Raw genomic sequence first — 144,179 nt, 5'->3', positions numbered from 1 at the left:
AGAGAGAGAGAGAGAGAGAGACTGACAGACAGAGAGAGTAAGAGGGGCGTCGCACCGCCAGCCGACGCGCTGAGTCTTAGCAATCCAACAATATGAAACGGTTGCAGCGGAGTTCGAGGCAAGTGACACTCTGATGAACATACGGACGTATGGAGAGTTTGTCAATGCACAAATATGAAAAATGCAAAGCCTCCCGCGGTTGAAACGGAAGGAACAACTGGTGGGATGGTGAAGTAAAAGCAGCCCTGGAAGCACGACGGGTTTAGTCAACAGGGCTCACCGCAACGTAGTCAGGTCACAATGCGTCTTGGCATGTAAGAGAACCTGGAAAGAATATCTTGAACGGAATAGGGGTATGCAAGCGATAGTCCAGCGTAAACATGCCGAAAGCAACGAGAGGCAACTCAGGACAATTACAGAAGCAGGACATAATTAATGTCAGCTGCAAGTTTTGGTCGTACGGGACATCCGTTGACAGGAAACCTCCAAGCCCAGTGCTGTGCGATTCGTCAGGGAACAGGGTTTTCAACATCGGCGAGCACATCGCTGTCCATGTCCAACAACTACATGCGATGCCACGGCCAGAGCCAACTGAGCAGTCAGTGATGCCCAAGAGGGCAGCAGATGAGGACCACCCTCCCCCGAGTGACATAAAATGGGAGGTATCGCGTCGCGAGGTGGACTGCGCCATCTCTGGCATTGGAGCAAACAGTTTACCAGGCCTGGACGATATCCCAGCAAGCCTCGCGAAACATCTTGGGGGAAAAAAAGCTCGGGATAGACTAGCTAAAGTGTTCACGGGTATAATAGAGGGTGACCCGATACCTGACGATTGGCACCGGGGACGGATGTGCTTGATATCCGAGACAGAGCCTTCGCAATAGTCATAAAAGACTGGCTGACCTCATGGGCGGAAGCAAACCATACTCTCACAGGGCTGCAATATGACTTCCGCAGAAATAGACGTCAGGAGGACAACCTCTTTATACTGTCACAGTGCATCGGACATCGCTCGCAAGGAATCGCGAGGCCTCGTCAGTTGCTTTTTGTACGTCGCCAAGGCGTATGATAGCGTGCCGCACTCTAAGTTGCGCCAGTGGATGGAAGACATAAGAATGCCAGCAGAACTTGTGGAACTCCTGAGGCGTCTATACTGGGACAACACTGTCGTCGCCAAATTCGGCGACGTCCATACTGCCTCTGTGGCAGTGCGGAGAGGACTGAAGCAAGGCTATCTACTCTCTCCAGTATTGTATATGTTATACCCATATTGTAACGTAGATTGAAGTGAATACGTGCCATCATCCAATCCGAAACTGACTTCAAGCTTCAGTTCTCTTGGGAGGGCATGCCAGAAGTATGGACAATTCCAGATCTTGCCTTTACCGACGACCTAGTACTGTTAGCTGATGATGTACAACTACAGAAATTGGTTGATATAGCAGCCAACCATCTCAAGACCCTTGACCTTGAAGAACACGGCAGTGCTTAGGTGGTGGGACCATCCAAACAGCAACGACCTATCGATACCTGGGTGTTACACTCAGCACCAACGGTGAGCGCCAGTAGTGCTACACGGAACACGAGGCACACTTGAGGCAGTCCTCCCAACGTGCCAGCAACATCTTACTCAGACTATATATTTATGTTGGGGTTGTTGCAGCGCTAATTTATGTCTCGAACCCGGCTCCATAGGGTAGCGTGGCGGAGGCTTCGGGTTGAAGAAATCAAAAGCTCGTAAGTTCGGAAATCGAAAACCAACAGGTTTACTGGCACTTGAACAAAACTTATTTACATCGTTGAATAGGAAAAACAACCCGCCGTGATTGCTCAGTGGCTATGGTGTTAGGCTGCTGAGCACGAGGTCGCGGGATCGAATGCCGGCCACGGCGGCCGCATTTCGATGGGGGCAAAATGCGAAAACACTTGTGTACTTATATTTAGGTGCATGTTAAAGAACCCCAGGTGGTCGAAATTCAAGCACAATAATTAAACTTGAATAACTTTGCTAGCATTTTTTGTCGTTTTCTGCAGCGAAGAAGTCGCAGTTTCGTCCGAAAGGTGAAGCATTGATTGCGATAGCAAATTAGAAGGCAACTATACAAAGTAAGGATAGTAGTTTTATCATCCGTATAAACTTGTAAACATTCGATTATTAACTAAATGATCAAGCATGGTGTCGGCGCGCACGGGCAAACATGAACACATCACACTCGATGACCGTGGACACGCGCTGTCAAAATGCTGGCGTGAGGAAGCGTAGCAGTAGCAGAAAGCGAAGTGACCTTCGTGCTGCCTATCGCTTCAACGCAAACTGGGCGGCGAGAACACAGCACGCACAAATGTATAAGCCGTCGGCGCACCCCAACGTTTTCAATATACGGCCCGCGCCAACCGCGCATAAGCAGTTGCTACCAGAGTACAACGCCGTACCTCCTCCTCCCCTCCCCCCCGTGCCTTGTGCGCGACGGAGGACGGCGCGCTTCCTGCCCGCTTTCCTCCCATGGGCGCGCGAGATTGAGCCGCGATCATAGGCTCCCCTCGCACGCTTTCACTCGCACATACAACGCGCGGCGACGGTGTTACCGCCCTTGGACTTTATACGGAACATCACGGCGACGCCGACGGCATAAATGCGCCTGGAGTGTTCATATAATTCCTATCGCAATAAAATGCTAAGTAAACTTGAACGTGTTTTATTGAGGCATTTTGTTCATTGCACAAGCCGTAGGCATAGCGACGGCCAGATTAAGACAATGAAATGCTGTTGAGAGACTCAGAATTTTGTGCATGAATTTCACAACTTGGGATGCTACGTCACATTTAAGAAAGGCTGATTCAGTACGCGTCAGTCCTTTCCACTCTGCTTGATATGAAGTGGCAACTACAAAATAATATGCGCCAACTTTGAAAAACGTGGCTATTAGCCCCGAGACCTGTCAATGGCGCCCTCTCGTGTGTGTGGCGTCATGGGGGGGGGGGGCAGCCGTGGAGTCGCCCCCCTCATGATATATATATATATATATATATATATATATATATATATATATATGGAATGTTCTAGGAGACTATTACCTGCGAAATCGAGTGGAGTCGAAGTCGTTACAACGCTTACGGTGGACTGCTCCTGGCGTCGTCCGCTAGTCATCAATGTGTACACGTGGCGTGTACGGCGCGCGGTGGCTTTTCGTCATGGCAGTTCCGTTGTCGTGGCTCACTAATAATGATTTGTCGGTCCTTTTTTGTTGATGAATTGCATCTTTCGCCTAATGTGTCTACGCTGTAATACTGTGTTTGGCTGTGCAGCGCGTGCTGCGTGTTCGGTCGCTGCTGCGCCGTTGGCCGCAGACGTTCCCATTTTGTTGTTGCCCAGCGCGTTAAGCATATCACGAAAGACGTTTGATGCAATTCTAAGGAAATCACGTATTCACTGTGGTGCGTTAACGTATGCACTGCTTTAGCGGCATTTCAGCACAATGTGCGGTCTGGAACGTATGATGCATGGGCGGACAAAATTAGTGGGGAAAACAAAGTTATGTAGTCTTCTGCTGCAGTGCTGACCTTCGCAAGATAATTTTATGTAAATTTGGTTACTTTCACCATGATACAGCTCGCCTGTGCATGTTAGTCGGCAGTTAGCGTAACCCTTTCTTTCTTTGCTGCTGCCAAGGTATATAGCGAGCACATTGCACGGGTGAGGTTCGTCCATCGATGACAGTGCTATTGCGTAGTAAAACACTGTTTTCAAAATATTTTGTTCTGTAAGCGCGACATACGTATTTAGAACTAAAACTGTCGCGTCAGCACCTGTATATAGTGGTGATGCTAGCGAATGACTGACGCCACTCAGATAGAGCCATGTACCCAAAAAGCTCCGTGTTTATTAGACAGCCGCTTTTTATCCCTTTTTATAAGTGACGTCACAGGGCCCTCGCACACTCGTGCTTGGCCAGAACCGAGATAACCGATAACACTACAAAAACAAGAAAATTGAGGAGCTTAGGTTCGCTGGTACTTGACCGAACAAATAGTTGGAGCGCTAAACACACACCACATTTACACACACTAAACACACCCGCAAAGGCACAATAAAATGTTCACAGGCTTTCCGGCGTTTTACTTCTCTTTATAACATAATACTTTTATAACGCTGATAAAGTGATGCTTTCGGAGTCGGAGAAAATACGCATCGAAACTAGCGTGACGCGTGCTTTATTAATTTAAGTTGATGTATTTTTAAGCAGCATAAAATATTAATGAAGGTCTTGCGTAAGTTCTTGTCCTTGCATGTATAAAAATTCAATCATTTGCTTGTTACGTGCGACAATCCCTAGTATTTCAGTGATGTATATCCAGTTCCAGCTTCGCGCTATTGGCTAGTCGCTCATAGCACTTCCAGGCGACGAGCGACGAATTCTAGATTTCCAGAACCGAGCGACCTGTTCAAGCGACGGGCCGTTTTGTCGCTCGAAGCCATCGCTCGTCGCCGTCGCGCACAAAATCGCTCTCATGGGGTTTAGCCTTTATGCTAAGCTAAGCATAAAATTTTTCCTTTATAAAGTCGTAATGCGATTTATTTGAAAGACAATAGTGTAAAGCATGATTGACGATTGCAAAACGGGATAAACCGTGGTGCATCTAATGTTCGAGATAGACTGCTTGTCAATAAAATTATCATTTCTGTTCTTGTCAGAAAAAGTTTGATGATTGCAACACCAAGTAATCATAATTATATACGAAATCTAACGTTTGTATTCACCTACAATGCCTCTTAACCGACGCGAAATTTTGCGCACGAGCCCTGCGATCGAGCGTCATTTCCAAGTGTGCATAGACTTTCAGACGACCATGGAGGAAGGAAAAAGATATGAGGGAGCATACCGCAACGCGATTGAAGCCAAACCTGTCAGCCCAACACGTGATCGCACGTCCAAGTGCGTGGTTCGTTTTAGTGTTTCCGCTATGCTGGCAGAGCCACACTAGGGCAGCTCAACAAGCGCGCTCTGAATAAAAAAATCACCGCCCGAGCACTCCGTGCAGATGGTTAACCAGCGAAGCTGAAACGTGCAGACCCTTTGTTTATCACTGGGTTAATCCCAACGGTTCATTGAACGACGGCTTGGTAGACTGCCGGATCCTCGGTATAGCAGTTACTGCTCGGCTGCACGAGCCTGTTCTTGTGCCCGGGCTGCAGCGTCGGCACGGCGTACACGAGCTCGTTCCCGGTTCTGCTAGCGGCGTTGCTGATCGAAAGCTGCCTGCTCCTCAGGAGTACGTATGACGCGCAACCTACCCATTTCGGAGCCGGAGAGAGAAACTGCTGCGCGCGCGCGCTATGCTGCGGCGGAGAGCAACGCGAGCCCCCGCCGGAGTTTTCCACAGCCTCCCCCCCCCCCCATACACACCTAAAATGTCATTACCACAGTTTTGTCACCCAAATCATTTGAGGTTTCTTTTTACTTTCCTTGACCTTTTCAGTCAGAATTTTATTGTGGCTAATAGCTTACTGCATCATTGTTGGCGCGGACGTGCACGACTTTTAATTCATACTTTCGCTTTATTTCTGCAAATCCCGACAACAGGAGGACAAGCGCATTAGAAGCCCTAGCGGCGTCTGCCTTATCCGTATTTTCTCACTCCAACATTGTTTTAAATTTCCACTGTAAACACCATGTACATAAAGAATATACTTAAATATGTACACAGCACAAAGTTATTATATTTCTGAAAGAGAGGAAGGTAGCCAATTAACCATTATTTCTAAAGATATGGATAGCATATATGCCTTGAGAATGACTTACAGACTTCAGTAACCCCTTCGGCAGAGTCTTTTGTCAACGGCGTGCGAAATGCACGCGAATAATATGTGTCTCAGTATTGCTTCTCTTTCATGCAAGCAGCGCTAACCGCTCATGAAAAAAATACTCTTCTAATAATTTCCAACATTTGTTAGGGATTCAAACAGCGTCACTTGCACGGAGAGGTCATAAATATATATAGGGTATTCCAATTAACTGTCGTGCCGCCACATTTTAAAAAAAGGAGCAATCGCGTTACACAAAAAAAACTTAGTGCATATTGTTTCCAGTACAGGGGAGTATAGCCGCTAGTAATGTTTTCGTTGCTGAGAGTTATTTAGGTAATTGTAATTATTTACCTACCTTTAGACGTTCTATCCTCATTATCAAAGTGTCAGTGAGTCATATGTATACGCACAGCCAAGGCACATCTAACTGGGATATCTTCAGCGACGTACTCATTGCGTACGAATTTTTTCCGTCTCATAAATAAACACCGGGAAATATGAAAAATACCACGCGACTGCTCTCTCACCTGCCTCATAAAACAACCCGCTCGAACAGGCTCCCTCCGAGTTAGTCAGAACAATATAAAAAAAATAAAGAAAAACATCGTGATCAAGTCTTATCTGCCGCGCTTCGGCCGAAGTCGCGTTTGGTGTTCTTTGGAAACAAGCTGTGATAGCTGTTGTCTTAGCGTAGATAAACTGCCCAGATGTTTCCTTTTTTTTTTTTGCCACAAAAGTGAATTGACAACATCAGTGCAAAGGTGTAAAGGTGCGTTTTGTTTCGTCCGAGTCGCCATGTCTTTCTCTACTGAGCAGAAGGAAATTGGGAGCTGCAAATGGCAACAAGTATAAGGTCGCAAATATATATCAGTCATGTGACTGTGGCGGTAGACCAAACGCTTCGACCGTCATCAAAAATTATGAAAACCTAAGACAAACCGGCAGTTTCCAGAAACAGCGGCAGAAGATTTCATCTTTGAGACCTAGCCTACGCACGGATGTTCTGCTGTTTATGGCCTCAAACCCTCTTGCTAGCGTGCGGGACGTGGCCGCCAGGTACCAATTTCTGAGTCACCAGTTTGGAGGATTCTAAATGACGGCCTTTCACCCGCACCACTTTAATCAGCACTAATGCTTGGAAGATAGGGACCTGTAGAATAGCCTAGATTTCTCGAATTGAGTCCTCACAAATGCAGGCGCGTCACCGGACTTTTTGAGCAACATGATCCAACTCGAAGGAGGATCAGGCGGAACAATTGCCGGCTATGTATGCCAGGCTAACCCCGCCTGCTTCAACATCACACCACCACCAACATCACGTGCACAGATGTAGCCAATTTCCGCAGTCTCGCAATTTTCGCAATTCACACTGGGTAAAGTGCAATCGGCACAAGTACCAGTGGTCTTTCAATGTGTGGTGCGGAATTTACGCCGGTGCTATAATCAGTCCCATCGTCGATCACACACTGACTGGACAGCGTTACGTGGACTAAATCCTTGAAGGAGTGGTTGATGAGTTTCTCAGCGAAGTCCCCGAGCATGACAAAGGGTGGCGCAAAGCCCGTGTACGATACATTGGCCGCATGCTTGCAAACATCCCGGAAACACATACTTTATACACGGACACATCACGCACTCAATAGGGCTATACCTCGGTAGTTTTGGATGGCACCGAATCCCTGAGAGACTCTGCTACAATGCGCGGAACAAATGCGGCTTACGGAGAAATTCTCGGTGTTGCTCTTGCAATTCGATACGCCATCCGTGTTACTGAGGAAGTGCATATATTGACGGACTCGCAACAGGCATGCCGGGCGTTCCTATCAGGACATGGCATCCCGAGAGCGGTGCACCAAATTCTCAAACAGATCCCGCAAAAATACACCAACCACACCTCACCGCATCCATTTACTCTGGACCCCTGGTCATACCTCGCTGCCGGGTAACGAACGCGCACATGCGGTTGCCCGAGAAATTTCCCTCCGGGCGACTCGGCGTGGTGAGGCGACTAGTTCAGAGTGGAGGGGTCCCTTGCTCCGTTACAAAGACATGCTCCGTCATTATACACGCATTCGTCGCACCCACGCCGCACCACCGCCGTCTTTCTCGCGGGAGGAAGCAGTGGCATTACGCCAGTTACAAACCGCAACTTTTCCAAATCTTGTCTCTCTCAATAAATTCTACCCACACTGTTATGCAGATCGTTGCCCTGGCTGTGGCAGCTCGCCCACAATCTTCCACGTCACGATTGAGTGCACTGCAAACCTCTTTCCTCCCTTGCCAACTCTCCTGTACCCCCTACGCGACAAAGAGCTGTGGGACGATGCCCTCCGCGACGGACCTCCCGAGGTCCTCCGAGCTGTGATACAACGGGCTCGAAACATCGCCGGAATCATCTTAGGGACCTTGGACTGAGGGTTCCTCCCGCACTGCTCTCGCCATTCAATATTATTAATAAAGATGTTTTACTCTCTCTCTCTCTCAGCGAAGTCCCGCTGTCATGTCTTCCACTTCTGTGATATCAGCAAGGTGGAGCCCCAGCACACAGCAGCAGCTGACCACGAAACTTGCTGGATGCGACTTTTCATGCGCAATAGATCGAAAGGCACGGGCGTGTAAATACGCCGGCTAGGTCACCTGACCTCCCACCACTCGATTTCTTTCTTTTGGCTAATGTGAAAGATCACGCTTACATGATCGAGACAACGATGTCAGACGAGCTCAAGCCAAGGATAATGGATGTCTGCGGTAGAATTCCAGCGTCGGTCATCAAGAACGCCACTGAAGATGTGATAAAGAGGACTCAGTACTGCATAGCTGCAGAAGCAGACCCGTTCGAACACGTCCTCTAGGCAGCAGCTGGTGTTCAACGGGGTTTGCGAATTCATGGTTAGTATGGGCACACTGAAATTTTATGGCTTTAAATGCGTAAGCATTTCTATCCTTACCCAACGCAAAAAACCGTCCGTCCGTCCGTCCGTCCGTCCTGTAAGATCGCTTTCAACATAGCGCCCGCAGCAGCGAGCGAATTCACCGGCGTGCTGCCTCTCGCTTCAACGTACGGCCAACGAAGCAGCGAGAACACAGCCCGTGCCGCAATCTGCGGGATTTCATGCCGGGATTTTTCAGCTTATAAGAGTTTTTTAGCATCACTAGCTTATCGCTGAAATCAAGCAATTTTAATATGATAGGTCGAGAATGCCCAGGGCGCATTCTGCCTAACCTATGGAAGCGTTCAATACGCGGACAGTCAAGGGAGAGCCTGTTGAAAACGTTCGCAACCTCGGAGTGCAGTGTGTCACGATTCTCGTTAATATCTTCTGGTATGCCATGAAGGATTATGTTATTTCTTCGTGAACGGTTTTCGTCATATTTGGCAGTTAGTTCGGCAACAGTGCGCTTTAGGCAAGCCGCCTCAGAACGAAGCTGATCAAAGGCTTGATCAGACAGTGCATTGGAACAAGAGGTTTCGAGAGCCGCCAAACGCAATTCCAAGGCATCGAAACGTGTGTTCACAGCATTTTAGATTTCAGATATGTCTTGCGACATAGTTTTCTGACAAGCAACTAAATCGGAAAGAACCTTCACAAGGGAAGGGTTATCGTAGCTAGACATTGCCAGCTCGGCCGACGCCTCAAGGGCGTTAAGAACGCTTTCTGAGATTCGTCGGGCTTGCCAGTTTTAGACGCCGGTCTCCTGGGGCAGGGGTTAAGCTCAACGTCACCGCTCAGGATAAGAAGATTACAGTTATCTGCATGGCTTCAAAAATCGCTTGAGTCTAAATATAAATAAAACAAAGTACGTCATTTTTAAGCCAATTAATAAACATGACTGCTACCCGGTTAACATTAGATTTGAAGGACGCTTGCTGGAACAGGTTACTGAGCAAAAGTTTTTAGGTGTCTGGTTTAACCACAACCTCTCAGGGAATACTCACGTTATTCAACTATAATCAAGCCTGTCTCTCACCATTGGGTGCATTTACAAAGTACAACATCTAATACCCAAACGTTTAAAGCAGGCACTGTACTATTCACTGGTTTACTCTAGAATGAGTTATGGAATCTTGACTTGGGGAACAACAACAGCTACTAACTACTACAAACCTAATGTTTTACAAAAGCAAATTTTGCGCATATTGGAAAATTTTAAAGGCAACAAGCAGTTATTGAGAACACAGCCGTTATTTACCAAATATAACATGTTGAAGGCTGACCAGGTGTACTACGTTAAGCTTTTGCAATGGATCTGTAAATACAAGTTACATACTTCCGCAGTGCCCAGCTCAAGTTCATACAGTACCCGAAACCCAAAACGAAAAATGCCGCAAGTTAGAACCAACTATGGGAGGCAAGCATAATATTTTCAAATAACCAATTCTCTAAACAGAAAAGATATGCAAGTGGACTTTAATAAAGGTGTACATACATTTAAGAAATACTGTAGGAAGTTTCTTGTGAACAGTGACATTATGTTTCCATTACTCTAAATTACCTCAAAAAGTGCGCTTTGTTCTCCCTTGCCATGCTCCTCTCAGCTACTGCAATTTTGATACACGGCTGTGAACTTGTGCTTGGTTTCTTTGTCTTGGTTTTTGCGATGAGTACCATGGCTATGAATGATGTTGTTGAACGTGCTGACTGGTAACTGAATTGCTGTGTTCTATATTTATGTTGCAGACATTATGTTGCGTATGTAAATATTTTGTACCAATTATTTGCTGACTTTATATTCGATCAGTGACTAGTCCCCCTCTTTGATATTGCCCACTGTCTGAACCTATGATATCTGTCTGACTGAACTTTGTTGCTGTATTTTGTCTGTGTATATTGTGCAAGGGGGCCGGGGCCTTTGTCAGGTGCTCTGTCGCCTTTAGCCTCAGCCCCCTGTTAGACTGTGTCTGAGGAAACAAGAAAGAAAGAAAGAAAGAAAGAAAGAAAGAAAGAAAGAAAGGTAATCGACGACATAAGAGAAATTGCACATGAGTCTACTACGAAATTACTGTGGTCAACACAGCAGCAGCAGGAATCTATTATCGGATCAGATACAGTACGATTTGTCCAAGTAACGTGAATGTGCAAGCAAGAAGCGTTTAGGCAACACGCCGAAGCTGCTGCTGCTGCATTGCCCACTGCCGGGACGCTGGAACGACGGAGCTTTTATACTGATGAAGCTTGATGTCACCGATCCGATGGCGTCACCTGTCGGAGTTGCCACGCTAGGAGCATCCACGGGAGTGCGCAGAATCACCAGGGAAGGAAGAACGTGGGCAGGAAATTCACGCCGATCATACGCCTGGACGATAGGGCTGAACCGTGTCGAATTGCCGGTAATCACCACGTGTTCGACCGGTGTAGGGTCAGCCATGCCCCGGAGACGAGCGGCATGCCCAGCAAAGAAATCCAGGAGCTGTGCAAGCAAGAAGAAGCGTTTAGGCAACATGCTGAAGCTGCTGCTGCTGCTGCATTGCCCATTCTATTAGTCATAGCGAAGTATAAAGCAATTTCACCAAGGAAGATTGCACCACCGAGAGACGCCAAAATCTTGGTGGTGCGAGGCCGTCACTTCAGTGAACAATTCTTCCAGGTCATACGGAGTTTCAAGTGCGACTGTTATTAAAGGATATATATATATATATATATATATATATATATATATATATATATATATATATATATATATATATATATATATATAGGCACGTACCCAGGGGGGAGGCACGCCCCCTCCGAAATTAAGCGGAATAGCGCCCCCCCCCTCTCCCCGCCCACGCCACCACTCCTCACAAACGTGCCAATCAAATCGAAAGTCAGCATTATCCTGCCTATTTCACTCCTTTTGGGTGGCGCTAGTTATCGGCATCTCCTGGGGTGTGAAGACCAGTTTTCCCATCGATTCGGTGCCCGCACGATTAACTCGAGATGCGTTCAGCTGTCACGACCTATTGCAAAGGTCATGCGCATCGCTGTTGCTTCGTTACTTCAACCTTCTATGTTCAGACTGATCCAGGGACCAGGAAAGGGATTCGGTTCGTAGTCAGCTGGTCTGTATGCTCGAGGAACAAGTTGCGGCCGGAGAAAACGCCAGTTGCTTTAACTTTTACTTTTGCTTCATTATTTTCTCGAGTGACGGCTCGCCGAGACGCTGGCAGATCCTCGGAACCATATACCAGTGATATGGGTTAGATAAGATGGAAAATAAGATCATGCGAAACAGCGTCCATCATCAAACCCTGCAATGACTGTTAAAACCAGAAGCAACAATATGACTGTAAACCGTTACCTCGTCTGGTTTTTCTCTAATTGCATAGAACTTTTCCTGCAAAATTGGCAACTGGAAACAAGAATCGCAAGGAGTTGAGAAATTAAGCGATCTACTAAGGGAAAGAGCCGAGTAAAAAGCCAAACAGGAAGGAAAATCGAAAATTGACAAATTTAACCGTTGTTCGTGAAAATGTTTATGAATCAACTTCTTTTTACTTAAAAAATCGCCGCCCCTTCCAGTCCGTGAAGGTGGTCGAAAAGCACATCTGTTTTAGTTACACCGGGTGTTACACCATGCAAGTCCAACTTCGCAAGCAGTCTATATCGTAAATATTTTGTTTCACCATTCTTTCACCTCATTTTTGCCTTAGTGGTAGGCAGCTTCTTCCTCAGGAGTACACACTACTCGTGGTCTCCCCATAGTTGTAGCTGGGGCATAGGCTGGGGTGGAATGTGCGGAACCACTAATCCAAAGCTCCGTATATTGGGCGGAGAGCACACCACTGAAGGTACGGGCGCTGCAATCGTTTTGACGATTGGTTGGATTGGTTGGACGATTGACGTGGCTGCCGGAAGGGACTTTAGGCTGCCGGCGCTTCTTGCGCCAGCAAGAAGTGCCGGCAGTCACGCGTTCCTAGTATCGCGTTTCAATCGCTGGGCACCATAGAGTTTCATATTAGGATAACTGGAGAGAAATCTGGCGCTGCGATCGTTCAACCATCATGGGAATGATGGGAAATACAGGCTACGTATTGGCATTCTGTTGACTGGCAGACTAGTCTATAAGTATTTTTTTGGCAGTTTTGGTTTCGCTCCAAGCGCAATTGCTATAACCAACAGTGGGACAGTGCAACGCAAAGCTCTCTCTCCCTCTCTCTCTCTCTCTCTCTCTCTGCCTTTGTTCTGTCGCTCGAAGTGGCGATAGCGCGCTGCGCCAGCGGCTGGGACGATGTTTGTGTCGCGGTGTGGTGTCGAAGCCCTGACGAGAAAGCGATGGCATCGTAAACGTTGAAAGAACATGTTTTGACCGTTTGGATCTTAGTTTGCTAAGTGTGTTAGGTTGGCGCTGTAGCGTTACGTGCTCTATCAAACTTGAGAATGGGAAAAAGAAGACACTACTGATACAAAACAAACAGTTGTACTTCTAGTGGCTTGACAATAAAATTTTATTGAGGGCTTCATTACGCATTGCTCATTTATGTGCTCATTGAAATGCGTGTTTTAGGACTTTGAGAACACGAACTTACTTGTCGTAGGAAAGGCTGCTGCTTCCTGGCTGCAGTCTAGTGTCGCAAAATGGGTAAGTGCAAAGCCACGCCGTAACGCTTCGGAAGTGGTACGTCAACACAAAATAAAACGAAGCATACTCGTAGGAGGCCTCAAGCATCCCTGCTAGCAGTGCAGCAGATGTGCTTAAAAGTACTTGAAGACGTTCAGCAATCGTGACACCGACGCAGCCTTTCAAAAGAGCGAGAGAGTTTGCAAGTGCCTGTCGTCTGCGAGAAAAGTCTCGCGTTCGCAGCGAGCAGGCGTCGTAGCAGACGACACTTGTAGCATTCCTCTCAAGGGTGCAGCACTTTCTCACAATACAAAATTTTTATTTCCATAAATACTTGATGAGTACTTTATATAAGTACAGCACGGTTGTTACTGCTGTTGTAAAAATAAATAAATAATTATTCTCTGGCGTTAAATCGAGAACAGAATTGCACGAGAATGCATACCCTGGTGTGTCCTGGTGTAAACCATAATGAAACCATAGTACACCGTGCTTCGATCTCAAAGTCATACAAAGTTTATGTAACGTTTTGTGCATTATATAAGATATTGCAGAAATAAAATGAGATTTTACGCGATAATATTTGAGTATAGCTTCGTTTACTGCGCCGCCAGCAAACGCCGCTAGTCTAAAGATCGAAGTCAATCCGAAGTCTGTACTTCCCATCATTCCCATGTAGGTTGAGGCAACGCCAGGAGAGCTGTATCACGGCCGCTTATCCAGCGGCCGTGGCTTTATAAACGGTGGCTAGGAGTACCCCCGTAGACCCTAGCGCCACATTTCCCTCTAGGGTATTTATTTTGAAACAGTATGCTGGGCACTGTTCGTTGGCCGCAAACCGCCAGCATAACATGGGTTTCTTTCGCGGCAGGGTGGAATCAATCGTCGATGACTCCGATGCCGACCTGGCTCGATCATCAGAAAATGCAACGTGTACGTGACAACCGTACAAGATTCGCGTTTAAGATAGCATTCTCACAGGAAGAAAGTAGTCACTCTAACCCCTTTCCCCCGGTTGATCTCTTCCTCTCCTGCTAAGTCACACGGCCTCGTTTTAGCGAAGTCCGGCAACGACTGCACAGGGTCCGCATAAACAACTTCGCTATAAAAGGAAGTAGAGAAATTGCTACCGGAAGGGAAGAATAATTCCATGTATTCTGAATGACGCTGCTACAGTTATCAGTCGAGCCGCTTGACGTAGTCACTTCTCTGCTGTGCTTATGTGGTGGTTTTTCTAACATTGTGTGGTGGGCGCAGTACGTCTAGAACCGCGGCGTCCTGCACTCCACGCGGTTGTACGGGACTGGCGGCCGCGCATCGTTACGCAACTTCCCCAATAATCTTAAATAATAATAACTCTAATAACTCTTAAAGGCGCAGCTTAAGCGTCCTCCAATTTTTTTTTCAATTCTCTTTTGTGGGTTTACGCGTGTTTATGGAGAACGGTGGGCATTATTCACATTTGCACTAGTAAAAGTATCCCCCTCATTTGCATAGAAAAGTTACCTTGGGTTGCCCCCCCCCCCCCCCTACCCGAAAAAAAATCCTGGGTACGTGCCTGGTAGACTCCCTTTAAAACGAACTCGAATGTACTATGAAAATTTGTTTGTCTGATCAGAAGTTCGTCTTATAAGAAATAATTGACAACATGACCAGGTGCATCCAAATATCTTGCTTCAAAACGGTAGATGAAGTAGACTTACAACGGCGGGAAAATGACATGAAAAACATTAATTTCATCATCATCATCAGCCTGTTTTATCTCCACTGCAGGACGAAGGCCTCTCCCTGCAATCTCCAATTACCCCTGTACTGCGCCAACCGATTCCAACTAGCGCCCGCGAATTTCCTAATTTCATTGCTCCACCTAGTCTTGTGTCGTCCTATAGATTGCGTTTCCCTTGTCTTGGTAACCATTCTGTAACCTTAATGGTCCAACGGTTATCTAACCTGCGCATTACATTACCTGCCCAGCACCATTTTTTCTCTCTTTATGTCAATTAGAATATCGTCTATACCCGTTTGCTCTCTGATCCAAACCGCTCTCTTTCTGTCTCTTAACGTTATGCCTAGCAATCTTCGGTCCATCACTCTTTGCGCGGTCCTTAACTTGTTCTCAAGCTTCTTTGTAAGTCTCCAAGTCCCTGCCCCATATGTCAGTACTGGTAAAATGCACTGATTGTACACCATCCTTTTCAGTGATAATGGTAAGCTTCCAGTCAGGAGCTGGCGATGTCTGCCGTATGCGATCCAACCCATTTTTATTCTTCTGTGAATTTCCTTCGCATGATCAGAGTTCCCTGTGATTAATTGACCTAGGTAAACATAGTCCTTCACAGACTCTAGAGGCCGACTGGCGATCCTGAACGCTTGTTCATTTGCCCGTCTATTTATCATTATCTTTGTCTTCTGCATATTAATCTCCAATCCCACTCTTACACTCTCTCTGTTAAGGTCCTCAATAATTTGTTGTAACTCGTCTGCATTGTTGCTGTCATCGGCTAACAATGTCATCGGCTAACCGAAGGCTGCTGAGATATTTGCCGTCGATCCTTACCCCTAAGCCGCCCCAATTTAATAGCTTAAATACTTCTTCCAAGCACGCAATGAATTGCATTGGAAAGATGTGTCTCCCTATCTGACCCTTTTCTTTATAGGTATATTCCTGCTTTTCTTGTGTAGAATTAAGGTAACTGTAGAACCTCCGTACATATTTTCCAAGGTATTTACGTAAGCGTTCTGTACTCCTTGATTACCTAATGCCTCTATGACTGCTGGTATCTCTACTGAATTAAATGCCTTTTCGTAATCTATGAAAGCCATATAGAGAGGCTTATTGTACTCTGCGGATATCTCGATAACCTGATTAATGACATGGATGTGATCCATAGTAGAGTAACCCTTCCTGAGGCCAGCTTGTTCCCTTCATTGTCTAAAGTTCAGTGTTGCCCTTATTCTATTGGAGATTATTTTGGCAAATATTTTAATAATACTGGGTGTAAGCTAATGGGCCTATAATTTTTCAATTCTTTACGTCTCCCTTTTTGTGGATTAGTATAACGTTTGCATTCTTCCAGTTTTCTGGGACCCTTGCAGTCGACAGACACTTCGTATAACGAGCCGCCAGTTTTCCAAACATTATGTCTCCTCAATCTTTGATTAAATCGACTGTTATTCCATCTTCTCCTGCCGCTCTTCCTCGTTTCACGTCTTGCAAGATCCTTCTGACCTCAACGCTAGTTATAGGAGGAGTTTCTGTATCCTGTTCATTACTGTTTCCAATTGAGGTATCCTGACTCCTCTGGGTACTGTACAGGTCAGTATAGAATTCCGCTGCTTTTACTATATCTTCGAGATTGCTGATGATATTACCTTGCTTAACTTTTAGCGCATACATCTTGGTTTGTCCTGTGCCAAGTTTCTTTCTCACTGATTTCAGGCTGCGTCCATTTTTTACGGCTTCTTCAGTCTTTCTCACGTTATAGTTTCGAATACCCCTTATTTTCGCCTTGTTGATCAGTTTTGACAGTTCCGCGAATTCTATCTTATCTCTTGAGTTGGACACTTTCATTTTTTGTCGTTTCTTTATTAGGTTCTTTGTTACTTGGGAGAGCTTGCCTACTGGTTGCCTTGGTGCCTTGTCTTCCACTTCAGTTGCTACCTCTGAAGCCAACCTAGTTACGGTTTCATTCATTAGCTCTATGTTATAATCATCTCTCTGTTCTAAGGCTGCATATTTGTTTGCAAGTACCAGCCTGAATTTGTCTGCTTTTACCCTTACTGCTTCTAGGTTGACCCATTTATTCATGACTAATTTTGCTCTTTCTCTCGTCAAATTGAGATGAATCCTAGCGCTCACTAACCTATGATCACTGAACTTTACCCTACCTACCACTTCTACATCCTGCGCTATGCTGGGGTCAGCAGAAAGTATGAAGTCAATTTCGTTTCTTGTTTCACCATTAGGGTTCTTCCAGGTCCACTTTCTGTTGCTACCGTTCCTGAAAAAGGTGTTCACTATTCGAAGCTTATTCCTTTCCGCGAATTGTACCAACATCTCTCCTTGAGTGTTCGTAGAATCCACGCCGTAGTTGCTAATTGCATGTTCGCCAGCCTTCTTTTTGCCCACTTTTGCATTGAAGTCGCCCATGACTACAGTATACTGAGTTTGCACTTGTATCATCGGTAATTCAACATCTTCATAAAACTTATCTACTTCCTCATCATCGTGACTGGACGTTGGAGCGTAGGCTTGTACTACCTTTAATCTATACCTCTTACTAAATTTGATTACGACTACAGCTACTCTCTCATTAAAGCTGTAGAATTCGTCAATGTCGCCCGCCATGTTCTTATGGATTAGGAATCTTACCCCGTATTGCTTCTTATCTAGGAGACGTCTATAGCAGATGACATGTTCGTTATTCAGCAATGTATAAGCCTCACCATTTCTTCTAATCTCACTAAGGCCGATGATATCCCAAACAATGTCTTATAGTTCTTCAAAGAGTTCTGCTAAGCTAGCCTCACTCGAGAGGGTTCGGGTGTTAAACGTTGCAAGGGTCAGTTTCCATTGGCGGCCTGTCCGGACCCAGAGATTCTTGCACCCTCCGCTGCGTTACAGGTCTGACCGCCGCCTTGGTCAGGTGCTCCGCAGCTGCTTGGGATTGAGGGCCATTGCGTAACTGAGTGAGCCATGTGGGAGGGGAACGTCATAGTGGAATATGTGGAACGTATTAGAAGGCTGTTTTCAAGTGGTACTCTGGCTTGGTTTCATCCAGTCCGTGATGAATGTTTGTCGTTTCTGTGCATATAGGTGAGCAGCCACAAGCGACATCATCTCACCTAATTACCTTAAGAATCCTTCTGTGCTTTCGTGCTGCTGGAAAAAGTTCACTAGAAAGTTCAAGTAGGCCCGTGCCGCCTCACAGGTCATCGGTGCAGGCTCCGAGGTAGCGAAAGTATGAAGGTGGTGGTGGTGGTAAAAACTTTAATTCATCAACAGAAAATGATTTGTGAGATTACATGTGGGAAGTCATGATGGCTTCGTGAGGTGGCCGTCAGAATGTGTCTTACGGCGATTTCTAAAGCCCAGGTCACGGCCCGCAGTTGAACCGCGGGTTCCGAGCTGGTCACCGCAGCCTCCAACTGCTCTCGGTTTGATAGCTGCCATTCGGCTCTAGGTTTGATCTCAGGGCACTCGTGCAAGATAGGTGCTAAATCGGCTTTGTCGGCCTCGCATAGCGTACATTCGGGGGAGTGTATCCCAGGGTAGACTATGGATAGTTTGTACGGGTTGGGGAAGGTGTGTGTTTGGAGTTGCCTCCGCGTCGCCTGCTGGTTTTTGGTTAAGGATTTGTCAGGGGGTGGGGATTCCAGTTTTTCGTTTTATAGTATTGCGTAATTTCGTGGTAGGTTATCATGCGCTCTTTTGCTCCTCGCAGGATCGATTGGCTCACTGCCCGTTTAACGAGTCCTCGGGCGAAATTGTGAGCTGCTTCGTTCCCGGGATGGGACGAGTGCGCAGCGATCCAGATGATTTTGATCTGGCGGGGCATGAAATGTGTTTTCTTTAGAACTTGTAGCGCCGGTTCGTGGATTCTGCCTTTGGCAAAATTACGCACTGCCGTCTTGGAGTCGCAGAAAATTATTTTGGCTGCGGTATTTGTGATAGCTATTGTTATCGCGGCTTCTTCCGCTTCTTCCGCGTGCCTTCCAAAAATGGTGACCGCGGTGATTGGTTTGAGGTCCTTTCCTACTACCCCTGCGGAGAAAGCGTCGCGTTCTCCGAGTTCGGCTACGTCTATGTAGACCGCCTCCTCGTGGTTTGCGTAGTGTTTCTGGAGTGCTTTGGCCCGGGCCTGTCTCCGTTTGGTGTGATGCTCCGGGTGCATGTTATTTGGGATTGGGTCGACCCTGAGGCGACTGAAGATGTCTTTAGGTATGGGCCCGACGTTTGCTTGAGTGCTCTCGTACGGGATGTTTAATTTCCTTAGGATGTGTCTTCCCCGCAGGTGTCTTCGTTAATCTTTCGTATTGGGCTGTTCTGTGTGCTTCAACTAGTTCGTCGAGCGTGTTGTGGACGCCCATTTTCAGGAGTCTCTCGGTGGATGTGTATCTCGGCAGGTGGAGCGCCACCTTGCAGGTTTGTCTTATGAGGCAGTTTACCTTTTCCTTCTCCACTTTATACAGGTTGCGATATGGGAGGGAGTACACGAAACGGCTGAGCACGAAAGCCTGGATTAGACGCCTAAGATCCGCTTCCTTCATCCCAAAGTGTTTGTTGGCGATGCGTCGGATCAAACGGTTGGTTTGGTTCACGCATGCCGTAAGTTTGTTGATAGTCACTGTGTTTTTGCCGTTGCTTTGTAGGCGCATACTTAGTATCCGGATCGTTTGGACCTCGAGAACTAGGGTGTCGTCCACGTATATTTCTATCGGGACTGAGGTTTTTGTATGGCCTCGTGGATTGTACCTCATGACGAGAAGTTCCGATTTTTGCGGGGAGCACGGTAATCCTACCTTTATGGCGTGTTCTGAGACTACGTCTGCTCTAGTTTGCAGTAGGTGCTCAATCTCTCCATCGTTCCCTTTGGTGACCCAGAGTATAATGCCGTCTGCGCGTATAGGGAATGCGATAGGTTTGGTATTCCTTCGAGCAGCTGTGCCATGGGCATGAGCGTGACATTGAAAAGGAGGGGTGAGAGTACCGATCCTTGCGGCGTTCCTCTGCTTCCCAGTGTGAAAAGGTCGGATATGAGTGACCTGAAGCGTATCTCCGCCGTCCTAGCAGATAAGAAAGTTTTGACGTAGGTGTGGGTTCGCTCGCCTACTCCTAGATTTTATATGGCTTCCGTGAGCCTCGTGCTTGACTTTGTCGAATGCTTTGGTTAAATCTAGAGTTAGGATTGCTTTGGTTCGTTTGCTGTGAATAGGGTTGATGACCTCCTCCGATAGCCTGAGCATGAGGTTTGTGTGGAGAGGTGTTGTCTAAAGCCCAACATTGTGCTGGGAAATAGTTCGTGCTTGTCCATGTGTTCTTGCAGGCGATTTAGAATCACGTGTTCTAGCAATTTGCCCAGGCATAACGTGAGGGAGATAGGTTTCAAATTTTGTATTTGTAGACTCTTCCCTGGTTTCGGTATGAAGGTTATCTTTGCGTTCCACGCTGCCGGCAGCTTGCCTTTTTCCCAGCATTGGTTAAAGAGTTTTGTGATAGCGTTGGTTGATTCCTCCCAGGTTTCTCAAAGTTCGGTTTGTGATTCCGTCCACTCGCGGGGCAGAGGATGTGTGGAATTTGTGTAGCACCGCCCTCACCTCTGCCGTCGTTATTTCCTCGTCCATTCCTGGATTCGGAGGTCCTTTGTACTCGGGAAGCGTTTCCTTGTCGGAGGTATCTAAATATCTACTCCTGAGTTCGTCGAGGAGTTCGTCGTCTTGAAGGGGGGGTTCGTGTATAATGCGGCCGATGTTCTTGTTGTGTGCCGTCTTACAATTTTCAGGCTCTAGGAGGTACCTCAGTAGGTGCCGCAAGTCTTTTAGGCCCAGTTTTCCATTCATCTGGTCGCATGTTTGACCCCATTGTTGTTTGACCAACTCTTGTGCGTGGTGTTCTATTTCTTTAACTAGGCGAGTAATTTTGAGCTTCAGTCTTCTGTTGTGTTTTTGTTTGAGACATCTCTTTTGAAGGCTTCCGTGTGCTTGCCACATGTGTAGTAGTCTGTTGTCTATTGCGTGTGTTTCCGCTGTTACTGGTATGCTTTCGGTTGCGGTTTTGACGTCCTTGCCTAGCTGTTCAACCCATTTGTCGAGGTCATCTATGGTGGCGGGTTCGTCTCGTGCTTTGATGAGCTTAAATTTTTCCCAGTCGATGATCGTGATCCCTTTCCTCCGTTTCTTATTTAGCGATGTGGCCGGGATAGTGGTTTCGATTATATAATGATCGCTGCCTAGGCTACAGGCGGTGTTCCTCCATTTCCCTTCTCCCACGTTTTTACTGAGCGTGAGGTCGGGGCTGGTGTTCATCTGCACATTGCTTACTATCCGCGTGGATTGTAGCGGATCGTTCAGTAATGTTAGGTCTTCGTCTTGGATGTAATTCCATATTGCCATGCCCTTCTTGTTGTTTATTTCATAGCCCCAGGCCATGTTCCTGGCGTTAAAGTCGCCTACTAATAATAGCGGCTTGTGTCCATAGAGCCTGAGTGTTTTAACTGCCTCTATTATCGGGGGGTGGTTCGATCTGGGGGCGCTATATACGTTGAGAATAAATAGGCTCGCTTGTCCTAGATCTTCTGTGGAATTATTTCCACGAGGAGGCAGTCCGCATCCTTCGTGTCTATTTCGTGTTCGACGGCGGTCAGGTTTCTGTGGACCAAGACGGCCGCACGCGAGTTTTGCGCTTCCGTTTTTTCGTGTGTTTTATAGTTTCTGAGTTTGGCTTTATTTAGCGTTTCTTGCAGTGCTATGATGTCCGGAATTTCCGGCTTGTCTAAGTTTTGGATGAGGAGTTGTAGGTTATTCCGCTTTGGGCGGAAGCCCCTGCAGTTCCACTGCCATATTTTGATGGGAACGAGGTGAAGCGTCGCGGAGGAGTAAGGTAGGTGAGGCGCGCTGTGTTGACCTCCTCTAGCAGTTGCTACAGGTTTTGTTTGCGATACGGACGTACTGGATTGCGTTTTTACAATTGCTAGCAGGTACAGCGGGGCGTGGCGCTTTTGACGGCGCTCGACATTTCTGCGCCGGCGCGAGTAAGAGTGGGTGCGAGAGAAAAAATCTGAGGGCCTTTGCCAACACCTCCTAGATAAGAAGGCCTGAGTGCTCGGCGAGTGACGTCACGGACAAGAGGCCGGTGGCGCCCTTAGGGATACGGGTTGAATGAAGGGATCGCGGCTTGGTTCACCTAGCAGCAGTATGCTTGCATTGACTACTCCACTCTTTTTCTTCAGTCGAAACTGCGGAATGAGCAGCAGAACCCTTACAAAGCATTTATTTAGAGGCACAGATACAAAACAGCTTTGTAAAGCTTGAGCAGGTATTGATGCCAGCAGTTTTTTATGGCGTCGCTCTTTGTCGTCTTTGTAATGTACGTTTTTGTGAACTATTATTATTATACCCCACACTTTTATACCTATTACTTCAAATAAATTGAATCCATAAAAACTTTTCCTTCTGTATTTTTGTACTTATGGTTTTTATGGCGCGGCAATGATGAATATAGCGCATTCGATTAGCTTCACAATTGCGTATGAACAATTTTATTGGGGACAAATGTACTTATTCCAATCTAGATTATGCTTAAACGAATAATTTCGCTCTCGACGCCCTAATTACCGCAGTCCACTAACTTACAACAACTCAAACAAGTTTAAAATGGGATATAAAACATTCGTGCAACTATTTACAAGGAAACAGCTGCCTTAATGCGCAGAGTTTCAGCTTTTCTCTTCCTTGCCTTAGCATTGGCATGCAATATCTTGTCATTCATCTTGAAGCAGTAGCTCTTCAATAAAATATTCGTGCTACACCACAAAAGGTGCCTTAACACAAATTCACATTTGTGTCCATCTTCACAGGCGTCGAACTATGAGGAATCATCACTTTCTGTAAAGGCACTTTCTGTAATTGAGCAATTACCCTTTCCGTATTTTTCAAAAGTAACTATTTAAAGAAGTTCTGAACATCTTACCCTGGAGAGCGGTAATACAATGAAGTCTGCACGTGGAAGCGCCCTAATCCAGGCACTCTGGGCTCCTTCATCTTGCCGAAACTTGAAGACATGATTTTTCTGCCCCGATTTGAACATGTAATTGCTCCGGCAATTGGGCATGCAGCACTTATTAGGCATATCTTGGCATGACACTCCACATTCCGGGGCAATGAAGACTCGCAGTACACACAATCGCAAGCACAGCACAAGTGTTGAGACTACATGCACTGGTCACGTCTAGAAAAAATGTGCGTTCGGAAGCGCTCAACAGCATGGAAAAGCATGCCGGGACTTGTTTGACCTCAAAGCTATTCAAGGAGCGGCATGGCTCCTGGGCTCCCAATCGAATTGTTGTCGCCGCCGTCGTCCCCTCGGTCTTCTCCGAATAGCCGGTGTTAATCATTGTATATCTTCCACGCTTCACTTGCAACACAGGTGCGATGCTCGTAGCTTCGTATCACGCTGCACGGAACTTCTATGTAGGCTTCTTTTGCGTGACGTAGCTCAAGGGGACAGAGTCAGCCAGAAGGCCTTAAGTTCTCTAGAGGGTGTTGCCTTTGCTCCTTGAATATGTGACTCTGCCTAGGCAGTATACGGTGGAGAAGTTTCTTTGCGCGTGTAGCGTGCGTTTGTCCCTAGGCGTGCCGGCATGGCGGAGGGGGTCGAATTTGTTTACGCTCCGCCGCTGACTGCACGCGCTGTGAGACAGTCGGCACGGACGCCCCATTTAGTGATCAATGTCTCTGAAGGGGCAAGGTTCTAACTGTGTTGTATAAGACGCGGGTCACTTTGTTAGTCGCGGACGATAGATTGCATTTTTACAAGCATTGCTCCAGGAGGGCACATGTAACCGGCAAACCGAAAGCAGGCGGCGCAGGATCTCCGGGTCACCCAAGCGGTAGCGGTGGTTCGAGCTGGAAGCAGGGCGGCCCGTGGGTTGGGGCCGCGGAAGCCGAAGCGTGCCAGGGGGTGCCCGCATAAAAAATTGGCTGTCTGCGATAGCGGACAGCAGCGTCTGCGAGCCCCAACCCACGGACCAGTCCAGCTTCTAGCTTTGATGTCCCCCTTGCCGCTTTGGTGTCCTGGAGGCGCCGGCAATAATGCGAAATAGTGACACGTTGTTTTAGTTAGCAAACAACACGATTGAATAAATATAATTGCATCGAGCCGCCAACTTGCGATGCTAGTTCAGCATCGGTTCAGCACTACCGCGCCCCGCGACTTCTGTCGGCGCGCCTAGGGACAAGCGCATATAATACGAGCTAAGAAACTCCTCCGTATACAGTGCCTAGGCAGAGTCGTATATTCAAGGAGCAAAAGTCCCCAAATTTCTCTCTCGCACCCGCTCTTATTCGCGCATGCGCGCAAACGTCCGTCGTCTCCGCAAGTGCCACGCCCGCTGTACCTACTAGCAATTGGAAATAGGCTAACGGGTTCGCGTCGTGATAAGATCGTCCTCGCGCGCCGTATGCTGTGTGTACGATGGAAAGCGTGGACGGTGAGCCGACGATGGCGGCTCAGTCTCGCGTGCGCAAGGGATTAAAGGGGGGAAGAAGCACGCCGTCTTCTGTAGCGTGCATGGCACCAGGGGAAGGGAGAATGGGGGCGTTGTACGGTTTTCTTCGGCCGCGCACGGTCGCGCGGGCTTTATTTGAAAGCGATCTGCTTAGGGGGCACCGTCTATGTGGACTGATGGCTCGAAGGTTTGCGTGCGCTATGTTCTCGCCACACAGTTTGTGTTCAAGCGATAGACAGCACTCAGGTCACGTCGCTCGCTGCTGCTGCCGCGATTCCTCATCACAGCATTTTGACAAAGACCGTCCGCAGTCCTCGAGTTTGATGTGTTCATGCTTGTTAATTTCGTTAGTAAGCGAGTGTTTACAAGGGGGCATTCCATTCCGGCCGCTGCTGCGTAAGGCGCGACCATGCGAGCCCTGTCTTGAATATGATCTGCGATGCGGGCAGTGTAGACGTCTAGGCGCACCGAGGGCCGATAGCTTCATGTGCGCTATAGTACCCATACGCTTGCGCGTCACCCGCGTCCACGAAATGAAACGTCACTGTAACTTTTTGTTTCCTCCTCTTCTTTCCGCATCTGTCCGAGGGTGATGTGCGCCACAGGCCTCCAGTAGGGTGCCTCGATGCGCGCGCCCCCGGGCGCGGCGCATCAAGGCACCTTAGCCTCCATGATCGGTATCGGTGGCGGTCACCCCGAATGTTCGTCTTAACCGAAAAGTGTGTCCAAAACGGTTCGTCTTAAGCAGATTTTTCTGTGCATTGAGTCTACGGTAAACCAAACACACATTCCCATGTTCGTTATATGCAAGAATTCGGCTTAACTGAGCTCGTCTTAACGAGAGTTCACTATATATATATATATATATATATATATATATATATATATATATATATATATATATATATATATATATATATGGGGTTCGGAAAGCTGGTCGGGCCTGTAGGGATGCTCGACTCTCACGCGCACCTAATATGTTGTTTTATTGCATAGCTTCTGTCTCCTTTAATCCGGCTTCGCCGCGTGGCTTTACTGCGGCGGTCGGTATGCTGGCAGGGTAGTACGAGAGATGGCGCGAGTGTTGCTCTGCTAACGCCACCTAACGCCGGGGTTACTTGGGCGCAAAAAGGAGAAGGCTCTTCCACACCGAAGGCTATGCACAAGTTTCCCTGAAGCGGACTCGATCAATTTGCACACATCGGGCGCAGGAATTGCATGTGAAAATTTTTACCGGATCCTCTGCCTTGGATTACTGCACACAACAGCAAATCCTAATGTCCTTTCTGACAGTAGGCTATCTGTAATCAACTAAAAAAATCTGGTATATGGAATTTGGAATTTTTAAAACAATTTTTTTCAGTCTCTTGCGGAGGCTAGGAAAGGGAAAGTTAATTATGCTGTCTAGCATTGCAGCTGCCACCTGTGCTCGTTGTTTACCTTTCTTGCACCGCTTCTCCTCCTCTAACCTCACTGTTCAAACGCAAAACATTCGCAAATCATGTTTTTCTGTATTTGTGGATTTATTCACTCACCACCAATGCAAGCGCTCTGTGCTTGCCAAAAAGGCAGCAGGAGCATTGGAACAAATCGCGGAAGCAGACGACAACGGGTTATAACTAGCGCTACTCTTCCCGCACATTCTGTCCCTAGCGGCAAATTAGTTGAACTAGCCCAGGCGTACTGGGCAAGGGACATCACATGGTTGAATTAAAGCCCCTCAATTTTTCAAAAGTAGCGCCATTCTTAGATCTTTCCGCCACCCCGCTCGCATGGCGCGTCCTCCTCCACGCTTCCTGTCGCCCCAGCCTCCTCCGCTCCCCCATTGGCCAATCTTTGTCACGTGGAAGCGGGCGCCGCGCTTTTGTATATTTTTTTCTTTCCAGCGCGGAGCAGGCGCCGCGCTTTTGTATATTTTTTCTTTCCAGCGCGCGCCGACCTCCATTGTTGGGCCTGCGCGACGAAAGTACGGCAGGCGGACTGACGGAGTGCGTTAGCGTAATAGAATGTGCAGGACCCAGAACTTAATTGCGATGCCATGCTGCTGCGCCTTCGGTTGCCGCAACAGACACAGCGAGGGCGAAAAGCTTTTTGCTTTGCCTTCCGGCGGGCGCAACGCAAAAAGAAGTGTGGATTCGCAGGATCGCGTTCTTTGCCACTTCGAGGAAGTGGCAAAGAACGCACGGCTTAGTGAAGTAAGGGCCACGGCTACTGACAACCTCTTATTTTGAGCCTAGTTGACTCCTTCCGCTTCGAAAAAGTGGGTGTTCATGCTCTGCGTGGTTTTTAGCGCGTTGTTTGACTTTCTTTTTTCGAATGTGCTCTCTTTGTTTCATGTAGTATCGTCTTGCGGTGAAATGCACGCATCTGCAGCTGGCCTGTGACATAAAAGTGGCTTTATTCAGGGTGTGTTTTGAGCTCCACCAGAAGTTAGCACATTCTCGACGCTATTGCAAGGCTCACTATGACTTACGATGCAGTCTTTTAGCTTCGAATGTACGCCCGCATGTATTGATTTGGTTTGTGGTGATTAATGTTTTTAACCTTCCGAAGCGACTAAAGCTAGGATGGAGGTCGTAGTGGATGGCTCCGGATAACTTTATCTAGCTCGCCTGGGGATGTTTAACGTGCACTTTGATCGTAGAGTCGTACGTGGGCCGGTAAATTCCTCGTTGGCGTTTCATAATACTCGCGCGCTAGCGCTGCTTTAGAAGTTGGCGCCTCGGCGCGATTGTATTTCTTCAATAAATTTTATTTACTAGTGTAACAACTTGTCATTATTTCGTATTATTGACGGCGCCTCCAGGGCACCAAAGCGGCAACGGGGACACCAAAGCTAGAACCAGCGCTGGATGGGGCTCGCCGAAGCCTTTGCATGCCAAGGGGGTATAAGATCGCGGACAGCCAATTTTGGATGCGAACACTCCCTGCGACGCCTGCATTAGTGTAATGTTACGTGCTCTTCAGAGGCCTCCGTTAGCCATTACATGCGCCCTCCTGGAGCAGTACTCGTAAAAAAAAAAAACAATATATCGTCACGATTACCAAAGCACCCCGCAATGAAAAAACGGCCCTGTTGCCAGGCATTGCTGACCGCACACAGCCGAAATCTCTCACGCGCCGACCGAGTAAAAGTGTCCTGCAGGTACGTGAATGAACCTACGAAACCACGTACATATACTTTCACGCTGTCAACACCTGAAACTTTGGTAATTACGCGCATGTTTGAGTACACCGCGTGCTTGCGTCGTGTTTCAGCAACACGAACTCTCAACGTCGCGCGCTTTACGCCTTAAATACGCCTTGAATAATGGTCATTTTCTCTATTTCCTCCGCAATTCTAACACGAAATTCTAAAGGCCAGTTACCGACTGACGAAGAAAGATCTCGATTGAAAAAACTGCTTCGCAGGGCTCGCACGAACTTTTCTGCGGATTTCCTCCCGTAGCGTGTTAGCCGTCGTCTGCTACGGCAGGCCCACCACCGGCGGCGCCACCGTCGAGGCCGCGCCGAGCGGAGGAGGAGGGAAGTGAATGGCGCTACTTTGGGAGATTGAGGGGCTTTAGGTTGAATTAAGCGTCTTTCATTTCTTTAGATCACTATCATCATCACATGGTCTGGAGTTGAGCAGGTCGAAAGCATTCCGAAAGTACCAGCGCCATTGACAACCAATTCGTTTTCGAACGTTTACTCGGCAGGGTCGAACCAAGTCAGGCCTGTTGGCATCAGATTTTCTGCAAAGGTATATTTTACACCAAGTAAGAAATGGTGAAGATCGGACTACAACTTCGAGCGAACTTGGAGAACCTCGCAAACTTCAAGCCGTGCCCAGACTGCGTGTGGCACCTTCGATTGAAATGCATGAATTGTGGCGAGCAAACTAGCGCCTGGCAAACTGTCGAGGCCGCCAACCGATCGCCAATGAAAGGTAGTCGCGGCGATGCCAATTTAGTGCTGAAATGCAAGTTGTGCAGCCGAGAGAACAGTATGGATGTCCTCAACGACAAGATACAGGCGTACGATGCTGAAAACTCCTCGCAGTTTGTCACCGTTATCGTCTTTGAGTGCCGCGGCGTGGAGCCGGTCGCTTTCGACGCCAGGGATGGCTTCACCGCTACAGCTGCTGAAAGTGGAACCATTTTTGACGAAGTGAAATTCGAGAGCAAGGAGTGGGCCGAGTACGACGAACAAGGGAAACAGGCCGTTGGAATTTACGACCTGGAGCATCAGTTCATCAAGGTGAAGTAGGCCGCGCATTAGCCCCCTGCACCTGGGGTGAACGCTTTTCTAGTTCTCCGGCACGAAGCAAGGGACGCCGGTGATGGGCCAGAGAGACGCTTGGCCAAGTTCGAGACTGAAACTGCGTGTGTGCCTTTGTGCAGCTTTTTTTTTTTTTTTTTTTATCGCTTTTCTGACGGTCAGCCAGCCGAGAAGTCACAAGTGGTGGATGACTTTTTACACGCACAAAGTTGTGCTTAGTAAAATTTCCTGTTACTAGCCGATTGTTTCTGTTGCCAGTACTCGGTGCTCTGTTTTGCCTTTAATGTAGCACGAACAATACGCACATGGTTTAGCGCTCCATTGGCAAATAACGCATTGGCAACCAGTGGCGTGTTAGACTGGTGATAAGCAAGTTTCACGTACTATTGTTTGTCCATGGACGCAGAGGGGCCACGATTCTCGAGATCACTTTCGGCACGCATTCACTGTATAAGCCATCACTCCAACTAGACGTCGTGCGAAAGTATCCCAGAAAGTAATTGGGAGAGTACGAGGCAGGCAAATATATTACAATCACTATTTTACACATACTGCAAATAATGTAAAACTGTGGCACGAGACGTATGCACATTTGTAAAACGCCAGCTCTTGGCAAGCAGTAGTTGTTGCCTCAAAACATGGCTTCATAGGGTTGAGCCAAAACAGGACAGTTTCCCACAACTGCTGCACTTAACGGGAAAAGTGCAATTGTGTTACGCCTATGTAGAAGAAATGAGCGAACATGCTTTTACATGACCACAGTGTAAACCCCAGGTGGTTGAAACTCATTTGAAGTCCCCCACTGCAGGGGGTTGCGCCTCATAAATCATATTGCGGTTCTGGCATAAAATCCATAATTTAATATATATTTTTTTAATGTGAAGTTATGTGTGAAGGGAAAAATTCTGAATACAAAGCAGGGAAAATGCAGGAAAATATCTTGAGTGAATGAGCGATTGACTTGAGAGAAACAAATGCAGGTTAATTAGGCGAACAGTGAATGGAGCATTTCAGCATCCCTTTGCCCTTGCTTTTCGTCCAGTTATGCACTATACGGCAGGGTCAATATGTTGCAACACACTGTTAAGTGCTCAATTACACTGGAGTGCATGGTGAAGACAAGCTACATGTTTGTAAACAAACTAAAATAGTACTGGTAGAATGAGCAGCTAACTACACTAACACAGGTCTTCAGTTTGAAAAATCTTTTCAAAGTAGCTTTTAGAAACTGCCATGTCTACTAACCCTTTTAAGAACACAGGCAGAATCATATCGTGCCTAAAGCACAATGAGTGTGTTCATCATCAGGTGGTGTTCACAGAAAGTCTGACCTGAAAGCTGAGAAACGCATTGTAAAATATAAAAAAGTGGGACTTTTTTCCACTTCAACTAGGCAATTTTTATCAAAGCATAACGTGTGTCTTCGCTGCCCACTTCTATTTCATCATGGCTGCTCATAAAGGATCAGAAGAAGCCCGTGTGCACTAGTACACTTTAGAAGCAAGCAATGCAATTTTCACATGCTTCCGCCGAGTTTACTGAGCACCCTTTGAACAAGCATTGTCTTTAAGGGCTGCCCAGTACCATAAAAGTTCCCTTAAAAAAAAATAGATCCTTCTTTGAAAGCCTCAAAGGCTACATGCTTGCTGTGATGGGTGGATGAGGGTAACAGGCTAATCAGTTAATGGTAGCAGTGAGAATGGCAAGTTGCGATGCCCAAGGTCACAAAAATGCAAAATGCACACCGTTGTCATGAATAGTCATTTTTACACATTCTTTATATGCATATATGGGTAAAATTGGGTTTGACATTTCCTGCAACATATGTAACACGCTCCTAAAAGGAGTGTGCTACAGCCCCTAATAATGTAACGAGCTGGTGGTAACTGCTAACAGAGCCACACAGACACTCGCAGAACTTTTAAAACCTTGCATGAAAACTAGATAGCCAGAATGAAAAGTACTTGCAGGTTTATCAAGCACACACCTTAGATTGGACAGTTAAGTAGACAAAAGACAAGCACTAACTCGCAACAAAAGTTTATTCGGAGCATAGAGCACACATAAAAAACAAGGTGCACAGACTACATGGCGCATAGGAGGCCAGGAATATTAGTCATCTTGCAATGCATACGAAAAAACTCGTAGCATTCTTTCTAAAAATATTTGTTCATTACTGTGCAACAATACAGATGTGTCACTGATGCATGGCTTCTTATTCTTTGACGTTAATTTGTGCACAAACTGTCTTCACTCTTACCCAGATTTGTGTCTACTTCACTGTCCCAATTAAGGTGTGCGCTTGTTACACCTGCAAGTATAAACCAGCTAAGCCTAGCAACATGTTCCATTAAAGAATGAAAAGTCCTGGACAAGTAAAATGTGGTTTGGTACATGAAGTACAATGTCTTTATTATACATTAAAATGACAAACTGTGATGTTGACAAACATGGAGAAAGAAAGAAAAGGACAAAAATATATATAAAATAGACCACTTGGAATCTAGCTCAGAGGTAGTTGGATGGCCTATTCTTGGTTCTCAGGTTCTTTTCTATTTCAAACTGGCGAACATCAGCCCGCTGCAAGAAGGCTTGTTTCTCCAGGTACCTGCACATTTGGATGACAAGTATAACTTGTGCATGGACCAGGATGTTGAGACACAAGACAATGCAGTGAACACAGGCACCGTGAACCTCATATAGGGTGAACTTAAGACAAGAGAGTTTTAGTTTAGGGGATGCAATGCACCCTAGAGCTTGGGTGCATTTGCGTTTGAGTACGCAAGCAGAAATACTTTATATGTTAGCGGCCCCAAACGCAAGCCGCACTGAGGTGGCATGCGCTCGCAGTGCCATCAGTGTCCGATAGTTGCTGCGCTATCATTTTCTAAAATATGAGAACAAGCATATGATGTAAAGTACATTAAACTATTTTTATTAAAAGCAGTTAATATATATAAGAGTGATGTGTGTCGATACTAGGAAAAAGATTTGTAAGATTATCTACGTGCCTACGTTATGACTGAGGCCGAGCCGAAGCAAACCAAACATACGTTTGGTAAACTGTCGTTAGGCGTCTCGTGCAGCATAATCCATTGTGAGTCTATGTTTTGTTTATTTAGAGCCTCCCACAGTTTTTCACTATTTAGAGCCTCCGACAGCAGTGAAACAACAGCTGGGAGGGCCGCACGCGTGCCGGAAACACTGAAAAGTCCTGTTAGAAGCGAGAAAATTACAAGAAACCGTGCAGGAGGCAGCATCGCGCAGTGTGAGGAATGTGAATGCTGCACTTTTTTTCGGAGAACGAATCCGCTCACTGTTCACGGCCACTGCCGGAGCACACATGCTGAAGCCGTTCTAGCGCAGCGAGGTGCAATTTCAGTCAATTTTCTGTTTTTGGTGCAGTTTGATGCAGGAATTTGCATTTGTATCAAAATGGTGCAGGAGTCCCACCTCTGCTTGAAGCGCAGTATGAGATAGATAAAAAATTCTGCAGTTTTAACAGGACTCCCTTATACATGCTACACAAGTTGATTGAGAACAATCATTCAGAAAATTTTATTAATACCATAAAACACTAGTACAGTGAAATTCCAGTAATTTGAAATTTCCTAATTTGATTTGAAGAATAATTCAAACTGTTCAGTTGGTCCTGCCAGAGTCACATGTACTATTTGAATAAGGAAGAAATACTGCAGTCCAAATTTCAGAACTGCGCAATGGTTATTTTGAACAAAATTGCTTGCTTTCATGGACAATCTTTCGGGCAACCAGAGTCAAAGGCTAACGTCCGACGCATAGCTAGCCACTGTAACTGTGTAGCGTGGAAATGAGCTTTCCAGTTTCGCTTGATACGTTAGGCTTACAGTGCATGCGCTGCCCTTCCATGAAAGGGGTAAAGCACTGTGACATAGTATCATCATACAACTTCTGCCTTTGTAAATCTATTAAATTTAAGATCAAGTCATTTAATTAGAAATCAAGCAAAGCCACAAGAAAAAAATAAGTAACTGACAGCTGGCACAGCGCATTTCCAATGCTGTTAAAAGCTATTTCTTGGCAGCCTTTAACATCAAACAAAAAGCACATACATCTGCACCGTCTCAAAACAGATACATTGCATTGTAGAATGATAAATGCTCATGTATTGAAATGCCAAACAATTTCAAAATGATGCTGTTCATTACCACTTATCTACCTTTCAAGAACTACGAAATTTCTGGAACTGTAGTAGGTGAGACACATGCTTGATACTAATTGGTGCTAACTGATGCTAATAACACTTCAGGAACCCTGAGCATTACCTAGGCTATGGGGGTTGCCAAAATAGCAAGGCTCCAGATTATGTCAGACCAGATGGTGTTTCTTATATGTTTGCCTAAATCTCACTATATGCACATTTTTTTCATCGTGCTATTACTGGAATCCAGCCACGGCAGCCAGGATTTGAACCTGTTACTTTGTGCTAAGCAGTAAAAGTCCAATATTGTTTCTGCCCAAATGTGTAACTGTGTCCCAGTGACAGCAAAGTAACCTGGCTGATGTGCAACAGCTCCAACGAAAGCACTTTACTTACCCATCTTTGCCTCTATTGTGACTCTGCAGATCTTCTACAAGGCCCTCAGTCTTCTTGTAGTTGTCCCAGTCCAGCTTAGACTTTTCCTGTGCCATTATGAAAAAAGCCTTTTAGCTAAAATCTGGTTGCAAAATTACTGCAACTGCAATTCAAATATTCTTTAAGGGCCCATGGTGTGTATGTGACCAACACAATTAAATTCTACACTGCAGTGAAAAATACAGGGGCCTCTCAATGTATCCTTGTATCTTTAGAGCTCAGCGGACTATGAGCTGAAGGCTTGTTTTTCCCAACAGGAGCAAGCACTGTGACGATATGGATCAAGACATTACAAACTACAACTCTTCATATATCGTCTGCAACACACAGGCCACCGTCAGGCTGATGAGCTATGTAAAGCGTTCAGAATTTAGGACTTTCACCTACTCTTCCAAGCAGCTACAAGAATGCGGTTACATTAGACGGACACGAAACCAATCTCCCAACAATACTGATTAGCCGATACGCCAGCAGATGGTGTTGCCAAAAACAGCTGGTTTGTCTCGCTAGGCAGACAATGATGCTGAGGCAAATGATGTTTATGCTGGCCATTTTATGTGCAATAGACTTCTGTTAACTGAACTCTGGTTAATTTGATTTTTCGGTTAACTTGATCTCAACCGAACGTCCCGGCAGGCGCCCATGCATTTCTATGGGCCTAAAGTTTTGTTATTTCCATCCTAAAATTGGCCTTTGCTGGATAATTCGAACTTGACCAGCCAGCACGCTCGTGCATGACCCTTACGATGACCCCAATAGCAACCCCTTTAGTGGCAGCATCTGTCTCGGCGGAGCTTGGGGACAGTGAATGTGGTGAAGACGTGTCCAAAAAAATTTCCCGGTGAAAATGCACATTTATTGCGTGCTCTAGGAACATTTTCAAGCAATAACCGTAGCTCACAATGTCTGATTAGGGTAGTTAACCAATTCTAACATGTGCCTTTTTTCTTCCAAGAAAATTGGGCTGAAAATTGCCTGCACGATGCAATCAGACACGAAACCAAGACAGGCTTCACAATGTTTGTATGCTTTACCGCATAACACGTATGTATGTATTATGCCGAAGCTGACTTTAAGGAACGTGCAGCAAAGCTGACTTTGGGAAACCGGCTGCCATGGTGAAACACATTTAGACCCTTGGCCATTTTTCTTGCCAAAAAAATCGGCTGCACGTTAGATTTGTACTTTGTTTAGGAGTTTGAATGTAATTTATAAGTTAATTTCTCTGCTTTTGACACATGGAAAACTGGTGCGCTCGTTCTTTGGGGGCTGCTAGAATCGGGCAAATACTGCCAAATGAATCAGCGGTATGTTTTGGCCTTTTGGCCTTTTTTTCCGCATCATTTAATTCAACCCGCCGGATAATTAGATCAATCTCACTGGTCCCGTCAAGGTCGAATGCAAAATTATATAAAAGGCTAAATGGTATATTTGGCTAGTCGGTTTTGAGTAGTGTTCTGAGAGCTCTTGGAACAAATTTCCCTAGTTCATTCAGAGCACCATGTTCCAACTAAGTGTGACTGAAGGCACTGTGAACTTTGTGTTGCGAGTTGCAACTGAGAGCGAGCAGAGTTCCAGTCAAGTGGCTGCTGAAACTTTCATTTGTGTGGTAGTTGCTGGCATGATTCTGGAAGTTTTGTTTTATGCGTGCCTGCCTTGTGCGTCCACCATATTTAAACAGAAGCAACACTGATGTGCTTCCACTTCTGGCTTCCAATTGCGCTTACAAATGGCCGAACATTAGGCTTGGGCAACCTTCCTTGGGCTTTGATCTCAAGTGGGCTTTGTAATGTCGCAATCCATGTCTAGGTGCAGTATGAACCAGTTGAATGTACGATTAAACCCAAAAATGTCGCCACAGCCTTTTTCACTAAATTGAACAAAAAGATGCACAGTTTTCTAGCAAGGCATCCTAGGCAAAAAATATAGCACATCAAAAATTCCCTGATTGAAGTCTGTTAAGTTCATGTCCGAAATGTACGAAAAAAGTGCAGGTTTAAACAACACTTTACCACCTCTATGTGGTAGAATTGAGGAAATAAAAACATAGCAGGACCAACCAGTGTACTAATTTTTTGCTTCTTGTTGAACAGCTGATTTAAGACATTTCCAACACCACCAGGCTTCCTTTTTCTGAAAGTGAGAAGAAAAGAAAAATAAGTAAAAAAGAAGTGCACGTGTAAACATTCAGACTGCAACGTATCCCTCCTTCCTTCTTTTTTTACATACAGCAAGAAAATGCAGGTGCCTTTTTTAATCAGACCTCTGTGGAACTTTTGTTACGGTTATCTTTGCTTGCATAACCAAGACATTCACTGCAACCAACAATTACTTATTGCCATATGGATAAATGAAATGCAACGAGAGCATGGCTTGAAAGACAAAGGCTTTTAAACTATGGTATGAGTTCATTTTGCAGCCCCAGTAGCAAACTACTCTCGATTCTCATATTTTTCTGTGTACTCAACTGAGGCTTCACACAGGTTTTAGAAAAAAGGACAAAAAGAGGACATGCAAGGCATCACAAGGCACTGTCAACTTATTTTCAAGGATGCCACAAGATTCTACAGGGGGCTGAATTAGAAGATTTTGTTTAACTCTTGTTTAACCTGTTGGCTGGAAAGCATGTCTTCAGACCCATAATTTCAGCAGACCCAGTATGATCCTCATTAATGCTGGCAGTTGCAGGTATAATGTAAGTGATCCCTGCCACTAGATGCCTAAAGAGTATGTTTTTGTTACCTAGTTAAACATGAACTTGTTACCTAGTTAAACAATTTCCCAGCCACTGTCAGCATGTTTGTGGCATTGAAAAAAAGTTAGCCTAGTGTGCGAGAAGTCTGAAGCATAGCCTGAGCTTTGCTAATGGCACCGAAGTAAAGCACGTGGTGCTGAACATGCAAGTAAAACCTTGTAACAGGCATGTTTGGGTATTTGTAGCAATGACTGCTTTTAATGAAAGCTCAGAACAGAACCCGGCCCAAAAAATAGTTAGCTTTGAAACTGCGTGTGATAGTACCACTACTTGAGGTACAGACTGTAGGCGCAACTGTTACAGAAGGCTTACTCATTCAAATGCTTCTAATATGACAACTAGCAAGGAGTTTCTGGTACATTAATAAACATTCCTTCCATGCCATCCTATTATTCCGAACTCTGACTGAAAATGGCCAGATTATTCTATTGCGGAATGCTTTACGAAAATCACTGCAGACAATGTCTTAAGCGCTTATTTATTCAAAATATCTGCATAGGTATTTCTGTATCTGTATAGGTATAGTATAGGTATTGTAGCAGCGCAACTATCGTCTCCAAAGCAGGTGAAGCAGATGGGCTCATGTGCAGGTAGCGCATGTTAAACATGCTATAGTGCACTCAACCTGAGCGGCCACGGTGTCGGCTGCTCCCGAGATCCTGCTGCACCATGGCTGGCTGGCCTAAAAAAACCATGGCTACGGCGCCTACGTCTTCGTGCCGCCTCCCACAAATTGGTGACCTGGACGACCGAGCCCAGCCGTGCCAACGTTAGCACACTGACTCTACCAAGGTGAATGATATGGCCTCACACAATCCGACAGAAGTACCGCGGTAGAAGGGTGCCCGCAAATTCATCGACATGCCGGACATCTGGTTGATCCAGCTGGGCAGCCTTTTCCTTCTCAGCAAGGTTCCAGGCTCTGGGTGCGTTCCAGGCTCTGGGTGCGTTTCAGGCTCCTGCCGTCATTCCCCGGCCCCAACACCTACGCAGACTTGCGGGCAGCCGTCCCTGCTCACTGCGTCACCTCGAGCGTTCACTCACAAAAGCTCTTGCCATTTGAACCATCGTGTCAGTCTGCATCTTGCCGTTTTACATCGCCTACATCCACCTTTGCCGATCGTCAGCACACGCCGCCCCAGCACCAAACCTCTACTCGGTTATGAGCCTCCTCCCTACCTCAAACGCAGCTGTGCAATGACTATTTTCAAGCAATTCACTAGGCCAAACATGCGCGCTTTCAGCTACTCTTCGGCCCGCCTCTCTCCTTCCTTGGACATTTTCGTGAACTGCCTGCTTCCCGTACGAGGGCACCTCACTCACTACAGATTCAGAGGCTCTCTCACTGGCTCCACTAGGTACAAATTTCCCTATCATAGGCATGGCGACACCACAAGCATAACCTTGGCGATGCCTGTAGCGACCACGGCAACCCTGATACGATTGGAATTCGAGATTTCGCCACAAGCAGCAGGTGGTGAGCCTTCCCATGTTGTGTGCTCACACCTTCTGCAGATGCATGGTCTACCGAAGTTTTACAGGAGCAGCTCTGTCATCTGGTTTCTTAAGCTCGAGCATCGCTTCTACATCTACATTGTGAGTGATCAACACTTGCGTTATCTCGATGCAAGTCCTGAGCTGCCAGACGGTCTACTTTTGGAGCTCCAACTTGTACATGCCCGGGCATTTACGAGAACCTGCGGCAGGTCGTGATTTGATACTACGGCATCACTTCGGCAGTGTGGCCATCACAACCTATGCTGACAGTGCTGTCTGGTACATCTCTCTGGGATTGCGTGAACTCGACACTACCAACGACGTCATCAATGCACAAGACAATGCAATTTGTGTCTAAACCTGGTGTTCTTACGGCACCGTCTGCACAGTTTACCTGGACTCCTTTACCTGGACTTTACCTGGACTCCCACACATATTTCCATTGCACTTCGCACTAGGAGGAGGGCCCTGTAATGATGAGACTATTGCCTCCAAAGCAGGCGAAGTAGAAGGTGGACTACGTGCAGGTAGCACGAGAATAGAACATGCTATAGCGTGCTCGACCTGAGCGGCCATGGTATCGGCCGTTCTCGAGATCCCGCTGCACCATGGCTGGCCGGCCTAAATAAACCATGGCTACAGCGCCTACATCTTCGTGCCGCCTCTCACAGTATCAACCATTATTGCAAAATTACAGTGTCCCTTAAGATCTCTCTTAAGAAGTGAATGGCGAAAGCCTACTCTTCCTTCTATCATTCGCCTCGTTCTCTTGGCCTCTTCTCTTTCTCTTCTTTCTTTTAGTCATTACTGCTCACTACTAAGCATTTTCAGTCATTCGTAATCAATTGTGGCCATAACAAGCCGTTGTTAGACATGTTGGTCATATCATAGTCATTAGCAGTCACTTCAGTCATTATTAGTAATTACTCATCATTACTAAGCATTTTTAGTCATTTCTAATTAATTGTAGCCGTTACAAGTTGTTGTTAGACATATTGGACATTTCGTAGTCATTACTAGTTGTTACAAGTCATTACTGCTCACTACTAAGCGTTTTTAGTCATTTGTAATCAATTGTGGTCATTACAAGCCGTTGTTAGACGTTGGTCATATCATAGTCATCAGTATTCATTCCTAATCAATTGTAGACGTTAAAATTTGCCGTAGGACATACTGGTCATATTGTAGTCATTACAAGTCATTGCTGGTCATTACTGGGCATTTTTAGTCATTTGTAATCAATTGTGGTCATTACAAGCCGTCGTTAGACATATTGGTCATTTTGTAGTCATTAGTAGCCATTTTAGTCATTACTACTCATTACTAGACATTTCTAGTCATTTCTAATCAAATGTGGTCATTACAAGCCATCGTTAAACATATTGGTCATTTCGGAGTCATTAGTAGTCATTACAAGTCATTAGTAGTCATTATTAGTCAATACTAGTCATTATTAACCTCTACCAATCTATTATAATGTTATCATTCACTAACTGTCGCTATCAGTCATTTTATATTCCTTAATCTGTCTTCATATGGCGTGATGACACCTCGGCGCACACTTCGGCAGTCAGGTCTGCTGACACAGACTTCACCATGAGCTTTAAATTATGGGGTTTTACGTGCCAAAACCACTTTCTGATTATGAGGCACGCCGTAGTGGAGGGCTCCGGAAATTTCGACCACCTGGGGTTCTTTAACGTGCACCTAAATCTAAGTACACGGGTGTTTTTCGCATTTCGCCTCTATCGAAATGCGGCCGCCGTGGCCGGGATTCGATCCCGCGACCTCGTGCTCAGCAGCCCAACACCATAGCCACTGAGCAACCACGGCGGGTCTTCTTCACCATGAGCTACGGAGGAAGACATTTAGGAGGTGAAACTTCCGTCAGCGCGAGCGAGTGCGGGCGACCAGATAAGGTCACAATTGTATGCGCCGGCGGGGCCATATGCAGTGGCGGTGCCATGCGGCTTATCGTAGAAGCTGCAGCGGAAAAAAAAATGCAGCGCCCGGGCAGGCGGCTCTGGCGCGCTCTCCGGCCACTTCCTTCATGCCCTCAATAGACGTCAGGTGCACACGGCCGAATGGGAGCAACACGCTCGACCGGTTGCCCTGGCAACCGAAACGGCGGTAATTTCTTTCCAGGCCACCAGGATGATAATGGCTCTGAGGGCTTGTGACCTTTTCTGGTCGGCGCAAACAGCGGAGTTTCCACTCCAAAATGTTTCTTGCTCCGTGCCATGAGCCTAGAAAGGCTTTCACCTTAAAAGTGAAGATTAACAGCACTGTATTATATGTTGTGTAATAGGTGTAAAAAGAGAACAATGAACTTGATGTTAGCCTGCAGAGTGCACTTTGAAATACTTCGATGAGTCACCTGTGTCCTCCACATCAAAAACGTCTTACCTAGAGATATCAAAAACGGGAAGCGAGGAAGGTGTACAGGGGCCTTGTTTACGTTGAGTTTACACCACTGTCTTATTATGCCAAGTTCACCAGAAGCATAGCTCTCAGTAGACGAGGCAAGTGCATGGAGAAACCTCAATGTCGTCTTCACTCAGAGTACACTTAATCTTTGGAAACACTCGATTAATTGCTAAAGTCAGGTTTTCTCGTTTGCAAAGAAGCGAACAAATCTAGAGCAGCCGGTGGTGCCATTTTTAAAGATCTCAGTTGCTAACTTCTTTTATTTCCTCTGCGAGAATTACTTCACTCCTACTTGTACCATTACACATATTTTTTGCTGCCATCTACACACAAAGCACGACAAGACACTTAGAGGAAGCCAGTTTGTCCATTGCATTGCTAGCAAATGAAAAATACTGTCAACGAGCATAGCTCTTCTAGAACGCATGGATGAACCCAGATCATCCAAGGCACAGAAAGAATTAAATAGCCCTAATAACCATTTCTCTCATGCACAAATGTTCACTTCTCTGACAAAATTGAATGCAGGAAAAAAGAAAGGGGAGGGTGGGGTCACATGCGGCTAAGAAAACACCACTGAATTAAATGCAGTCTATTGGAAAGAAACTGAGATTTGAGGCTGTAAATACTACGCCTAACCATCGCGCTGGAATGGCTCCTTGAATTCCCCATGGGACTGTGCAAAAGTTTTCCATGCTTCTTCAAGCAGAGAGCAGTGCTAATGTCCACAAGTTCAAGTTCATGCTTCTCTTGACAATCGCAAGAATTTTCCACACTCCTCTGACAATAAAGGGGCCTTGAACAACTTTTTAATCACACTCAAGAAATGCATTTGAAATTAAAATAGACTATTTCATAAATACTTTGCTGAAAAAAATGCTTGAATGCATTCAGCAGAAGTGGAATTATTGGCGATAAACCATCCCATTCATGGTGCTCCCACTTCTTCAATGAATTGCACTGCAAAGGCATGAGAGTGGTGGGGTGTGCCCACAACACTCTAGTGAACATCCCTGTGGCGCACATTTCAAATTTGATTATGGATGCTTGCGCAGACACTGCTTCAGATTTTGGCACCTACGATGTGCCAAATGCAGTTGTCATAAGCGAGCTGCAGCGTGCTCAGCCAGCTGTCGCAGCAGCCCGTGGCAGTCACAGTGTCTACACTACGTAGCAGACCGCAGCTACATGCAACTGTAGTGCATATGCACAGCATTTGCTTTGTGCACGACAGGGCTTGAGTGCAAGCGCTCGTGCTCATGTGCTCCAGTCTGGTCGTGCTACATGGTGCAGACCGGCTTTGTCCTGCACCACCTTGTCCCACAAATAGTAGCCACATCCAACTTGTGCATTTTGAAGTGCTATCAATAGCTCAATACAAAATGAAGTCTGCAAAGGTGTTTAACCAGAAGCGGCCCAGGAATGAGCACACGCTGGCAAGCATGTGTGTTGTCTGACCTTAAGTGTCGCATGGTTCCAGGCTAGTTGACTGTTCGAAACTAGTCAAAATTAGCGAGACCCAATGGCTACGACACCAATAAGCAGGGTGGCCAAAGTTTAATTCCTACACTGGCGGCCGCAGCCGTGCGTGAGCAGATGATAGTCAGCTTCTTGAAATGCATAAGTATTATAGAAATTCGAAAGCCCATTTTCACTTAATTCAGCCTATTTATTAAACTGCGTCAGTAAACATACAGCAACAGTAGGAAGAAGCCCACTGATCCAAAGTCTTCTTGATGATGTCAGCTATTGACCAATAGCAGCTGCGCATAGCAATCTGCTATATTATGAAATAAAGCAGCCGAAAAAAGCAAGGAAGAAAGTGAGCAGGCTTCTGTTGAAAAGAGAGAGTTTGAGAAAAAGGTGACTTCACCTGCGAGCTCCACGCACCACACACGACTGTGCAATTTGGCTGAGATGTTCACAGCAGCATGTGCTATCTGGGGACTGTTCTTTCACCAAGCCCAAGGGGTGGTTCAGGACCCCCTTAAGGTGTATGAGAAGCTTTGCGACTGTCATCAAACTAGTAAGAAATGTGGAAAGCTATAGACTTCTTTGATATTTGTAATTGGGAGCAACATACAATGTTGTTTGTTGTCAACCTTACAGTCGACAACAAACACTTATTCAGCAAAGCTCTTGCACTAAAGAGAACAAATGGCAGTTTTTATGGACTGAAAACAGTCAGATTAAATCAACCGTAAACCAACCAATAGCAGGATCTTCCGAATAAACTGGGAGGCTGATTTTTGCATCTTCGCGTAGGTATAGCTTACTGCTACATTTCTTGTCCTGTGGATTGATTGCACACTCATCCCTGAATATTTTTCATAGTGTCTTTGCTATCACCAGCCAAAGTTAAACCATTGCTCACATCTTCTAATATCTCTATTCTTCGTATCAATGCACGAAGTTTGTGCAAAAGCCATGATACCATTGCAGCATTCACTGACTCACTTAGTCAATTGTTTTCATTTATTTGTGTTTCGGACACATAGCTTGATACTGCGGATAGTAATTTCTACGGTTTTTGTCCACACCAAGCAGAATACTGCTACCATATTTCGAATTGATATGGTGGTCACGCTATATTTCTTGCACCTCATATTAAGTGTAAGCATAGGCTTGATCTTTTTCTTAATGTAAATCACTGTATGGACTGAAACCGACTTACAGTCGAATTCTCATAATCGTAACAGTTTTATTCTTGGTTGTGTCTACCACTCCCATTCTTCATCTATCCCTGATTTTCTGATGAACTCTCCATGGTTCTGCAAAAAATTTTCTTGAATATAAGCAAGTCCTAATTGTCAGTGATTTTAACATTAACTTACTTATGTTGATAATGGAAGTGTAACACCTTACACAGACTGTTTTGCTGCTTTCGGACTGGAATCATTAATTATCTCACCCACTAGGTGTTCTATTCATGGTACCAACACGCTTCTCGACCATGCTCTAACATCGCGCCAACTCCAAACTCTGGTGCCATAGATACTCAGATCACAGACCATTTTCGAATATTCATCTCCTTTCAGGCCAAAATACCTCAGTCCGAGCCTTGCTACTTTTCCTCTAATTTTGACCGAGATAGTTCTGTTAACACTATAACAAATATTGATTGGCCTGTAAATGCCTGCATGATCCCAATCAAGCTCTTGAAAATTTTTTTTCCATATATATAGAAGCCATTCGCGCTAACACAACTACCGTCAGATGCAGGAAACACTTTAAAGGGCCCCTCACCAGACCCCATAGCAAATTTTGGTTATATGCTGGAAGTTGTTACGCATCCTCTAGGGAGTGTTCTGCCACAAAAATTTTTCAGGTCGGCTCATTAACAGCCAAGACAGAAATATTTCTTTGTCGCGAACCCATGATTTCAGGAGGCGAGCTTCACCGCAAACATTGATGCTCTCTCCACTTGCCCCGTCTAGCCTCTGCAAGCGAAATTCCTTCACTGCGTTCTCCTATACCGGACCTAGAGGATCGCATGATACATACATCACAGGCCCTGCCTTCATTTTTTTTTCTCCTCGCTTTCCTGCGGCACGGCACACTTCTGCTGACAGTATCGCGTGCAAGTTGTTGTGATTGTCGAGTGGTATAATTAAGCGCTACACGAATACTAAGGCAGGCACAAGCGGATCACAGAGCTTGATTCCACGCTGGAACACAGTAGAAAATGACATAGTTTCGGTGTCTGAGCAAGCAACTGCATGATGTGGGAACAAGCAGACTAAACGGAAGTACATCTCTCTTGCTGCAGTGCGAAGTAAAACAAAAACATGTAGACGTTAGGTTTGTGTGTTTTATTATTTCTCTAAGCTTTAATTCGTCTATTCAAGCAACATATTACACAAATAATAGATGTTGCCTAGAATAATTCTCGAAGTCACGTGTCACCACGAGCGACGTCACAGCGAACCCGCGTACGTAGGAGCACTAGCACGTCATCCTCCGGCTTGGAGCGCAGTGGCCGCAATGAGAAGGGAAAACGGCGTTCGGTTGAAAATCTCGGCTCTTTCCGCGGCGCGTAGCAATGTAATACTTTGCAGACATGATCGTTATCGCGCACTGTATGCTCTGTGCTTGTCAGCTCAAAATGGCCAGACATGGTGAGGGGATCTTTCAGTTTTCCGGTGATCCTTGGGTAACGAAAGCTTTACTGACTAGTCTGAGAAAAAAGAAAACCTACAGAAAAAGACCAAAAAGAAACCTTCTAATGTACGCTTAGCGGCACATTATAAAAATTATTGTAACATTCTGAATAACTTACTAAAGAAGTCTAAATGACAGTATTATGTAAATGAATTTGCAAAACACAAGAACAATCCCAAAAAACAATGGCAACTTCTTAATGCGTTCATGAATTTACCCAAGCCCGGTAATACTGCTGACAAAATAAATTACAACAATAAAACTCTTACTGATTGTTCTAGCATGGCAAATCGTTTCATCGACTACTTCTATAATATATACAGCAGTCGTTAAATGACCGCTACTTATCTCATTTATCACTGCAATCCTCCTTTTTTTCTCTTTCCCACAACTGCAGATGAGGTATGCTCCGTGGTATTAGCTCTGAAGAATACTAGCCCTGGCTTAGATAACATTTATGTATTTCGTCTAAAACTTGTTGCACCACTTATTTTTGATACACTTTGTATTATAATTATTCATATTTTTAAACGTGGTATTTTTCCAACTTTGCTTAAAAGGGCTAAGATTATTCCTGTACATAAGAACGCTGATAAAATGGAGGTGTTTAACTATCATTCTATTTCTATCCTCTCGTCGATTAGTAAAGTTGTCGAGAAGTTATCTGTTTTGTAAGCGCCTAAATATTTAATTTAAAAAATTTTATTTGTTGCAATCTTCTCAATTTGGTTATCGCGCTGGCAGTTCGGACTAACTTAGCTTTAATATCCCTAACCGACTACATTCGTCACACGACTGATACGGGTAACTTTGTTGGTTCGGTATTTTTGCACTTCACTAAAGCTTTTGATACGATTAATCATAATGCACTTTTTACTAAGCTAGAAGCCCTAGGAACTACCAGTCCAGTACTAAAACTCCTAAAAAGTTACTTTCATGATAGAGAACAAAGATTTTTCTGAAGGGGCTTATTCTGATACTCAAGTTATTAATCAAGGTGCACCACAAGGCTCCATACTAGGTCTCTTACTATTCTCCATTTATATATTAATGATTTACCTTCGTGTCTTAAAGGGATACTAAAGGTTACTATGAAGTCACGTTAAAGTGATAAAGCAATGCTCTGGAACGTCTAAGGCGTCAATATAACTGTGAACAGAGCTTTAGTAATCGAGAAATTGAGGTAAATGCATGACACTATTCGAGACACCCCCCCAGCAACATTCCAACAGCCCGATGGCGAAGGCACTCCTCATCATAATTTATGTCACTAGTACTCAACTACTCGTAAGATCATTTCATTAGGTTACAAACGGAAGAAAATGCTACTTGTCTACTTCTGTTCGATTCTAAGAAAAAATAACATTTTGACGTTACTCTTCAGTAGTATCGGTGGTCGAAAGGTTTCGTTTTCACTCGAGTCTGCGCCGCGCGCGCGCTTTGGAGTTTCAGTTGTTTCGTTATCACGTCGTGCTGCGCTGGTTCTGCTGGCTTGCAAAACATGCATTTGGAACAAGCAGTGAGAATGCCACGTCCATGTGATGTCGTGGGATGTGCGAATGGTCTGCGGAACTTGGCCAAGTGCAGTTGCAGCGGCGAATGCAACGTTACTTATCATTGTGTGCCAATGAGTGAACCTCGCCGTCCGAAGAGGTTAAGTGCCGTACCTCTGCCACAGCGTGTTGTCAAAGAGCCAAAAAATCGCATAGTGTGCTCGCTGCACTTTCGTCTAGAGTATTACGAGTTCAACGCCGACTTACTGAAGTCGTGTGGAGTGCCTTTCCAAGCAATGCTTTCCCGTAGCGCTCTTCCGTCGGTCTTGCCTGCATTCTCCGAAGCGCAAGAACAACTGCAGGTCGAAGACGGAGCGGTGAGTGCGGCATTTGGTTTTCACGAAGGAAAAGCTACAAACGTGCAAATATGTACAGCCATGAAATATAGTTGCTGTCATAGTAGCACACAACGACGCCAGCAGCGCGAGCCCTCAGCAACAGGTCACGTTCATCAGTGCTTAAATCGCTGAAGTCGAGCCCAGCATCACGAGCCAATGTGTCGTTGTCAGGGTCGTCCATTGCAACGAGCGTCAAAGTTGATGTCATAAAATAAAGAAGCAGCTTATCGTCGCGTGCTTTCCCTTCCGCTAGCCACCATAGTACCGCTTTCGCACTACTGTCGGCTCTGTGTTGGCTGTTTCTGGCCGCGCGTTTGCGTTTTGCGCAGAAAAGCCGTAGCGCCATGTGCAGGCGCCGTTTTACTCACCAACGGTGCAACATCACTATGAGACCATGACGTCACCACTCCTCGATCGAAGGGCAGGCGATTTGAACTGTGCTAGAGATACGCGGACGCTTCTGAACGCATTTTCTCTTAAAATAAGTCTCTTCTTTGCACGAAACAAGGGTTTCGAGGTGGTATTTCAACAGTCCACGTTGACTTAATATTAACCTTTAGTGTCCCTTTAAATCTGCACATTGTGTACTATATGCAGACGATACTTGTGTGACAAATCTTTAACCTTAATCCTTAAACTAAACAATGAGCTTGAAATACCAAATGCATTTTTGAAGCGCTACGCAGAATGGATGTCCAAGTTCTTGCTGATTATCTTTGTAAAATCATTGCAAATGGCCGAAGTTCCAGTGAAATGGAAAACTGCTAAGGTTATTCCTATACATAAATCCGGTAACCTTACCAGCACAGCAAATTACCGACCGATCTCACTTGTACGGCCGGCAAAATCCTCGAACATATAATCCTAAAACACACAGTGTCACTCAGAGAAAAAAATAATTTGATTTTCCCTAATCAGCATGGCTTTAGAAAAGGATTGTCTATGACTACTCAATTGATTGAGACAATCCACGACTTAGCGCTTACAATGGACAAATGGAGTCAAACCAATATGATATTCCTAGACCTATCTAAAGCATTCGATCGAGTTTCCCATCCAAAGTTACTTCAGAAACTTATCCACTACCTCAGTGATAACAACATCACTAAGTGGATAAAAAGCCATCTTGCAGGTCGACGTCAATATGTATGTTTCAAAGGCTACCCTTCGGATTGCGGTTATGTGCTATCTGGCGTCCCACAAGGAGCCGTTCTAGCTCCTATCCTCTTTCTTCTTTTTATCAATGACTTACACATTAATACTAATGCCACTGTAAGAATGTTTGCAGATGACTGCGTTATCTACAAGGAAATAACCTGTCATGAGGACCAGATAACCTTAAACAGTGCACTTGAAAATATAACACAATGGTGCCAAACGTGGCAGTTGGTGATTAACACAGAAGAAAGTTTGTATGACAGTGACGAAGAAAAGAGCGCCCATTACCTACCCATATTATTTACAAGGACAGATGTTAAAGAAAGTAGAAGAGCATAAATATTTAGGCGTCATAATTTCATCAGATCTTAAATGGGGCAAGCAGGTAACATATACTGTTAATAAATCAATGGCAGTTCTATACTCATTAAAACGCTCGCTTAGATCTGAATCAATAGATACTAAACGCTTAGCATACCTGTCACTAGTTCGCTCTATACTGGATTATGGAATAGTATGTTGGTTTCCCTTCAGTAAACAGTACATAGCAAAAATGGAGAGTGTACAAAGAAAAGCGATTCGATTTATTTTTAATAAGTATCGCCGTCTTGACTCCCCCACAGAACTATTAAGGAAAGCTGAACTTCCCAATATACAAAATCGAGCTCGACTACTTCGTCTTAAGTTTCTTTTCCTTCTTCTTAATGGCAGTATGAAAATCAATGCAAGTGACTACTTACTACCGACAGACACACGTGGTTCTCGAACAAAACACACCAAGCACTTAACAGAATACAGATTTCACAACGACATATTCAGGTACTCCTTTTTTTCACATGCAATCCGTGAATGGAACATGTTGCCTGATGACATTGTCACCTGCACATCACTCGAAACTTTTATCGTCAAGTTATCAAACAATGCTCTGTAGCTACGACCTGCACATAGGTGAGCTGCGTCGCTTCTCAGTGTCTTGTATTCTGCCCTGATATAACTACCTGCTGAATCTTGTCTCTCGTGCAATGCACATCCAATATATTTACTTCTTTTTTTCTTTGTTCTTCTTCTGTGTGCTAAACCTTCCAACATGGTGTTTACTAGTACTATTTCTCCCCGCTCCTTTTATAGAATTTGTATAATGAATATAGAGTGCATATGTACTGCCTTGTTCACCTAAACTTATCTATGCCTGCGCCTACTTGAACTGTGTTCTCTTGAATATGTATCCTGCCCCTTTCCTGCAACAGCCTCAAATGTGAGGCTAGCAGTACATTCAAATAAATAAATAAATAAATAAATATTGTTGCATGGTGTTCTTCCAATCATTTAATTATCAGTCCTACCAAAACTCAATTCATGATTTTCCGATCTAGCCAAAGAATACTACCTGGCATGCTTGTGATAACTCTAGATGGTCATCACATTCCCATCTCCGACTGTATGTCATTTTTGGGGATCAAATTATATTCCAACCTAAAGTTTTCTCAACATATTGTCCTAATTAAGCAAACGTGTACCTTCGATATTAGAGCATTAATCAAATTGACAGCATATTTCTCCAAAGACACATTATTAGCATTATACTTTGCTTTTACTCACAGTCATATTACTTGCGGCATTCTTTCCTGGAAAAATACATATTACTGTCATATCTAATCTACTCAGCACTTACAAAACCAAGCAATACGCATTATCCCTAACAGTGGTTCTTTTGCGAGTGCTACTCCATTACTTCGTGAAAATAACATCCTTGTTGTAACGAGCTTGCTCAACAATTTTATAATCCATAATCTATAATTATGTTTTCTAAATTAGTTAATGAACAGCTTTCATACGAATTGATTGATTCCAGGTACCTCATTAACAATAATGCCAGGTTTGCACGTAACTCCACTTTTCTACTGCGTATAGTTAATTTCAAATGTGGAAAAATGACATCATCATTTGCTGTTATAAAACTATGAAATGGTTTACCCAACATCATTAAATCTTCATACTTTCATGCATTTAGTCATGCCCTTAAGCTTTTTTACATGTATAACTAAGTTTACATCGTTCATACACTACATTTGACATTTCCATGTATTGACAGTATTTTCATACACTATAGGCTTGTATACTGACAACTGTTTTTGTTTATTTAATTTTTCTATGTTGTATTTTTCAAGATTGTGTTTGTTTCTTTTACCTAGCTTGCTCATCTTTCATACGTCTCTCCACTGTTATTATTAACCGAGGGCCTGTTGCAATCTGACTTTTGGACCCTTGTCTGTATATTGTCTCTTATCCATTCATTGTGTTTAAAGAATAATAAACTGAAACTGAAACTAAACAGCAGTGCACATTAATGGCAAGGAAGAAAAACTACCGTGGGGGAAAGAAAAAAGATATGAAATTGTAGTTCTCAACCAGCGTGCTTCAGAATCAAGAAACAAAAGCATTTGATGCATCTTAATTCTTCAAGCGCCATGGCTGAGTACGTGTAAACAGTCGAATCTGGATATATCAAATTTGAAGAGGATCATAAAAAAAGTTCAATATATAGGTAATTCGACAAATAAAATAAAAATATAATACAAAAATTTTCAAGGGCATTTTACAGCTGTTTGTTCTACACAATCATTGGTTATATGTGGGCTCTATATATCCGGGTTCAACTGAGGATGTATTGTGCAAATATTACTTTCGGAGATACTATAGTCTTGGCCGCACCTTCGCTATCGGCACGCACTGATTGGCTGGTTGGGCACTACGTCATCCGACTTTGCTCAAGCAGCCAATAAGCGCACACCTGATGGCGATACTATCGCCGAGGCGACTGTGATTGTCGCAGAATACGTCCGCTGCACTCGTCTTGTCACTGATGCAGATCACTGGCCATGCCCAAGATAATTTGTCAATATGCTAGTAGATGGTGCAACCGTGGACTGGTTGTGTCATCTACTCAGAAGTTGATTTAACTAATATTTTATGGCAAGCTTTGTTTTTATACAACAGATGGTGCAACAAAGCTTTTCAATTGTCGTCATTGCTTGTGTATTGTTTTCTGACATGGCAGGCAGGTGTAAAAAGCCTGCCCATTTCTTTTAACGATGCAGATATTAAATAATTTGGCATTGAAGTGGAAATGAAAAAAATCTTCCTAGGATTTCGATGTTGATTATGAGGGTGCCTTCAAGGGACAATGACAGAGATGAAGAGGCCATGTTGCCTGAGTAGCACTAATTATTCTAATTAAATCATTAATTAGCCTTTCTTAATTTTCTTTCGAATGTTCAGGTTTAAATGTTCAGCAACATATCACCGATAAGTAACAGTTGAATTTAAAGCCTGCTAATGTATTATTTAGAGAGATACTGAATTTATTGAATTTATTGCACTCTGGAAAAACACGCGGAACTCAAAGGGTCAAAACTTGCCTGAACGTGCCTGAACATAGCCTGTTACACCGCTTCCAGAGTGAATATAGAATACCTATGGCCAACCTTAACATTACTTCATATGATGGCATTTACACTTATGCACACAAAGTAGAGAGCTGCCATGGCAACAGTAAGCACTATCAACAAACAACAATGTACGAGTATTATTTTATACTTTCTCGATCTACAATGCCTTTACAACGCTTTGGACAAAGCTGGCACAAACCAATTCAAATTGCTAAAACACTCATTAGAGAATGTATGATTCATCTACACAAGGTTTTCCATTAAAGCATAGCAAAGACCATTATTTCAGCAACAATGGTGGCTTAGACAATTGAAGCTTGTACACACTGTGCTTCACATACCCAGTCAGTGCTGGTGGTGACTTGGCCTGTCCAGCCACCTCTTCCTCCTCTTTCTTTGCAAATAAGCGTGCTTCCTTAGAATCAGCTGACACTTCCTTGTCCACCCTAAAAGAACCGAGGAAGACCAGTTACAGCCACTGTCAACATAAAGAAGGATTCAAGAGCAGCTACCTGTCGACACTTAGTGCAAATACCATGAATGCTATTCTTTTCCAAGCACTAACATAAAGCACCATGTACAAGAGTGTAACATCATGGCACCGACATTAAATGACAATCAGCTATACAATGATGTAAGCTTGGCCCTGTCTTTTCCCTATTCATTACATATTATCCACACATAGACTAATTCATACTTTATAGAAATGTGTTACATGTTTCATAAACTAATTAGTGCATGCTAAAGCAACTGGTGAACGTCATGAGTGAAAAAAATGTCCATAAAAATATGCAGGTGAAATAGCCTTTCGGCTTTGTTACTTTCCAAGTCGGACATCTCACCAATCTGGAATGTATTTGATGAAATACAGTTGGGCCCACTAAATCGGGGGACTTTTTAGTCGCGTCACCGGGGGGGGGGGGTCATTCATTATTTCAACTTCCGGTGGGACCGGGAGGGTTTCGTTCAATCTTTCAGGCCCTGTTCAATGAGTCCTTTTGCAGGACCTTGCAGCAGCAGACTTTGCTTACTTAAGCTATTTGTCGGAGTAGCTTCGCTCAAAACATGGTCCAGACTGACGGCCCTTCACTAGCAGCAGGTGTTGCAGAGTTGTGTTGCACATTGATGAGCGGAACTCAGCCCTAGTTTTTCACACCGTGCTAAAAATCTTCTCACACTCTGCGCTGCTATGCGGTATCACGAGTAAATCCAGCATCACCTTAGCAACTTGGTGAAACACGTTTTCCATCAGTGTTTTTCATTTTTCCAACCATCGACCACTGCACGTCCCACCTTTCTTCATTGAGAATGTCCTCTGGAAGTCTGTGCAACTGTAGTGTGGCAAACTCAGCTTCGAGAACATCTAAAGCGTCTTCAGCAGATTCAGTGGAATCTCGGGGCAGCAACTGAGGAAAACGCTGAATAAAGAAATGAAGACTCGAGAGCGATGGCTGCGAAATGAATTTCAGGTTGGCCACCTCCGCATTCTTCAGAGTTGCGTTTCAGATTTGTGTCCACACACATAGCGCTTCGTTTCATCGCATTTGGGAAATATAGTTGCTGACACTAAGGGGTAGGTTGTGTTCCAACGAGGAATGCCGTAAACAGGCACTCCACACATATAACACTGTCGTCGCACTTGTTCCGGAGAAAGTTCACTATGTTGCCTTGCTGCTCAGCAGTGCGAACATAGCTTTGATGCTTCGCCGTGGAAACATGCAGTTTCAAGTCGCCTTTGACACCGCGAGACACGCTGACGCCGCATCCACACGTTGTACAATATGCAAAATGTTCTCCTTTTTTTGATGTCAAAAAGCACGGAAATTCAGAAGTATAAGATCGCAAGAACTTCTGTAAATACCTTTTCTTGGGCTTTGATAGCGCCATGGCATCAAGCACACGAGGATTCTAAATTTACACAGTGCACTGCACACAGACAGCCTAGCCAGCACTAATCATAAACACAAGCAAACAAGATGCACCATGGAGGAAGACATACATGAAATGAAAGAGCTACATTGGCTCTGGCTTTGGTCGGCTTACTAGGCACCGTAGTCGGCTGCTTAGTCGATGATACCCACGGTGCTATTGCAGCCGTTGTTGGTGATGCTGACGATTACGGTGTGGCTTTAGGTTTCGCAGTGCCGGTTTCGCAAAAAGCATTATTGCGCGAACGGAGACCACTTTTCGGGAGATATAAGACAGTGATCGTACAATCCGAAAGTTCAGTAAAAAATCAGGAGTCTCCCGGGCGAATCGGGAGGGTTGGCAGGTATGCAATGTGAACACTTGCTTAGCGTGAAGTTTCTCAACGACAAATAAACATAACAAGAAGCCTATAGAGATCTTTCACTTATAGTGACCCAGCTGCTGCGATGGTTCAGTTCGCATGAATGGAAGCAACTGTTTTTACACTGGCGTCATAGCGGCATGACAGGGAAAGTGAGATGCACATGGAAACTACCCCTAGCACAAGTTGACAGGTGGCCACATTAACATCATCATTCCGACCTTAAAAACTCCCTACTGTGTCTGCTGGACGTATCAGTGTACCATACCTCCAGTGGGCCATGCGGTGCTATCTACACACCTTGATTTTCTTGACTGATTTTTTACTCTTGACCAACCTTGGGCCATTGCATTTCCCCCCAACTTTTGAAGCCAGTTTTGGTTCATTACAACTCCTGCCACAAGAAGTGTCTGCTTTCTTCAATTTCACAAGATTCCCAATGTTGGCAATAGTGTTGAGTTTAATTATGCTGTAATTTTACTATGTACTGCATAAGATTTACAGCAATTTTTATGACAACATAGTGCACTGCACCACCACCACTAATTTTCTGGCTTAGATTTAATGGACTCACGCAGAGAGCCTGAAAAACCTACTGGAGTATTTCCTGAAATAAATGCCACATTCTTTATTTTCTAGTCAAGCACTGGCCTTGCACCCTGTCATGCCTGTAAAGGCTGTATTAAGGGCAAGTTTGATTAGAATAACGTTCTTATACACCCTTTTGCAAAACATAGCCTATTTTACGCTGGCTCTATTGTACACCATTAAATGTCCATGTGCTAACTCATTTACATACCCAAGACAGTAACTTAGATGTGCACACACATTTTGTGGAGTGTCATGTATGTTTACATCATATATGGTGTGATCAGACCTCTTATGTAAACATCTCTCACTGATTAAGATGTGTAAACAAGTGGATACTCTTAGCAAAACAAGTTGGTCGCAATAAACAGAATGACAACACTATGGCCAGAAAGCAGCACCGTGACAAAACCAAATGAGCAAGCCGAATGCTGGTTTATGATATAGAGATAACTGTACAGAACACTTAATCATATATGGGTGTTCTATATTTTCCATATTGATTCCTTACACAGCACGTAACAATCAAGCACCTTCAGAAGTCTTTATTGGGAGACTTTGCTATTTCAATTTACAATGTAAAAAATTATTGCAAACTGGGCAACAAACATATACACGACAAAATAGCTCGACAAATAGGCTCTCTTAATGCTCACTTGATGGTCTCTCCAGCAAACTCCAGTAACTGAGTAATCTTCACTTTCTTATCTGATGGGGGTGTTTCTTGGGGGCTTGTGGTGGAAGATGACGGTTTACTAGGCTCCTGCAAATAAGATGTTAGAAAAGACACGATAGTCGTTTCACTTAAATGTAATTTTTTTTTTTAGTGGATATACTACATCAAAAGCTTTCCCTACAAAATAATCTATAGTGCCTATATAATCAAATTTCATACCCATCATTGGCTAATAAATTGATTGATTGATTCATTCATTGTGTTTACCCCCATCTAAATTAACAGAGGTACCATGAAAGATGCTGCCAATGGAGGGCTGTGGAGTAAACTTTGACGAGCCCAAACACGATACATGTTTCGCATTCTGCTGCAATCAGAATGCAACCACTGCAGCCATGAATTGAACCAGAAACCTCGTACTTAGCAGCAGAATGTCTTGGCCATCCAGTCACCACAGCTGGCTAAACCCATAATCAATTATGAATAGTACACAAAACAAAAATTCACATGAAAACATAGCAATTAATGGCAAGTAAATGACAGGAAAAGGGATAAGATCCATTTATGCATTGCTGATTTATGACTCTGAAGATTTAAAAAAGCAATAAATGAATAAAGAATCAGAAATCCTGTCTGCTCTGGCAAAGCAATATTCGTCGATGTGCATTCTATATTGCTGCCCTTCTGCAGTGCCATATGTGGCGCAAAAAATATCAAATGCTCTGAAAGTGACCCCAGACATCGTAAGCAGTTGGTATTTCACCTATGGGGTGTCCCAGTGATGACTTAAGAATTTCTGCAATAACTGACAATAAGAACATTAATTCATTTCTTATAACTTTTAAAATAATACTAAAGCACCTTTCAAATTTTGGAACAGAACTCAGAAAATGCAGAAGGCATTGACTATGGCAATCAGTTCTGTGAGAACCTGCAAGATGGAGAAAGGTTCATGGAAGGGAAATTTGTCATAAACCCAAATGTAGCAGAAAGCTACAGTCAGAGTAAAGGGAATTAACACATTTGCCCTTTTAGTGGAACAGGTTTCATTATTTATATGCTGCCTTTCGTGGCTGATCAAAGTGTAAATCTCTGCTTCAACTGAAGGGATAGCAATGTTTTTTTGTTTGTTTTTTCACATGGCTGGACAGTGACATACTGTTGTAAGAGTGAAATTCTGTGTTCACTACAGGCCATGGATTCTGTCAGAATACGTGTATCAAAACGCAATAATGCAGGCACACATCTCTTGCCATTCAACAGCTGGCATTGTGAACATATACATGAACACCCAGCGCACTCTAAATACTTGCCTGGGCTCAGCACTTTGCGACACTAAATTTGAACTTTAATTTAAGTTCAATGTCTTTTTCTTTGCAGCCAATAAATGCACGGCTGTATCATAATTTTGCATTGATCCTAAGTACTGCAGCAGTTCAAGCAGCTTCTATTGAACTCATACAGAAACCGCAACAAGGTGAATGCAGTGTTCATGCCGCACGCCTTTTGAATGACAAACCTAGAATAATCAACAGTGACATCTCAGCTTGCATTCAAATGGTTCCGGGTGCCAGAAGAAAATTTACAAACCCCAGACAACATAAATGTAATTCAAGCAAGGCAGTCGGCAAAGTTTTAGCGGAGACATGATCATGCACTATGGATGAAGTTGCAGACTACAGTCACTAAAGACTGAAAGTGCAAAACTGATTTTTTAAAAATATTACCCTTTCCAAGGCAGTAGTCCTTTACTCTCTTTATGGAATAAATTAATTTGAAATATAACAGCAAAGCTTAGAATTTTCTAGCTTTCGATCACATTAACTATCTTTTGTGGCTAAATTCAAAATAGGGCCAACAGTCGTTAGAGTGACCCAACTGCACCATCCTGTGCACAGAAAGGTGACAGGGATTTGAAGAAGCCATAAGAAAGCATAAGTAAACTTCATAGCTGTAGTTAGGACACAAATCAGCGCCTTGAAATTTGGAGTTTTTCAAGTAAACCCAAATGGTCTGCTTTTCTTATGGGCGAGTGTTTTTCAGATTTTATTGGATTAATGTAAAAGTGCAGAGCCCTATTTAACTGCCCTGTTCAAAAAGCACTACAGGGCTTAAACATTTTGTGACGACCAACATGCTTCATGTTTCATTGCAATGCTCCATGCCACCTCAACTCGCAATGCTGGCAATTTCGAGCCATGTTATGCAAATTCAGTGAATTCACACTTCCAAAGCCTAGGGTGCACTCAACCTTGCTGAAACCAGAAACTATTTTGCTCACATTTTGCAATCCACAAATACTGAAATGCGCACATGCTGTGGCCAGCAATCAAGCCCAAGGACCTGCAAGTCGCCATATCAGTGGCACAGCTGAGTAGCCTCAGGAACGGTTTCCTTAATGACGAAGACCTGGCTTCATATATTTTAAAAGTCAGTATAACTTTTTAAAAAAATTTCACATACTTGGCATCGAATGTTAAGACAAGTACTTAACTTACAGCAACTGCAGTCACAGCAGGGATAGTTCGTTTCCTTGGAATGGGTTCAACATCTCGCAAGAAATCAGACCACAGGAGGTCTGCTTTTTTCTTCTCCTCTTCAGGAGTAAGCATGGAAGTAGTCTCCTCTGCATCACCTGCCGTATTAGGGCTGACACTGTCACGTCCTGGACTATCTTCACCCTCCAGGCAAATGCCGCCTTTGCGCTTTCTACAAAAGACAATGAATGCATGTAACGAGATAAAAATAAGACAAGTTAACATGCTAAGCAACAAAGCAAAAACACTCAAGAATAAGCTATGAATAGGTTTATAAGTAATTCTTAACATCACAGCCATATATAGCTCCATAATATATCATGACATGTGCCTATTTCACGCATCCTCACGGAGTATGATTGAATAGTCTGAAAAACTTTTCAGTGCTATTTGTAACGACCTGGCAAGTTGCAGAACTCTCCTGTAACAACCTGAAAGGACACTACTGATTCTTGCACTTTGAAAGCATGTCTCTCTGAAGAGCATTACATTCCTGACTTAATTGAAGAGGCGTGAATACGAATGAGAGTGGTTCACAGGAATGTGGAGGCTTGAAGTAATGAATAGGGGTTGAACAAGGAATGTCACTGAAGCCAATGTTTTGACAAGGAGACTTGTCTTCATCAGGGCAGCAACTGCTTTCCTAAGCAGCAGTCATATACTATGTGTAGCTTGCTCTCTCCAATCCTCGATTGGGAAAGGAGAATAAGCCGGTGTGAAGAGTAAGGTAAAGAAAGTCAAATTGTTTTTCAAGAAGGGAAAAGGGAGGGGGCATAAAGGGGGAAATTGGGGAAGGGGTGTTATAGAGAGGCCACAAGTAGAGGTTCTGCTGTTCGTACTTCAACGAAGCAGGGGTGACAAAAACAAACGGGTTAACATGTGCAAGTAGACACTGAAAATACAGCACGCCAAGTCACCCCGCAAAACAGAAAAATAAGATATGCTTTTTAGACAATTGAAAAAGGGTTAAAAAACTGAGTTGCACTAAGATGCATTTAGTTGGGAGTGAAAGTATGAATACACATCTTATCGAAGGCTGGGGGAGATAGAAACAAGCTACAAGAGGATACAGGGTCAACTGGAGGTCACTGAGAGACCTTCAACCTCCAGTGGACATTAAAAAAAAAAAAAAAAGGCTGATGATGACGACGTATATGTTTAACGCATGGAAAGCACAATTCTGCCATTTCAGATTAATTATCTGAAGAGGCCGACATTATTTGAATGGCCAGTCTCAATGTACATGCAGCTAATTAAAGAAACAAATTTAACTTTTTATTTGTTCCTTTTGTTATATTATGAAATTGTGAAATAAAGTCACGCCTACTCAGCAGAGATCTTAAGACTATCACCATTTTTTACATATCCTTCTGCAAAATTCGGTATGAAGTATATTCAGGTTAATGTAACACTCCTCCCAAAACCTTTCTCTAACATTTCGGAACCACAATAACTGTAATGCCAATATATATTTTACCACCCTTTTTTGGGACAGATACCTTTCAAGAGATGCTTGTCTTGGGGTTTCTGCTAAGGAGATATGACTTCACTACTTCTCCATTGCAATTTTGCAACTTCAACAAGCGAATATTTAAAAAGTTAATTAGTGAATGTTTTTAATTATCTGCATCAAGATTTCAATTTGTCGTGGAAGTAATGTGTGCCTCTTCATACAGCTTTATATAGCCACTTGAACAGGCCAAATTGCTTTGTACTTCACAGACAATTTGCAGAATCGTGGTCAAACTAAAAACAGGCAGTACCGCTCACAGCGAAATGGAAACATTGTGCACTTACACGAGCTTTCACAATCACTCACTGTCAACCCATGCGATCACTGCATCGAGACATTATCGGCTGGGGTTTTATAGACAGCACCACAACCAGAGTTATTTCCCACCATACTATCACGGTGATTGCACTTTTCATGTAAAAGTTTGGCTCAGCACACCCCATTGCAGTGACCATAAACAGTGGTTGTGCAATAAATTTTGTGGAGAGACAGTGTCTGTCTGTGTTTATAGTTTACTCAGGAACATTAATTTGACAGTTAAAAATTATCTCGTTTAGAAGGCATTAACAGAAATGTCCAGGAGGAAGCACTCTGCAGTGCTTCATTTGAAACTATGTGGAGCACACCTTAATATCTCTCACACTGTGCCCAATAGCTTCGCACTGTTTTGCACACTTTGTGCCATTTAGAAAGTATAATTTTTGGTTTCAGGCTAGACGCCATCAGTACATCACATATTTTTGTCCTTAAAATTTTCTAAGTTCTGGTCAAAAAAGATAACTTAACAGAGCAAATCAGTAGTTTTTGATCTCTTGACAGATATAGTCAAGAGTTTAATGGATACTGACAGGTATCCAGAGTAAAACTTGGCACTGATAGGTGCCCTCTATAGTGCTATTTACACTGCCAATTTACAAAAACAGTGGTTCTGCACAATTTCTTCAAATGCTATAGCCTCTTGAAATCCCATGCCATTTATTTATGCATTTATTGCTGCTCTTAATGCATTCATATATATGATGGCTGTAACAGTGCTTTTGCACTCACAGTGGGAGGAGGAAGTATTTGAAATCAAAGGTGTCATACACATGCTATACTTTTAACCAATTTGCCATGTTTTAAAATGACATGTTTCTTTAAAGAATGTCAATTTAGGCTTGTTAGTATTCTACATTATTCTACTAGCACACAAAATACAATACGCCTCAGGATAATGTAACAATTCTATGCCAATGCCACTCCTTTTCATGCTTTGTCAGTAATCAGAGTGGCGCATCACCTGTATTATTGACGGGATCAGCTGGCCACAAACAGTGGATTATAAGTAGAGACTAGAACTTTAGGCGAAATGCCCATTTTTTTCTGATGTCCTCATCGTGTCTATTTAACATATAAGCAGGAACTATGGGTCTAAAAACATTTTAGTGGCACTTTTGTGCCTATAAATGCCTATTTCGATGTAGGTGCCTATATTGGATTTCTGGAGCTTAAAAATGCCTTTGTCAGTGTTTTGTCCAAGCCTCACTTTTGTTTATAATGTCATGACCAGCTGGGAAACTTCGCCGAAGGCAGCCAATTATTACTATAAACACTTTAGCGGAGTAAAGGCTGTTATTAACAGCTTTTCAGCAGACTAGAGCATTGCTGCGAGGAGGGCTCAAACAACACTAAGCAACAATACACACGAAAGTCACATAAAGTACTTGTGCGCTCACTTCACATTTTTAGCCAACATCATCGAGAATGCTCAGGTGCAAATATGACTGGGAATGTGGGGCTCATTTTGGATGTTCAGGAAAAGTTGGCCACTATCCTCAATGGACCTGTTGCTGACAGAGTTTGCTCTAAAGTTCAGTCTGTCTCAGACAAAAGTTCTGGGTTTTTCAGTTTTGAAAGAACTGTCAAAGGCTCTGACTAGCAAACATCCTAGAATTCCAGAAGGCATTGGATCGTAGATTATTCTGAAGTACAAATATGCACCCCTAACAATGGCGGATGCCGAATGTTCCTTTTCTGCATACAGACAAATACTGAGTGAAAGAAGTGTTAAACCAAAAATATTGAGGTGGTGCTTGTTTTGTCACTGCTTTCGTAACTACTCTCATGGTGTCTATAGTCGCACTAAATTTCGGATAAATTTTGTTACCTACGCAACTTGCCTTATTTCTTTTTATCGAAAAAAAAATTGTGAATTTCACGAAACGGGGAGTTAGTGGGTTGTGCTCATTAAAAAATTATAATTTATTGTCAGATGCACAGGGAAAGTCATTGGAGCCCATACATGCTTAAAGAACAGTATTTGGCACCCACATATGCCTTAAATGACAGCTTCAGTCTGGGGCAAAGTGTTGCACGCGAAATGCAAAGGTTGTGGGATCGTTCCCCACCTGCGGCAAGTTGTTTTTTAATCCACTTTCATTTTAATTAATTTATTGTTTCTTTATTTCATTTATTAAGCACAAGCAATTTCCCCTGTGTTGTCCTCAGTGTCAGTGTTTGTTGGCTTCTTATGATATGACTAATAAAAATCGGGCCTCTCGGTCAACGCCCTTTCTTCCAGCTTCAGTGCCTGCTATACATGCCTAAAACAGCATGTTTAGTGCCTAGACATCCTATATCTAACGATAAGAGTGACATTGAATCGAGCGGAAGGAATTGCTACATTATACCGGCCTAGAACATCACAATAGACGTGGAGAAAGTGCAGAGCTTTCTTCGAGTCTATTGTAGTGTCTGTCTCTTTTGTAAGCTAGTAGGTTAATATGGATATACTATTTCGTTCTTGTCTGATTAAGCTGTGTTGAATGATAACACCGCAACGTAGGAAGCCAGGATTTAGATACAGTTAGATCCTCACCTTGACGATTGCTTTTTCCTTGTTACCTTGCGCTTCTTCGTGGCAGGTACCTCAGCGTCACCCCCAGCGTCGTTTTCAGCATCTGACTCATCGATGTCGCTCTCTTCGGCTGAAATATAGTCAAGTGACGCTGTGCAACGGGAAATCAAAAACCTTTAACACACACGCACACAGACGAGCTTCCAGGCTGTGGCATCTGACGAGTCAGTTTCACATAAGTGACGCCCTAAAGATTTAGAAAAAATATAAAATCTCCCCGGTTTTACAGATTAGCACAACTGTAGCCAGATTAACAGAACTGTTACCCGTTTGATAAAATGCAAAATGATACAAGCTCCCCGTAGAGTCGTAACAAAGACTGGGGGCAATGTGGCCATAGCAAATATTGGTGTTGCAGAAGTCGGGGAGCGCGGTAGCTCTCTACTTAGACAAATTAATTAGGGGATAAAAGAAAACTATAAATGAAAGGTGCCCCGGCCCGTACCCTCTACTTAGACAGGTAGCACCAAACAATGTCGCCCCTCCTTATAAGGTACATTAACCGCTAGCACAGCTGATTCAAACGGTATGTGAGCTACCGACCGCGCTTACGAGCCAAACGCTTCCGAGGCATTATCGAATAAATGAGAAGATGACAGTCTCGAGATTGGCGGCACGCACCCGATGGAACGTAGTCGTCATCTTCGCTTTCAGAGCTGTCGGCCGGCTTCGTCAAGTCAAAAGTTGACATCCTGCAATTGAGGAAACTATTACTCAGTGTTTTCTTCTCTCGTCTCTTAACAGCTTGCTCAAAACGTGTTTCGAATGCACATCACTGATGCATTATACGAACGAGAATTGTTGAAGCACTGTACACCCGTAGAATAAAGAACAACTTTTGGAACACCTCTGGATCGATCTTGGGTTGGCTACTACGCAACTGCGGGTAAACGGCTACGAACTGTTGGACGGCTGTGGTCTGCTGTTGCAACTTTGACCATGCTTCGTGCTGTTTCTCTATGATAACGCCATGGACAGCGACGGGTTGCACGTAATTTAAACGCGTGTTTACGTCAAGTTTTAACAATTTGTTTAGCAAAGACAAGGACTAAAAGTTTCATGTTCGTGTCGAGAGCACTGCGACAGCTTTGTAAAGCTACGAGTCCACTTCACTTTTTGGGTGAGCGTTTTCTTCAAATTGTGATATCGAGCGTCGCAGCCCGCTGCGAGCGAGAGGCTCTTATCGTGCAAACTTGTGTAACCTAGCAACGATGAAGCAGGAAATCTCACTTTTTTTCCCCGTATGATGTGCAGCTCCGCATCAGCACTATGCGGAGCGGTTGTGTGGTAGGCAATACAGCGCGCTTCTGCGTGCAGCGAACCACACTCGGCGAAAGGAGAACATTTTTTTTTTTTTTCTATGATCTCTCGACATTAATCTCATCCGTGTGGCAGCGCAATTTTTTCTTGAAATAAATGAAGAACGTTGTGTAAAAACACACAGGTAATTACTATAGCGCTAGTTTAGCAAAATTAGGACACCCGGTGGTCTCAGTACTATCCGACTGGTGGCAGTGGTATGGTGTACTGTGGTGCAGCCGACATCGGCGGTTGCGACCCGCGCGTTTGAAACGCGTGGTTAATGTGTAGCTGTGTGAGTTGTATGTTGCTGGAAATATAATCGTGACGGGGTGCGACGACCTATTCAGCGTGTGCAGGAAAGCAGTCGTAGTAACGATGTGTACGCACTGACAATTTTGCATGCGCTTTCTAGAGAGTAGAGCAGTCCAACATAGTTTCGTTTTCGGAACTGTGCACGTGCCTAACATACGGCCGACCCACGCGCATTATTTTTCTCTTTAAATACTATTGCGTGTAAATAACTTGTAATATTGTAGATTTTAGCGTGATGCACGTGCCCTTCGCTTCGGCGATATGCTATCTCGCCCGGCTGTCAGTGGTCGAGCGGTGCTCAGTCTGCGTTATCACCATATATAGCCCGGCCTATCGTGAGCGAGGAATGAATAGAATCGAGCGAAAGGAGTGGTTACATTATGCCAGCTCTGCTTGGTATTCCGCTTGGAAAATCGTTCTCGTGTTGTCTTTCGGCACGTATGCTTTAGCACAGGTTTCTAATTGCGCCAAAACCTACCAGGGTAAGGGTTTGACAATAAATGCCAGTATGTGTAATGAGATTCGGTAATCGTAGATGTGGTAGTTGTGGCGTCGGTTGTGGTTAATGCATTAAAAGCAAATTTTTATATGCCTCGTGTGAACCTCTTGCATGTTATCCACTCCCTATTGTGTATAGGATGGCTTACGCGAGATTACTTGCTTGCTCGAGATGACTTACGGTGACCGGATCTGCATGCATGTGATTGGCAAAATTTTCATATTGATCCTGCAATATTATGGTTAGTACTAAATTATTTTTAATTATATGTTAGTTCATTATGAACAGAAAACCACACAATGTTTAATTCTAATTTGGCAACCGAAGCTTAAGTACGGTTTAGCATGAAGCACATATGTAGTTTTAGCCTAGGCATGATTTTTGCTCAACAGTACAAATACCCCCTCCCTCTTCCCCATAAAGAAAGCTATGTGGCAGGTCTTACTCAAACATTATTTCATCTCTTTGTGTTAATTATATATTGCACGCGTCTTGATTGGTTGGGTTTCAAACAGTAGCCTAATTTGGTTTTCTTTTATGCTAACAGATGTTGTAGGTGACGCTTCACTCCTTAAGGCTGCAGGGAAAGGCCATACAGTGAAAGTAAGCCCGAAATTCTTGTGTAGTAGCAATTTTTTTGCAAGTTCTCCCAGTGACTATGTCAAAAGCTGTAATGGAATATTACATCACTGCTAGCATATATTTGGATCAAATTGAATAGTTCAGACAATCCAGGACTCTCTAAGGCTCAGTCATGTGCCAATTTGCCTCTTTGGCAGTGGGGCTCAGTAAAACTTAGCCAACAGTTTGCTACTGCCGTTTGCTTTCTCAGATTCCTGTTGTCTGTTTAATATTGTTTGTGTGCTCAGTTACCATAATGTGCACTGCATGAATGGGCGCATTGACACACTAGGTCTGTTCGATTCGGCCAAGTTTCTCTGCACCTATTCACGGTGCACTGCACCTAGACCCTTGATTCCCTGAGGTGCAGCATTGCACCCTGCACCCCTGTGCTCGATTGAACGGGGTGCAAGGCAAGGTGCCGCCGCGGTGCACTGCACCCTTAAACCTTGCAGCGGGTGGGTGCAGCCCGGCACCCCCTGCACCTTTTCGTTCGTGGTGCCGTGCACCTTTTTCTGAATCGAACAAACCTACTCTTTTAAGCTAATAATGTGGAATTACCAAGAGGTTACTTAGAAGTGCTCACTAATCATCTAGCTTTTGTGTTAGTTTAGTTTTGTGCTGAAATGAAACAGCCATCTACTTTTTTTCTTTTGTACTCTCTTGTGCTTCATATGAATTCCAGGTGGCAGTGGAAGGCAACATTGGTTCTGGCAAGACAACTTTCCTTGAAGGTTGCCAACAGTTTGTTGACACAACGGTAAGTTTATTGTCACTACCTAAAGCAAGGATGCACGAATATTCTTTTTTGTTTTTCATGTAACAAATTGACTGTCAAGATATCCATTTACCTATTTGAATTGAATAGGAAGCATATTATTACCTGCCACAGTGGCTCAGTAGCTGTGGCGTTCTGCTGCTAAGTACAAGGTCACAGGCTTGATTTCTAGTTGTAGCAGCTGCATTCTGATAAGAGCAGAATGGAAAAACATTTGTGTGCCACACTTAGGATGCACAATAAAGTGGCATTGACAAAAAAAATTTTTATCCTGCTCCTTTCTTTTTTTTTATGCCCTGTAACTACAGTGTCATAGTAGAAGTCTTTGAACATGCAAAAAATTGACAGTTATATCCGCTTCTAAGATGACCATTTCAAAATGCCCGCCAAATAGACCGTGGCTTCTTGGCATATGGTTTGTTTACAAAGCATCTCTGCATGTCACGAAAATCTGGAGGTATTGATCTCAGTTTTCAGACATTCAACCCTGCAATTTAATAAGTATATTATTTTCCAAATACTAGCATATAGAATATCTAGTGAATGTTATTTCATGTATAGGGAGGAATTTTGAATTGCCAAGAATGGCATAAGGCATTCCTGGAAATTCAAATTCATGAAGGCATAAGGCACAGAAAATCTTCACTTTGGCCTCATCAATAGAAAATGTAATGTTGCATGGAATATTTAGCAATGCAAGAAATTTTGGACTACTAGTAATCACCAGATTGCCACTCACAGGATGTTTAACAACACAGTGGTTGCATACAGTGGAAAAAAAAGCGCAAGACCCCCCCCCCTCGCCCACCCACCCTCACCTCCATGTATTCTGGCAGTACTCTGCAATACATGCCATCAGGTGGCGAGTTATAGAATGTTCCGCACAGGCTTAAAGGCCAGCTGCAACGAAATATTGCATCATGTTTAAAAAGCCAGTTTAAGATTGTGTAAATATAGAGGAGCCTCTGTGAAAAATTTGACATTCGAAATTTGAATGGACGCATCATGAAAATCTAGCAAAAATAGACATTTTTGATACTGAAACTGTAAAAAATGCTGTCATTCCTGCTCGCTGTGTGTGACACATGACCTAGAGTGCACGACTCCTCGGCATGACCTCCGCGGCTGCCTGCAGCGTGCTGAAAAAAAATCTCGGAGGTGGTGGGCTGGGACTTGCCTCATAGCAACAACCGCCAGGTACACGCATCGTCTGCGTAGGTGCTGTTTAAAAAAAGCTATGCAATTAATTACCAGCCCTGCAGCTTCGACAACATTGTTTTAATAGTATATACTACTCATTTATAACAAATATAGCCATAGTGAAATTTCGTTGCAGTTGGCTTTAACAAAGTGGCAGATTGTAGGTAATTTTTTTGGTTTTTTTTTTTCATAATGGCTGATAAATTTTATTTTCATGCAAACCTTTTACTGAGTAACCTCAAGATCTTCAAATAAAATAAATTTTCAAATTTTGTGATCCACTTAATGTAGATACCACAGCCAGACATGTTACTTCTTTACCACAATATGTTAAAAATATGAGTAGCCTGATATATGTTTCCATGATTCATAGAAAAAAATAAGGACCTGCCATCTGCACCATATTGCAGTTTAAGAGCAAAAGAAGGTTTTTCTAAATGCACTGCATGATAGTGTGCTTGATAATCAAGAGTGAGCCATATGTGAATTGGACTTTTCCTTGATGTTGTTCCTTCTTTTTTTTTTCTTTTTTTTTTCACATGTTTTTTGCATGCAGCCTCTTGGTGATTGAGTGAAATAACAGTGGCTAGTCATGCTCTGTCGTTATGTTTTCTGTGGCATACTTTGTTACCCCAAAAGCACATTTCAGTCGACAAGCACAACCAACTAGCACCAACTTTATTATGTATGTGTATATAAATATATATGATTGAGAAAGAAAGGAAACCGAGGGGACCATTTTTTTTTTTATTAATCACAATCATAAGATTCTTACTAATATATATATATATATATATATATATATATATATTTATATATATTATACATAAAAGACCCCACAGTCATGTATTACATTTGCAGTTAAGGAAACAAGTGTAGGTGACTTCCATAATTCAACTCAAGACTGCGGAGTTTGATGGCACAAACTAGGAAATATAATTATCCTATAGAAGCCTATTGAGGGTCTTGTATTGCTTGTTGCGGCCTTCGTATTTAGTGTGTATCTACTTTATCATGTGGGATACTTGCTAAATGTAGTCTAGATGTTGTTTCTGACTGCTGTGTTCATTTGGGAGCAAGTCTCTTTACCCTCCCTATGACAACAGTTTCACAGGTTCAGTTTTTTTATATAATCATATTGAAATATCGCATTTGTCTGTACTAAGATGTCTTGTTCAAAGCATAGGGACTAATAAATATATAATGATGCTGAATTTCCTTTATTTCAGTTCTTCCTACCAGAATTTTCTTTTTTTTTTGCATTTTACTAAAGTTATTAATCTGACTGTGCAGGTACTGATTGAACCAGTGACCATATGGAGAGATTTACAAGGACAAAATCTGCTGGTATGAACACAGCTTATTCTCAATGAGTTCATGTGCTCTCAGTGTCTACCAATCACCACTTAGCTACATGGTCATATGCAGCACACATTGATATTGGTGCTGTATATAGCTGGCTCTTCTGTAGCCTATTTCCCCTAACTTCCATCTCTTAAGGAGCAACATTTTGGTAAAAGTAATTTAATCTACAGTCTTAGAAATTTCCCTAGAATAATTTAGTGCAATGCCCTCACTTGTTTTGCTATTTTTAAAGTTAAATACATTCAGCAGCCTTTTGGCATCTACAAGCATTGGTGTTCATTTTGGGCATTATTGTTGTCATTTCATTGTATGCTGCAGGTACAGTGCTCAGCAAATCAAACATGATACTCGGAGCACGTGGCTGCTGGTACTTGTTGCGCCACCGGTGAGCTCTTGTGAAAGTGAGCTGGTGCATTGTGATATACGCTGAGGGCAAGAGGGTGGGTGACTCATGGAGGCTGCATCTGGCTGACAGTCATTCGGTCTGTGTTTTGCCGTGGCGCTGCCGGAATGCTCCAAGCCATGGTTTCTGTACCACACTCACATGGTGGGAGAAACTGACAGCACGCGTGTTTCGCTGCACGAATGAGTATTCTTTCACAATGTGCTAGCATGGCTCATGGTTTTGTAGTAGGGCCAAGGTGCTTAAGGCATACTGCGTGCTGACTAAAACAGAGAGATGAATGAGTGCAGAAGGAATAAATATTAACTTTCATTCTTAAAAACACAGGCTTCCCTCACTCATGACTTTATGCACGCTAGATCTGCCTACTTGGCTTTGGCCTCCTGTTATACTAGTACTTCATCATGTCGCCTCTAGCAGCCACAATGGCCACCGTCCGGTGGGGAAGGCTGTTTAACAGGCAGATGGTGAGGTCATTATGGGCCAGACGATTCCAGTCGGCCTTCACAGCCACGCACAGTTCGTCAAACGAGGCCGTGGGAAGCGGTTGAGAAGACATGGACCGCTTTATGGCAGCCCGGACATTTTCCATTAATTATATTCATGTCAGCCCCTTGCGGTGGCAACTCTAGCACCATAATGCCTCTTTGCTCCAGGAACCAAGTCACCGACACAGTCATGTGGACAAGGCTCCTGTCTTGCTGGTAGTAAAAGAAGCCGTCCGAAAAGGGCTCGTCCAAGACGTGGGGGTGCAGTGTGCTGTTTAGGAGATCTCTGTATGCGGCAGCATTGAACCAGCCTTCAAGATGCACCAAGCGCTCAAATCTGTTTTTTGATATGGCTCCCCAGACGCTGACGGAGCAGCGTCCGCTGCTGGCCACTCACTGAAGATTTCCTCCCTGAAATCTGTGAAAATGAAGGAATGTTTGTCAATGATACTTTCTTATTTGGGCGTGATATGCATACACGAATTACGAATACAGTGGTGCACAATGAAAGCATTGGCTGCATATGGTAAAGCGTTCGAATGACGGAGCACGCCAATGAGCATCAGTGTGTTTCGGCGGTCGATAGCCCTACATCGATAAGGTATTCAAGCAGCTGCTCAGTGAAGCCCTGCCGAATTATGTTTTATGTACAACGGAGAAGCATGAAATGCTAACCGATATGCAGTTTACTGCGTCTGCTCAAATCCTTCCCTCTTTGTGAGTGGCAAGCAAATTCTTCAAGGAAGGCAATGCATACGTAGAGTAACTATATGTAGCAATACATAGGTAGTCATTATATCATAGCTTAGAGATTACTGATTACTTCGGTTACCCATTCTCGAGTTTGGGTGCTAGAAGAATGTGAGGTCATTTTTGATCTCCTTAGCGGTCAAAAGTGGGTTGTACTTTTCAGCGTTCAGGATGCATCCATCTTCGTCGGACGTCATTGCTCTCGGTTGGCACCCTCAGGGCAGGTTTTCTAGGCGGCCTTCATGGCAATACAGATTAATAATCCTGCCAATTTGAGGAATATGCATGCTCCATAACTGTCGCAATTTGTGACTGCGACATGCCTCTGTCATACATGGCAACTATTTGAATATGCTCTGCCAAAGATATACCTAGCATAGCTGATCCAGTATGAAATTCCGCATGAATAGTTCTGTCCTTTTATAAGAATTTATGCAGTCTCGCGATTGATAAGGGTGGGTGTCTTTCGTGTCCAAACTATTAGATAAGACGGGTAAGTGTTGGTCATTGTCCGAATTTTCCACCACAGGGGCTCAAAGCATAACATTATCTATTGGCAGCAGCAATGCGTCATGCGCTGTGAGCACATGGGACGGGGGGTGTACGATAGAATGTCTTGTGCTGCTTGGTAAGCGCCTAGGCCAGTCTCATGCCACCAAAAACGGTGATCTCGTGGACAACGCCTTTCTCCTCTATGTTTTTTACTGGCCTTTTGCTGACGACTTCTTCATCATAACGTAGATCGATGCCTGTTCATACAACAGCATCAGTTTGCCGGCTTCGGTTGTACGGAGACAGTTCGTGAGTGGATGAGTGTATCACAAGGCTTTACGTGTGAGAGAACAATCTACTTATGCGGCTGTCTGGCGTGTTGTTATGCCCACACAGATATTAACGCAAGTACAATAAATGAACAGAAATCTTGCTTCACCGAGCACCGAGCACTGTTTATTAAATCACTCACTTATCAGGCATATTTCGCAGAGAGTAAGATTGCAAGGATACAATTAAAAATTGGATGGAACAGTAAAACCGTGAAACTACAACAAAACCTCAGAGAAATGGAGAAAATTAATATACTGTGCGATACTTCTCTTTCAATAATTTTGCAGTGTCCACAATAAAGAATACAGAAGATAAACTGAAATACCGTATCCATTTAAAATGCTTATTCATGAGAAAAGTATAATTTCTCGCTGTATCTGTTCAATAATGTTATTAGGCACAGTGTCATTTTGGGAAGGCAGGAGGGGAGCCTTGAGCAACGCCATAGCCTCCGACAGCAGCCTACCTGTTTCAAGACCTGCCCCTGCAGATGTTGGCTGTTGTGGCCGCTCGGTTCAATATAATGAAGTGTTCGGCTAGAGTCCCAAGGTACAAAACCTTATGCAAAGGGGTCAATGCTAAAAGCGCTTGCAGTCTCTTGCTCTTGTTATTTTCTTTTCTTTATTATATTTTATTTTCTTCTGCGTTTTCTTACCTTTTTCTGTAGTAAGTCCTTTAGATGGTTTTCTGTGCCCATTTTTCGTGTTTTCCTGAGCACGCAATATGTTGTGAGCACCTTAACTCTACTCTGAAACATTACGCCGCTCTAGCACATCGCGAAAACGCTAATTAAAAACCTTTGTTGTGCACACACAACCAGCCTGTCACAAAAGTACGACTGTGGCATGTCCGCTTTGAGCAGCGTGGCAGGCGCTGACGTCAGGGCCGGATTAAGAAAAATGGGGACCCTGGGCCAATGCGCATGTAGGCCCTCTTTCCCTATACTGACCCCTCCCCCCCCTCCTGTCGCCTGCTATCCTACTGGAAATATGCCATGTTTCATTTTAATTCCACCAAATTAAGAAGAATGAAGTGCAATCAACGGGATTATTATTATTATTATTATTATTATTATTATTATTATTATTATTATTATTATTATTATTATTATTATAAGGAAAACATCAAAACTTGCTCGAAACGCGTGCTGTTGTAAACACCAACACATATGTTCACTTTGTGATTAATCTGTATTCTGTTTTCAGCAAAAGCAAGGCTTTAAGGAAAAGTTTAGTGCACTCAAGACGAACAAGAATGTAGAATAAACAACACGGCTCAGATGTCGACCCTTCTGAAGCTAGGCTTTGTTTGCATCACTAAGTTTAATCCCGTGAGGAGACGCATGGTTGTATCCAAACCATTCTTTATTAAAATTCAAGCATCCGAAACTGCAGTAATCGTTATACACGTTACTCTATAAATATGCAGTAGATATATACAATACTTAAGGCAATACAAATACCATAAAAATGCACTAGAATACAGATGAAAATTACCAACTGTAATTACAAAACATTATTTGAAAGTATTTTCATTAAAGGTAAGACAAGCAAGGATGACACCAAATAAACGGGGCATTATCAAAAACAACATATATACAGTTCTTTATAAGCACGCTAAATATCACAAGAAGAACAAACATGAGACGAACAACGAAGATTTGGATATCTTGAATTGCACTGCTCAGCATTTCATTGGCAATGTGGAGGCTGGGAGGTGACACAATGAACTTATTGGAACTATTCATGTATATTCATGTGTATTCATGTATAGCGCAAACAGTCTTCTTTTAAAATGGCATCTTTCGCGCCTTCGCTTTGGCAAAATCAGATATACAGTCGCAGACTGATTTTTCGGACTCTGAAAATTCGGACATGCTTGATTGTTCGGTCTGCTTCGCGGCACCGCCATTCTCCACATAGACCATAATGTATAACAAACAGCCAAAAGTTCGGACACCTTGCAGCCTCTCGTCTGATTTTTCGGACACTCCTTGAGCCAACTTGATCGAGAGCACCATGCACCGACTCTGACCGGTGCATGGTTCGACTTGCTGAACGCCATTTTTGTTTTGAATGGAGCCTCCTTGCTGCCCCACGAGGTGGCGCTACTGCAAATCCCCTCTCATCATCATCATTTCTGCCTGGTTCGTAGCTACAGCAGTTCTGGTCTCAGCTTTCTTCATGCACGACGCTGCAAGTAGGCCACCTTTTTCGTTTGTGCAACTGGTGTCAGCGTGACGGCGTTTGCTTTGTGTGCTGTGTTGAGGTTGCGGTGATGCAACGCAGCATACGGAAACATGGCGTCAATTGTCTAATGGCGCTGACAGTGCCTGTGCAGACTGCGCTGGAGAATGCCGGCAAGCAGGTACCAGGAGGCCTAGGATTTGTCGCCTTCCAGTGTGCTCCCTACTGACTCCGTAAATGTTCTGCCGAGACCTGTGCAGTGGTTGCATTGCGCTTCCGGACACTGTCTCATTTGACAGTTTCACAGGTGCTGATACTGCTGTACTGACATGCGCAGAACTCGACGACAGCGAGATCATTCGTGAGGTTTCTGCTGTGCCGCCGGACGATGACTTCGAGTCGGAAGATGACGCACCATGTGCTACACTGCCGTCGCATGCGGAGCGTGTACAAGCAGTGACTGTGCTTTCAGCCGCTTGTAGTGACCGTTCGACCCTCTCCGAGATTCAGGCTTATCTGATTGCGCCTAAATGGAACAGCATGCAACGGAGCATTCATGATTTCTTCAAGCCTACTGCCAAGCCCGAATAAGTGCGTGGAAATAAAGGATTTCTTCTTTTTTTTTTTTCTTAATCTGCTTTTTCGGACATTTCTGCAGACCCTGTGAGGTCCGAATAAACGGTCGGCGACTGTAGTCTGTTCGAAGGATGGATCGAGAAGGAGGTCACTTTCAATGGACATGATAGCAAGCAAGTTCACCTTGTCGTCAAGGGGGCTCGAATGAAGGCAATTTTTTATCAGCGACAACTTGGAAAACCATTGTTCGGTCTCACAGTTTGCCACGGGTATGCTTAAGTACATTCGCAAAGCAATAGAAAGGTTCGGAAACACATCAATAAGCTTTCTTTCGTGCAGCAACTTCATTATTCCCAGGGGACTCATGTCCTGGCACACAGAGTTGTGCAGAAAGTTCGCAAACTGAACGATTTCAGCGGAAAATGTCGGCTCCAAATCATTTTTGCAGGTTTTCACCAACTTCTCAGCCTACTGTGCCAGAGAGGCCTCGCTCCCAACTTCTGTCAGCAATTTTAAGAATCCGAACCTTTCGCAGAGTTCAGTGTAGGCAGCCTTTCGCACTCGCAAAGCAGAGCCTAGACTGTCAAGTACAACAGTGTAGGTCTCTACGATAAACTTTTTTTCTAGCTTGTAGCGCACTATCGCTTTTTCCGTCCGGGTGCTTACTCAAAACGATGCGTTTGCCCTCATCCTGATAACATTGATTGGTGCTTAGCGTGCGTGCTTTCTCTTCGAAGGTATCAAAGAGAGGTCGCAAAGAAATAACAAAGCCTTCTGGAGTGCTCAGCTGGTCTACAGCAGTTGAAATGTCTAGGCCTGGTTTCTGAAGTGCTACGCTCGTTTTGTCAAAGCGCTCCAAGATTTCACTCCAGAAAATCGGCATGAATGCAATCTCTAGTTTTGTCATTTTCTTCAAGCGAGAGTGCGCTTCGTTCCTAGTGTCACCGTTTTCTTCCTCGTTCTTTGATATAGCTTCAAGGCAACACAAGAATGCATTGAAATTTTTCAGAATGGCCTTACATGATTCAGCGTGTCTTGACCACCTGGTCCCAGAGAGACTTTTCAAAACAAGCTGCTGGCCAGTTCCGCCCATGCTGTCCAAAAGATACCTCCATCGCTTAGGTGAGGCAGCAAAGAACGCATAGTCTTTGAATTACAGTGAAAAGTTTGACTGCCTCAAGGCAACTGTCAACGCTACATGCGCCAACTAAGTTCAGTGAATGACCAGCACACGGGACGTAGACTGCCAATTCGTTCAGGTGTTTGATTTGAGCTTGCAGTACTTTGTATTTTCCTGACATATTACTCGCATTATCATAAGCTTGGCCCCTACAATCATCAATTGAGATGCCATTGGTCGTCAAGAGGGACATCACGGTATCGAAAAGATACATGCTGGTATGCGATTCAATTGGAACAAACCCAAGAAAGCGTTTGTACACTTTCCCATTTAAATAGTATCGTAAAACAACTGACAGCTGATCAACGTGAGTAAGGTCTGGAGTCGAATCAACAATTAAAGAGAAGTATTTTGCGTGTTTCACTTCGTCAACGAGACGTTCCTTGACAGCCTTTGCCATATGCTCAATAAATTCATCACAAATGGTTTTTGACAGATACGATGGGGAACCTTTACCTTTCTTCCCATAGCGTTTGATGTGCTCTTCTAGAAAGGGATCAAAGTTGGCAATGGCCTCAAGCACTCCCATATAATTGCTATTCCTCGGTGAACCAAAAATCTCCTCACTGCCCCTAAACGCTAGGTTGCGCTCAGCTAGAAGCTTAACTAAAACCACTACGCGCTTCAACACCTCTGTCCAGTAAGCGGTCTCAGTGACAAGATGCTTAACCAGCTCCTTGTCAATTGTGCTGCTCGAGTTAGAGCGGGCAAGGCATGCTGCCTCGTAGTTCCAGTGCTTGACGCTATTTTCATGTGCGCAAACCTTTTCTTCTGCTCTTTTCCAATCTGAAAAGCCATGCGTGGTGAAAGCACTGGGGTTGCGTGAAATCGAAAATAGTTTGCACATGAAACAGTAAACGGAACCTTTGGACTCCGAGTACATTAACCAGTGTCGCTCGTACGCCTCCCCACTTACAGCCTTGCGCACGAAAAGATGAGGTGACTTATAGCGTTTCTGAGTTTTGTATTGCCTTTCGGAAGACGGAAAATCTTCTGCCTGATTTTGAAAATAACATGGCCCTTTCTCAAGGCATACACTCCGAAAGCTGTCAGTAATAACGTCCGGCCGATTAGCAGGGTCACTTCTGCGAATCTCGCAATGTACCTCTTGCTGCGGGGGTGTCTGTACTTCTCTGTTGCCGCAACGAGAAGCCGTCTCATTCGTCCTCTCAAGGCACACTTTGTGGGTGGGAACATGATTATTTGAAGCCAAACTAACAGGGAACAAGTGAGTCGGTTCTTGGAGTGTTGTTTTCTGGCACTCGTCAGTAGAAGGAGGCTCATCGGGGAGGTTTGGCGCCTGTTGATCAGCAGTAGTAGAAATCGGGCATGGCGGACCGGACACTTGCAACTCAGTGGCAGGGGCCCGGCTGAGTAGCATAGACGTTGCTGACTCAAGAACAGGACAGGACTCGGTTAGCGTTGGTTGCTCAGAAATATGGACGACCGAGGTTGGCATCGTTTTCACAGGATCCAGACAACCAAGATGAGTCAAACCTTGCTTCTTGCCAGGAAACCGTGGTGATGGAGTTGGCAAGTCCTACACAGAAGCTGTCGGTACTATTGGGAGTTTGACACGGACTCTGAGTAGAGCGATCATACTGCTCCGTGGAAGCTGCATTCAGTAGATACTTTGTCATCTTTAGTAGCTTCTTTTCACACTCTTCTCTTTGTAACTTCACCTTTCGTTTGGACGCACCACTTTGATGCTTCCGATCGAGCATTTTCGCATGAATGGATGCTAATTGTTCACCGGGCACTTCGTCAGTCCGACGCGACCGCAGGTATCCAACGGTGGCCGTCCCGATGACTGGCGCACGCTGCCTGGATGGTCCGTGGCTGGCCGAGAGTGGTGCGTCCCCCGGGAGCTCTTCAGCGGGCGGGCTTATTTAACCGGGGGCTCGGGTCTGAATTGCAGCCCGCAATCAACTTCCTTTTATAGACGCGCGCCGCATCTGTCTGTTACTAGCGCCAAAGCAGGCGTTCACATATGCATATAGTTCCTTGTACAAATTCCCTCCTTCTCCATACAAACTCACTCCTTCTCCCGTTCTGGTCTCGTCTTCCTATTGGCTAGGAGCAATCGTCTGTTCTGGGAGGTTCTCGATTTTTCTTTTGCCCTGTCGACGCCGAGCGCGAGAACGAAGGGGAGAGGGTGACTCCTAGCGCAGGCGAAGTTACGCACCCTTTGTCGCCTCTGAGTCATTTTTTTCTACTTTCTGGAAAGTTCGGTGGCCAGTCTGACTTACTTTTTTCATTGAGCGCGCGAGGGTGCGCAGCCACTAGGCAGGAATGGGCCCTGGAGACAGGCCTTTGAGTCCAGCTCTCCAACTTCCCCCTTCACTCTTCCACAACCCTAGACCGAACAGTGAACACTCCATGCCCCACGGCATGCGGACAAAAGCATGTGTGATGTCTTCTTTCCTTTCCTGCCTAGACTCTGCCATCAGACTCATTATTATCTGCTATCGGACTTATCCTCCCTCGCCCAAATTACCATCATGGTAAAGAAAAGTCGAATGGGAGGCACTGTTGGGTACTGCAGCACATCCTTTCTATGAGAAGGACAGCGGCGGAACTATTTGAGAGGTGGAGGGTGGCGTGGTGGTGACGAGGGGCAAGGGAGATTTAGGTCCTCATCTTACATTACATGTTTTAGGTGTTTCCCCTTGCCCGTCCTCTCCAGACAGCACTGGACAGATGGACTGACAGGAAACTACGAAAACTCTTCGAAGCAAACACACCTCGCTTCGTAAGAAAGAGGGCCCCGCCGGGGTGGCGGGGGATTCCTGTTTTTGCAGCTCGACAAGCTCTCCTCAAATTATCAGGCTAAACGCATGCTGCTACATTAGGCGGGGGGCCCCATCTGCTCGTTCTGGTTTTCTCGCTTCATACATGTCGCTTGAAGTTCCGTTGTCCATGGTTCCATATACTAAACAGGTTAGAATAAATGGGCCCCCTTAGCCCCCCCCCCTTAATCCAGCGCTGGCTGACATGAGTGAGGTACAGAAACCACAGCTTGCTGTGCTCCGGCAGCGCCACTGTAAAACATAGACTGAACAGCTGTCGGCCGGATGCAGCCTTCCTGCGTCGCCAACCCTCTTGCCCTCAGCATATCCACAATGTGCCGGCGACCATGCACTCTGAGTATCACATTTCATTTGCTGAGCACTGTACTTTTAGAGGCCAACTGCAATGAAATTTCAAACCGCGTAAAAGGCCTACATTCTAATAGTGTAGCAGATGAGCAGCCTCCATGCGTAATTTTGCATTTAAAATAATCACGAAAAGGTTGCAAAAATTGTTGTTTCTGATACTGTAACTAGTGGGGGGGGGGACGCTTTCATTACCATTTACCAGAAGTAACGAAGGACCCAGAATGTTGAGAACCAGTGTATTTTATGGGCATGATTTCTGAGGTTAGCTGGTGCCCTGAAAAAATCTCTAAGGTGACGTGCTGGGATTTGTGTCATATCGGTTAACCATAAGGTTCATGTGTTTTCTGCTTATGTGCCATTTAAAATAAGGCTCTTTATGAGGAGAATAGACAATTATATCAGCCACCCAGCTTTGCCAAGAATGCTTCAGTAGTATATACTACTCATTTGTATCCAATTCAGCCAATGTGAAATTTCATTCTAGTTGGCCACTAAGTGCAGAGAATTAGCTAATTCTTGATATCATCTGTGTGAGGCATCTAGCAGTTTGTCGAGCCTGAAAGTAAAGGTTGCATTCAAATACTGTAAGATAGCAGCGCACACACCAAGTTGCATGGAGGGCTTAATTTCATTTGAAATGTTTGCCATCAACTTCTACCATCTTTACCTTTAACAAACAACATTGTGAAGCATTCCACATGTAATAAACTGAATAACCGGCATGAAGCTTTCATAATTATGGGTGCAAGTTGTGCACTTTTCTTTGGGCTTCCTAGCCCACATGGTGCTCATACTTATACCAGGATGCACAGAAAAAAAAGAAAGGAACACTTGGCGTACGAACTCCTAATGATGGATGTAACGTTACAAGAGATTTGGGGTCACATGTTGCCACTATAGTGTGCAGAATGAATGTGTTACTTCTTGCTTCATCCCATTGGCCATTGAAAATGTCGTCACTATGAAACAAGGAAATGTGCGGGAATGACGATAGGTTATAGATGGCAGAGTAAGTGCATGAAAGGCGCAGTGCTGAGATTGTTTAACGCCATAACTATAAAGTCGCATTGCTACAGCAATGCATTAATAATTGTGTGTTTGAAGAGGTGCTCATTATGGATGGGAGGGGGCTAACCACGAGGCAGAACTTTGCCCCCACCAAAAAATGGGCTCCTTTGCCAGCTCGTATCGTCCATGAGCTAGTTGCAGAGGCTCCAAGCACCTCAAATGTAGCCACTCAAAATATAGCAGACACACATCATGTCGGCTCTGTATTCCATTAATGTTTTTGTTGTGCAAATCGCCAAAAAGCCACCCACTATTGCACACCAACGGACTCAGCTCGTTCCCAGGAACAAGTGGATACCGAAAACCAGGTGGGATTCCCATTTTTCAAGCCTCTAGACAATATTTTGGCCAGACCTTGTGGCGGGAGAGCTGCGAGGACACGCACTGGAGCCAGCTTCCTCAACAATTGCCGATCATTTTCTCAATAATGGAAGTCACCGTAGAGGGGCGCAGCATATCCCAGGAAGAAATGGATATAAGCAAGGGATGGAAGGAGGTCAGGCACAGAATATCAGACCGGCAAGCCTCCCAACATCGTGAGAGCACCTTGTTGCCGACGCGGCTCGACAAGCGCAACAATAACTCGTGGAAAGGCAGGCTAGAGCAAATACACAAGGCAAGCAGAATGCCACATTTGCAAAGAGGGGATTACAAGATTGTGATCAGACCGTGTGGAGGACTAAAAATATCCGAGCACGGTATAGTTCACCTCACAGCGGCGATACAAGATGCGGCAGGCATCCCTCGAGACGAAAGGGAGGAAGACATTGTCTGCCCCAACAATTATCAAGATATCCTGATCGTCAGTACATCGGATCAAGGGCGTGCAAATAAATATAAGGAAGTAGCACGTATCATAATTCAAGACATGTTTTAAGAGACCAATGCTTACGAGACAGCGCCTGACATGACGGCCAAAGGAGCCATCAGAGGAATCCCACTCGACAAGGGCCCAAGAGACATCACAACAGCGGTGGTTACGAGCAAAAACCCAGTGGCAATAGCAGCAAAGAGACTCAGTAATAATACCACAGTGATTGTGCTCAAGGACACAAAGTGCCCACGTACGTCCGATACAGGGCAGCGCTACTCCCTTGCTCTCTGTACAGGAAACAAGTGGATTTCTATCACCAATGCAACAGACTTGGACACAGAGGGGATGTATGTCCCAACCTCGACAACAAGATTTGTGCGGGATGTGGAACACTAAACCCAGATAAGACCATAGGTGCCAACCTAAATGTCAATTATGCGGCGAGGACCATCCGACCGCAGACAAGACGTGCAAAGCCAAATTCAAGAAGCCCTTCATCGTTAAACAGAGACAATGGCACAGACTGCAACGAGTACAACAAGGAGAACATGAAAACACTACTTCAAGAGGAGACAGGACAGCGTCTTGTGGAACGCGTGGCCTCCCAAACACCAGGGAACGACGCTCCAGATCTAGAACAAGGTCTCCATCCACTACCACATCCTTATCCCGGTCCGGCTCCAAGACACCGGGGACACGACCCGGGTCCAGATATAGGTCCAGAACTAGGCCATTCTCTTCAGCAAACCAGACAACCACAGTGAGCTGGGCAGACGTGGTCGATGGCATGCGCCTGGGGCCTGGCGGGGGACTGCCATTAATAACGAGATAAAGCAACTAAAACACAAGAACATGCACTTGAGGATTTTGCTAGCACGTATGAGCAATGAAATAAAAATCCAAAAAGGAAGGAAAGAAAACAAATAAATCGGGTAACTCCCGCTCCACACGCAAGCACGAAAGCCATCTGAAATCCCGGACAATAAGATGGACGAAGGGGATGACCCCCCTCCACTCAAATGCAAGGCCCAAGCCAGAAGTGATGCACAAGATCACACAGTGGTAGATAAAGCATTAGCCGATATTCAAAAGACCCTAGAAAGATACAAAAGTCAAATGAAAAACGGGACGAAATGATGAACCGAATGGCTAAGGCAATAGCAGCAATTATAAGTAGATTAGACATCCTAGAGGCAAACCAGTCACCAGGTAATGGACTCCCCTCCGTTGCCCCAGAAGCACCACAATCCTTGCCTACTTCACAACCACTTAATTATGTAAGATCAGCTTCTCTCCAATCTCCTGTCTCCCTCCCATGGTCGCACCCGAAATAAAGCGCGCTAAAAAAGGGTTCAGGATATGGCAATGGAATTGTAGAAGTTACGAAAACAAGAAGTCAGTTTTGCAGCAGTATTTAAAAGACAAAGAAACACTGGACGTCATAATTCTGCAGGAAACACACGGGATCGCAAAGCTAACAGGATACAGATCTTTTGGTTATGCCAAAGGGGAGACCAGAGCATTAACCACGCTGGTAAAAAGAAACATTACGTGCATGCAACACAACACAGGCATAACGCACATTGAGAATATTCTATTGGAACTCACCCCGCAAAAGACAGGACGTAGTTTATTTATTCTCAACATTTATAGCAACCCCACGCTACATAAACATAAATTCAAGAATCTATTCGAGAAAACACTCAAACTTGCTGGAGAAAATCTGTTAGGTATAGGAGGAAACTATAATGCCCCCACACACCACGTGGGGATATTCATATACCAGAGCAAAAGGAAGGGACTTGTGGAACGACTCACAAGAATTAGGCCTCATGCTCGTTACAGACCCCACCACTCCAACTACAGTAGGCACAGCTCTAAACAGGGACACAATCCCTAGACCTAACATTTACCAAGAATATTGAAAAGGCGACGTGGCACAACACACTGGGAGATTTGGGCAGCGACCACTGCATATCGGAGTTACACGTCAGAGAAGGGCCAAATAGACTCAAGAAACGACAGATCACATTAGTAAACCGGGAACTATTTCGTGGAATGCGAGAGACAACACAGTGTCATATGTAAGAGGCATGGGGCACAGAGAGAAAAGAAGAGGACGATATGCGCCGACCGGTCCGAACCGCACGAGCCCTCGATGCGCATGACCCGAGGTGTGATCGGGGGAGAAGCAGCGCCAAGCTGGGATTATTGATGTGGCTCTGGGCCAAGAAGGTTGGAGCGCCAGCTTCGCACTGGCCACGGGAGCGATGGAGGTTCGGACTGGCCCGTGACGCTGGCTATCCAGGGTGTAGCTGTCGACCTCGGTGACGTTCGAGCGAGGCTCCCTGGACCTGCTGCAGCCTCCCACGGCGCTGCCGGGCACTCCAGGAACTGGATCCCCCTTCTTCGGCAGACCAGCATAAACGGTAGTCCCCGGGGCTTCTCGTTGGCACTCGGAGAGGTAGCGGTGGAGCCCAGCGGTAGGCTTAACCAAGAAGACCGGAGTGCAACATCACCAACATAGTTCGGGGCACCGACATCCGAGATGGAGGAGCTGGCCAGTCGATGCCACGACAACAAAGCTTGCAAGTCGGCAGGAGCACCAACTGGGATCAAGAGCCAACGCACATTGGACTTGGAGTTACGTGCGACAACGAAACTTTGTAAGAGCGTTCCTTTTTGTTAGCGTGCAGCCATAGGCCAGGCTTGGCGGACTTTCGTGCGAAACGCGCTAAGGACGCACGTAGGCGATGATAAGGGCATTGTTTTGGCTATGCAAGTGTGGAGTTTTATTTTTTGCCAATTGAGTTTTGACTTTTCTATTTCGAGTTTGGGTAAATTAAAATCTGTTTGTTGTGCTCGCCTGCGTCTCCCGAATCCATCTCTCCCAACATCCGCACGGCCCCGAGATAAGTGACACACAGCACCGATCCATCGCAGACATGGACTAAGTACAATGGACTAAGGAGCTCGGCAATGACGTCAAAGCTGCCACAAAAATAGCAGCACCTGAATCTAACTTGGAGAAATGCAACAGCAGACTTCTCCACATGTGGGAAGCTAAGCAGTCGCTTCAGAATAGACTTAGAGGTCAGAAGCATAACAGAAAGTTAAGAAAATGCATAGCGCTCCTCAACAAAAAAAAAGCATAGAAGAACATGCTAAGCAATTGACCAAACAACAATGGGACGAGGTATGTAATTTCATGGATGGGCAATTAAGCACTGGCAAAACCTGGCACATGCTCAGGTTCCTGCTTGACCATGAGAATAACAAGAAAAACCACATACAAGCCATTAATAAGTAATACACGCATATAAGGGCACAGAAGAGGAATTTCTCATTGAATTAGAGCATAAATACTTAACACAGGCACCCCCTTGCAGCTATCCTAGCTACAATGGGAGTACAAACGCAAAATTAGATGAGGAACTCACAGAGGCAGAAATGGCCCTACAAACATCGGTTGGTATAACCAACAAGACTTTCAGGAACCTTGATGATGAATTGATCGCCAAACTAACAGAATACATAAACGAGTGTTGGGTAAAGGGAGAAGTGCCAGCTCAGTTGAAGAAAGCGACGATAACGCTCATTCCAAAACCTGGTAAGGAGCTTGAGATCGACAACCTCAGACCAATCTCCCTAACATCCTGTGTCGGAAAATTTATCGAACATGTAATTTTAAACAGAGTAGATAACTTCTTAGAGGATAATAACATATATCCAGACACAATGATAGGATTTCGCTAAAACCTTTCGACACAAGATGCGATTCTTCAACTTAAGCATCAGATAATCAATTATAAAACGCGCTCTACAAGGGCCATCTTGGGCCTTGATCGTGAAAAGGCTTTTGATAATGCCAACCATGCAACCATATTGGAAAACATCGAACGAATATGACTAGGGCAACGGACGTATAACTACATCAAGAGCTTCCTATCAGATAGGAAAGCAGTCATCTCCATTGGAGGGCTCACGTCGCCCAAGATCGACATGGGGGGGGGGGCACGCTGCAAGGCGCTGTCATCTCCTCGATGCTGTTTAATCTCATCTTGAAGGGACTCCCTGAAAAATTTAATCACATAGAGTCCCTAAATCATACAATTTACGCGGACGGTGTTACTATCTGCACCTGTGATGGCAGCGACGGATCAATAGAACGACGACTCCAGACTGCAATTAACACAGTAGAGGAACACCTCATAGCAACCTCACATGCTCTACAGAGAAATCTGAACTTCTCTTGTACCGCCCCACACTTAGGGGCAGGCTTCCCAAGGGATATGACAGAAACGAGGCTCATCAGGAAATAAAGCTACACACCAAGGACGGGCAGAATATCCCAATAGTCAACCAGCTCAAGATGCTGGGTCTGGTAATCGAGAACAAAGGCACAAATGGGGAAACCATAAAGAAGTTAGATGCAAAGGTAACAAACACCATGAGATTAATCAAACGAATTACTAACAAGCACCAGGGTATGAAGGAAGAAAGTATCATAGGGCTGATACAGTCATTCGTAATCTGTCAGATCACATACATAGCAGCCTTCCGCATTTGGTTTGCAGCTCAAAAGACTAAAATTAACAACCTGTTAAAAAAGGCATACAAACTAGCACTAGGGATTCCCATCAGTACGAGCACGGATCTCTTGCTAAAGTTAGAACTCCACAACACACTGGACGAACTCATAGAAGCACAACAAACATCTCAGGCAGAACGACTAACCAAAACCAAACGGGACGGCGGGACGGCTTGGAGCTCAGAGCTCCAAGACCAACTTTGGGCCGTCCAGCGAGCCATGGAGGCCGCACGGGAGCAGCAGCTCCTAGTGGCCATTTAGGTGGCCCCAGGCCTAGGCCCCCCAATCGCCGGATTCCAAATAAAGTTATCACATCACAACACAGATAGAGGATGAGGAGGCTTGCATATATTAGTTGGTGATGTGAACGTCAACAATGCATGACATATTCCAAATTACGTCTCATTGTTATCTATGAGTGCCACAGGAGGCTGGACACTGCTATGCAAATCGGCATCCCCGTCAGCAGTTCAGCTGGGGCAATTGCCACCTGCGCACACCTATGCACTCCTGTTACTGAAACGTATTTGGCGTGTATTCATTACTTTGTTTGCTTTTCTTGAAACAGGAGCTGATGTACAAGGAGCCGAAGCGATGGAGCCTTGCATTCCAGACCTACGTTCAGCTGACAATGATGCAGTTGCACTTGGCACCTGTGCAGACTCCAGTAAAACTTATGGAGCGGTCATTGCACAGTGCACGTTATGTCTTTATCGAGAACTTGTACTGCAGGTGAGCTATTACAGTCTGTTACATTTCGCTGGTGATATCAGTCAGGTCAGTCACTTGGTGTCAGTGCATTGAATCCTTCATGTATTGAAGCACCTAAATTATACTAGCGCAACAAAGCATGTTGCTGTGTTTTGTACTGGTGCTGCACAGGAGTTGATTAAAGCAGCTGATTTTGTCAATGTTTTTGCTAAGAACCACTCAATTTCTGCATGAAAAAGCACTCTGTTCATTATGCAAAAAGGTGAGGCTTGGAGACAGGACACAAGAGAAGTGAAGTGGACAACACGAACGCCGAACATGAACACGAGCACGGCGTTCGTGTTGTCCACTTCTCTTCTCTTGTGTCCTGTCTGCACGCCTCACCTTTTTGCATAATGAATCCTTACCAACTAGCTCAGCTTTCTGTCATTCTAAGCTTCACTGTGTTCAGGTGTGGATAATGTCCTGTCAAGAGAAAAAAAGCAGAGGGCCCGTGTGGGAGGACAAGACAAATGTGACATGCAAGCAAACATTAAAAATGCTGTAGGCATTAGTCTTAAAGTTAAATCTGCAAGGAATGTCCGAGAGATCAATCTGAGCCTGAGCCTGTTTCATTCAGCCTGACTAGGGTCTGTTATTTTATTTGTTTTGTAATTACCATTAAGTAATGGGATTGGGAAATATTTATTAGTTTACTTATTTGGAAAGCAATTTCCCATTTGTTGATGAAGACATGTTGATTTGAATGTTTACCTTTTCATTTCTATGTGATATTTGTATTGTTACAACCATTACACATAACATGTTACCATACTTTTAGAACAACTAACCATACTTTTAGAACAACTATAGGAACTTTTCTGCTCCTTTTCTCCTTCTTTTTTCCAATGCCTGGGACATGGCTTCATAATCACATCTATAAAATTGTTAATGCCACAGTGCAAACTAATGTTACATAAAAAAGTTCTAACATATATGTGTACACTATGGATGTCAAGCCAGTGTTGTCACAAAGAATGTGTGACTGTCATACAAATATGTGTCAATTGTCCAACTAAGTGATTAGCCCAAGAGTGTAACTGGAAGCTTTGCACAAGTAGTGAAATTTGTTACTACAGTTGACTTGCGTTAATTCGACCCTGATGGGACCGACCAAATTGATCTAATTATCTGGCGTGTTGAATTAAACAAGATGTTGAAAAAACGCCAAACACACCGCTGATTAATTTGGTGGTGTTTTCCCAATTTTAACACACTCCCGAATCAAACACGCACCCGCTTTCTATGTGTACAGAATAGAGAGCTAACATCGAAATGACGTTAAAGTTCTAAGCAAAGTACAACTCTAATTTCTACCCACTTTTTTTTTTTTTTTTAGCAAGAAAAATTAGCAATATGCAATGCACAATGGCTGCCAGTTTTCTAAAACCAGCTTTGCCACATGGTGGTTGTCAACTTTGCCGCAATGGACGACCGCACGCCAAGTTTCGCCCGAGACGCCAGCGCTCGTTTCTCCCCTGGCGGCACGGTTTCCCTTCCCACGGGTGTGTGCTTCCGCCGCTTCCCTTCGCTCGCGCTGAGCCCGAGGAGGCTCAGGCTGAGCTCGCGCTGCACGCGAGAAGGCTTTTGTTTGCGATGGCGCCTCGCCGGAAGACTGGTAATTACTGCTGTGTTGTGAACTGCCATAACAGCAATGTGAACACGAAGGGGCTGCAGCCGCCAGTGGAATTCTACCAATTCCCCACTAAATGGTACGAGAAAGGCAGACGACAGATGTGGATTACCGCAGTGCGCTGAACAAAGTAAGTAAACAACTTTTGTTGCATGCGCTAGCGGTGGTCAGAGTTCACGCATGCCGAGAAATTTAATGTGTGCACGATGCATTGAACATGACCGCAGCTCATTCCTGCATAACCACTGTACTCATCGATCGAGTTGCTGTACAATGCCGGCGTGACCAAGACGCGCGCGTCTTGGTCACGCCGGCATTGGTGAAGCAGAATTACAAATGCTATCAACTTCGGTCTCTTAACCACTATTATAAAAATTACCAAGCATTTTACGCTGCTTCCAATTTTCTACGTTGTAGGGGACGTGCTAGTTAAAGTTGTGTACGCATGTCATATTTTATCTGTGCAGTGAAACATTTTGTGTATTTCCGCACAGTGCCGATGGAAGTCCGTGGTCGCCAACAGAGAGTACAAGAATTTGTAGCAGACATTTTGTGGGCAACTGCAAAAATAACTGCAGCCAACACCCGTCGTATGTGCCGGCCATTTTTCCGGCGGCGTACAAGAAACGGACACCTGACCCAGAAGTGGCGCAGAGGTATGATGGCCAGTGGAGTGCAAAATGCAGTGCACGTTTTAAAGCGTCTTGCTTAGACAAAGGATTCTCGCTTCCGTGCTTTGTGAGAATTTGTTCCGCGCGCGTCCTTGATAGTTAAACAAGGCTAAAAATAGAAAGGAAACTGTGCAGGACTAACTTCAGCTCGCATAGTCGCCGGATTTCTGCTAGTGCAGTCACTCAAACAGTATCAAGACAGTCCACGCTACTTCTTTTTCATACTAGAAGATGGCATAACCCAATTTTTGCCTCGGTGCACAAGAAAAACAAAGCCCAAATTATCTGGGCCGTGCAGTAGTTAGCCAGGAATTTTCCTCAAGGATAAAATATCCGGTTTGCTCCCCCCCCATCCCTCTTCTGGCTACTCCCCTCTGACCGTCTGACTGTGGTGAACTCTGTGGTATTAGATATGCTAAAAGTTGATTACCATACATTTATTAAAAGAACAGAACACATATCAACCTTGCAATGAACAGCTTGATCTAGCTGGTGCCACACTCTCTTAATTTCCTTAGGTGGAAACGGCGGTCTGTAAGGGCAGCCAGATCAGTGCAACATGCTGTGGAGCAGGCTGTGCCTCAAAGTACTCCTCAAGTTAGCCCACCAATGCAAGATCAAGATTCCTCTGATTGCCTGGACGTCTATGACACACTTGCAAGTGATGCGGAATCACCAGTGATGCCTCTCACACCTATCAGTGATGACCCTCAGCCTTCGGCAGGACCCTATGAAACACAACAGGCTCAACCAGTTACACAGGCCGATGCTGTAAGCATGTGCTTTTGACATATCGACCTTGTTTTTGTGTTTACCTGTAATATCAGTCAGGCTGTCTACATTGATCATTGTGTTAAATACTTCACAGCCTGCCTTATTTTTGCAAACACCGCAGGCATGCCAAACAGAACTAGAATCTCGAGGAAACCTGGTTATCCTCCTGTCAGCGACAAATGGGTCTGAGGTATCAACTCAAGTTTCTCACATTGAACAATGTGACAAGCTACAGTTATCACTACACATTTGCTGGATTCATCTTATACTGACTGTTGACTTGGCTTTCACCAAAATGGCTGTAGCACTAATTCATAGGCAGACCTCAGAAGAACGCATTGAAGCATGCATTCCTCATAACAAAAATAGTTATTTAAATGACTGTCATGATAGGTAAAAGCTGCCATTTTGGTGCATTTTATCTCCCTTCATAGCTAATGCAGCACATACTGTAATGCCTTCATATGGTATGTCACATCACCACGCATTAACTAATTAACTAACTAACTAACACCGCGCATTGCATTAACTTACTTGTATTTGTACAAAATGTGGTGATAGGCATCGTTTGTCACCACTACTATAAAGTTCTCTCCCTTGTCATGCAGGCACCACTAGTGACTTTATTGAAGCACAGTTGTACCTATACATGTTTCATCACATGACACATCATTATTGATGCACCAACACTAATGCATGGGCCTGCCGCACTGATCAATGTTGGGGTCCTTTATATGCGATCTCCTAAGCCCATCAACAGTGGCCACTTATAAGCAACCTTATTTTCATGAAATTATCATTGCAACTGCACATTTATTAAAAATGGCCTGAGAGTGCACAGTGCAGCTTACTGCATGAATTGTTTGCTAAAGAGCAACCTAATCGTATTTGTGCCAATCGTGAAAAGACAAAAGAGCAGCGGCAATACATGTGAAGTACAGCCTTCACAAAGCCCACGGGTACAAGCATCCATCTGGGGAAGAGGGACAGAAGAGGAGTTACACAACCGAATGCTGATTTCTGTTTCTCCCAGAAGGATCTTTCTCCACTTCTCTTTTCCCCAATAAAGATAGGCAGTTAGCAGCAAGGGGGTGGAGAGAACTAAATTAATTAGCACGTTTTTTTCAAGACATGCTTGCCGCTGCAATTTTGTCGCTGACTATGGCTTTCTCTGTAGTACCATTTTTATTTTCTTTATGTACGTAATCCGGCGCTTGATTTTTACTGTCCATTTGCTTGCTATGTCATTTAAAAGACGGCAGTACGTATAAATAAGTAAGAAGTAAAGGCTCCATGCTTTGTGAGTCTAGACTTGCTTGCAATACTGTAAATGTAAAGTTCATGTATATTTACAAGAAATTTAATGTAAACAGTTTACTAAGTTGGGTATGATAGCATGACTGGTAATATTTACATAACATGAGGCAATACAGAGATTAGCTAGCAGCTATTGGAGACATTTCTTACTTTCTGGGCATAATCTGTTTCAGCATAGCTATATCACTCTGTGTAGAGTTGGGAGAGGCTACATTGTTCCTAAAATAGTCGCAAGCTTGTAAAAAATTTGCTTATTAAGGCCGTATTTCAAATGTTTTCTGCTGTTCTTGTAGGTCACTGGGGCTGATGGAAGCTGGAAGAGGAAATGTGAATTCTTTGGATTTGAGACACTTAAGCAAAATGAGACTGCTTTGCGAGACATATGTGGGGTCACTATACAGGTCTTTAGTCTTTTGCTGAATATTCTGCCAGAGCCTAGCTACCGAAGCACAGATATGACCCGCGAGGACAAGCTTTGTCTTTTTTTAGCCAAGCTTAAGCTTGGGGTAAGCTTCAATGCTTTTTCTGTGATTTTCGGAGTGGCTGCATCAACTGGATCAAGTGTATTTAAATAAACCCTCGACATACTTAGCACAGCCTTGAAAGAGTGGGTATTTGTGCCACCAAGGGCTATCATCAAGCAGTGCATGCCACAGCCATTCAAAGAAAATTATCCAGACTGCACATTTATTATTGACTGTACAGAAGTTCGAGTTGAAACGCCATCAAATCCCGACTGCCAGCACATGCTCTATTCCAATTACAAGGGAGGTTATACCTTGAAGGTCCTTGTCGGTATAATTCCAAATGGAATGATAGCCTTCATGTCAGAGGTATATGGTGGGCGGTGCACTGATTCCTTTATTACCCTTGACTCTGGTTTTCTTAATCTTATACAAGAAGGGGATATTATGTTGAGCGATAAAGGGTTTCCACGCATCCGGACAGATGTTAAGGACAAAGGCGAAGTCATCTTGATGCCTCCCTTCAATTCTGGAGGTGGTCAACTGTCTCAAGAAGACGTGGATGAAACATATAAAATTGCATCGGTGCATATCCATGTTGAGCGGGTTATTCGCAGACTGAAAGTATACAGGATCCTGCGCAACACAGTGCCCTGAACTTTGGTGCCGCACATGGACAAAGTGTTCTCGGTATGTGCGGCCTTGGTCAATATGCAGCCACCAATCATTAGAAAGAAAGAATGAGTGCATTCTTTGTAATGCTTTGTGAGTGAGTTTTGCATGGAAATTTTGTGTGTGAATATAATTCCTAAAGGAAATTTAACAATGCGTAAATAAAGATTACCAGTGTTATTTGTCTTGCACAGATGCCAGCAGAGTACAGGTTACAAATGTGGCATCATGATGCACCAGTGCATTTGTTTCTGCACAGCCAAAAGAGAACTTTATTGAAAGCTCATGTAGTTTATTCATTCATAAATGTTTCTTTAGTTGTGCGCTGGATACACAGCATGATTAAGTTAGCTTATGGTGCCCTGCAATATTATTTTGTGTCTGCCGTATGCACACTGATATTGTTTGCAATGGCTTGTGATTTCAATAAATATTTCATTTATCAGTCCTGTCATCGTCTAACTGTTCGCAGATATTGTGCCTCAAACCCGAAGGTAGACATTAAACAAGCTAGCCAGCTTGTCATCTGCTATCTCTAGCCTTCTTGAATATCACATTAAGTGTTTCTTGATGTATTGTTTTTCAGGTATATATCACCAAGCTTCTAGAATAGACTAACAATGAGAGTATTTGGTTTACGCATTTAATTTCAGTCATATGAAATACCAAAAGTTGATAAAATGCTGTAACCTGAAGCATTCCAAGTATAGTCCATGCTTGCAATGCATAGACTATACTTCACATCTTTATCGATTTAACAAAGTTGAAATTAAACATGTAAGGGTAATTTCACACTTTATTATGACTAGATTCAGCAACATTAAAATATTGCATATAAAAGTAACTGCAACTTCTACATCCAGAACGGTGTAATAAAATATTGCATACAGACTAGATACATTGCATACATAAAGGCAATGTTAGCGTAATGTTGGCATGTCTCATGCCAACATTATAAGACACTTCCATTTTTGCTACCGGTATGCAGCAAAAAAAAAAAAGAAAAACATCACACATGACAGAAACAAATGCAAATGTCTCCAACAGAATTGCATGGCCCTAAGATATTACATGTTGACTAAAAATATTACACATTCAAATTAAAATAAAAGCACTGCACTTTCAAAGCTCTGACAAGTACCACGTGGACATTTAGAACATCCTTTTTTAACTTTTAAAGTGCATATACCATTAAGCATTTCTTACAGCAAAATGAAAATATCACATTATGAGATCACAAACATTTTGTGGACGTGATGCCATTGTAGAGTCCAGCAATATTCGACAGACTATCTCTTTAAATTGTGGACCCAGAAAGAAAAGCTCACAATAGAAACAGGAGAAATACTGCTAGAACAAAGCAGGAACAAAAAACTTGAAATAGAAATGCTCCATTTTAAGGATGAGCTCCCACAAAAACACTTCATCCCTCCTCACAGAAACTATGACAGACTGATTTTGACTGTACACAAAGAGCAAAGCTTTCTGTAAATTAAGAACATACATTTGGACCTGCAACTGAGTGTAGTATTGATGTGACTTTCTTAATTCGATTATGTCATCAATGAATATCAAATATGGAAGCTCACAGTGTCTTTCTTCGTACTTAATAAATGGCGAATCCTTGAATTTGTATGTGCACTTGATTTCAATCAGGACAGTCTCATAACCAAGCTGTACAAGTCCTTCAGGGCTGCAGCACAGCCAAGGTTGCTCAGGAAGAACCACCAGTCCAGTCTACAGAATACAAAGATATGACAATGAGGTTTGGGAGTAATGATATGTGCACAATATAATTTGTGTGCCTTCATTGCCTTACATAAAAGGAAGGAGTCTTACCTGCACAATGCTTGCGCCAAGCCTCCTTTCCAGGTCCTCACGTGCTGTGCCTTCGGTTCTAATTCCTGTAATGATATTTTTGTGAGAGTACTATACAAAATCAGTACTACTGGTTATGTGTATAACCTAATAAAGGCACATCACACTAGCCAATTGCGGCCACGATTACTCTTCATTTTGGCAATGTGTAGGGAACACACCATAGCACATAGCAGTACTCTTGTAGGAGCTGGATTTCAGAAAATGCTGAGCAGCTTTCTGAAGTCCTTTTTCATCCTTTTTTGTACGAATCAGGTGTGCCTTTGTACTGCTGATACGAAGCCTCCTCTCCTGATGCCACCTGCATATTGTGAAGCATTAAATTTGTCACTCCTGACCATTATATGCACTCCACCTCTATAACTTTCTTACATACCGTGTACAGCTTGATTGTCCTTGGGTCAATAAAGATAAGTGACAAGGGCTTTGCTCGAGAGTTATGTTTTCTTTGTACTTTTCTCTGTGATGAAAATTAATTTCAGCCAAGAAGTCTCTTTCCTGTGTTGTCCCATCCTCCAATACATTCAGAACATGGTACACAGGCCGGTGTGACATTTGTTTGAGGAGGTTCTCAAGGGTATCTTTCTCTGCGGCCTTCGATACCTGCTCAACAACAGAGTCGAGCACTTCTCTGCAAATAAGCTCATCAGCACTGAGCTCTATCAACTTGAGCACTTCTTGTAGGGGGCAGCCTATCCCAGGGTAGTTCATCAGTGTTGTTCTTGGCACACTTTTGAAGCCTGGAGCTGTTGATTCCTTACCTGTTGCACAGATTAGGAGACAACAGATGGCGTGTATTGACACATTTTGGTTCCAATTTAAATGTGTACATAAAGTCAGCTGTATATTCTATGACTCAAGACTAAGATACCTTAAGGTGCGTAACTAGTTTGAGCATAGCAACGTGTGCTGATAAAATAAATGTTCTTAAAAAAAACTAAATTATATTTACAATTATAGGTCAGCAGCTTGTGTGTGTACCACTTTCTACTCGGAGCCTTTTTCCTACTGTGAGCAAAACTTTATGTTGTGCCACATTGATGTGAATGTTGTCACGCAGCACAGTCTTCAAACTTACGAGGGAATGCGTCTGATAAGCATTGTGATCGCTGCATCCGGTGCTTCGCGCTGGGCTTTCCCCACTGCTGAGGTCGGCTTGTGCAGCTGTCCTCCTCACAGCTGTTGATGTAGAGGCATACAGCCACTGCATGCTTGCACTGACCCCGTACACCAGCAATGCAACTGCACCTGCCGCAGGAAATGCGAAGCTCTTGCTTGAGGGGGCACGACCACAATAGCTGCAAAAAAAAGGAAAAATGCATTGGTCGTTATTGCACGTATATTAGTTTTATAGCACAAAGATACAGTGAACTAGCTCTTACTGCGTGAGCAGTTATAGCCCGGTCAGGGGTGCACTTTCGATCGCGACCAAGATAATATTTCTCGATAGCGACTAGCTCTTTCCCGCAGATTGTGCAAATGAACGAACCGCAATTAAAGACCTTCATCGCTGTCGAAAGTGCACCGTTTGACTGGGGTATCAATCAAGTTTGCAAAAAAAAGTGTGCCCGTAAAACAGTGCATGCGAAATCGCGATACCAACGTTCGCCATGCGTTACCCAAAAAATAATGATAGGCTAACTGATAGCGTATCGTACGTGCTCTTGGTCAGGCGCTAGTAAGGTTAAAGATCTCAACTAAAAGCTGTCACTGAGTCAGGACCGCTTAAGAGGAAGCTTTAGCTTGGGCCCAACTCCAATGCCGCCTATTCAAATGTATGTAAAACGCAGAAACGCTTTCTGAGACAACGCCTGCACGGATTTTAATGAAATTTGTTGCATTTGAGCTAAAGAGTCACATTCTAGTGACTGTTGGAAAGGGAACTTCGATTTAGAGCCTGAAATTTTTTAAAGAAATTTTGAAAAATTTGTGAGTATATAAAATATAAAGCACAAAGTTTACAAGCTTGTAGCTCTGCCCCAAGAAGAGATATCGCAGTTCTGTGAACTGCATCCATTAATTAGACCATCGAAAGCGGACACATATGACAGTGTGTATCTTGCGTGAATTCGGGAAATTGTTTACAGGGGCATCGCAAAATCACTTCTCAGATCTTACTTGTTTTTCTTTTGGTGCCAAACATGGCTCTTTTAGAGCCATGTGTAATATATTAATTTGTCCGCTTTAGATGTACTACTGGATGCAATTTATGAAACGGTGACATCACTTTTTTGTTGCTAAGTTAGAGTTGAAAACATTAACTTTAGCTTTCGCAGAATTTTTATTTTTGCAAATTTTTAGAATTAAATTGACGACATACATCGAAAATTCGCAACAAACAGGGACCAGATTTTAGCTTTCCCTTTTAAATGCAACAAACCGCACCAAATTTGGTGCAGTAGTTGTCGAGAAAACGATTTCTCATTTCCCATGTATTTAGATAGAAGCCCTAGAGACAAAAATCGACAGTACAAGGTACACACAGCAAATTAAACAAAACAGGAATGTAATTATGAATGTGCAGAACAATATGCTTACCTCTAACTCCACGTCGTAAACAATGTCGTCCTTCACTTGGGAAACGCACTTCGCCCTGACCAGGACAATGTCGTCTCCGATCAGCTGTTGCGCGTCACTCACATGGCTTAGCAGACGCTGCCCTTTCGCCACATTGCAGCCACGAAAATAATCTTCAAGCGCACCGATCTTCTTAAAAGCAAAGCGAAGCGTGTGCATCGTCGTTCGAATGAAATGTCCACGCGCACACACGTAGGCACACACCGCGCGCGGCGAAACGTGCCCAAACACGCGCAGTGCAGGAGGCAATCAAGGCGGTGCGAACGAGAGATGAGAGAGGGATACCACCCGCTAATAGAATTTCGCTTCGCACGCGGCGCTCTCAATGCCGGCGCAGCAGCGCCGCCCTTGGTGCCGTTCTTGTCCATACATCCGTGTTACGTGGTAAAGCATATGGATGTTGTGAAGGCAGCTTTGGTTTCGTGTCTGATTGCACTGTACAGGCAATTTTCGGCCCAATTTTCTTGAAAAAAAAAAAATATAGTGCGCATTAAATTGGGATAGATACCATAATCAGACATTGTGAGCTATAGTTATTGCTTGAAAATCTTCCTAGGGCAAGCTGAAAATAGGCGTTTTTGACGGGGGATGATTTGCATTAAACGCATTCACTGTCCCCTAAGCTCTGCCAGGACAAACAATGCCACTAAAGGGGTCGCTATTGCGGTCACCATAGGAGTGCATAAACTATTCCTTCCTATAATTGTCATTCGTGATGTGCATCCAAATGGTGTTGGCTTACTAATTCCACTGCGTGCTCCCTCATTGATGAAGTTACTACCCTTTGTACAGCTAAAAAAAATTGTTCTCGCATGCTTTTCCATTCTATTCTAATGAACTGCATGCAGGACATGCTCTTAAAGGCCTGATATCAAGAGTAAGTGCTCCAAACCATGTGACAATATCCCATCGTTCTGTCGCTGTGCCCATGCTCAGGTTTTGAAATTCTTATCCAAGAACGTGCTGAATTTTTTCACCTCGAAAATTTCTCTTTTGTCAATCATCACTTTCTGAACCATCCTGGAGCATTTTTATGTTGCAAAAGTAAGGAACCTGCAACCATGAGCATATGCAAACCCCATATGTTGCAATGGCAATACTTTTTATTCTTTCACATTTTTCGCTTTGTAATTCCAAAACAAAAGAAATATTGTAACATGTTTTTCCAGATTACATTAGACGAAGTCAATAGACTTAATTTGGGAAATGAGAAAAAAAATCGAGGATGGCCTTTAAAAAAATATTGTTAAGGTAGCGTTAATTTAATGATAGGCCTTACTTGAGTGCTTCTTGTGAATTTTTAGTGCCACCTGTGGCGAAAAAAATTTGTCTCAAGTTTCAGTGACTTTCATGGCAATAGGCTGACAAAATTCTAAAATCGCGCTCTTCAATGATACAAAAAAAGAAGCTCGTAATGTTCTGTTTTTGCAATTTATTTTCTCCACATCATAGTGGTCATACTCTGTAATATTTTAGAATCGATGCTATTGACCCATACTCGATATATTTAGAGCCGTAGCTGCAACACTAGTTTGAGGGGGAGCCAACCAAAATGCGGATTCTGCAAAATTTGCAAGAAGTGCCTCTGGATAACTGGGCGCTTCCATAATTTCTTTCAGGAAGGCAAATTCCTTTTTCTCACACAACTAATATTGATTTCGTCTTTCTTGACACTCACGCAGCAAAATATATTTCATTTGTCAAAATTAAAAATGGTCACCGGACAGTTTTTGCTGAAAATTTTCACCTCTGTTGTTGTGACCTGAGGACACTGGATGTAATGACCGAAGGCGAGACACAGAGACCAAGGGTGTCGCAGTGTCAGAGTGCCGAGCGCAAAGAGGACGTGATGCAGAAGTTTCCTCAGGAATACTGTAGTGTTTATTGCGTAGGGGTACAAATATAAGCACTGATGACATCAGGGCATGCGATGATGATTGTAATAGCTGTTCACACTAGTGAAAAAGACATGTGTATCAAAACCGAAACCGCATCTACGACTTACGACTTGTGCTTCAGGCTTTCTGCATTTGTTCTTGGCATTGCAGTGGCCACATGACATCTCTGGAGTTGAGCATCCTGGACCAGTGGTTCGGCTGGATCAATGAAAATGTTGCTGTTGGATTGGATATGATAAGTAAGCACCTGCTGCCTGTTTTGCAAATGTTTCACAGGTGATGTGTGATACTGCTTCTCTCTATTACACATGCATTCAATACCAGAAACCAAAAACATATTAATTTTCCTTACTCATGTGGTTTACACTGAAGTGACCTGAATTTGTTGCAGAGAGCGCTGATTGTGGTGCACTAAGAATTAGTGGTCTTCCTTTACTTCACCGTTTGCCACATTGGCCATCTACTGGAAGGAGAACATGAAATGCCAAAGGCTTGAGAATTCTTTCTCGATTTACATTTGTCTACTCACTATGACTCTGCCTGTTACCAAATGTCCCAAGGACAAAGACTTACCAGTATTTTTCCTCCTTAAGACGAAGCTTTAGCTCGGTTGCTCCTATCTCAATACATGTGAAAGGAGAACTTGTTTTTCTCGGCAACCACTGCACCAAATTTGACGAGGTTTGTTCCGTTTAAAGGAAAAGCTTAAAATCTGGTGACTGTTAGCTTCAAATTTTTGAATTAAGTCGTGAATTTTTTAATTAAAAAATGGCGGAAATCTCGAATCTTCAATAAACGAAACTATCAAGTATACAACTCTGTAACTCGGCAATCAAAAATGATATCACAATTATGTGCATTGCCTCTAATAGTACATCTAAAGCAGACAAAATTGATATATTATGCATGAATCTCAAAAAATTTAGTGGTATGGAAATACAGCTTTTGCAGAACCCTTGTACACAACGTAATGAATTCATGCAAGGCATAAATTGGCATATCGAATTTGTCCGCTTTGAATGATCTAATGTATGCCATTTACAGAACTGCGATAGCTGTTCTTGATGCAGAGCTATTAATTTGTAAACTTCGTGCTTCTATTTTTTTCGAACATTCGAATTTGTGAAAATTATTTAAAAAGAATTCAGGCCCTAAATCAAAATTACACTTCCAGCAGTCACTAGAATTTAATGTTCTCTCTCAAATGCGACAAATTTCATTAAACTTGGTCCAGTGGTTATCTCAGAAAAGCGTTTCTGCATTTTACATGTATTTGAATAGGCCACATCGCAGTTGGGCCCTAGCTAAAGCTTCCTCTTAACCCTTTAAAGGAACCGACAACCATTCAGCATGTGGCTTGACATTATTCTGCCAGTAGAAATATCGTGACTCACAATGACAGGAACAAGCATAATTTTTTCCCTTAAATAAGGAATTATATTTTCAAATAACCTATACACAAACCTATACACCCTATACACTCAGAAATAGAAGCACTTGGCTGACTCCCTTTTCAAGAACACGTCAGGGTAGAAACATATTAAAATCGCACATAGCTACCCTTTTAGGTGACCTGGAAAATGACAATATCGACATGGATAACTTAACCCGCAAAAAATGAAAAACATTTCTACTAAATCGCTGGTGCTCTTAAATACATATAGTCTGTTCGTTGATTTGTATAATTAGACTGTTACATCGAATTGAAATATTTATGTTGTGCTCTTTTTTTTTTTTTTTCAATTTCAATTTCCTTGTAGAGAGGTTTCTAATTATTTTACATCATGTGCTTAGCGTTTTCTGTAGACTGCTGTTCTGTGGGCTACTGTCCATTATATATTATACAGTGACATACTATAACAGAGCAGTCGCTACAGATTTTTGAGTATTTTATATGATGTGCTTTGTGTCTTTTTTTCCCACTTTTCTTTTTTATGTGACCATTTGAAATCTGTAAATATTTTTTTTTTCACCCAAACGTATTTTTCTGTCTCTTGTTTCTGCCAAGTAATGGGGAAAGCACCCAGTCAAGCTGCAGCTTAGCAGGCTTTTTGCTTGTCCCAGCATTCTTCTGTTTTTGTACAAAAGAAATGCTGATATAAATTGACTTGACTTGAAATCGGCACTGAAACTCACGAAAAAATTATGGGGAGTGTCATTCTGCTGCAAAACATGTCATTAAGCCCTTGAAAACTGTCCATTTCTAAATAAATGTACAGGCCTCAGTTGGTTTCAAATGCTATTCCTATAAAGTCATAAAAATGTTTGTCATAGTATTGCAAATTATCTCTATTTATCTGTTTATTTGTAATCCGAGCCATTAAGGGGGGATGAGGGTAATGAAAACTTTTTTTTATTTTTCAGCATATGTTGCTTAAATTTTGTGTGGAGATATATTGTAGAATGCTGATTTCAAATATCTATTTAGATTTCAAATATCTCACTTGAAAGAAATGATATGCCAGAATACAATAGTCCTAATTAGGTCATTTCTTATGGGTCTTTGTAGTAATTTCTCATTGAAATAATGTGTTTTTAAGAATGTTTAGACATTTCTAAAGGCCCACTGCACATCCTAAAGCTAAGCAAATACCAATAAAGTAATTGTGATTATCACAAATAAATATCAAAGTTCAGAAGAAAAAAGCAATGTGGCAGTAATTAGCCTACATTTGATCTAATTAGTAATCTATCACATTTAAGGAAAAACTGAAAGTTTTAGGATATAGCTGAGATATTACTAAAAAAAGTGATACCTAGTTCACTGAGATCAGTTGGTGCAAACATCATCAAAACTTCCGTAAGGCAAAAGCACTTGAAAAAAAAAGAAAGTTGAGAAAATTGCATTTAAAGTTTTACTGCCACTATCTCTTTTGTCTATTGAACATATGGAAAACCTTTGGGCTCTAACTTGTTTCCCAGGTGTTGCTGAGCACAAGAACACCAAATTTACTGAAATCGATTCATGGAAACTTTATCAAACCTTTCATTAAGGCAAAAGCACTTGACAAAAAAACATCCAGAAAGTCACTTTCAAGTTTTTGAATGCTCCCACAAGTTAACACAAGACCTGGGCAGTAGTCTTGCGTCTCATCAGGCTTGTGCTTCTTGGTCATTCTCTTCTTCATCTTTTCAGTCTCTTCGTGACCCTTGTTAGACCTGTAGAGTCTTTGTTTGTCCTTCTCAAGGCTCCTTCGAATGAGGGAGCCAGCACTATAGCCAAGCTGCACTGCAACAGCCTTACTGGTTTGTGTCATTCCCTGATTGGAGCATGACACTGCTTCAGCAACAGCCCTTTCCACGGCCAGCAATGAGTCATGACTGTTTTTAGAGCTTTGGGTCCAGATCATAGAGTGTAGGCACTCAATGGCATTTTGTGTCATGCCATCACTGTAGCGCTGTAAGAGGGCCTGGTCACCAGCCTTGCAAAGACTGGCTCTAGTGCACTGCGAATAAACCTTGGCAGAGGGTTTTTGTGTGGTGGTGGCTCCTCTTGGTTGGCCAGGGCACGGTTGAAGAAGCACCAGTGGTCATCACCTTCAGGACAGTGACTGTTATCAGGGGATTCGTCCGTTGAAGTCATGTGCAACAGTGTGGCCTGCACTGCCTTCTGCATTGCAAGAACATCATGCCTGTGTCTCCTCAGAACAATACCCATAATAGTTTATCTTTTCTATTTTATTCTGGGTAAGTCGCCCCTTCCCACCAAGAGACTCTCCTTGGGCTTTCTTTTTCTCCACCAAGGTGCGAAGGGCTGTCCCCATTCACTTATGGACATGGTTCAGACAGTCTTCTTCTTTTTTTTTTTTTTTTTTCAATGTCTGAAGTATCCACAGATGCTGTATTGAGTCAGTGCACGAAAAGTGTGGCTATCGCCATCAGACAGAATCATTGTGTAGCGCAGCCCATTCTTCTGCAGGGACCACCTGAACAGGATCAGTGCTGCTTCAGTCTCCATTTGTCCGGCATTGCAGTCAATGTGTTCTTGACATTTGTGGGTCATAGCCCAGTCACCGTAGCCATCATCATCGTGGTCAGGTGCTCCTTGGCAGCCATGGCAATACCGAGAAAGGACAACATGGTCCAGCACCGGACCTGTGTAAAGTTCAATAATGCACCCCACAGCTATGCTAGAATTGGGGCCATGGGTTTTTCATGTGCCATCAAAAATGACATCCACGTTTCCTACAGGGTTGAGGAGGTTCTTGTAGAGGGTTCTGACTACTTCCATGTTTGCTGCCTCTGGGGCTGTAGCTGCTGCCTGGCAAGTTCGCACCATGGTGTCCATGTGTCCCCTGAAGGTCTTGTGGTGAAGACTCCGGTAGGAGAGGTTCAGATTCAGAGGTACGTGCTCGCAAACAATCGCCTCGCATTGTTTGTGAGCATGTACGGAGCATAGTTTCGGCAGCGGACTCCACAAGTGATAAGTGCCTCCTTGCATCTCGGCTCGCTAGGATCGCCTGTACTTGCGGAACGTAGCTGACTTGTGTTGTGATATGCACCTGTGTACATATCGGCTCGCTGTCAGTGCGTGAGGAGCATAGTTTTGGAAGCTGGTTTGTGTTGTGATACGCTATTCTGGGCATATCGGCTCCACGCATTCATCAGTACTTGCGGAACTTGGCTGACTTGTGATGCGATACGTGCCTCTGGATATATCGGCTCGCCGTCAGTGCGTGAGGAGCATAGTTTTGGAAGCTGGTTTGTGTTGTGATACGCTACTCTGAACATATCAGCTCGACGCATTCATCACTGCTTGCGGGGCGTAGTTTCGGAAGTTTACTGGTGACCATGGGTCGGCAACTGCTCAAGTACAAGACGGCTCGTGCTCACAGCACTCGTAAGCGAAAATTGCCGACGGTGAAAAAGACTGCTTCAAGGTCGCGTGGCAGTACTGTGCAGCATAGCGCAGAAGTCACAGACATGCAGCCGAGGACTTCACATGCAGGCAGGATGCGTACGCGTGCCGATGATGCCATTCAGGAGCCGCCGCCGAGCACTTCACACACGGGCGGAATACCTACTTGTGTCGACGATGTTGAGGAATCGCTCTCCGGCACTTCTTACGCGGGCAAAACATCTCGTGCGAGCAGCAGTGCCACCGTTGAGCTTGTCGTGCCACATTCCACATGTCGGATGCATCCAGCGATCGCGCCTCGGATGTGTCCGATTATCATCTCGGCACTTCGCACGATGTTGCTACGTTATCTACAAGTACGGGCAGCAGCATTCAGGCGCACCGGGAGGTCGCTGTGAAAGTGCAAGCAAAACTAAATTCGGTGTCGGCGACCGCACGGAAAATGGAACTGGCGGGTGAAGGCGAGGTCCTTGCCGGTACGGAACAAGCGGAGGAGTTTCTCATCGTTCAAATGACTGCCCTGAACGCGCTTCTCGGCAAATCTAAGTGCCATAGTGCTCCCAAGCAGGTCTTTCAGTTCTGCTGGGAACAAGACATGGATTAGCAGTGCAAATGATGCTGACGTGCGCGTTTTGGGGCGCTGTCGCGAAGGGGCGGTCATCGCCGCGAAAGGAAGGTCGCAAAATTTTTTATGTGAATATGAGAGCCGTACAGGCTGTTAAAAGTATTGGCAAAGGGGCAACACCTTTGACCGATTTTTGGTCAATAATGAACGTCTCCCATAGAGGGTTGCATCATAAAGCGTTTCAGAAACATCTCAAGGCTGAGTTCAGACCTGCCAGTGAGACAGCTGCTGGCAATATTTTTTCTGATGCTATGATGGTAGTGCGTAATGTTTACAGGGAGATGGACCCTACCTTTAATAACAACATAACAGGGGTTTATGATGGGACATAGTTAACACGTGGCCATACATCCCACATAGGTGTCGACACTGTAATAGAATTTTTCACAGGACTGGTGCTCAACTGTGTGGTCCTATCAAACCGATGCCATCATTGCACGCTTGGCCCCAAAGAAGGGGATGAAGGCTACGATGATTGGAAAGCATCACACATCTGCGAAAAAAACACAGATGTGAACTCTGCCAGAATGTAGGTTGAAGCAGCATTGACTCTATTCAGGAGGTCCCTTAGCAAACATGGTTTGCGATATACAAACATTGTTTGTGATGGTGACAATAGAACCTTTGTAGCACTCTGTCAGGACAAGACTTATTGATTTATTCCATTTACAAAGGAGGACTGCACTAATCCTGTCAAGAAAAGGATGGGGACGGCTCTGCATGCTCTGATCACAAAAGGCAAGAAAGGGCAACATCTTGGAGGGAAAGGTGGCCTCACTCAAGATTTAATTAAGAAACTGACAAATTACTATGGCATGGCTCTGCGCTACAACGACATTGTTCAAGACATGCAAAAGGCCGTGATGGCAACACTTTATCATATAACATCTACTGATGAAGACCCCCATCATGGCCTTTGCCCGTAGGGGCCCCAAAGTTGGTGCCAACATCAGGCTGCAGGAGCAGAGAAGAAGCCTCCGCCTCCTCACAAGTACCGGCTTGGAAAGCATGTTGCCTATGCATTGCTACCCGTGTACCAACGCTATTCTTACATGCAGCTCCTCAGCTGTTGCCTAGGGAAAAAAAACCAAAACGCTGCCTAAAGCCTTCATTCTGTCATATGGTCGCTGCTGCCAAAAGATAAAAACGCATCATTGGTTGCGACAGAGACAGCTGTCCATAAGGCAGTCTGCAAATACAATGCTGGGGCCCAGCGTGCGTCTGCTGACTATTGTGCAACACTTGGACTGCAACCGGGACTACATGCTCTTCGCAGAGCAGCGGAAAAGGATGTCTTGCGGAAAAAAAAGTCAAGCAAGGCACATCAAACCAAAGGCAGGGCACTCAAGAAACCGCGCACTGAAAAGGACAGAGAAGACTACAACCCTGGTGCCTTTTGATAACGTAAAATCTAAGCTACAACTTTGAAAGCCTTTTTCTCAAAATGACTTTTCTTGCTTCCTGCTTTGCTTGTACCACTGATTTCTTCGTGACCACCAAGTCTATTTCAGTTCCGTTTTTTTCCCTGTATTCCTGGATGTATTGTCCAGGGCATGACACTCTTGCTTTTGCAGTTTGACTTTACTACAATTAACGATTCAGCTACTTGCTCACAGCCTAAACGCCTGTAGTAGAGTCACCTCTTAAAATATGAGAACTAAAAGAAATTGCATTGCAAATTAAAAAAATCTTAAAAATGTCACGACCTCAACCATTCATCTTAGAATGCACAGTGCTTTGCACAAGTGTTCTATCATATTTGTTAAGTTATTCAGGCTTGGAACAAGGCCAAAAGGAGAAAAATATTATACATGAGAGAGTTCTAAAGATACCTTTATGAAATTTATACTGTAGTATCACAAACGTTGCTGATAAGTCTGCCAATTTTCATAAAAATCCACGAAGAAATAAGAAAGTTGTTATCGAATGCCACATCCCCCCTTAAAACCAAGGCAGTGCTTAACTGTTTAAGTGATGTTGTGCTGCATGTTATTAACCCGAGAGATTCATAGCCTTCCCTCTATCTAGAGGATATTGCTGCGAGCTTAATGTTTAGTAGAGCACGTGCCTCCAGACCCTTGTGCTTAAGGGTCTTAGTGAGGTGGCTGTGCGAGTGGAATCGACACATCTTTTTTCATGTTATTTCATTTTAGAATATGTTTTGTGGGCGTCACTCACATCACTCATCCTTCAGATTATTTTAATACTTGTATGTTTTACGTACCTTGTAGCAAATATTTTAGGCCTGCATACAGCCTCACTACATCCAACAGTTGTCATTCACCGCATCATTGACTTCCCCACACCTTATCTTGGCACTCTTTGGCCATCCTTGGCCCTTGCGCCAACAAACTCTATACATCATCATCTTCGAGACGTGCTGCGCCGTGTTATCTCAGAGGCCACTGCAAAGAGGAGTTGTGGTCAATGCTAAGTGACGGTCGCTGCCACCTTATGCAAAGAATTCTCTTTCCATTCACAAAACTAAATGAGCTAAAGGGTCACTGAGCTAATGCAGACCAGTGTATGTTCGTGCATGTTTGCGGTCTGCCATTAGGAAACTCTATGCGCCGTACTCGTGGGTTTTGCATAGTTTAGGATAAGCTCTGTCGGGCCCTGTAGTGCGCGCTCTGCCCATTCCACATGGTTGGCGTGTCTCATGTTCACACTTAATACTGGCAGTGTGGCCTTGGTGGGAGAGGTGTTCTCAACTGACGGCATGGACTTCATGCATTTGGCACAGTGGCTGTGTCATGGCACTCAGGAAACCAAAAATTAGCCTATTTATTAACTTCTTTGCTGTGTCGCATTTATCTATGTGTGCTCGTAATGCAATGGATTTGTAGCTGGTGCAATTTACTAGCTAGACGACCTTAAGCCTAAAATAAAATTGCTCGAATGAACATTCTGCGTACCATGTGACTGTATTGCTGCGAGTTATTTTGTGCCTTGGAGTTGCATGGTATTCTTCTTTCTATAGCATGCAGGTTGGCTCAGTGTGGCTGTGTGATGGTCATTATTTGTTTGTAAGTAGTTGCGTATGTGGATTAACATGCTCAAGAATATTTGCAATGATGCGCACCGGTACTTTAGAACCATTTTTGACATGCAGGAATAGTGCCCATGCAACAATAATTTAGAACCATCATTGTTGACTGCTGGAAAATCTGCTCCAAATCATTGGTGTTGCAGCTCCAAAACCTGCTCCAACACTCTGTCGGCCAATCCCACCACTGGAATTCTCTTTAATAAAAAAATTGTAATTGCTTCAGAAAGCATACAAAGCTGTGTCAAACTGAAATAAGAGACTTTGTCATGATATACTTTGTAGGCAAGCATGTACTGCCAGTGGCCACTTGTATGGAAATCTGTTTAGTTTTTGTCCCTATAATATGGTACTATGACTTTTTATTCATTCATATTTTGTTACTGCTGGCACCTTTTTAAATGCATGTTATGCTCTGGAAAAATTATGTGTTGGTGCATGGCACTGCCATACTGTGACGGCTATATTTGGAAGCTTGGTGGCCACATGAGTCTGGGAAACAAGTGGGTCATAGTCAACGCAGGTGCCAATAAGTGATACAGTATGTCGAGTATAGTGGCCGAAAAAAACACACACACAAAGATGAGAATACAGTCAAATCTTGTGAAGTCTCATTCTAGGCAAAAATACCTTGGTTATATCTGATATTCATTATAGGTATACATGCTGATTGTGAAAAATAAATCGCCATGAGGTCTATATATCAAAGAAATGCAAGCGTGATGCCTCCAACAGACCAGCAAAGGGTCTCCTGTAGATTTTGATGGCTCATTTCCAGTTTGTTGTGCCGATACATGGCATGGAAACAACATTAAATTACAGAAGAATCTCGTTAAATGGAAACTCAAAGGACTGCAAAAATATGTTTCAATTAACAGGTGTTCTGTTCACTGAGAAATATGTGCAGAGGTGCAACACTATATGTCACGCACCCTCTTAACACTGTTCTATATGTTAAGCATAAAGAAATGAACGTAGCAGTTAGTTTGTCCTGTAGTTAGGGTGCAGTCGGCAGCTACTAAATTTACTAGGCTTTGGTAGTTTCGATTTCAAGAAGGTGCCGATGACATATCAAAACAAAAACATAGCTCTTACTGCTCCAGGTTGTGACAGAATAACAAGCGCTCGAGCAGGGAGAGTATAAATTATTGAAGGGCACTCTGTAAGGCATCTGACATTTCAGTTGTCCTTATTTTGGTTGCGTACAGGGTAGGTGGTGTTGCCGCAAAGCTGTCCAGGTCTGTACATGCTGTGCATAAGTATCTATCAAATTTTCCTGCTCGAGTCTTTGCCACCGCTTTTTAAAGGGGCCCGCAACAATTTTATACTTGCTATGTTAAGCCCAGAATACATGGAGTGGAATATTGGCGTCCAGGCGACAAAATATGCCCGGCGGCTAACGTTCGCCCCTCGGCGTCCAAAAAATTGACTCCCGGCGGCTACCCGGTCCAATTGGAAAACCGAAGCCAGACGATAATCGCCAGCAAAAGTGACAGGAGTGCCTTGTGCGCTCACCAGGCGTCGCGACGATCGATCTCCCTCTGACTTCCGGCAGCTGGTTGGTTTTTGTGTATTTTTGGTTGTCCATAAAAGCACCCGTCGCGCGGCCACCATGCTGCCGTGCTGAAGCGCCGGAATGCGGGCATTTGGGCTAGTTTGGCCACGCACTTTCGGGCTCTCTGCGTGTGAAAGGGACGCCGTTGATCATTACAGCCGGATATTGAATGTTTAAGAGTACAACTTTGTGTAAACTTATTTTTCGTCTACAAACTTAAGTGAGGTGCTCACGAAACAGATATAATTTTAAGTGCGGTGCACTTTTCTTACCAACCCAATCGAAGGTTCCATGGCTCAAAATAGTGTGTGCATTGTACTGCTTTTCTTATTATTGTCTTTCTCGTGTGTGTGGTGCCGCCCATATGGGTTCGGGTATAGGGGACGAAACGGTTTCTCGTTTGCAGCACTTGAAGCTGCTTTTTTTTTTTTTTTTTTTTCCCCTCGCTGTCGGCACGCATGCTTGCAAAGCTTGGTTTTGTGCTTCTTTCATGAGAAACCACTCCTGCTCTACAACAACCACAAGTCCCTTTTGCTCGAGTGCCTTGAGGGAAAAGAGCGACGACAGATTATAGCTAGAAGCTGACCACGCCTGGTCTTGTGGCTGTTTGTATCTGTGTGGGCCCAGGCGGCACATGGAATGCCTAGGGCATCGAGAACGAGAGCCATTGAGATGCCTATTTCACGCCAAATACCGATAATTCTATCCTCTCCGGCTGCAGTAGTAAACGCTTGTTGTTAGAGGAGGCTTTAAAACAGGAACTGAAACTGAAGTAAGCATGAATAACCACAATGTGCTTTTACACAAAGTAAACTAAAGTCACAGTTGGAAAACCACAAATCCTTCTGCCTGCGCTCCGCGGTGCCAGCACTCAACGTAGCCAGACGGCACAAAGCCAGCCCGCCAAAACACTTGCAGCTCAATGAAATGTGCAGAAATTGTTTGTAAGCGCCTCTATGAAACATTTTTCCAAGTTGTTTAGTCATTAAATACAAATAACAATAAAAAGCCTATTTGGGTTTTGTTTTTTGCTTATCCAAAAACACATTCCTAGAGTCTGGCAACATGAACAGATACGCAGCGAGCGCATAGCTGCCTCCGCCTGTTTTTCGCTGAATGTAAGCGATGCCAGTGAACCATCGGCGGCGTCCCATCACGTCTATTTGTGCCAGGCGATGCTCCCCGTGAAAGTCCGCTCCATGTATCCGGGGCTTTATGCATCACCATGCATTCCTTGTGTTATACCAGGGTGAATGCAAAAGAAATATATGAAAATTGAGGCAGCCAAACAAAATTTATTCAACTTACAAATTCAAAATAAAGGCAGACGACAGAAAGAGGCATACCCTTTCACATTCTGCTCACCCAGTCAGAATTTATACGGCTTCCAATTGGACATGTTCAGTATGACAGGTAAGCTATAGTGCGTGCCATCTAGAAAAATCATGACAAATTGGCATCGCCGTCTCCCATAGGAGCCACTTGGTGGTGACCGCAGTTCAAGCTTCTATCCACTGTAGCTGTGGCCCAACCAAGCCAAGCTGCGAGCCAAAATGCATGTGCACATCTAGGATGTGTAATTTAATTGTAATTGGAGTTTTTTCCTCCATGCATTTCAAGTTGCACTTAGTTGCCAAGGGATGTTTCGGACTCAAAGGGGGCCGTACACAGACCCAACTCTGCTGCGAAGGCTGTCAGTCTAGCCCATGCATGTGATCTCACCCTCATTTGCCGATGAGGTCTGCTGGTAGGACCATATTCATGGAAAGCTTCCAGCGACAGCTTGTTATTAGCACATTTTTTTTGCAGTCCAGTAGGCCACTATGTATGCCATCAGGCCTCACTAGTGCCGCTTGCATGGAAGTTGGCTGTCAAAGTTGCGGTTTTGTGCCAAGTTGATGTGGCAGTAAATTTTTTTACAGCCACCATATTTGCACCATCGCATGTAGGGATCGTGTCCGAAAATTTGATCAGCATATGAAATTTCAGTTTTTTTTATACATTGGTTCTATGGGCAGGTGGCGGTGCCACAAGTCCAAATATGTAATTTACTTCAAGTAGAAAGAGGTTGCACTTTAAAAAAATACTGTTTTATCAATTTCTTACAGCATCTTGAGTAGAATTGCTGTGAAATTAGTTGTTCTTGGATTGCTGTGCTTGAAACTAAATCTGTGACTTTTGGTTGGTTGCCCTATCAGAACAACAACATTACAGAGAAGCATGTTGCTTGATTAACTAAAAAATTGCGCAACATTGCTCATAATATGTTCCTAAATGACCATGAAATTTATATCATGCAATAGTACAAATGTCTTTGAAGTTCACAACAAGGAAAACAAGACTGTAGACTTGTTGTTGACTGGCCTGCAGGACATAATAAATTTTTTATTTAGAGATGAGGGGGTGAAAGTGGGGGCTAACTTACTGCCCCTTGAGCTTCGTATATGACAAGCTTTTGCCTAAATTTTGTTCTCCATGATGAGACAAAACCTGGGAGGTGCTGTTGCTTTGTGTAGTAAGCAGAGTGTGAATGCAAGAGAGAAGAGAAAAAAAAAGTCATTATTTTTTTTCATTACACAGTCTACTTGAGAACAAGGCCAGAAGTTGCAATGGCCAGGATCCAGAAACGAAAACGCCCTGAGGAGGACCAACTTCCTTTTGTATGTATTATAAATTTTAATTACCTGTGTAATAGTAATGGTAATAAGCAGTGAAATTCATTTGTTCAAAGAAAAAATGTTGTGGTATATTTGGTGAGCTGCAAGAAAGAGTTTACTTCCACGGTAGTAAGGGCCGAGACATTTGGCCTGCGTCCCATTGCAACAGTGTTGTGCTTTAGGGCTAACAGTAGAAGCATTGATGTCACAGGAACCTTATAGAGGAGCTTAAGACTTCATTACAGTGTTGACTTCTTAAAAGTGATGTTAGGCGGGACAAAGAAAGACACACAGACAGAACTAGAGATGATGAGTCCCTATTTTTCTTGTCACTCTGTGTTATGCTATCACCATTCACAGCAAATCAGACTTACTTGCCAAAGTATTTCACTATTGACCACCCAAGTTGATATTGTTAGTCTTACATTGTTGAATACAGATTAGCTATAGGTGATGTAAGCTGAGGACACCTGAATATGTAATATTATAAACAGCGTATGCAAATTTTACTTTCTGACAGTTCAATAGAATACCCTAAACAGTGAGCCAACAAAGCCTTAGAATAAGCCTCCGTTTGATCTCAGTCTGAGGAAAGAGCCAAAACCGATTTCTCATAATAGCACAAGCAAAGTTAGATTGGGGTGTGTGTAGCTCTACAACCACCACAGAAGGGGGCAACCCTGCTTTTTTTCTGTCTGTTAACCCCTTAATTTTCAGTCCTCTTGTCACTTCTTTCTTTAAATGACACCAAAAATTTGTCAGCAGCATTATTATTGTTATTATTATTTAAAAAACTCATTAAATTATGGGGTTGTATGTGCCAAAACCACGACCTGATAATGAGGCATGCTGTAATGGGGAACTCCGGAAATTTGGACCACTTGGGGTTCTTTAATGTGCACTTAAATCTAAGGAAATGGGTGTTTTTGCATATTATTATTATTATTATTATTATTATTATTATTATCATTATTATTATTATTATTACTTCTACTGCTACTCTGCCATTGCCACTTAATGGACTCAGTGGGTACACTGCTGGCTACATTCCCCCATTAGCACAAAGCATATAATTGCCCAAGCATGGTGAGTAAAATGCACATGTGCAGTGTTCCCAGGATAGTGGCACTGTGCATTTGTTTCACAGTCGCCTTTTCAGTTGGGTAATTGACTCTGCTCTTTCTCTGTCCTTATGTGATGTGACATGCTGTGCTTGTGCCTCCCTTCTTCTCTCATTCCCTTCTTTTTTTTTCTCTTTAAGCCAGTGGGCACGCGTGGTGTCCTTTCAGGAGGCAATTGTCAGCCTGTTTTTCTTTCTTTGATTTTTGTAAGTTTTTGTGTAATAATAATAATAATAACAATAAAACATTTATTATAGCAACCGTGCAGCACCTAGAGATGGCGTGGCAGCACACTGCATCACTGCCACCAACAGCCAGTTCGGTGTTATGTTGTGTGCTGCTGCGTGTGGCTCGTTTTGGAGACGATGTGCTCATTGCCTTCACAGACCATGCATTCTCCCACACATGCTCATGACTGTTGCATTGGGAATCAGTGGGTACACTGTGTTGACATGGCGTAGAACTCAAGAGCTGAAAATAATTAAAACAAACACAAATTGGGCACAATATATTGTGTTACGTGCTGTAATGTTCACATCTGTGGTTCAGTTGGCTGCTTCAAAATCATCTTAATGTCTTTTTAAAGCGGTCAGTAGATGCTAGTGATCAGGTTATATGTTGTCGGTTTTAGATGAAACAGAGCTGACATAGATTCGAAACGTGAACACCCATGTACGAAGCTATATGCTATAGCTAGTGCATGTTGGCACAGCATTGAAATGGGCTAACAAAGCAAGTGTGCATATCACAATGCTTGTGAGATGCACAGTACATAGCATCAAGATTAACATGGGCACAGCTACTAAACAAGCGTAAATTAATATCTGTTGGCTCTGCCAACACAGTTTTGCCCACTGTTTATGCATACTGCATGCCTACTACTAGCTACAATGGTCGTACATATCATGTACACAACAAACGAATGAGTATGCCTCTGTTGAACAGGCTTTCTGAGCTGCAATTGTTTATAACTGAATGCAAACTATAGATGTTATTTCATCCACATGTGGATCAAATGCCGCAGTATATATTGTAATCAGTTATAGCAGGTGATGACAAGTGAGCATAACACTTGCATACTATAAGTGATAACTTAAAATTACAAATTTTAAGTAACTGTTGGTGCTTTGGTATTCTCTATTCAAAGCACTCTCTGCGACAACTCCAGCAGGTAATGTTAAAAGAACTGACAACTAATTTTCATGGTAGCCATTCTTTTAGTCCAATGGAAAGCTTGCCTGTTAGAGTGTCTAATCATGAAGCACTAACGCGGAAAACGCTGTGAAACATTTTTTTATTAGAATTTTTCAATCTGCAGTGGGGATATAGTCGTTCACTGGAAGCATGCTGAAAATGGCGATAGGTGAGCGTGATAGTGATTATTTGCGGGCATTAGTGGGAGGCACATGACAAGTGCAGCCACTGTAGCTGTGAGAAAGTATTATTTTGTCAAGTCGATGTTTCTGTGAGTCATGTTTTCCAAAGTGTTCCAAAGTATTTCTGCAATAATAGCTACGCATTTTTGTGGTTTCCTGAGGAACTGCTTTGGTATTTAACCAGTAAAAATGAAACCAATCGGATCGAAAATGAAACAACGCTTTTACACGTGATACACAGTTCAGCGTGTTGCCATAGCCAATCATGCACTTTTGATTTCTGAAGCATAGAATAAAGCGCAAGTGTCTAATAATATACCAACTGCAATTTTAAGCAATAATTATGCTGTACCTAATAACAGTCGACTTACGTACAGTAATCTCGGAGACTACATCCGAAGTACCAAGATTTCACTGCCAGGCCTTGCAACTTATTGGTTTTTGAGACTTTCTTTGCCAATTTAAAATTACAGTTCCTACTTAAATCGTGAACAGGGTGCTGGATTCTGTCACTGTAAATCATGTTAATTTCATTTCTATTAACATCTCGCAACACATATGGCCAGTTCTCAGTCCCGTTAAGTAAAAGGGGGTTACAAATTACAAGCACTTATTTGTTCGCCTTCTCTATGTTCTGGTGCTTCTCGAAAGATTTTCGTAGCAGTTCTCTGCGCAATGAACTTTTCCAGCCACAATCTCAATGCTGCATCTTTAAAGGTCCGTAGATATAGCATGTGGATGTGCGCAAACATATATTGAAGTATCTATTTTTCTTTATGTTAACAATGATCTAATTTATTCTGCTGTCAAAGCTTAACATGTGTAATAGAGAAAGCAGAAATCACTACTTCAAGACCCATTCATAATCGTTTAAATGGAAGATTGAGTTGCAAGGAACATAACACTGCAGAGCAGGCTCTATCTGAAAATAAAGTCTGGCGCAAACAATCTCGCTTAGTAATTCTTTACTTGTCATAGTTATAGGAATAGTGGCATTGTACTACTTAAGATCCAACTGTGACAATTATTTGCATATCTTGTGCGAAATTTTTCTTAAAGAGCTTTGTTTACAGTAAGTGTGCTGCTCTCACTTGCCGTCGTCTGCTGCAGCTAGCGAGCAAGTCATCTAGATGGCGTTCTGCCAAGGCTGCACCCCCATCACGTTGCACACTCCCTATAGTGCCTAGGAACAGCTATGAAGCCATTGTACTGGTGCACTTTAAAACTATAATACACAAAACACAATGTACAGAAAAGATAAATGTGGTAGTGAAAACAGTATGAGATAGAAGAACAAACAGGAGAAAAAATAAACTAAGAGGCAAGCATGAAATCAAGCTAATCATACAACATGTTACCTACACTTATACCGAACAGAGCAAATGAACTCTGAAATATGTAAATATAGGCAGAATATGCAGAAAATGCGAAATGCTGCCTGGTAGATTTTTCTAGTATGCAAAAGTTTACATGATTAAAAAGCTTGGAGTAACAGTGCCATGAGCCACCTTAAAGAGGAATAAAAGGTCTGACATAATACGTCTTGACTTTAGAGATGCAAATTGAAGTACATGTGAAAGTGCTGAGCTATGGTCAGCAGAATGGCTAAGGCGGCATTTGAAAGTGGATATAAATTTATACTGGATGTGCTCTATAAGGTCAACATACTACAGAGGCATACTCTAGTGTTGGAAGGCACATAGTAGTATACAGCTTCAGAAAGGCAGCAGGAAAGTAGAAGTCATCCGATGTTAATAATTATAATATGTGACCCTTCATCTTCTACCTCCTCTGCCTTCATACATCCCCCACCCCTCCCCTCCACTATGTGAAGCAGCAGGCCAGAGATTTATCCTTCAGGCAGACCTCTCTGCCTTTCCACCATTAAATAAAGTTTCCCTCTCTTTTTTTGTCCAACACTTGGCTCAGAGTTTCCTACACATGATGCAGCAACAATTTGCTACAAAGGGACTTCCTTCATGCATATAATGTACGTTCAATTCGCCTGCACCACTGCGAACCAGTTCGCTGCGTGGCATGGGACGTTAAGAAATTGTGCCGCTCAACTTCAGCGGTGCAGGCACAACGCAACACTCGAAACGAATGCCGAGGTGCACATTTGGTGCTGGAGTTACATTTTGTTCGCCTAATGTGTGCCATCCTAGTTGCTTTGAGAGGTTCTGAGATGCAGGTATAGTCAGCTTCTGAGGTGTAAACACACCATACACTGTGTAGGCACAGCAGACATGCGTAAACAGTGTTTCAATGGCGCTTACATCCATGTGCTGTGTCCTCTGTTGCGCTGGTGCTTCGCAGCTGCATGTCATCACCAAACTGGCACCATGAGTAGGGAGAGTGCAGAAAAATCGTGAACCAGCCCTGCACCTTTCCTTCACCTTTTGAAATGAACGGCATGTTTCAGAAGGCACCATTGCTGCATTGCTCAAATGAATGGCAGGGTGCAGTGCCTCGTGAACCAGTTCGAGTGGTGGACATAAATCTAACAGCCCTATTTTTTTTTTAATGACACATGCACACACACACACACACACACACAAAGAGAAATTTTATGCCCAAGAATATGATTAGGGGGAAAAAAGGCATTCAGTAAGCAATAGAAGCTGCATAGAAAAAAAACAAGCTCTAGTGTGTACCGTGCTATAACCTCGTCTGCTCTCTTGTGGACTGGTGGCGATTGTTGGAACTAGACACGACGATCAGTGCCCTGCACACTTCCGGCTGATACGAGGGCACTAGACTGTATAGGAGGCAATGATTTGGTTTTGAGCTTGACCTCACGAGTGTGAGACACTATGTGCTCAATATCTGTGGTATGCAGCATAGCAGAACTATTGAGTGTAATGATCCATCAGTTAAGTAAATCAATTTCTATGCTTTTGTCAGGATTGGCTTTGTCAAGTTCATAACCTTCATGAAGATTGGCTACTTGGTCGCTCAAAGTTTCCACTTCCACCTAAGGTCTTGGTGAGTATGCTAAAACCTTATCCAGACGTCATAGCTCACAGTAACTGAACAAGATTTACAGAAGACAGATGAAGTGTGCTTCAATTGGTTTTCTTTCCCAGAAAAGAAAAGTAAAACACACTTTATCGTATTGTGAATGTGCACTTTGGCTGCTTGTAATCATGTCATGCTGGACATAGGCATGTTCACCGTTCATGACAAATTCAGCTGGTCGTGGCCTCTAAAATCTATTGGCGTTGACCGCCTCATTTCAGAGGTCATAACTGGCGAGTGCAGTGTCGGCGTAGTGCCTCGTGCGTTCATATCTACACATTCTACACCAGGTATAGTTCTGTATCCCGAGCATGCACTGCGTCAGCACCTAATTTGGTGTTTTTGTTTTGGTCAATTATCCCTGCCTTTGAAGGGGGGGGGGGGGGGGGGGGGGGGCTGTAGCAAGGAAGGAAACACTGGCCAGTTGCCTCCCCACATTTAAAAAAAAAAAATGTGTGTGTACCAGCATGCCGCCTGCCCAGCCACCACCCCATGCCCGTCCATGCGTGCACCCCCTCCCGGAAAAAAATTTGTGATTGTGCCACTATTGCCGCATGTGGAAATAAAATTGATAAGCATGAATAACGGTATAGTACTAAACGCAAAACCCTCTCGCCGTCGTGTTCAGTACAAAGCCAAAGTGCCATAAGATCATATCGCGTCCCATGCATCATATGCTGTGGGTGCAAGGGAAAGCATGCAAGGGTGAACCAAGAAGGATAGTACTTCATGCGTGCCATCTTTCCACATACGCATAGGAGGGCAAGGGTAGGTGAGCGTGTGTCTCCTCCTCCAAGGATGTTAGTGCAGCGCGCCTTATTTTGGAGCTAATCCGCAGCGGATGCAGACACTGGGCAAGCCGAGATCGCTGGTAGCTCCACGTGTGCTTTCTTCTCGCGCATTTTGTTCTGGAGGTTGCGTAATCTCAAATTTTAGAGACGCATTTAAGCAATAGGCAGGCGAAGTGTTCATTCCCCTCTGCCTCCGCTCTTTACCATGCCAGCATTGTGGCAGCAAGTGTGCAAGTTCATCAAGTGATATCTGTTCATATTTGCCTTTGTGCATGTACCACCATGCTTGTTAGTTTAATTATTAAGCAAACATTTACTGCAATTTATATGGTCGATAAAACTATGAACCTTCATGTTGTTGTCAATACTTCAACTGCGGCATTTTACTCATAGAACCAATACTAAAAAGAGTGCATAATGGTTACCGAAATTTCGGACACCATACTGCATCTGGATCTATTTCTTGGCCATGACAAGTGCGCGCTATGTTGCAAATTTATAACAAGCATTGCAGCTGTGAACAACAGGTTAACACCCATCACCGATTTTAATGCGAAGCTTTCTTTGTTGAGTCCCACGAGTTGATGCCACATTAGTCAAACTGTATGGAAGGCGTCGTCCCATTACGGACATCAGCCATAGCATTGGAGTGGACACAAAAGCTTCTTGGGCTTCGCTTCATACTGCTGATGTAAATATATTGCCAACACAGCATGGAACCGTATCTTTGGTCACCAACCCTACAAAACTACATTTTTTTTTTGTCTCGTTAAAATTCATTTTTTTTATTGCCTGATAATTAGAAAAACTTTACAGCCCCTACCATGTAAGAAAAATTTGTCAGCGATTGTCCTTATTTAAATGAGAGGTTGAATTTCAGTATAATGAATTTTCAATATAGCCAAGTAAAGTGCCGATTTTACCGACATTGTTATACAGAGGTTTAACTGTATTAAATACTTGGGGGTAAAAGAGTAATATAAAATGACATCATCAAATACCACTACAGTCGACTACCGCAAGATGCTGAAAAAATTCCAAAACACATGCTGATTCATTTGGCAGCATTTGCCCTAACATGCCCCCAAATCAAACAAGCGCCCACTTTCTCTATGTCCAAAGCAGAAGATTAACATCTAGATAACATTACAGCTCCTGAGAAAAGTAGAAATCTAATGCATACCCGATAATTTAGCATGAAAAATGTGCAAGGGTCTATTATGTGTTGCACATTGGCGGCCGGCTTCTTAAAGTCAAATTTGGTGCGTGATTTTTAAAGTTAGCTCGTCGCAAGACATTCCTGTTATACGGCAAACCATACGGAGGGCCACGAAGGCGGTTTTGGTTTTGTACCCGATTGCCCCGCATGGGCAATTTTCGGCTCAATTTTCTTGAAACAAAAAAAGCGTGCACTAAAATCTGATAAATACCACACTGAGACAATGTGTGTTAGGGCTATTGCTTGAAAAGCTTGCTAGGGCAGTCCGAAAATGGGAGTTTTTAACTTTTTCATTACCATGAGAAAATGGTAGTTTTTTATAGGTCTTGGAAAAAAATTATTTACCACTACAAATAATATCCCAGCACACATTGCAGCATAGTATGTTGTGCCTTATGAAATGCCCTTTCCAGAAACATATGTTGCCAAACAAAAAAATTCTAGTGCGCAGTTTTCGCTGCCAGTTGATAAAAACAACAATAAAAAAACATGATATTTACAAAAACATTAATATCAAAAGAAATCCAGAATATACATTTCAACGATAAATAACAAAGGAACAGTGTCTGAAAATATAAATGCTCAGTACACTGCCATTCTTTGGATACAAAAAAGAAACTAAGACCAGTTCATTGCTCATGCCATGCGGTGAAGCAGTTCCTGGATTTTGTGAAGCATAAATGCGCTCCGGACTTTTCCCACACAACGTCCGGTTTTTGTTCGACTTTGCGGTCCTCGTAACACATTTTGCAGTTCCACCTTTTCGGCATCTTCTGAGGATCATCCGATGAGAAGTCCAAGGAACGTACTTCACCAGTTCACCTAGAGTCATGCACCTCTTCCAGGACCGATCGCTCTCATCGTAGCTGGGCAACTACAAGATTGTGCATCCAAGCATATCCGTTTGCATTTTTGCCGATTGTCTTTATCACCTCTGCAGAGAAGAAAAGTGCAAAGAAATTCCATGCTGCTGTAAACTGTCTTGCACTGATCCGTAGTGCTGGGCCAAGATGTGCTACGGGCGGCCTTCTTGGTGTGAACGAAAGTTTCTTTGCTGCCGATGGCAGCACATTATAACCAAGCGAAGTATGCACCCTGAAGATAATCAGTAAAGCTCTCAGGTCGTGCAGAAAGATCGGCAGATAAGTGCGCATAAGCAAGGAGACCGCTCACAGCCGTAAAGAAAACTCTCCGGTGAACAGCTGCGGATGTCCTATGCTTACTCAAAACATTGTCGCCGTCGGAGCTTGAATGTGCTTTGCTGCCATCTTCGGAATCATAACTCAAGTCCTCGTCACTAAATTAAAGTGTGGGTGCCGCACAGTTTCGAGCATGACGCTTTTCTCGCGACCAACCGCGCGGGACGACGCCGTGGGAGCGACTTTTGATAACTGCGCCGTGACACCAGCAGCGCCCCTTGCCAGAATTTTACGAGATAAGCAAAACCTAAACTCTTGGAAACTGGCTGAAAATGCCAGGCCCACATGTTCGACATGCAGCGGACCTTCAGGAATACACTTTGGCGGAATAAAATGACTCGTACTCCAAACCAAAGCTCACTAGTGGACAGCTGGCATCATTTTCGGTTGGTTATCACCATTCGGCACTGTCGGATGGCAAATCCAGCTATATAATTTAATTCTTGCCTTCATCATCATCGTCATCATCACCCTATATTATGTCCACTGCAAGACGAAGGCCTCTCCCTGTGATCTCCCATTACCCCTGTCCTGCGCCAATTATTCCAACTACAGTCGGATACAACTTTAGAAGAAAGGGGAGGCCCCGCCCAGATGACCAAAGCGCGACAGCCGATTGCCTCCGCGACTAAAATAGTCCCGCTCAAAAAATCGTGCTCCTGAAACGCGTAATTCTCGGCATAAAGACTTTTGTATTTTTATGACTGGTTTAGTAGAGCTCTCATGTGCTACAGCACATGCCGGATAGCGACAGAAAAATAACCCCGTGCCTTCTACAACGCTGCCCGTCGTCTGCTCTTTAGCTTCATTGCAAGTGACAAAAGTAGAAAGAGCAGCTCTGCATGGCTTCTGCGCTTGTTTACATGTACATGGCGTATCTACTACTCGTTTTCCAAGCTTAAAATGAATCAGTTGCTATTGAAAAAGTACTTATATAAAACAATGCATTTATCGCAACCATTACAAACCTGGGGCGAGAATACGGTCAAGGCAAGAAGGTACAAAAATGCTTCATTCATCGTTTTAAATAAATACTCTTTGTTTTAAATAGCATAAAATTTATATTTTTTGTTTGTGTTTTTACAATTTCACAGCACGCATTCTACAGCTTGTGCGTGCAGTGAGCACTGGTGAACAGCAATCAATTGACGGTGCTACACAATGCTCGAACACCATCGCTAGACGCTCGGCTATCTCACTGCTGAGAATGATCGTTCACGCTAAGTTGACGGCGACAAATCTTTGCGTTGAAGGCTTCTTCTGCAAATGTTTTCTGTTGAGACACTCGTAAGTTTGTTTCATGCGCGTACACTTTTCTGATTTCTCCTGAGAATGGTTTTGCTCCATCACTTCACCCCGTCCGACGAAAGACGCAGCGACACAGTACACAAACACACCCGCTGCTAACAGTACGCACCAGTCTTTGGAAAACTTTTTCTCGTCGTAACTTCACTCGGGAGCGAAGTAAAACAACATGGAACAAACACGCGGGATGTGTGTTCGTAGTGGTCGCCGCAAGGTCCTGTTTTCAGGCAAAAGGCAGCGCAGCGCCAGCGATGCTCACTGCAATGTTCCTTCGCCGGATCACGGCTCAGAATGAGCGCACGCGGCCCAAATGCCGCATCGTAAGCTCGTAGTAATATCTCCGCCATGATAGACCATCACAAACAGTTCTGGAATTCTCTCTGACGAGGGGCTGAAGCACACACCTGACGCGACCTCGCCCAGTTCAAAGCGCGGGCGGCCATCTTCTCTGTTGGCGGCTCACTGGCCGTCCGGCTGATGACGTTAGTCCAGAGTGCGCGCCCATTGGTGGGTGCTCGTGTGCCTCCGCCTCGGAGGAGTAAACGCCGCCTTTTTTCTAAAGTTGTATCCGACTATAGTGCCCGCGAATTTCTTAATTTCATTGCCCAACCTAGTCTTCTGCCATCCTCGACTACACTTACCTTCTCTTGGTACCCATTCTGTAACCCTAATGGTCCAGCAGTTATCTGACCTGCGCATTACATGACCTGCCCAGCTCCATTATTTTCTCTTAATGACAATTAGAATATCAGCTATACCCGTTTGCTCTCTGATCGAAACCACTTTCCTTCTGTATACTAATGTTATGCCTAGCATTCTTCATTCCATCGCTCTTTGCGCGGTCCTACAACTTGGTCTCAAGCTTCTTTGTCAATCTCCAAGTCTCTGCCCCATGTGTCAGCACTGGTAAGATGCACTGATTATACACCTTCCTTTTCAATGATAATGGTAAGCTTCCATGCAGTCGGGAGCTGACAATGTCTGCCGTATGCGATCCAACCCATTTTTATTCTTCTGTGAATTTCCTTCTCATGATCAGTGTTCCCTGTGATTAGTTGACCTATAGGTAAACATACTCCTTCACAGACTCTAGAGGCTGACTGGCGATCCTGAACTCTTGTTCCTTTGCCCGGTTATTCATCATTATCTTTGTCCCTTCTGCATATTATTCCTAAAACCCACTCTTACACTCTCTCTGTTAAGGTCCTCAATCATTTGTTGTAACTCATCTGCATTGTTGCTGAATAGAACAATGTCATTGGCAAACCAAAAGTTGCTGAAGTATTCGCCGTCGATCCTTACTCAGAAGCCTTCCCAGTTTAATAGCTTGAATATTTCTTCCAAGCACGCAGTGAATATCATTGGAGAGATTGTGTCTCCCTGTTTGACCACTTTCTTTATAGGTTCCTACTTTTCTGGTGTAGAATTAGGGTAGCTGTGTAATCTCTGTAGATATTTACGTAAGCGGTCTGTACTCCTTGATTACCTAATAGGGAGAGGGATACTCTACAATGGATGTGATCCATTGTAGAGTATCCCTTCCTGAAACCTGCTTGATTGACTAAAGGCCAGTGTTGAACTTATTCTAGCAGTCGATAGACACTTCGTATAGAGAGTCGCCAGTTTTCTAAGCATTATGTCTCCTCCATCTTTGATTAAATCGACTGCCATCTTCTCCTGACGCTCCTCCCCGTTTCATGTCTTGCAAGGCCTTTCTGACTTCATCGCTAGTTATAGGAGGAGTTTCTGTATCCTGTTCATTACTGTTTCTCATGGAGGTATCCTGAGTCCTCTGGGTACTGTACACGTCAGTATAGAATTCTTCCATTTCTTTTACTATACCTCCGAGATTGCTGATGATATTACCCTGTTTATCTTTCAGTGCATACACCTTGGTTTGTCTTATATATGCCAAGTTTCCTTCTCACTGATTTCAGACTGCATCCATTTTTTACGGCTTCTTCAGTCTTTCTCACGTTGTAATTTCGAATATCACTTATTTTCGCCTTTTTGATCAGTTCTGACAGTTCCATGAATTCTATCTTATCTCTTGAGTTGGACACTTTCATTCTTTGTCGTTTCTTTATTAGGTCCTCTGTTACTTGGGAGAGCTTGTCTACTGGTTGCTTTGGTACCTTGCCTCCCACTTCAATTGCTACCTCTAAAGCCAGCCTAGTAATGGTTTCATTAATTACCTCTATGTCATCTTCATCTCTCTGTTCTAAGGCTGCATGTTCGTTTGCAAGCAGCAGTCTGAATTTGTCTGCTTTTACCCTTACTACCTCTAGGTTGACCTGTTTCATCTTGACCAATTTTACTCTTTCTGTCTTCAAATTGAGGTGAATCCTAGCTTTCACTAACCTATGAACACTGCACTTTACCCTACCTATGACTTCTACATCCTACACTATGCTGGGATCAACAGAAAGTATGAAACCAATCTCATTTCTTGTTTCACCATTAGGGCTTTTACAGGTCCACTTTCTGTTGCTATGCTTCTTGATAAAAGTGTCCATTATTCTTAGCTTATTCCTTTCTGCGAATTCTACCAGCATCTCTCCTCTAGCGTTCCTAGAATAGACACCGTAGTTGCCAATTGCTTGTTCACCAGCCTGCTTTTTCGCCACTTTCACATTGAAGTCGCCCATTACTACAGTATACTGAGTTTGCCCTTTTCTCATCGCTAATTCAACATCTTCATAAAACTGATCTACTTCCTCATCATCGTGACTGGATGTAGGAGTGTAGGCTTGTACTACCTTTAATCTATACCTCTCATTAAATTTGATTACGACTACTGCTACCCTCTCATTAATGTTGTAGAATTCGTCAATGTTGCCCACTATGTCCTTATGGATTAGGAATCCTATCCCCTATTGCTTCTTATCTGGGAGACCTCTATAGCAGAGGACCTGGCCGTTAGTCAGCACTGTATAAACCTCACCAGTAAATCTCACTAAGGCCAATGATATCCCAAACAATATCCGATAGTTCCTCAAAGAGTCCTGCTAAGCTAGCCTCACTCGACAGAATTCGGATGTTAAAGGTTGCCAAGGTCAGTTTCCATTGGCGGCCTGTCTGGGTCCAGAGATTCTTAGCACCCTCTGCTGTGTATTGGTCGGGTGCTCTGACCACCGCCTTGGTCGGGTGCTCCGCAGATGCTGGGGACTGAGGGCCATGGGTTAATTGTAGGAATCATGAGGGAGGGAGTGGCCGAATACTGCACCAGGGAGGCCAATTCCTATTCTGGCGAGGGAGTATCTTTGTTGAAGCTTAGTGGGCCTTCCTAATTTGGTTGTACCTGCATTAGTATAGCCCCACTCGCTCTTGGCGTCTTTTGCCAGTGTCAGGCATCACTCCAAGCCTGAAAATGTAGTGCACTGGAGGAGGTCAAATTCAAGCTCACCATCGTCAGATTAAAAAAAAAACAATCATAGAAGGATTCGAACTTCCGACTATGGCAATCGAGCATTCCACATAGCTCAGCTTATAATCCCACAGGTGGTGAGGCTACCTTATTGCCGAAAAGTACAGCCCAGAGGGCTCTACATGCCTATGAGACCCGTTGATTTATCCGCCATCGGCGGGTTTTGCTGATCACCATATGTCGCATGATATAATGTCAATTTTCAGTAGTCCTAGCATCATGGTTCCCGAATCTCACGCATGCATGCGGCCTTGAAAGCGCCTAGGTAGACGATGTATTTTCGGCGGACTTGAAGAGCACTTAAAACTTGTGTGATAAAAGAAGTAAGAAAAAGGGAAAAGGTTTCAGCGCTTACCGAGATGCACAATATATTTTCGGCGAATTTGAACAGCACTTAAAAGTAGTGTGAAAAGAAAAAAAAAATGAGATAAAGAAGGGACAAAAACTTTCAGTGCTTAGCGGAAATTCACTTGTCGCATATGGATGCAGGTACACCAAACAGCTCACAGTCTGGGCTTCCTGCCTCAGGCATCGGAGAAGTCTTTCCAAACGAGACGGAACTGATACTGAAGCGCCGCCCAAAGCTGAGGTATCAGATGAGAGAAGGGTGCATTGGCAGAGACTTTCGCTCAAAGGGCAAATCCGCAGAGTGATTACAAAATTTTGATGCTAGTGCGGCATAATCGTGAGTGGCATGTTTTTTTCTCGAGCGTGGCAGAAGGTGACAGTTATGCCTCTTACACACATTTGTTCGCAGAAAGGTCCGTCAAAAATCACAACATCGGCTGAGCACGAAAACATTAACTGATTCTGAAAGTGGAGTGCCTGTACTAACTACTGGATAGACTTAAGTGGATAAGAACCGGCTCCAACATGTTGAAATCGGCGATCTAAAGCATCGTTCACCGGTCATCGATCTACATAGGCATGGTAACGAAAGAGGTAATGGGAGATAATGTGTCTTCAATGCATTCACTGTCCCACTAAGCTCTGCTGAGACAGACGCTGCCACTAAAGAAGTTGCTACAGAGATTGCCATAGGGGTCGTCATAGGGGTTGCCATAGGGGTCACCGTAGGCGTCAGGCACGTGCATGCTGACTGGTCATGTTCGAATTATCTGACAAAGGCGAAATTTAGTATCGAAATAGTGAACATTTGGGTCCATAGAAATGCATGGGTACCGGCCGGCACCTTTGATGGGGAGCGAGCTAACTGAAAAATTGAATTAACTGGAGTCGAATTAGCAGAAGTCTACTGTACTGTAAAAAAAACTAGGTAATTAAGTAATATGATGTAGGACCAGCAAAAAACTTAGAATAATACCCACCAAGAAAATGTTTGCATAGTACCAAGCTCAAGTTTGTTAATAAACATATGCAAGTGCATTGTGAATACCATCCGTGCCATCTACTAATAACCACAGCGACATCATACGCGAGGTTATGAACATGTGTTGTAAAAACTGGGCACTTAATTGCAGTGGGGCTGTGGTCCATGTAAGCCTGTTTCACATGGTGCAATTATGCAACGTGAAACTCTCCGACCAGTTATGCCATTCCACTCTCGAGGGCAATTTGTTTCAGATGTTTCAACTTCAGGCATTTGCCTTCCGAGTTGCAAGCATGTGCTCCTGCTGCCAATATCAACACATACATCACACCATGCCGCAACACTTCAGTTGGCCAGAAGCAGCATCACTGCGAAAGTTTGCAAGTCTGCACTACACTGCATCAGTAACAACTAATGTGTTGAACTGGTTTCTGTGGCAGTGCAGCTGGAATAGCAGGCAATCTGTATCATGTGAAATAGGCTTTCATAAGGAAATGCATAATGCCTTTTTGTCAGGATGGCTTCATCCCAAACAAAGCATAAAAATTATCTGATACAGCCAACAGCATGGACAGCTCACAAGTGACGTGGCATCCATGAGAGCATGTGCCCTGGAATTGAGCCATTGCTTGGATAAGCAGCTGTTCATGTCCTATTCAGCCTATTTCACATGCTGTGAGCCTGGTGTGTAAACTGCTCGAGATTGGATTGCTTTGCATTATGTCTGCAATGTTCTGGTCCGTCAACATGGTAGCATTGCCAACGCATATTGCTTGCACCTGGAATAGGCAACTTCCCTCCCTGAAACACTGCTTTCTGCAGATGACGTACAACAGGCAGTGACACGTTTTTTCTTGCGCCATCGCGGCAGTAGCTCGCATCCCCATAAGTGCAAGGAAATCAGCACTTTCTTCTTAAAAACCAGGCAGTTAACTGTGACAAGTGTTATACTAAACAAAGTCGACGCCAAAATGCGATTGTTCTGCAAAACTTAAGAACAGCGCAGCGAAATATTCAGAACCCTGTACATGTTCACATGCCTCCTGTGCTCTCGATCCTTGTCAGTGCGAATGACGTGCGCTGTGCCCAAATAATTAATGCACACCAAATTTGTGTCAGATTGATGTGTATCTTTCAGCATACATGTTTAAATATGTTCCATTTCACGTGTACAAACTATCTGTATTTTCAAATCAAGAAGATTTTAACAAGAATGAACGAAGTGTTTCGATTCGGCCGTAGCTAAAAGTCAGACACTGTGTTGTCTTCTTTGGTTGGCTGATCTATCCAGCCAAACATGGTTGCAGTATCAAGACTACTGGTTCTGCTGCTGTTCTGCATCAGCCAGTTAAACATGGCATACTCTCATGATTACAAGCTTGAATATAGGAGTGTCGTAAACTTTTTGTTATAAGTAAGGGAGTTTCTCCAAGGAAATGCACTGTAGAATAGTGGATATGCATGGCAGTGAATGTCTGTCATATGCTACCATAACTTGTTGACTCAACAAGTTAAGACATGGCCACATAGATGTGCAGGACGACCCACCACTGATTGATTTGGATTATTCAGCCCAAGCTGAGAGTCTTGTCATGGACAGTTGTTGAATTAAGTTGCCCAAAATTGTCATGGAATTAAAGATTTCATATGGCAGTGCATACACAGTCATTAATGACATTTTTGGCATGTGAAAGGCCTCAGCACAATGGTTACCATGAGCCCTCTATATGCAAAATTGACAGCACTGCTTTCATTTATCAAGGGAGCTTTTCAGCATCTATGAAAGCGACCTAAAAGATTTTCTCATAAATCTCACAACTGAAGACGGGATATGGCTTTGCCAATGTTACCCAGACACAAGGCAACAAGCTATACAATGGAGGCATTCTGGGATCCCCCCCCCCACCTTTACCCGTACTTCCAAAAATTTATGGCTTGGGGAGAAAAGTGATGGTGACAATTTTCTGAAATGCAAAGAGGATCTTGTTGGTTGATTACTTGGAAACAGGAGAATATTGCACCAACATTCTCTGAAAAATGCATGTGGCTATCACAATAATTTAAGAATGGTGACAATAAGCGTCCTCCTCCTGTACAATTCCTCAGTTCGTAAATCTCTTTTTGCCCAGGCTGCTATTTGCGAGTGTGCTTTTGAAGAACTTGGCCACTCACCCTACAGACATGATCTGGCCCTCAGTGGCTTTTATTATTATTATTATTATTATTATTATTATTATTATTATTATTATTATTATTATTATTATTATTATTATTATTCCTGAATCTGAAGAAACACCTCACGGGAACAATTAAGCTTCATTGACTTGAATGCATGCAAACTGCCACAAAGCAGTGGTTTGATTAGTAAGATTAAAGGTGGTGCTTTTTACAATGCATAGGAAGCGTTCCAGGCAAATTGGAGAAGTGCACAAGTGTGAGGTGGGATTATGTTAAAAAATTTTATATTTTTGCAACCTTCTGGTAGTTTTCTTATGCAAGTTACAAAACTTACTGATCGCTCCTCGTACCTGTCAATGACAGCAGTAGCCTTCATTGCATCTAACTACTATCACTGACTTACGTGCAGTGATTGAATGTACTTTCTTATGTGCTCACCTCAAAATTGTCAACTAGTAGTGTGCAACGTTTGCAGCTCCCAATTTCTGTATTGGAATTTCTCTGAACTTGGAAAGTTCAACATTTTACTTGCAAAACAAGCTTTTTATTTCACGATAACCTTTTCTTGTGCTAGTTGGTTTAAACTTTCTGATGCCATTGTACACATCTAAGGGAGTAAGCAAAGAAACTACTGCATGCGAAGTTTTGGAAGCCTTTCATATATCAAGAAAAGAGGCTCATAATGCATCAGCGATACTTCTGTGTTTATTTATAAGCGAGATTCTTTGCTCTTTCTTTTTATTTGCAGTAGTTAACCACTGTGCCTGCACATTTTATTGTACATTTTCTTCTGGCTTCCGGGAGGCTAATAAATCAGTTGTCAGTGTAGTGCCCGTGGTGCCCAGTCTTCTGTTCTTTGTGTCTTGTTTTATTTGCGTTATAATGGCTTCATGAAGCTTTGTTTTGTCTCAAATGATTGCTTCCTAATGCAATTTCTAATCAATTTCCTAATTTTTTTTAATTGCATGTTTATTGCTAAGTGCTTTGTTGTGTGCAGGTGATAGACGCTAACCAGGACTCCATTGACATCCAGCAAGAGTTTGCAGAGAACTTGCCCGACATTCTGGGCCAGCGCCACTTATGTCATGCCCCGTCAACTCAACACCCTGTGTGACGTACCGCATTCATTGATTTCAGGGGCCCTATAATGCAAAACTAGTCCAATCTGTTTTTATTCCCAATCTGCCATTAGCCCTCCCTGATAGGTCAGAATTGTTCAGGTCGAGCCCATATGGGTGGGTATCACGCCTATATGGGCAGAGCCCGAGCCATTTTGACCTATTATGGAGGGCTAAAGGCAAATTTGAAATAAAAATAGATTGTAATAGTTTTATGTTATACTGACCCAGGTTAGCCAAGTTACCCAGGCAGGTTTAGTCTGGCATCTGCTGTTATGTTGCATTTTGCGCTGTGTGTTTGTTTGTTAGGATGATCAAGGTGGGCAAATGCATGTCAAAATTATGTTGTAGATGGAACACAACAAAGTTTAATTTGGTAGCCAGCATATGATGGCTTGTGTTAGCAACTTAATTCTGCAAACAGCAGTGTACTTCCCCCATTCCTACTTTGTGGTATGTTGCTGTATACTGTGACAGGAGAGCATAACAATACATGGTCCATTAGTTTTCTGCTCATCATTAATTTGGAAGTATTTCTTGCAGCACTATTTAAAATTGTGCTGTAAAACAGTGTTTCATGCCACATAAATATCATCACAGAGCAGGGGCTTTGTACTGAATTATGACTCACTGCATACTATGACATCTGAGCCTTGTGCCTCACTGCACAAGGCTCAGATGTCATGCCACCGTGTTACTGTGTTGTGTTACTGTGTTCAGTCTAGTGTAACTTGTGTAAGTATATACCTATTCCCTCTCCATTCAGCATTCTTAGCATCAAAGGAGGAAAAAAATAAATGTTCTCATAATATGTATAAGCAGACTTGCCTGAAGTCGACCTCTCCTTCTTCACACCATGGATCTTGATAAGGGGAAGTGGCTTATACTTATTTTAGTGTAATACAGTACCAGCACCTAATCTTTATAGAGTTGCTTTTAGATAATTTGATTTGAAATTCTGACTGCAGGTGCAATTTCTTTTGGCAGTATATGTACACACAAAGCTAATCTTTTATGCCTTGTTCTGCAATCATTCACTACCTAGTCTAAATTCACTAAGGTAATGCTTTGTGCTTTATTCCATGGCTATTAAATGCCACTATTTCTTAGTACAAGGTTTGCTGTTGTTGATGCATCACCTAACTTGTGCATCTAGGTAAGGCAAGAACATTTTTAGAGCGGAAAGTGAGTCAGATGTGTTGGTACTGCAAGTTTTGTTTAGTGTATATATAGTGTATCGTTATACCTGCATTAACTGAAAGGCTGGAACGCTTTGAATGGTCCTGTGTGAGATTATAGCATAATGTTTTCCTTAGATACGCTCCTGCAGTGTATATAGTTCAGCTATGTTGTAGAAGAATTTGGGAGTTGTTTATGGCGCTATACAGAAACAATGTCAAAACAGCAACTAATGTGAACCATTAATCAAATTCAAAGTTGTATGTGTGTACTAGAATGACAGCTATATTGGTTGCAATTACACTTGCTTTCAAAAATGTGCTGCCTTCATTGTGGCTGACATTAAAGGAGGTGTTAACATCCTTTACAAAATGTGTGTGATTCTGGCTTTTGCTAAACTTTATTGCCAAGTATGTATGTTGAAAGGTCTTTCTGAATTTGAAAAAAGCTTTACTCTGCTTTGTCCTAAGGTATGCTGCATATATTGACGTTCTGGATTTTATTGTGGTGTGCTATACTTTTAAAGTGTACATAATAGCATAATGCCATTATTATCAACATAATTTGGCTATTGTCAGCTACGTTGCTGAACGGGTGCCTACAGTGTTCACGGTGCCTACAGTTATTATTTTTTAAATGTGTTTTTCATTTCATTGTAGAGTTATATATTCAAAGAAGTGGTAAGTTTTCATGCACTGACTTTTAATGCATTGGCATTAGGAGTGTCAAAGTGGAAAAAAGTGTATGTGTGTGTGTATATATATATATATATATATTAGAGTGTACTACAGTACGGTTGAGTGGGACGAGCGGCTGGGGCGGCGCAGGCTTCGTGGTGAGGCGCGTGACGACGAACAATAGTATGGCGGCGCTGCACGAACTGGATAGGGCCGCATCAACGTCGCGCTGTTGGAAACTGCTGGCGATTTTGCTCGGTGGGGTCGTTCGTACAGCTTTGCGCGCTGCTGTTTGTGATGAGACCGCCCAGTAGTGTTTATAATTGCATATATGACATGTATTTATGTCTTAGGAATATATGCCTTTCTTTCTCTTCTTTATTTCATTTAATTGATTTTTAATGCTGCTCGGTGACTGCGCGTGCATTGCGGCCGCAGTGTCGGCTTTCATTCTACTTGAAGAACAAATATTTTTCTTGTTCTTCAAGCAGTATGTATCCCTCGTGTGTATTTTTTCACATATAGTTTTTTTCTTGCGAAACGCAGCTGGAGAAAAACATATATAAAACGTCCTGCTTGCCGCTTCAAACAAATAAAACATATCGGCCCCATTCGGCGCCCTGTCCTTAGATTTACGGGAATTACTCTGATAGAAAAAGAAAAAAAAAATGCCAGTGCAACATACCATTCATGTTTCAGTCTTCCTCGCGTAACAGAACTTGTCCTGACACTGGTGTTCATATTAACGTCCAATAATTGCCTTGATTCCTTTTCTTGGAAAGTGTATTGGTTCACCTGGGGCTGGTGCAGCTTTTAAAAGAAATGCTCTTATTCTGGACGGGAGTTCTGACTTTTTCAATCAGTGCATTTATAATATTTTATAATTTTTCTCTTGCATATATGTCATGGAGATATATGTCTATGCACCCTTAGATTTACCTAGAAGTGCATTGATCATTTGCATCTCTTTGCGTCACGCAGTTAATGAACCTAGTTTATTTCACTATAATATTGTTTTCTTTGAACATTGTCCCTGATCAATATTTCACCAACAAGAAACGCGCATCAAATGACATGATATCAATAATGTTTTCTTACGTAGCTTCATGTTGCAAATAGGTGGCCTCTGTGGCAAAAATTATGTGTTACATGTAGAAAACAATGTTAAAAACAGCAGTTCACCTGGCTAAAACTACAATTGGTACCGGCCGACAAGAGTCGTGGGCACACCAATGCAAGTAAAACACAAAAAGTTTTACTGCACAGACTTTTTGCAAGAAAAACCAAGCGTCCACCAGCGTCCGTGCAACGAACGCGTGCTCACTGCAGACGACGCACTACACAACGACAAAATCGAAGACGTCGTGTTGTATAACACATGCCTGAAATATATATACGCGGCAAAAATGTGTTAATCAATATTTGCAGTAGAAATAAAGCACTATTATAAGAGTGTACGCGAGTAACCGGTCTCGGGGCCCGCTGCGAAATTAAGTTGAATATGCCACGAAGCGCGTCTCGACCCCTATCCAGTTCTCTCACAGCACCTTCGCAAAATTTTTCCACACGCGGCGCCTTAGCGAGAGAGCGCCATTCGGCCCACTTGACCATAGTCTAGTACGCTCTAATATATATATAGTGTAACTGATGGAGGTCTGCTCCGGACTACCGTCAGCTGGACTTCGCCCCGCAAAAAGGCAGGACGTGTGTCGAGTGAGCTCCTGAACAACACTTTGCAATGTGGTGACCGCAGCTTGTCATGAATCCGCGACCTCAAAGAGGTACAACGTAATTCCTTAACACATTTCTCACATTTACTGCTGAATGCCACTAAATTTGTTTCTGTAGAATATTTTCTGTAGATTTCACACTTATGCTGCATAATGAAGGATTTTTGTACTGAGTGGCAGCAATTATAGATGTTTCTTCATTATAGTTTTTAAAGCTACGACATTGTGTGCTGTATTTCAATTGCTTTAGAAGGCACCTCTTTGAAAAAGCACCTCATTATGTATGAGGCATAGTAACACTTTTAGCACTGCCCATACTTGTGCTTTTGATGCTGCAAATCATTATTATATTATGCTTGTAAATTGAAGCTAAGCCACCACGTATTTCACAGTAAACAAGTCATGCCTCAACTACTCTTGGCTCTTGTGCAATGTCACCTAGCCTCAGCTGCAAGAGCCTGGGGGAACAGTTATGAATTGATAATCTTTGAAGTAATGATTGTTCCATTTTGCTGGTGCACTTATGGCATCAGACTGAGATGCAGTGTTCTTCAGTCTCTTGTATATTATTTGTTCCACAGCTCAAGCTAATAGGCACATGCTCAGGGGCATCATTTGATGTTATGAACACTTGGGGTAGCACACGGCCCATCACTGATTTGCAAATGTGTAGCGATAAGGCGATTTTCTTTAAATTTAATTAAATAGATATTTGAGACACATACACAATCTTGGATGCTACAGTTAAAAGAAAGAGAATGCCTGACAAAGGCCATAGTACTGAAAATTATATATTCACATTCGGGTGGTGTCACGAATTTCGGTATTACAGAAACAGACTGGGTCATGGTGCAAACATATTAAGAACCATTTATCTCAAGAAACAATTCAAACTAAGAAAACCAAACAAAGTAAATTCATATACCATAAATTCTATGCACACATGAAGAACTCCCAGAACTAGCTATTAATATACAAAAATAAACTAGTCCTTAACTATATACTGTCCTTCAGTTCAACTAAACAAGTTCTGACCATCACCAGTAGTGGCGGAAGGCCCGGTGAGGCGCAAGATGTCGGCCTCCGTGGTTCTGACATGGTGTAGGCGTCGACCTCCGTCGTGAGTGACAGGGTTGGGCTCTCTGCCGAGACCAGCGTGGCACAGGATGCAGTCTTCGCCAATCGGGCATCGTGCCGCTGAAGTGGCCAGGCGGTTGCCTCAGTGGCACTGGACAGTGGCCAGTGACGAAAGTGTGCAGCTGGACTGGGCTCGTGGAGAGGCCACGGCGACGTAGCCGGGGCTCAGAATCTGGATCCGCTGCAGGCCATCTCCAGGTTGTCCCTCTCTCTCTCTCTCTCTCTCTCTCTCTCTCTCACTCAGGTCTGGGTTCCTGAAGCTGCTCCTTCCCATCTCCAGAGCAGAGCTGGAGATACATATGTTTGCCCTGTTCTGAGTCCACATCAGCAATGCGAGTCCACATTAGCAATGCCCCACTCAGCTGCCTTCGCCTTCTTTTTCTTCTTATCTCATGCTTCATGCATCCCAGTTCATTCCCTTTTTGTCTTCTTTTATTAAATGCTTCCAACTTCGTTTCGCCGACAGGCATCATCGTCATCTTCACGTGCATCTTCGTGCCTTTTTCGCCACATGTGTTTAGCCCTGTCACTCATGACAGTTGGGCAACAGCAGAAACAAGGCGATCAGGTACTAGCTTATCTAGTGGGGGATTTTAATCTACTACCTGTTTTCAACTGGGAATCGATGCAGTGCCACAGCGACAGCTCAGAAATCATTTTCGATCTAATGCTTTCCTTTAACTTTACACAAATAGTGACACAGCCTACACATATACAAGGACACAACTTGAGTGTGCTTGATTTAATATTTCTCACTGATAACTTCCCAATACATGATGCAAAGATAGAAGTACCCAAAGGCATGTCAGATCGTAAAATAGTTTACTGTATAGTACCGATAAATGACAGTATAATGCCTACTCACACAGAAGAAACATTCCCAGATTTTAGCAAAGCTGATGATCTCGTAGGTCTTGAGTTGCTATGCTACGAATTCATGTCATTTCAAGAAAGTCTCCGACTCCACTGTTCACATCAAAATGTTATGGCATAGGTTTAAAGAAATTCTCCTTTATTGCTTTCAAAACCACATTTCATCCAAAAGAAGACCAGAAAGACGAATCCATGGACCACACGTGATGTTACACATGCCAAAAGAAAGGGGAAGCGTTTCAGGAAATCTCTAAAAAACAAACTGAATATTTGTAGAAGACAGCCCATGAGCACAGTCATAACTGATGTGAAATTTAAAATAAGGGCACCCAAGTCTATTTATTTCGTGAAAATCCTACCGAAATTCATAAAAAGCTCCCCTACAAAATTTTGGCAACATATGAATCCCAAGGTCCGAAGAACAGTCCAAGAAACGCATGAAGACAGTGCTAATTTCGCCAACACATTAAATAGCTACTTTCAATCTGTTTTCACCATTGACGACGGAAATCAGCCTAACAGAAATTAGGGAGGAAAACTGGATCAAACCATTCGTTTTATTTATTTTGTTTATTTCAAGTACCTGCAGCGCCCGAAGGCATTATTGCAGGGGGGAATACTCAGTGTACATAAGCTCGACAAAATACAGAACTGGTCAACCAAAAAATACCAACAATAGAAAAGTTCACGCCGCTATAAGTTCAGCAGAAATGCTCTGAACGATGCTTCAGTGCGACAATCAGCAATTTCCTGCGGTAGCTGATTCCACTGTGATATTGTGTGTGGAAAAAATGAATGCTTGAAGACGTTTGTTCTACAAATAAGTTCTCTTATTTTTAAAGAGTGGTCACTTCTGTGAGATAAGAAATGAGGAGATAAAAGGTAAGTTTCTCTATTTTAACCATACCGAAATAAATTTTAAAAAGCATTTCTAATCTCATGTTTTGTCAGCGTGTGCTTAATAATTCCCACCCCAAGTTATCCTTAAGTGCTGTAATACTAGAAGTAAAGTCATAGTTATTACAGACAAAACGGGCTGCGCGGTTTTGTACGTGCTAGAGCACATTGGACAGAGTTTTGGTTTGCGGGTCCCAGGCCATAGAGACATACTAAAATATGGGTCTTACGTTAGAAAAATAAAGTAGTTCTTCAATTTTGGGAGGAGCTAACCGGAAGTTGCATTTAACAAAGTTTAGCATTTTACAGGCTTTTGCTGTAATATATTCAACGTGCTTAGTCCAAGTTAAATTTGATGAGAAATAAACACCAAGATACTTATTCTGAGTTAGTCGCGATAGCTGGACATTGTCTAATGTATAATGAAATAGATATGGATTTTGTTTACGTGTAAAGGACACGTACTGACACTTACTGGGGTTTGAAGACATTTGCCACCTAACACACCAGTGTGTTATACAGTCCAAATTGCGTTGCAAGCACTCGTGGTCAGTGGCAGACCTAATGCAGTGATAAATCACACAATAATCCCCATACAGACGCACTTTGCATGACACAACCTGAGCAATGTCATTGATGTGGACCAAAAACAGATCCCTGGGAAACTCCTGATGTAACAGCAATATAATCAGACTGTGATCCATTAATTACAACATGTTGCATGCATTCTTGTAGATAACACTTAATCCAATCAAGCAATGAAGGAGAGATACCAAGGGATGATAGCTTATACAACAGTAAAACATGGGGAACAGAATCAAATGCCTTTCTAAAATCTAGAAATATACAGTCAGTCTGTACACCGAGGTCAAATGAACGAAAAAGATCGGGGCTGAATTCTAGGAGCTGTGTCAAACAAGAACGACCAGACCTAAAACCATGCTGATATTCGCTAAAAAAATTATTTTCTAGATGTTTTATTATGGCACTGTATACAATGTGCTCCAGTGCTACACACACTCGTTAGAGAAATTGGCCTGTAGTTGGAGACAATATTTTTTGGGCCACTTTTATGGATTAGTACCACGTTTGCAACTTTCCGTTCCTTAGGTAAACAAGAAGTACTTAACGATTTCTCAAAAATAATAACGAGATAGTGGGCGATTGTGTCAGAACAAGCCTTTAACACATAAGAAGGCATACCATTGGGACCATTTGCAGAAGAAGCATATATATTGCCAAGTAACTTAAGTATACCACCATGTGTCACGACCAGTTCCGGCGTAGGTTCGAACACATTGTCGGGAATACGCAGTAATTCATTATGACAGGGAGTTGTGAAAGAAGATTGGAAATAAAGACTGAAGCAAGAAGCTTTATCGAAATCATCAGTAAGAAGTACACCACCGTTTTTTAGGCTCGGTATGCCAACTGATACTTTGCTAATTGTTTTTAAACACTTCCACATTTCTTTCGGGTTATCTTGTAACTTTGGGCCCTATGCTAAGAAGTATTTTTCCTTAGCAACCTTGTTTTTTACTTTTATATCTTTTCCAAGGGTTTTTAGCATTACAAATACAGAAGGGTTATGCTGCTTTCTATAAGCATTCAGAAGGCGATGTCTCTTATTAATCAATTGCTTGACTTCCCGAGTTACCCAAGGCTTATCACTACGTTTTTTTGCAGACAAATGTTTCCATGGAACATGTGTGTCAACCAGGTGCTTTAGTGTGGAGGAAAATGTATCCCATAGGGTACTGAAATCTGCCGCCTGAGCTAAATGACTGAATTCCTGCAGGAATATGGCAAGATCATTAGATAATGAAACATAATTGCCTTTCTCAAAAAAATATACCTTCCTTGGGTGATCATGTGCACGTGAGAACGGGACAATCTGCACATGCGCCACAATGCAGTCATGGTCACTAATACCGGGAATTATGGCGTTATCAGACACAAGCAATGGCTGGTTTGAAAAAAGCAGATCTAAGACAGAAGAGCTATTCGGACCACACCTAGTAGGTACAGTAACAAACTGGTAAATATCATTGGTAACTACTGCCTCGCGGAATGCTATAGACAGAGCGGAAGAATTAGCTGTTTCAGAAGCGGGAGTCTTTATTCTACTTTTGAACTTGGATGGAAAAAAAAAAAAAAAAGCTCCAGGCCGGATAGCATACCTAATGCGTTTTTAAAGGGAGATGCCTAGTGGATATCAAAATACCTGTGCTTGCTCTTTAACCGATCACTGTCATTGCGCACCATCCCGAAAGATTGGAAAATAGCAAAAGTAATCCCTATATATAAGCCCGGAAGTAAGAGCAAACCTTCCAATTATAGACCAATCTCATTAACTTGTACAGTTGGTAAACTGCTCGAGCACATAATCCTAAAACACATAACAAATCACCTTGAATACAAAATTTTATCTCCTTTTCAACACGGTTTCCGCCAGAACATGTCCATGGTAGTCCAACTTATCGAATTGGTCCATGACATCTCCTCAAGCATCGAATGCAAAAACAAATTGATCTCATTCTGCTGGATTTTTCTAAAGCTTTTGATCAGATGTCGCATAACAAACTTATTCTGAAACTTCAGTTTACCCTGGGCAAGGGAGAAATTCTTGACTGTATCACTAACTCCCTCACAGACAGATCTCAATTCATAGAACTCAATCATGTGAAATCCTTAGTCGCACTGGTGACCTCTGGTGTACTGCGGGGTATTGTTTTGGTGCCGGTATTATTCTTACTTTTTTGTGAATTATCTGCCTTCATCTGTTAATGCTGGATGCAGGTTGTTTGCATACGACTGCATTCTGCACAAGGAAATCAATTCCCATGATGACCAGATCACCTTAAATACAGCCTTAGAGGCAATTTCAGTGTGGTGCAGTGACTGGCAAATGCACATCAACGAAAAAAGTCCGCTCTGTGACCCGTAACTAGAAAAAAGCATTCATCCAACTTTAATTATACCATTAATTCAACTAACCTATCTAAAGTTAAGGAGCATAAATACCTAGGTGCCACATTGTCACAATATCTACAATGGGATTGTCTTATTCAACACATCACATCATCTGCACTAAAAAGACTGCTTTATCTTAAAATACAATTACAGCTAGCACCACCAGACACAAAGATACTGGCCTATAATACACTTCTCAGACCCATCCTGGAATACGCAAACACTGCTCGGTTTCCGTACACAAAAAAACTAACCAACAAGCTCGAAGGAGTTAAAAAAAAAACACTTAGGGTCATTTTCAACAAATTTAATTGAACGGATTCACCCACAGGACTGCTTAAGAAGGCTGGATTACTAACCATAAAAAAACGGGCAAAATTGGTGTTAATGTACCAACTATTACACAACCACCTAAATATAGACAAGTCAACTACTCGCCAGAAACACTGCCATACCCTTGCTTTTTACAAATTCTACACAGATGCCCTCAAATTCTCGTTTTCTCCCCTGGCGATCAGAGAATGAAATAACCTGACCTCCTCCATTACCAGTAGCACATCTTTAGCTCGTTTCTCTAAACTAATCGAAAGCAATTTGCTAGCCTCGCAATTTTAAAAGTCATGTTTTTGCCTTTGTCCTCATGTAAGCCAAGTGCCAATGTCATTTTGTCTGTGCAATTTTGTGGATTTTGTTGTATGCCTTACAGCCATCAATTACCCAACGTTTGGTTGTATAATGCTGTATTTTTTGCCTTGTTCTAAAATCCCTGTCTCTTTTTTGCCCTCCTGTTATAATCCCTATTGGGATTGACAGGATGTACAAATAAATAAATAAAATAAATAAACAACAAAAAGAATGTGAGATAGTTCAAATAGAGTAGACATGGGCTTCAAAATAAAATGCAGTAGTGTTGACACACTACGTAAGTCAAATTCAGTAAAGTGATATACAAGACATGTGCAACCTGAAAAGATAGGAATACGTCCACCCAGTCGCACCCGCCAAGTGCTACCCACACAGGACGGAAAGAACTGCAGGTGCGGAGGCGCCAGCAAACGTTTAGCTTTGGAGCGGACTCATCTGATCAGGAAAGTATACTATTATCAGTTAGCTGAGTTATATCACTAATGATCTCGATTCTAAAGAAATAGAGAACATTGAAGGGAACACAGAAAATATGGTTCAGGGAATTTTTGTGAACAAAGAAATGCAATTTTGGGATTTCAAGTAATGCAAGATGTTAAGGCTCAGTCGCACCAGCGACTTGAGGAGATTGCGCGACCATTTGTGACTGCTGAACAAAAAGTGACTGAAGGAGACCAATTCTCACACCTGCGAGGAGTGTGATTGGCCAGTCATCACTCGCTCACAATTGCATCGCCATGTAAAATAAGTATCAGCATATACAGATGTCCTGTTCCTGCGCGCGCCTGACTGGTGTAGCAGTTTTGCGACTGGCTCAAAATGGTCGCTTTTCGAGAAGAGTGACCATTTGCGACTAGTCGTGTGACCGCTGTCAGTCGCCGGTGTGAATATATAGAATATACTTGTGTCATAATTTAGCAGGGATGATATCCGAGATGTTAGTGATTGCATTGAGATGTTAGTGATTGCATTCCATTGTCTGTTCAAGCTTGTGGTGTCACAATCAAAGAATTCTGCAAATTGTAAAGGTTTTATTTAACATAAAATATGTGCCATCAAAATTTAATCGGTTCGCACACCTTTGTTTACACGCTTCTATTGCAAGTCTGTGTGCAACCAATTGTTCAATAGGCAGTATGTTCAATTCTACAAAATGAAGACTGTGTGTTCAAGGTGAAAGACATGCAAGTACAACTCCAGAAAGCCCGCCAAGTTGCTGCCATGTGTGATGTTACTCAGAAGAAATAAAAATAAATAAACGAGTGCTACGTGTACTGCTTCTGGCTGCACTTGCATGTAGCAGCCACAACAATTGCAGGAATGAAGCGACCCTATGTTTTATTATGTCGTGACATGCCCGCCACCTAAGTACTGAATATGAAACTAGTTCATAGAAATTAACAAGTATTACAGTAATTTATTTAGTATGCTCTGATGCTTGCCAGTATTTATTTTATGGTTTAGGCGATTCGGACCTTCACTTAATGCAAAAAAAGTTACAAATCGAAAATGTCATGTCAGTACTCCTTCATGCTGCACCATAACAAAAAACTCTCTTCTGTAGATCCAGCTCTACATTTGTGCTAATTAGCGAAAGAGGAATGACAGCTCCCTTTTGTATATTGCTGCTTGATCTCTGATCGCAAAGCTTTTAATCGCAGGGGCATCTGATGAATCAGTGATACTTCTGAAGGATGGCTGCTGGGGCTTAGAGCAGGGAGTATGTGCGATTACTTTGTTAGTTTACTGAAAGGGGGTAGGAAAGCAGTCTGTAAACAGGTTTTTCTTTTTTTTTCTTTCTCTCCAAGTAGAGCACTGCAGAAAAGCCAGCTTCCAGAATCTAGCAACACATTCATTTATACTGGTGGCAGACGCTGTTCTGAAATGAGAGTGCATAATCTCTAACGATTGCTTCATGACACCTTGGTTTTGCCAAAAGCTGCACACTGATGTATTATGTGAACATGAAGAATTGTTTCCAGACCGTTGTTGCTTTAAAAGAGCCCTGAAACACCTTTTCTCAAACTTGAGGTATACATTGAGTGCTGCACAGGGGGAATGCCATCTTAAAGCCTAAAGGATGTGGACAACCAAGTTTAAGGCAGGGCACTGGACTTGCAACCGGCTTTATTTCAGCAAAACATTGTACACAACACACCAAACAATTTGTGTAACAAGTCATAGTCACACACTTCTGCGTAATTAACCATCACGTACGGCCATGCCTATCTCATATGTTTGGCTCTTTGCTTGTCAGGAACAGGGACAGTGTGCTCGCATAGTCGTCCAGGCCCAGATTTTTATATAGGATGCTTCCAGAAGCTTGCAAGCAGTGTAGTTGTATGCCACAATTTAGAAACGCATGAATAGTTGTGAATGCGAAGACACAACAAGAAAGAGAAATTCTGGAAGTATTCTGTCAAAAAGCTGGGCTCTGACAACTGTGTTAAGTGTGCTGTCCCTGTTCCCAAACTTGGTTGTTCCCTTCCAATCAGTTTTCTTTAAGCTGGCATTTCTCCTGTGTAGCACTCTGCATAGCCCTCAGGTTTCAGAAAAAGCACCCTTGCCTTCAACTTAGATCTTTGCATTCCTCTCGGTTTTCTTTTTTCATTTCTGTTTCTGTTCACTGGCATTCCCCATGCACAGAACCATGCAACAATTTGCCCAACAAGCTACCCTCATGAATGTGGGCAATCGCTTTCAAGAACATACATATATTCTCTAATAAATTTTTGAAAATACCTTTTATGAAAGGAGACACAAGGAGTACAGTGTTTACGTTCCACATTCCCCTAAACTCACGTGCTGCCATTAGCAATGTCCTGCCTAGCCTATTGTACATTTTTTTCTTTCAGAATGCTTGGAGTAACCTTTTAAGATAGGCCACTGAAAAAACTTCCCTAGCGCTATGCAACAGGCAGGACGTGTTAACAGTCGTTGCGTTCCAGTTTCCCAGTTATACTAGACAGATCTGGATTCTGAAAGGATATGCATGCATGCAAGAAATTTGTGGTAAAAAATGATAGGCCAATGGCCAGTGTTTATGGGCTGCTGTCACCCGACGTCAGCTAGCAACCAGCCAGCAGTTCAGAAAATGATGAAGCCCATCTCTTTGAAATGAGGGGGAAGCTGTCCTTATGTGCCGTTTGTTAGCTTCACCCATAACTACAAAACTTGAGTTACTCAAGTGATCACACCTTTAAGCTCTTGGGGTGGTTCAGAGTCCCTTAACCGTTTTAATATTCAGACCTTGTTTTGCTTCTTTTTTAAGGCATATTTTCAAACTTCCCTTTCTCCAAACCACTTCTAAAGTGTTTCAAACCAATTTACTTCATACTACGAGTGCAAACCTAAGCAATGTATTTGTCATTGCCACAAATGTACAGTCATAAACAAGGAAAATGTTTTCTATTATAATTCTTCAAAATTAAGTTTATGTGAAACAAGCTTAGGCACCAAGCAAGTTTTTCACCCATTCTTCCTACGCTAAAGAAAGTCTCAAAGTGTGCGAAATTTTATTAAGCATGGATCGGCGCACAGAGCTTTGCCATACGGCTCTCACCAGGTCCTGCACAACCTACGAGCAGTCAGTGGGAGACTCAACTTTGAAAAGCTCCTGCCAAAAGATGCCCCAAAAATGAGATTTCATGTTCTCTGGTGCTGTTTTACTACGGAGATTTCACAGAGATTTCAAAAACACCACGTTTGAGCGCTGGCAAAGTGCTGCCATCTAGTAGTAGGGAAAAAAAAGAAACTTGTATGCAGCCTATTCATCCAAATCTTCTTGAAAACGGGAATATTGCTATGGACGAGCTCAGCTCGTCCAAAGCAAATTTTACCAATATCACATTGACAAGCTAGGCACATATAAAACGCTTAAGGGACTCCAATTTATTCCAATTTATCTCCAATTTATTCGCTCCACCAACCAGGCATTGCATGACTAAGGAGCAATGAAGTGTGCCATCTGCAGCTATTCTCGCAGACAGCCTTCTGGGGCACACACAAACAGCTGTGCAGGCGAAGTGCACTTGTGAAAATGCTCCAGTAAATAGTCCTAAACTCTTATTAACATTTGTTTAAGCTGGGGAACAGGAAAAATCATATTTACTACAGTATCTATATATTAAAACAAATACACCATCTAATTTTTTTATTTTTTTCCCACTTTCCTCTTGCGCCATTTTGCTACAGCAGACTACTCTGCCAGACTACTTCCAAAGTAATGTGCACTGCCCCTGTAGTTTTCCCTTAAGTGTCACAGCAAGTTGTCTGCAAGCATAGTTGGTGATGCTCATACTTGCAGCACAGATCTGCAGCATGCGATACTTGGTCTATGGATTGAATCTGCCATTTAGTCCTCTGTTGTGTGAATCTGCCCTTCATTACTACACGTTGAGCAGGCAGTGCACTGTGTGTGCACACTTTTAATATCATCGAACAAGGGTGTTAGCAAAGGCACCTGCAAGTCCATTGTCAGCAGCAGGCTTGTTATAGTACTTAGAAATGACACTAACAAAACTGAGCACTAACAAACGCAAGCCTCTAACTCCCATATTCACCAATGGGCCTTGGCTTACTGTTTAACTCCACTGAACACAGCGCCACCCCTCAGCTGAAAGGAACACTGCACTTCAATGCACCTTGGTGAATGAAGTGAAGGAGCTTCTCCAGAAACACACGTTCACCAAAGTACATTCAAGTAGATGCCCTAGAGTGCCAAGTCACAAAATTTTCTTCCGGAATTGCCGTAGCATGCCATTGAAGTGCTGTTACTTTAGTTGAGGAGAAGCAATATCATTGCATTCACTTTCATTCAAGGTGGGGTGCCAAGTGGAGAAATGTTTTGGGGCTAAATATTGGCTTCAAAAGGGAAAAGAAAGACTACTTTGTAATAATAGTGCTGACATGAGCTTTGCAGCATGCATGTATAAGGACATTTATCCAGTGAAAGAAATTAGTATTTCAGGCCCTTGCACAAGCAAACATCTCTCTCATGCACTGTTGCTTCTTGAGCCGTTAATGCACTCTTCAAATCTTTTATTGGAAGTTATAGAAATGTTTCCTCTTTCTCCCCTTTTTTCCATGCCGATTATGTTGTCATTAACAGGTGTGCCTCCTCCATTACAGGCTTGCTCTTAAAGAATTATCTCATTCTTGTAGCTTTGTGCCAGGTCCTTGTGAGGCAGTACAATGGAATTGAGTACAATGACTTCAGCAGGCACAGTGACATGACAGCCGAGCACCGTGATTGAAGGGTTCAGACGGCCATCAGCATTGAATAAGGGCACGTTTTCCATTTTGGCAAAGGGCCGGTCCGGGTTGGGGTCGCAGGGTGTGCCTTCCACACGACTCCAGGCACCAACCGAGCTGTCGAGACCCACGATGGAATGAAGAACAAGAGCGTGGTCGCTGACGGTGGCGTTAGCAAGCACCAATGACTCACGGATGCGTACACCGGCGCCAATGCGCGCCCCGGGTCCGACGGACACATTAGGCCCGAGTGTGGCGCTAGGGTCCACGCATGCCGATGGGTGCACGAACACGTCACCAAATATGGTGGGCCCGTTGGGCCCTGGACGTGCCAGACGCTCCGGGTGCTCGAGGCGGTACAGCTCGAGGTAATGTCGGTTGGCGTAGATGGCCGAGCCGGCCGTCTTGAGCTGACTCCACCAGCGACTAGTCTGAAAGACGTGCAGCTGTCGGCCGGCGGCGGCCAGCGGCGCCAGCACGTCGTGCTCCAGACTGAGCGCGTCCAGGCTGTCACCTTCTCGCGCGTGCCGGTCGCGCAGTGCTGCCCCGGTCCTTTGAAACACGTCTGGGCTGCACAGGTAGACGCCACAGTTTATGACGGCGCTGACGAACGTGGACGGCTTTTCCACGTAGTGTAGCACCTGATGCGTCGCCTTGTCCTCCACTATGCAGCCATAGCTCAGTGACTGTTGGCGCGTTGCCTCGGTGGCCAGCACGGTGACCAGGTTGCTTGTGGGCAGCGACCGGTGGAACTCTAACATTTCTGGCAACGGAAAGTGACCGCACACATCACCGTGGATCAGCAGAAAGGCCTCTGGGTCGCCTCGGCGAATCTGGTCGCGGAAGTGGTGGATGCCACCAGCCGTGCCTAGTGCCGCGTACTCCTGGAGGTAGCGCACTGGCATGCCGTACTCGCGGGTGGCACTCTTCACGAACCCCGTCAGGTCCGCATCATCGGCCGGGTAGAACCCAATGAGCAGAATCTCGCGCACGCCTGACAGGCCACAGCATGCTTCGACTAAGTGTTGCATCATCGGGCGACCAGCCACCGGGAATAGCGGCTTTGGGATGTCGAACGACAGCGGTCGGAACCGGGTGCCCTTTTGGGGTCCTCCGATTAGAATTACGGCCTTTAGCATCCCAGCCGTCTTCCTTGGTGTCGGCGACACTGGCATTCTGGCAGCTCCTATTCGTGTCAGTTTTAATCACTGCACTAGTTCCGTCAGCATGAGGACACGGCAGCAGTAGCAGGCAGATCGGTAGGTGCTAATCAGGCTCTCGTGGAAAACCGCGAGATCTGTCGCGTGGCAAGCGCAATCGAGTTGGCTTGGACGTGGCCACTGTGGCCGCTCCATGACGTCGTCAACGTCGTGGCTCTGGGTTGGGACCTCTCTCTATGGTTGGCACATTTGTTCATACCACCTACAGCAACGCGAACGCAAGCGCTCTGTACTCGATCATTAAGAGTAGTTTTGACGCGGATATGGGCTCTATTCTGGTTCCGCCATTTTCTTCGATGCGAGACGTAGACGCGACGCGCATAAAATGGCGCTGATGGCCCCGTTTTGCTTTCGTAACGTGACGCTAACTTGATGTTTTGCCTAAGAAACTGAAATGTAAAGCTGCGAACCTAATGTTCTTCTTAAATCAAAACAGGTTTCCTCCTCAGTAAAAAAAGGAGCTAGCTCAAAGCCTACGATTACTCCGTCGAAAACGCTTCTCGCTTCCGTCGTCTGCTGCGTACAGGCCGTCGTCTGCTTCATTAGCTAAGATGCGTGTACCCTGGAAACGGAATAAGTCATCGTACGTTGGCGCCAACGCGCTTGTTTTCTACCTTGAGACAACATACGCAACCTACCAGTGGTGATGAGCGCACGTTCTAGGCTATGTTAACGCTTTCGAGAAACGCAAGTGACTCAGCCCGACTAGGCTGGCTGAGAAAGGCCGAATGTCACC

At 43.6% G+C, this 144,179-nt stretch overlaps 4 protein-coding genes, 1 long non-coding RNA gene and 1 pseudogene across 9 annotated transcripts; 4 read left to right on the top strand and 2 right to left on the bottom strand.

Moving 5' to 3' along the window:
- The first annotated feature begins 28,194 nt into the window (after positions 1–28,194).
- On the top strand, positions 28,195–29,073 carry LOC126544038 (CXXC motif containing zinc binding protein). Its single transcript, XM_050191229.3, has one exon. It carries the CDS (start codon positions 28,339–28,341, stop codon positions 28,819–28,821), a length of 483 nt encoding a protein of 160 aa, XP_050047186.1. The 5' UTR covers positions 28,195–28,338; the 3' UTR covers positions 28,822–29,073.
- A 2,141-nt stretch (positions 29,074–31,214) lies between these two features.
- LOC126544029 (craniofacial development protein 1-like) lies at positions 31,215–62,651 on the bottom strand. 2 transcript variants are annotated; one of them, XM_072286884.1, is made up of 9 exons: positions 62,517–62,651; positions 61,908–61,978; positions 61,248–61,356; positions 56,839–57,049; positions 54,321–54,427; positions 51,128–51,232; positions 35,509–35,581; positions 33,410–33,495; positions 31,215–31,441 (listed from the first exon to the last, which is right to left on the bottom strand). In XM_072286884.1, the coding sequence occupies exons 1-9, from the start codon at positions 62,546–62,548 to the stop codon at positions 31,342–31,344; spliced, it is 894 nt and encodes a 297-aa protein (XP_072142985.1). In that variant the 5' UTR covers positions 62,549–62,651; the 3' UTR covers positions 31,215–31,341. The 2 variants fall into 2 exon arrangements, with proteins under 2 accessions (XP_072142985.1, XP_072142988.1); XM_072286887.1 differs by lacking the exon at positions 62,517–62,651 and adding an exon at positions 62,080–62,163.
- dnk (deoxynucleoside kinase) lies at positions 62,224–138,233 on the top strand. 4 transcript variants are annotated; one of them, XM_050191221.3, is made up of 9 exons: positions 62,224–62,406; positions 63,947–64,002; positions 64,706–64,780; positions 67,292–67,345; positions 83,971–84,134; positions 96,187–96,275; positions 108,701–108,780; positions 114,179–114,259; positions 126,739–138,233. In XM_050191221.3, exons 1-9 carry the CDS (start codon positions 62,346–62,348, stop codon positions 126,853–126,855), a joined length of 777 nt encoding a protein of 258 aa, XP_050047178.2. In that variant the 5' UTR covers positions 62,224–62,345; the 3' UTR covers positions 126,856–138,233. The 4 variants fall into 4 exon arrangements, with proteins under 4 accessions (XP_050047178.2, XP_050047177.2, XP_054917945.2 ...); XM_050191220.3 differs by lacking the exon at positions 62,224–62,406 and adding an exon at positions 62,855–62,967; XM_055061965.2 differs by lacking the exon at positions 62,224–62,406 and adding an exon at positions 63,232–63,382.
- On the top strand, positions 85,013–87,528 carry LOC129380576 (uncharacterized). Its single transcript, XR_011893191.1, has 4 exons — positions 85,013–85,915; positions 86,280–86,441; positions 86,975–87,227; positions 87,352–87,528. It is a non-coding gene; the product is annotated as an uncharacterized lncRNA (long non-coding RNA).
- On the top strand, positions 87,923–90,777 carry LOC140212842 (uncharacterized; annotated as a pseudogene).
- Positions 138,234–141,993: 3,760 nt separating the features above from the next.
- Gmppa (GDP-mannose pyrophosphorylase A) lies at positions 141,994–143,917 on the bottom strand. Its single transcript, XM_050191200.3, has one exon. The coding sequence runs from the start codon at positions 143,396–143,398 to the stop codon at positions 142,109–142,111; it is 1,290 nt and encodes a 429-aa protein (XP_050047157.1). The 5' UTR covers positions 143,399–143,917; the 3' UTR covers positions 141,994–142,108.
- Between the last annotated feature and the right edge of the window lie 262 nt (positions 143,918–144,179).

This window comes from Dermacentor andersoni, chromosome 1 (assembly GCF_023375885.2).
Source record: "Dermacentor andersoni chromosome 1, qqDerAnde1_hic_scaffold, whole genome shotgun sequence".
Classification (NCBI taxonomy): domain Eukaryota; kingdom Metazoa; phylum Arthropoda; class Arachnida; order Ixodida; family Ixodidae; genus Dermacentor; species Dermacentor andersoni.
This window is presented reverse-complemented; position numbering and strand designations above follow the sequence as displayed.

What these genes read in the sequence shown, in the direction of transcription:
- LOC126544038 (XM_050191229.3), top strand. Translation starts at nt 28,339, where the DNA reads ATGGTGAAGATCGGACTACAACTTCGAGCGAACTTGGAGAACCTCGCA.
- LOC126544029 (XM_072286884.1), bottom strand. Translation starts at nt 62,548, where the DNA reads ATGCGGAGCTGCACATCATACGGGGAAAAAAA. An exon ending in ACATCATACGGGGAAAAAAA is followed by an intron (nt 61,979 to 62,516) that starts GTGAGATTTCCT and finishes CCTCAATTGCAG; the next exon opens with GATGTCAACTTTTGACTTGA. An exon ending in CACAATAGAGGCAAAGATGG is followed by an intron (nt 31,442 to 33,409) that starts GTAAGTAAAGTG and finishes CCAAATGTGCAG; the next exon opens with GTACCTGGAGAAACAAGCCT.
- dnk (XM_055061965.2), top strand. Translation starts at nt 63,247, where the DNA reads ATGAATAGAATCGAGCGAAAGGAGTGGTTACATTATGCCAGCTCTGCT. An exon ending in TTGCGCCAAAACCTACCAGG is followed by an intron (nt 63,383 to 63,946) that starts GTAAGGGTTTGA and finishes TTATGCTAACAG; the next exon opens with ATGTTGTAGGTGACGCTTCA. An exon ending in TACAAGGACAAAATCTGCTG is followed by an intron (nt 67,346 to 83,970) that starts GTATGAACACAG and finishes TTCTTGAAACAG; the next exon opens with GAGCTGATGTACAAGGAGCC.
- Gmppa (XM_050191200.3), bottom strand. Translation starts at nt 143,398, where the DNA reads ATGCCAGTGTCGCCGACACCAAGGAAGACGGCTGGGATGCTAAAGGCC.